Below are 144,179 nucleotides of genomic sequence, written 5' to 3'. Positions count from 1 at the left end.
AGTTAAGCGAGAACTGTTTAAATGATCAATACTTGAGGATTTCACGAAATCTATTCTGATAATAAAGGTTTCGTACATTTAAAGTTGCATACATTTTGAATGTTTCAATCAAAAATACTGAAATTTTGAATTTCAACTAACGTTTGATAGGGAGCGGGACCATTTGGGCAGCACCCCTTATTCCCGTCCGCAACGTTAATAACTCGACCGCGTTCCAACCAAATAGCTTGATTGTTTGTACATCACTAGATATCTCCAGAAACTAACCATGTATCAAAAAACGAGTAATTCGGTTGTAATGCGCTCGAGTAATGAACGTTGCTGACGGGAATAGGGGGTGCTGCCCAAATGGTTCTCTACCCTATTCCGAAGAAAGTTCTTAAAAAAAAATTGGAGGCCTGAATAAACTATTTAGGTTTAAAATGATTCTTTGGCCTCCGGCAAAAATCTGTGCAATGGTTAATTGTAAATCAATGTTATGCCGATGCAAAATTTAACAAGTTTAAGAGTCTCTTTTAGAAATTAGGAAAGATTCATTAATTACGTAACGCAAAAATTGACTATTTTCTACCCCTCCCCCCCCCCTATGTTACACTTTTGTATGGGTCGTCACACTTCGAGCAACCCCCTCCCCCCTCCAAGCGTTACGTAATTTATTGTGCTCCCTTATTTATTTATTAAAATTTCTAGATTAAGTATAAGAAACCCCATGATTTATTTTAGAGGAGCTTCAAAAGCTTTTCTCTGTATCTTACGTTGAGCAAATCCTTAAAAATATATTAAAATTTGTTACTACACCCAACCCAACCGGTGATTATTAGATTTTCTAACAATTCTATACATAAACCTATCAAAACTTGTGTAAGAACTAGGCATATTACTTTATTTCTTTATTTAGTATTTTCTTCATCGGACTGTACAGTCTTAATGAAGTCTGATGGAGAAAAGCCATGTTGAGCGACTTCCCATGTAGCTAACTCAATATGGCATAAAAACTCCACATCTTTTCAACATCATTACAAGACAAAAACTAAAAACAATACAAAACATTTGGCATACGGAATACAAACAATCAGTCATCATAATAATAATAAAATATTCATCCTAGGAAGTCCATGTAGTTCATCTGATTCATTGCAGTTCTCGTCTCGTCCCGTCATTGATGAAGTCCGTGGCAATTGAGAAAAAACAAAGGTAGAAAAATTCTCCACTATTGGGGTGTATGGACATTCACTCACCTTCTGGTCTATGTCGACTGACTTGAAGTCAATATTTGAAAGTTGCAGCAGATGTGTTGATGTCGAAGAGCTCGTATAATTCATTGAAGCTCCTTGACATAAACCTATATAAATCAATATTCGGTGTTTCTGGCATCAAGTTTTAGAAACTATCGCTGTCGAAGGACCCGCTCCGGAGCAGGCCCAACTGATCGGCGAATCGATCTCTCCTAACAGTATTTTTGCAACGAATACAGCTTGTGAGCATTTCCTTCTTTGCTCAAGGGTTTCGATTCCAAGAAGTCTACAGCGATCTTCATATCGTGGTAAATTTAAAGGATCACGCCAGGGAAGACCACGTAAAGCAAATCTGACGAATTTGTGTTGAATTGCTTCGATCCTAGCGATCCAAGTAGCTTGATACGGACACCATACAACGGCATTCGATTCGAGTATTGACCTCACTAAGGCACAGAACAGAGATCGAAGGCATAGCGGGTCACGAAATTCTTTAGTTATTTTGAAAATAAACCCGAGCTGCCGGTTGGCTCTATACACGCTAACTTTCACCTACTCAGTAACTGAGTAAAATTGTATTGCCATCTTTTTCTTCCCACGGAAATTTTACTCAATTTCCGTCAAAAGCAGGACTACTCAAAACTATGAGTAAAATTTCCATGGGAAGAGAAGAGACGACAATACAATTTTACTCAGTCACTGAGTAGGTCGTTATAGTGTATGCGAAATGTGAGTGCCGAATCAAGTGTAACACCCAAATCGCGGACTTGTGAAACACGAGAGAGAGCCTGATTTGTGATTGGATAATCGTAGTTAATGGACTGTTGTCTACGGTGGAAGGATATAACGTAGTATTTCTGTACACTCAAAGTCAGAAAGTTGTTCGAGCACCAATCACACAGGCAGCTGCAGATTTTCGCAGTCTTGCAATTTTTTCACAATCTTATACAGCTTCAAGTCATCTGCATGGGAATATTCGCCATCCATCCTGGAGGCACTGTGGAGAGTTCGTTGATGAAGAGCCGAAATAAAAGGGGGTCAAGGTTGCTGCCTTGGGACACGCCAGATGGGTTAGTGAAAATAAGGGATGTTTCCGTTCCTATCTTCAACACAAGCTGTCGGTTCGTCAAATATGATTTGAGCCAGCAGATGATGTTTTGGCCTATGACAAGTTTCTCAAGCCGGGCAAGCAGTATTCCATGATCAACTCGATCGAATGCAGATTTGAAATCGGTGAACACTGTATCGACTTGTGCACCGGAGTATATATTTTGCAAGCATAGTGATACAAATTGTGTAAGACTAGTTACAGTTGACCTTTTAGGTTAAAACAAAATTTCCATGATGAGGGAAACTTGCACTGACTTAGCAAATGATTGAAAAGTATTGTTAATGGTAAAATCAATGCCTCGCTACACCTTTTGAAAACGCATGACGGAATGCCATCAGGGCTGGCTGAGGAGGAATATTTGAGTTTACTAATGGCTGAACTAACTTGACGAGGAGTTATCTGCAGCTGTCTAAGGGTAGACACAATGCATGGAGTGTCTAGACAAGCACGTTCAATTTGCCTCGCTGATGCTTGACATACGTATACTGTTCTCCCAGGATCATTTCAATCAGTAATCCATCCTCTTTTCGCTTAGTGTTAACAAAACTCCAGAATAGCTTCGGGTTTCTTCGCAGATTGTCTTGCATTCGCTGCTTGGTTAACGGGCAGCGTAATTTGCAGTACTGTCTAAGCGATTTTGATCTTATTCGCTTGAGCTGTCGAAGGCTTGCATTACCCCACGGAGGCTAAGGAGCAGGGCGGGAAGGTGGGACACATCAGTTATTGAATCGAGCATGATGCTTGTAAAACGAGATACAGCATAATAGATCTCTAGAGTATCCAGGAATGTCCAGTCAATCTGATGAAGTGCATCAAGCAATCCGATGTAATTTGCTTTTTTTTTAAGTCGATGCGTGGCTCTTCAGGAGGCACGATAAAAACCGGTTTGGAAGTGCATAGATCGGTCTCTAAAGCGGATGATCAGCATCTAAGTTAGACATAGCTAAATCCATCAAGTAGAGCCCCACAAGCTTGAGAGATATGCGACTGCACACAATCAACGACAGGTATATCCTCCTGTCATGATCGCAGGTACAAAGTAAGACCATGCTGGAGGTGGCTGGGTTCGATTCCTGGTTGGGTCCAGGAAATTATCGTGTAGAAAATTTTCTCGACTTCTCTGGGCATCATCAAAAGTATCATCGTGTTAGCTTTATAATATACGAATGCAAAATGGTAATTTAGTTTAGAATCCTCGCCGTTAACAACTGTGAAAGTGCTTAGAGAAAAGTAAGCTGCGAGGCGACCATGTATAAGTCGAAGTAATTTACCAATGCATCTTCACTTCGCTGACTCGATGTTGTCAGAATTGCTTCACATGCTTCGATACTGTACCGCTCATAAAAAATCTACTCCTCCGCTTATTTTTGGTCGCAACGAAAAATAAGCGCCAGATAGTCGCCTAAGAAAAACATACCTCCAGAAAAAAATAATAGAATTAAATTAAATTTTACAGATCTATGAGAGCCTTGGAAAATGATCACGAAAGTTGCCATTTTGTTGCAAGGTACAATATATACGTTGTCAGGCGAGATGGCCGAATGAGTGATTTAGCCGAATGCCATGTGACCGAAAAGTCGAAAAGAAAACATAGATTGCGAGTAGTGGAGAGTGAGTAGTGAGACATTGAAATAAGACGTAAAGCGCATTTTACACCTCCCGTGAACGTGAACGTGAACAAACTGTTTTTTGATAATAACTTCTTGATACATACTCAAATCGTGAGGGAATCATGTTCAAATGAAAGGCAGATGCTGCATTTAGTAGTGAGATGCATAAAAACATGAAAAACATCAATAATATCAGATTTATGAGCATTCCACGGTCATGCCTGTGAAATCATCGTGAAATCGTATCTGTGGTGAACTCATCGCAAGTGTAAACGCGACGGTGAACATGAACGTGGAGCTGTGGTGAATTCAAAAATACAAGGAGAATAGATTGATTTGGATTGGGAGTTCACACCGACCGAGAGTGTTCTCGTTGAACCGGTTTCGGTGGGTTCCTGCTTTGTGTGTCGCTGTCGCTCATTTTAACACTCGTATCGGGACTGATTTGCGATTTGGGCGTAACTTATTTTGTAAACAAACATTGCTTTATGAATTCCGAAGAATGCAAGCGTTTTCATCCTAAACTAATTCCCTCATCTGGTAGAGGAAAGCTTAATCTGTCGGATCCATACCGTGGTTTCCTCATGAAATGCTTGTTTTAGCAGGAATTCGCCTTCCAATGTTTGTTTACAAAATAAGTTACGCCCAAATCGCAAAGCGGTCCCGGTATCGGTTTGGTCGGAAGGAAACTAACTCAGTAGTTTCTCATAAATGAATTGTGTTTCTTTTTTATTATTTGGTAATATTATTTTTTCTTTTTAAATATTTTTTATTTTAATACTTCAATCATTCGTATATTCAATCGAAAAATTTATATTTTCATAAATAGATTACTTCATTCATTAAAAAATTAATCCATTGTTTTTCTTCTTCTTCTACCTCTTCAATGGCTCTATATTACCACTGAATCTTGGCCTGCTTCTTTACTCAATATTTCATTAACATTTCCACAGTTATTATTTGATGTTTCTATTCTGGACCCGTCCATTGCATATGTGTCTTATGTTGCAAGTACAAAGATACGCTATGGCCAGTGAGTCGAGATTGCTGAAAACCCGAAAAAAATCTTTTAGACCGCAACGAAAATCGAAAATACTCCGCCTTTGCCGACAAGGTTAACTAGAAACCATTGTATTTATTCTTATTTTTTTTATTTTATGATTTATATTTGATGTAATAGTTAATTTATATACAAAAGAAATACGACTGGAAGATTTGGTTTTTTATTGGTGTTCTATTTTTATTAAATTATATTAATTTATACGGGTCTCCAGTTAGCCTTGCGAGCAAAGGCGTAGGATTCCCAACACAAATGGCGAGTTCGATTATCGGTCCGGCCTAGAATGTTTGCGGGTTGGAAACATTATCGGCTCCCTTCCAGTGTATGGTAGTGTATCCATTTTACTTGCCACACATACATACTTATGCGATTGACAGCTTTCAAATTATTACTCTAGAAGGTAACCCAAGTTTCAGTGGAATGTAGAGCCAATGCACAATGGGAAAATCCGATTTCGAAGGAGGAAATTTTTTTAAAGTTTCTTCACGAGCGATTTACAGAAGAAATCAAGGGCTTATTCGAAAGAGAATTTTCCAATAAAATTCAGTGAGTGCTGTTTCATTTGACGTGGAACACTTCTGTATGTAGATATTGAGCATGTTTTGCCCCAATGTTCCATATATCACGAGTTTTCATATTTTTTCTATATTTTATCTTTAGGAAATTTCTCTAAAATTGTGTTCATCTCTTCACTGTGGATCCATAGAGGTGCACTAAATATGGTAATAGTTAGAAATTTAAGGGATTTAGGCATCAAAGTGCATTTTATGTGAATTTTTCATGTATTCTCTAAAAATAAAAAATATTTACAGATAATTGTTGATATTATTGTCCAAAAATGTTGTACAGACATTGATAAAGTTTTGTGAAACAATAACTAATGAAGTAAATCATTTCGCAAATGTTTTGTGATTTATTGGATAAAACACGATTTTAAAATACTTCTCGATAGAGCCGATGCCGAACATTTCCAAACCATACCCGATCGCACAACTAGACAAGAGTTATCATATTATTTGAGAGTCGATGTGACAATAGATAGGATGAGATCGGAAATATTCTTTTCTCATGCCTTTTCGCCCAAATTCCTCTATGCAATTATATAGCTCAATAATTGTGAGTTAATAGATGATGGAGTAATATTAATTTAATGATAATTTGTCAATTATACTATGAAAATAACAAATACTCGTATATTGCATTGAAAAAAATGATTCGAGGGGTTTTTGAGGTCAACAAGCTCAGAAGATTATTTTATATTAAAAATAAATTCACAAAAATGCGCTTTGATGATTATTTTACCCCAAAAACACTTTAATTTTCAACTTTTGCCAACAAAATATGTATAGTGCTTTTTGAGGATCCACAATGAAGAGGAAAACACAATTTTAGTACAATATTTTAAAGATAAAAGGACGAAAAATATGAAAAAAAAAAGATTTATGGGACATTGGAGTAAAACGAGCTCAATAACTACATACAGTAGTATCCCGCGTCTATAAAAAATCACTCACTGAATTTCTTTGAAAATTTTCTTTTGAATAAGCTCTCATTCTCCTCTGTCGTCCGTGAAAAAAGTTATCCTATTTTGTAAAAAAAAATATATATATTTAATGAGCTTTTAGACTTGTATGACCCCAAAGTCCCCTATAATTCAATACATTCAATGAAATATATGATTATTTGTTATTTTCATTATATTATTGGCAAATATCATTTAAATTAATAGTATTTTCAGTTTCGCTGGTAACAAATCGCGTCGATCACTTTTTATGCACCTTTAAAATCGTCGCCAATATCTTTAATTTAAATCTGTGTTAATGCAAAGCCAAACCATTAAAACATGCAAAAAAAGTACTCAACTTCTGGAAATAATCTGATTACTGAAATCAAACAATTTTGTTCGTAGTTGATCTGACAGATCTTATGGCCATGTTTGCTGGCGACAATTTGCTTTGCGACGATTTCATATTGACGTGACCGGAAAATTCAAATAAAATGCATTTTGACGCTTATTAAACACCAAAATCCCTGAAATTTTCAACTTTTTCCAGCAAAATATATGAAGTGCCCTTCTGTCGATCCACAGTGAAGAGATAAACACAATTTTAGAGCAATGTCCTAAAGATAAAATGACAAAAAATATGTAAACTCGTGATGTATGGGACATTGGGGCAAAACGAGCCTCATAACTACATACAGAAGTGTTCCACGTCCTTGATTCTTAAATTCTTTGGAAAATTCCTTTTTGAATAAGCCCTTAATCTCTGTAAGTTGTCCGTAAAGAAAGTTACTATTTTTTCCTCTTTTGAAAGCGGATTACCTAGTGTGCAATGAAGGAAAAAATATATTTTTTTTGTGTGTTTTTTACAACACCATCATTATTGTTCATTAATTATAATTTGTTCATTCGCTTATTTATTGAGTCACTGATTTACTAGGTTTCAAAATAAATTTATTGATTTATCATTTTTTGTTGTTGATATATTAGATTTTTGAGTGATTTGTTTATTAATTTCTTTTAAATTTATTAGTTTACTGTTAATAAAAGCATAACTTTTCCATATAGATAGCAAATCATGAAAATATTAGACAGTTATGCTTGCAGCGGCAGTTTAGTAATTTATTAAATTTAAATTGATTAATTTATCAATTTTTTTATTCATTATTTCATTGATTTATAAATTTATAAATTTGTTTATTTATCAATTTGGTAATTCAATAATTTATTAACATACCTTTATAAACTTATTATGAAATATTTTTTATTATTTTACTATTTTATTTTTGATTATTTTGTTATATTTTTTTTTTTATTCAATAATTTATAAATTCATTCATTCCTGAATTTATTAATCTAAAAAATAATCCATTTATTAGTTTTTCAAATCAATAATTTTGTAATTTAATCCATTGTTCATTTTTTTTGATTTATCAACCCATTAATTTTAAGTCATTCATTTATTTATTTATTAATTCTTTTGTTTATTCAAAGTCTTTGCTATATTAGTTATAAATGCTTGGCATACTTTTTCTGCTTTGCTACTACTGAATCATTTGATATGCTTCCGATATGCTTGTGCATCGTCTCTGTCGTTCACGGTGAACAGATTTTCAGAATGCTTTTGCCATTCGAACGTGAACGAGCTCCGTGGAATTTTTTTACCTGATTTACCAGAGAAAGCTTCTCTCCTCTCTGATATAAACACCATATACGCCATATATCCACCACAGCAATACAGGGAGAATGAAGAATCTAACAAGATGTGTAGATTGCCTCTCTGTCGTTTTCATCCTGCCTGTCTGTCTGCCCTTGTTTTTTGGTACACACATGCTCGAATGCTCTTTGCGTTATGACCATCCACGAGGTACAGATATTAATAATAATTATCATTCAGAATGTTTGTGATTAGGTATACCTATATGAGTTTATTTTTATTATTTATTTATATTTGGGGCCCTCCTTAGCCGTGTGGTAAGACGCGCGGCTACAAAGCAAGACCATGCTGAGGGTGGCTGGGTTCGATTCCCGGTGCCGGTCTAGGCAATTTTCGGATTGGAAATTGGCTCGACTTCCCTGGGCATAAAAGTATCATCGTGTTAGCCTCATGATATACGAATGCAAAAATGGTAACCTGGCTTAGAAACCTCGCAGTTAATAACTGTGGAAGTGCTTAATGAACACTAAGCTGCGAGGCGGCTCTGTCCCAGTGTGGGGACGTAATGCCAATAAGAAGAAGAAGAAGAATATGAGTTTATTCAATAAAGTTGTTTATTTGAAACAGTTTTTGTGAGTAATTTACATAATTTGGATAATGACTATCAACAAAATCTTAGCACAGCAAAAATTATTGAATACATATTAAGACTTTCAATAGTAAACACAACAATTAAATACGGTACGGATATACGATACGTGATCAATTGAATTTTATACACTAAAACTTGAGCAAAAATTTGGATTTTTTTATTGGCGAACTGGTCAAATATTCAAACATTAATTAACACTATTCAAACAAATGAATAATAAATTTAAAAAAATGAGATGAAGAAAAGTATTAAACAAATGTAAGCCAAAAGAGAAAGTCCAAAATTATATCTAGCAAAAGTAAAAAAAAATTAAATAACTCCTCATCAAATTAAACTTGTTACTACATGTCAAAATCAATCGTTCAAATGGGATAGAAGTCACTAGATAGAAAATTAGAAGAAATTACTTCTCTTTCGTATTTTCTTAACTATAATTGCATAATTGAACATTATTGTATTAATGTGTGGAACAGAATGAATCATGTGAATTACATGCTTCGTGGGTAGTTTTGCCAGAACTCCTTTGATGCGAACCAGTCGAAAGATAATATTTGGATTCAGGTCAATTGATCACTGGAACTTGTTAATTCAGCTTTGAACGGTGCAAAATGTATACATTTGGTAGCACAGTTGAAAATTTGCCGTTCAGAAATCTTTAAGTATATGTACCTACTGGCTTTTCATAACAAAATTCCCGAACATTTAAACGAAAAGATGATTAAAATTAAACAACTTGATCAACATCGTTCCGTAGATTACCCACTCAAATAATTCATATACATATATGCGACAATATGTTTCATTTTTATTTTCTTCGTTTACTACTGCACACTTACTTGCTGCCTGCATTCGTGGGCAATAATTCAACACTTCCAACTAGACTCGATTGTCCACGACGATGTTCACTGTGAAATTATCGCTCTTTCTCACCTCTTGTTCATGTTCATGTTCACGGGAGGTGTACAGAGGGCTTAAGAAGTAGGAAGTGAATTAAGCAACGAGAAGTGAAAGTGAAAGTGAAAAGTGAGAAGTGTGAAGTAAAAAGTTCTAAGCCAGAAGTAAAAAGTGAGTTATTAGATATGAGAAATTTGAAGTGTGAAGTGAAAAGAGAATGGCGAAAATTGAAAAGTAAGAAGCGAAAAGAGAGAAGTAAAAAGTGATAAAGGCGAAGTGAATAGTGAGGAGTGAGAAATGAGTAGAAAGGAGTCAAAAGTGAGAAGAAAGAAGCAGATAAATTCAAAGTTAGAAGTGAAAAGTGAGAAATAAGAAATAAGATGTGAGAAATGTGAAGTGAAAAGTAAAAAGTGAGCAAGGGGAAGTAAGAAGTGAGTATTAAGAAGTGAGCAAGGAGAAGTAATAAGTGAGAACCGAGAGGTGAGAAGTCAGGTGTGACAAGTGAAAATCCTTATTACTTCCAACTCTATTCTAATCTTTTTGTCTCTGCTTCCTTTTCATCTTCTTCATTTATTCATTCATTTATTTAGTTTACATCTAAACAGATAACACTGAATCAACAATTTGACGCCACAATGCACGGTTCGAGGCCGCATCTCTCCATCCTCGGATACGCCCCACGCTCGCCAAGTCGTTCTGCACCTGGTCTGCCCATCTAGCTCGCTGCGCTCCACGCCGTCTCGTACCTGCCGGATCGGAAGCGAACACCATCTTTTCAGGGTTGCTGTCCGGCATTCTTGCAACATGTCCTGGCCATCGTACCCTTCCGGCTTTAGCTACCTTCTGGATACTGGGTTCGCCGTAGAGTTGGGCGAGCTCATGGTTCATTCTTCGCCGCCACACACCGTCTTCTTGCACACCGCCAAAGATGGTCCTAAGCACCCGTCTCTCGAATACTCCGAGTGCTTGCAAGTCCTCCTCGAGCATTGTCCATGTTTCATGTCCGTAGAGGACAACCGGTCTTATAAGCGCCTTGTACATGACACATTTGGTGCGGTGGCGAATCTTTTCGACCGCAGTTTCTTCTGGAGCCCGTAGTAGGCCCGACTTCCACAGATGATGCGCCTTCGTATTTCACGACTAACGTTGTTGTCAGCCGTTAGCAAGGATCCGAGGTAGACGAATTCCTCGACCACCTCGAAGGTATCCCCGTCTATCGTAACACTGCTTCCCAGGCGGGCCCTGTCGCGCTCGGTTCCGCCCACAAGCATGTACTTTGTCTTTGACGCATTCACCACCAGTCCAACTTTTGTTGCTTCACGTTTCAGGCGGGTGTACAGTTCTGCCACCTTTGCAAATGTTCGGCCGACAATGTCCATGTCATCCGCGAAGCAAATAAATTGACTGGATCTGTTGAAAATCGTACCCCGGCTGTTACACCCGGCTCTCCGCATGACACCTTCTAGCACAATGTTGAACAACAGGCACGAAAGTCCATCACCTTGTCTTAGTCCCCGGCGCGATTCGAACGAACGAACATAATTTTCCATAGCTCTACGCGGTCTATACTGTCGTATGCCGCCTTGAAATCAACGAACAGATGGTGCGTTGGGACCTGGTATTCACGGCATTTTTGAAGGATTTGCCGTACAGTAAAGATCTGGTCCGTTGTCAAGCAGCCGTCAACGAAGCCGGCTTAATAACTTTCATCTTCTTAGTTCCTTCATTTTTTTCTCTTCTCATCTTCCTTCATCCTTGTGCTTTCTCTTCCCTTCTTCCTTCATGCTTGTACTTTCTTTTCCCTTCTTCCTTCATTCTTATTTTTTCTCTTCCCTTCTTTCTTCATCCATATTTTTTCTCTTTTCTCCTCCTTTCTTCTTTTTTCTTCTTCTTTCTTCTTACTTTGAACTTCTATTTCCTTAATTCTTTTGCCTTTCTTCTTCCTTCTTCAATCTTACTTTTACCTCCATCCTTATTCTTTCTCTTATTTTTTTTCTTCTTTCTGCTTCCTTTTTTCTTCTTCCTTCTTCTGTCTTATTTATTATGTCTTATATCTCACCATTCACTTCTCACTTCTCAACATCTCGCATTTCACTTCTAAGTTATAATTTCTCACCTCTTGGTTTTTTCCTTACTACCCACTTTCTACTACTCACTTAAACAACTATCACATCTCGCTTCTCATAATTCACATGTTACTTTTCAATTCTCATTTCCCACCATTCACTTCTCACTTGTTACTGTAGTACTTACTACAGTGAACGTTCGCTAATTGGTTTTTTTTTTTCTAATTGGGGCGCTTTTTAATTGTGGGTTTGCAAATTGGGGCGAAACCCAATTCAAAAGCAGCTAAACGTCAGAATGCGATGTCAAATACGAGTTGTCGTTTTGTTCCCATGTTTGGTGGGATCGATATTTTCTGGCACGTGACCAAATGACCCTAAACCTATGTATAAGTATGAATAAAAAGTAGCAAAACTCAACGCTTGTAGTATCTACTCAATAATAAAGTCCACCGAGAAAACTACATGTTTGACATGAATAAATTTTTTTTCGAACTTATGGGATATGCTACATTCGAACTTAGCCTTTACTACATTTAACTACCATTTACTTTATTCTTTATTTGGAGCAGGGAAAAGCCCGTTTGAGTAGAATTATCCATGAAATCTTTCTCAAACGGGCGCAAAATCTCCTCTTCTTTTATATCAACAGATAACAATATTTCCAAATTATACATAATTTTGCTTAAACTTAACTTCCTAATTACTTAATATTATACAAAAAAATACATCAATAAAGCTACCTGGCCTAATGTGTAATACTGTCGGATGTAGAGAGGAGTATAGTGAACCTTTTCCGAAGATTACACCTGGAAAGATAAAAATCAAACGCAGTAGAGCAGCTATTGAAAGCGCGACACATGTACTATACACATGTTCAAGAGTTGGGTTGGGAAATAGATTTCGAGTGCTTCGACTATGCGTGCGATTTGGTAATCTTGGGGTCGGGCTTATTCAGTAGCCGCTAAGTTTTGAAGGCCGTCGGAGGTCATTCGTAGCTTAGTTAATTAAAAGCACCAATCTAGCGTACTAAGGGTCATGGGTTCGAGTCCCATCGAAGAAAAGTGGTTACCTCTAATACATTTTTCAAATCGAAATCTTCCCCATAATGTACATATTTTTTCAGACACTGTAAAATTAAAATCCATGTGGGGTGGAAAATACCTGTAAAATAGGCAATTAACTTTGATTGAACTGATTGAATTATGCTTCATTTGGAAACTTAAATGAATAAACCTTAAACACACTTATAATGGCGAAAGAATTACCTTCCATAACATATTTTTTTTTTCTGAATGGAGCCGATGTTGCACTAACACAATCACAATTCTTCGAAGGATGGAAAGAGACAGACGACACACCACCGGTGGTGAATCATTCAGAAAGCTTTTTTATTCGCTCAATTTTTCTTGAGCCTTAAACGCATCGCATTGTTAAAACAAAGAGGTCAATCGACTGTTTATTGTTTTCATTTCCAAACATTTAATCTAATATTTGTTTGAGTTGCGTAAGATTTTTTTTTCATTAGATTTATTGCATAACTTTCGTTTGAAATTACTCATCAAGCTGAGCTTTTTGGCATAATGATGGAACACGTTTACTAAAGGCCCACGAGACGCCCCAGGATCACATCCATCTTTTCTAGCCATCGTCTCCAAGTGTGGTCTCCTTGACCTTAGTCAAAGTAGCTTCTTCTTCTTCTTATTGGCATTACATCCCCACACTGCGACAGAGCCGCCTCACAGCTTAGTGTTCATTAAGCATTTCCACAGTTATTAACTGCGAGGTTTCTAAGCCAAGTTACCATTTTTGCATTCGTATATCATGAGGCTAACACGATGATACTTTTATGCCCAGGAAAGTCGAAACAATTTCCAATCCGAAAATTGCCTAGACCGGCACCGGGAATCGAACCCAGCCAGTCTTGCTGTGTAGCCGCGCGTCTTACCGCACGGCTAAGGAGGGCCTACAAGTCAGAGTAGCGCCGTCCATTTTTCTATCGACGAACGCTTCCAACAACTTACCACGATCTTCACTATCGATTGATCACGGATAGATCGTGCAGTTTTGAAGTGCAATAGTGTATGTTCGCAGAAAAAAATTGAGCATTATTCATTAAAGATAGTTTTGAGAAAACATTCATTCGTGAAAGTGGCTTTGTCTAACGGATTCTGAGTACTAAACGAAAAAATCTCTCAATTACCTATTAAAATTATTAAAATTCCCAGAAAAAGGTAAAAAAACTTTCGTGGACTTTTTCAAGAAATTACTGTGGAGATTTGGAAGCATTCCCCGAGGAGTCAATTTTTTCCCGAAGAAAATTTTAAAGAGTTTCAATAGGAAAATCGAAAAAAAAATCCGCAAAATTGGAAATCGAAACAAATCTAAAAACACCTGATTAATCTACATAGCGATAATGATGCCTTTCAAATATGTTAAGGTAAAGTGTCAAAAAGTAATCAAATCTTTTTCAGGCGCTTTCGTTGAAAAAATAGGCTATAACTTTTGAGTCCATTGTCCAGATCCAGCCAATTTTCAATCAAAACAATGAGACAGGATCCCCCGTCGAACGCTTTTTGTTGCAAGTAAATCGATTAAGAATAAGTGCAAAAAAAATATGAGCTAGAATTGTTGAGCGGTCTATGGATTTTTTCGGTGGTCACTGATCTTTGCACAAGCATACATACATATTATGTTCTCTACGTTTAGAATGCCCAAAGTTAACCAAACCATCATATTCATATCATCATCGAACACATGGGAAAGGTCAACTAAAACGATTTCCAGAACCAAACTCGACGACTGGTCCAATTCCATATCAAGAGAACCGTCAATGATGTTTGCATTGAAGTCCTAGACCGAAACCAATAGTAAAGTATCTGTATTATTGGCATAGTGCATCCCCTATAAGTTTCTGGTTCTACAACCACCCCAGGGATATCTTCCAAAAAGTTATAATCTAACTGGTTAAAAATTCTTAACACGTACTACAGCTCACGAATACTGTAAAGCCCGATTTAGTATACAAAGCTCGCTGGCCGTTCCCAAGAATGCATATGGATATAACGTTCAAAATACATTGCGTTGGATCCCTAAATTAGAACAGCCTTAAGATTATCAGATAAAAGCAATTGGATGCCGTCATTTTCTGCCACTTTAAATTGTAAATTGCCCAACGTGATATCCGAATGAGCAGCACCAAATGAATGAAAGTTCACTTTCCTATACCAATTGTCTTGATTGCGCACTTTACGGTGGAAATTTCCTTCGCACACGCCACCCGCTGAAAAAAACGAGCAGCAAAGAGTTCAAACTCTCGCGAACGTTTTCCTTTGGCTGATCGGTTCACAATTCGGGTGCCGCCGCGGCGTTAGTTGGCGGACGCAGAGACAATGGAGAAAAAACACCAGTTTTGATAAGTTTTATCTCACGCATTTTCATTACCAACAGACCCGCCGCGCTGCGGTACGCCAGCAGAAGCAGCCCTCAGAGGCAGGAAAGTGAAATCTTCTTCAAAAGCATTATTTGCTCAGTTTCAGTTTTACTTGATTTAATGCTTATTAATAGCGGCTTGAAAAGCCCTGTCTCTGGGTATTGTAGTCTGTGAAGTACCTACGCGAGACACTTATGCGCTTTGAAGCCGATGTAACTTGAAGGTCTTGAAGAAAAATCATATTTTTTATCTCAATGACATGACAAACGTGGTTTGTTATTGTTGTATGAATATGATTCCCACTTTTGTTGAGGAGAACGCCTTTGTTGTTGGATGCACTTGGCCTTCCCGCGCCGCGCAGTTCGAAATGCATACGCACGTGGCGGCATTTCGGTTTCGCAGAGTGAACCACAATAATGTTGGAAAATGTAGAAACTGAATCCGAATTGATGACTGACTGCGGCGGTAGGAGGCGGCATGGTATGGTAAGAAAACTGGAAGGCGGCTCAAACATCATTATTCGGAGATTAAGTTGAACGGTCGTTGCGTAGAAATCAGGTTCTCTTGGTAGCTGTAAAGTGTAGACTGTAGACGTTCCATAGCAGATGATATTAAGAGTAGCAACAATGTAGATACAATGGCTTGTTCAACATTCACAGAAGTAAAGGTGGGCAATGAAATGATTGCGATTTCATTGTACACTCTTCGCATTTGGGCAAAATGTATGAATAATCTACAGAATTATTTTGCACAGAAAGAGCCATCAGATGGATCAAAAATGATTTAGCAAGAAGAACTTTGTCTTTCTTCGCACGGGGCTCAGAGTAATTCCAAATTAAAAATTCCACTCTCAATCGAGTATAAAATTGCTTTGGCTTTAATTCACCTTTGTGTGTCTACACTTCTTCAACTCTTTTTTTTTTTGCAAATATTGATGAGCTTTTGATTCATCTTTAGTCTCCAGTCTGTCACCATTTCCTTCAGATTGTCCCCACATTGTATCTGGTAGGACAGTTCGCTAAATGTTGAACGGCTAAAATAGTTTATTTTTGAACGCACTTGCATTCTGTATAGGTGTTCGTTTATTCAACATTTTCCCCTAATTGCCTTTCAATATGTGACAATTTCCCATAATACTTTTCAATATTTCTTCAACAATTTTCCTTTTTTAACCTCAAAAGAATTAAAACAAAAGTTCCCAAGGAAGCTTCTGTTTTATGTTTCTTCAAATAATTCATACAAAGTTTCCTCCATGACTTTCTTTTAAACTTCCACAAGAAACTCGTTCAGATTAATTTGTTACTATCCAAGCACAACTTTTCTTTCTAGCCTATCTAACAAAAATAAACAAAACGAGGTTTATAGTATGGTAAGACAATCACACGCGACTCTATGCATGTAATAGGAGAAACTGAAGTAATATGCACCCTTGGAGCAAAAAATTCGATCCTTTGTTGGAATTTTGTTTCAGAATATTTCTGGCAGATTCTCTAAAGTTTTTACTTCAGAGCATGTAGTTTGAATCTACCAACCCAGCTGTAAACATTATTTATGTAAAGGTCTAAACACCGCTAACAACGCTAATTCTCCGAGAATGCATATTACCCCTGTTTACCCTACACATTGATGCTACTGATTTTAGATCTAAAAAATAGTCATATTACTCTTCTTACGAATTTCTAAAATTGCAATTTTAGAAATCTCACTGTTATCATCGAATTTTAATAATTCTCGAGTACTTATTCAAAAGGACGCATGTGATTTTGTTAACAAAGATTCAAATTTCGATTTTTTTTAAATCTGATAGCATTTCCACGCAAACCATCACCGCAGAGAGATAATGGAGGCCTCGGCTACCTGTTCGTGGTGTTGGTTTGCGTGGGAGAGCCATCAGATTGGACAACCCCCGTAACGCTGGGCAGATACCTTTACGTGGTGTGTTACGGTGTAAGATCTACCACGGTTTCATTGTCAGCTACAGGCAAATCTCGACCCAACGAATACCTTCCCAATATCCAACTCCGTGGTACTAATGAGCGTGTCGCTGAGTCAGGGACCTCGCATTAAGTAAGTACTACATCAACACGTTCTACCCCTCCCAAGTTACGGTGGGTGTGGCCTGGATTAGTAATCGTCATGATTTTGTGATTTTTGTCCTAGATTGAAATCAAGGATCATGCTCACCTTGATTTCTGAGAGTAATCTGAATGGAAAAGGTTTCCGAGCCTCTTGGAAGGATGCTTCCGAACCACTTGAAAGCGAGCTTCCGAATCACTTGAAAGGAGGCTTCCGAGCCTCTTGAAAGGAGGCTTCCGAGCCTTTTGAAAGGCGGCTTTCGAGCCTCTTGAAAGGCGGCTTTCGAGCCTCTTGAAAGGAGGCTTCCGAGCCTCTTGAAAGGAGGCTTCCGAGCCTCTTGAAAGGAGGCTTCCGAGCCTCTTGGAAGGAGGCTTCCAAGCCTCTTGGAAGGAGGCTTCCGAGCCTCTTGGAAGGAGGCTTCCGAGCCTCTTGGAAGGAGGCTTCCGAGCCTCTTGGAAGGAGGCTTCCGAGCCTCTTGGAAGGAGGCTTCCGAGCCTCTTGGAAGGAGGCTTCCGAGCCTCTTGGAAGGAGGCTTCCGAGCCTCTTGGAAGGAGGCTTCCGAGCCTCTTGGAAGGAGGCTTCCGAGCCTCTTGGAAGGAGGCTTCCGAGCCTCTTGGAAGGGGGCTTCCGAGCCTCTTGGAAGGAGGCTTCCGAGCCTCTTGGAAGGAGGCTTCCGAGCCTCTTGGAAGGAGGCTTCCGAGCCTCTTGGAAGGAGGCTTCCGAGCCTCTTGGAAGGAGGCTTCCGAGCCTCTTGGAAGGAGGCTTCCGAGCCTCTTGGAAGAAGGCTTCCGAGCTTCCGAGTCGATTTTCTCAAAAACATATTATATATATATATATATATATATATTATATTATCTGCTACAGCATATCAAAAAATAAAAAATATTGAAAAATTCGTTTTTGAGAAAATCGACTTTTAAATTTCATTTTCAATGTTTGCAAATTTTTTTTCACATTGTATATTTTTTTCATGTAGCCCAATTGATTACTTAAAACTTTGCCCAAGACATCAAAACGATCGGACAAGCCGTTTTCAAGTTGATTTTTTTATAGTGTTCAAGATGGTTTTACTTAGGCCCTTGTCAAAAGTTAGGCTAGAGTCAAAATGACAAACCAATGATGCAAATTATGTTGTTTGATCACAAAGAATGTAGGGAGCGGGACCATTTGGGCAGTACCCCCCTTTCCCCGTCCGCAACGTTAATTACTCGACCGCGTTCCAACCAAATGGCTTGATTGTTTGTACATCACCAGATATCGACAGAGACTAACCATGTACTAAATAACAAGTAATTCGGTTGTAATGCGTCAATTAATGAACGTTACTGACGGGAATAAGGGGTGCTGTCCAAATGGTTCTCTACCCTATATGCAAAATTTCAGAGAAATCAAAAAATACAAAATTGAAATCTCGAAAAAAAAATCATGATTTCAGAGAATTGCTCAGTTGTAGAGCAAGCTTTGAGAATGCTCTTCGTCTAGCAGCCTTATTAGTTACAAAGAATTTTCCAAAAATTCTGAAACGGCCTTGGTGGTCATATGGCTACCGCTTCTGCCTCATACGCAGGAGGTCGTGGGATCAATCCCAGGCCCTCCTACTTTGAAACTTTTCATATATTTCTCATGTTCTAGCAATCGCTAGAACTGGAAATGGGCTTTCATACCGTTTCCCAGTGGCGTTTCCCTAACCTCAATCTACCTGTGCAGTGGGTTTAAACTTGAGGAATTGGTGTGCGGAAATGCATACAATAACTAGATTTTGATTAGTTTCAACGACTCTGATAATTTTATTTATCATTTGAGTTGTCAAAATACCATAATTTTCATTTTTTGGGTAAGTGCACAGGTAAAAAGTGAGGTTACGCGACGCCACTGCCGTTTCCATCTTCTATCCCTATACCTACAACTTGATTAGTTCTAGCAGGTAACTGTTAGAATTCGAAATGAGCGAAAAAGTTCGTTTCGGCATCCAATTAGAATATATACTACACCACCCTTTCATAACTATCACATTGGCAACCCGTTAACCAAGACGAACCTCTGCCATAAAACCTTAACCCCAAGATTCCAATAAAATTCCGCAGGAGCTCGTGGCGAATGCAGAGGTGTTCTCGGCAGTGGGCGAGTGACTGCATCATCAATTCCTTCCCATCCCCGATGACCGTGAGGACGTGGCCAGCGCCGTTATCGACTATCCAAAAATACTAGAGCTCTCGGACTGTGCACATTGAGGTTGGAGGGCAAATCCCATGCTTCCATCCATTGGTTCCCTGTGCAATTGCGATTGTTCTGGTCGATCACGGAGTAGCAACTACGAAATGCACGGTCATCATGCTCATGCTCATGCAATTCTGAAAGATTTATTGTAGAGATTCTGGTCAATATTTGAAAGAATTTTTCCAAAAAATTCAATAGCAAGCCTCGTGAATCCAACTATTGTCTCATGTTAATTCAATCGAGTTTCACTTGGAGATTCAAATGGCATTCCAGAAGAACTAAGAAACTCAAATGAGTTCGTAGAAGTGTTCCGTAAAAGTTTTGAGGTAATTGAGAAAATGAGATAAGTTTCCCATGAACATTTTTAATCTTATCTGAATTTATTCGAAAGAGAGAAATATCGGAGAAATTTCTTTAAAACATGCTAAAAGATTTACCGAATATGTTTTTCGAACGTTCATTTTCAAAACATTGCAAATCTAGAAGAATTTCTGTATCTGTTTTTTACGGATGGATTTTGACAATTTTTGCCTTTCTCGTACAAAAAAGTTGTACCGAAAGGCTATATGTATGACCACCCCAAAAACGTATTTTTTATACCAGGCCCGGAGACCCATAGTGTAATATACAAATCGACTCTGTTCGACGATCTCAGGTGATGTCTGTATGTGTGTATATGTGTACACCCGATTATTTTTTAACACGGGGGATGCGTTCCGTGTAAAAAAGTTTTTAGTTCAAAATTTGAAAATCCGTGTAAAAAAAGTTTTATGATTTCTCGACGAATCATGTAAAATGGAGCAACTTTGCAAAAAGTTTGTATGGGATTTTTTTTACACGGCCGTGTAAAAAAAATCCGTGTAAAAACAATCGGGTGTACTAATTGTGTAGTCACACTTTTTAAAACTTAGCATTGATTGACCGAATCACATGCATCATGTTCCATTCGACGGGGAATCCTGTCCCATTGTTTGCTATTTAAATTTGGCCAGATTTGAGATTTAGAAGTTAAGGCCAAAATACATTTTTTTTCTGCCCAAAACATTAAATATTACAAATACTCTTTTATATTATATTTTAGTATTTTTGACGCGTAAAAAGCGACCCCAATGTAATTACTAGTTATTTATATTAGTTATTACTAGTTTATTTATATTCCAATAAAAGAAAATTCTAGGAAAATATCAAAACCATCCCTAGTTGCACTATGACCCGAACTTCGAGATGATGCAGTATATACACCGACTAAAAAAACTCAGATGTTCCTTTCTCAAGCGGCAAGTGTATCAACTTGCACCTATAAGTGTTACCTGTTCCACGCTGTCCATACTCGGAAACGATTCCCAACCTCTAGAACCAGTCTCAGAGAACCGGCCGAAAAATGAAACGAAAAAAAAGACGACCAACCACCAACGCAACGGCAGACACAAAAGAACCACATTCACGAGAAATGCGCAGCTTCTTCCCATACGCGTCCTTGATTTCGTGGGATTATTCTTCAGCGTTTTTCACATCGCATCGCAGCATCCTTTTTCGTTGCAAGCACTTTTTCCACTCATGGATAATTTATATCCCAAATAAATTCTTTATTTACTACAAAATAATCACAATTCAAAAAAAATCTTACACAAAACCAACGATCTCAATCACAGCAGCCAAACAATATTTTCGAAAAATCTTCCGTAAATTGAAACACACGCGGCGGCGTTCCTGCACTTTCTTGTTGTTATGATTTTCGTTTTCCACGTCCACCACACACTTCGATTTTCTCAACGACACTCGGATCGATTCCCGGCAAAAACAGAAAACTATTCGCACGTTTGCTTACGTACCTACAACGAGAACGAACCATCCAAAGCGCACATTCAAACGAAACTGATTTGATTTGTTTGGCGACGCGACGCGGTTTCTGTTTTGCTGGAATGGAACATTGGAACGCGACGCGAGCGCTTGCATGTTGCTCTCTTCGTGCGAGCTTCGTGCACGACGCCGAAAGTGGATAGTGCGGCGTCCGACCAGTGTTGTCGACTGTTTTAAATATATTTGAATTTATAATGTGAATTTGATGTTTATTTTAATGTTTATTTATTTTGATGTTTAATTTAATGTGAATACAATGTGAATTTTCAAAAGATATTTTAGTTACAAGATAAAGATTGTCGCTGTCCAGAACATCTTTTGCTGGTGAGGATAGGGTGGTAAATGTCAACGAAGGAAAAATCAGTACGTTTTGACAGATAGGTACCCCACATGTTTGGGGACGTAAACAAAGGGAACTGCAGCGACAATCGTCCTCTATAGTTTATTACCTCTATTGTAAATGTCAATGAAGGAAAAAAAATACGATTTGACAGTTCGGTACCCAAAATGTTTCGAACAGCAGAACGAAGGGAACCGAAGCGACAATCTTTATCTTGGAACTAAAATATCTTTTGAATTGACCTTTCCCTTTATTTTTTCCATTCGCGCAATCGATACTTTATTTCATTTAAGATCAACTTCCCCAAAGAACCCATATTTTTGACGTTTCTAAGTATTTTTAAAATTTAAAACAAAAAAATATAAAAAGTGCTGATTTAGAACCGCGTGAAGATTCAATCAAAAGAGGAACGAGAAATCATACGCTTTTCGAATGATGTTTATTTGATGATGCAAGGATGTGTCATTCGGCCCGATACAAGCGGAGGAGCTACTGAGCATTTACTCGTCTTATGAATTAATTTTAATGATTACAAAATATTTAGTCAAATGAAATCAATTCTTCAATATTACAGTCGCTTAACTTTATGAAATAATTTATATTTTTTCGATTTTTGGGGCAAATATTGTAACCGTTCGACCGATTTTTCGAGGGTACAGCAAAACTTGGCGGCTCATAGCCTATTCAGATTGGGCTATTTATGACTTTGTTAAGTGAGAGGGTATCCAATTATTACGAGGTGTTCAGACTGCAGCAAGATAATATATCTTGACGTTTCCATGTTTCCTCATTTGCACGCTAATACAGGGTTGAATTCAAGGAGAGTTTTAAAATTAAAAAAAAAAGTGTGGCGACAATCGAGCATTTTTTTCTGAACAAAGTTTCTACGAAAAAAAAAATATAAAAAATAATATGAAGAGGGATTTTTGAAGTATATTTGAAGCTCTCATTAAGGATAATGAGCGAAGCTACATTCATTAGTTGGGTGCGCCGTTCTTCGGGGAATCAGACTATTCCTCAATTTATTTTTAAGTTTAAAAAGTTTTTTGATTCTGTACTATGATCGAACGGAGATTTGATACACAAATTTAGATACTTTTGGGAATTCTCACAAATAAATAAAAAAAAGGACGATTGGACCAATTTTCAAGAAATATTCACCCTTATTCTTGTTTACGTACGAACGCGCTTTCGAACGAAAGCTGATGCGCATTCTCATTTACGCCAGCAAAATCAAATGGGGAAACGATTCGAACGAACTGCATTCGTTCGAAAGTTTCGTTCGTCCGTAAACAAGAATAGGGGTGATTATCGAACTAAAATGTATTTCCACCAATATCTCCATGTATGAAGGGCAACTCAGCAATTTTTTTTTTTTCAAAAATGGAAACTGAGCCGTTGCGTTCTACTCGACAATCAATGATACAGCTTCTAACAAAATCGAATCGTGTGAATGTGATATAATTTAAACTGGATTTTGGATGAATTAATGCATTACCAATCCATGTTTTATTTAAGGTTATTCTACTTTATATATACATCCCATTCAAATCGTACAGTTGTCCCACGTGAAAAATTTTGAAATCCAAAGTATATTAAGCCATTCAAGGAGCAGAATTGAAACAATTTATGAAATCATGTTTATTTATCAAATATATTCGTTTTACAACCATTCCTAAGTTTTAAATTGTCTTCCGCATTGGCCCTTGAACTTTGAAAATTTATTCGATTTGTTCTATTAAATCTAGGTTTAAGTTAAATACTTCATGTTAATTCTAGAGAGCATCTGTTTTTTAAACAATTCATGTTGAATAAGTGGAGAATAAATAACTATCATCATTATTTTTCATCATATAAAATGCTTTCCACAAAACCATCACAATCCGAGTTATTCTTCAGCGCTCAGAAGATTTCCATCTAACATGCATTCGACCCTGCTGCGACAGAAAAAGCATGACTGTCAACTACGAAACGAAATGAAAACAGAGAGAATTTTCTCTCTGGCAAAGAGAGCGTGACGCTTGTCAGTTTTGTTTTGTTGAATTTCTCCCTGCATCCCAGTTAGAACGAAAGCTCTCTCGTAATAATTGTTCGTAATAAATTCTTTATGACTCTTTTTAGCGGGTATCTTTTGACAGCGCAAAATGTATGGAATATTACGTAAATAATGACATCATAAAGTGTATTTACCCTGAAACGCCAATTATTATGTCATTAATGGCGTAATCTGAATAGGCTATTAAGTGCCACTTTCGTGAATGAGAGACCACCAGTTCAATTTTTGTATTTATTCGACTTGTGCTGACTCTCCATCAGGGAACTCTTTTGAACGGTCGCTGGCTCGAATGCTAAACGGACTCAAAAATTCTTCCCCCAGTACTTTTTTGAATTTGAAATTTTCGTTGGCTTTTTTCGGTGAGTACATACGCACTAAGCTCAAAGTAGAAGAGAGCAATCGAAAGTAATGAAGAACAGAACCGAAAGATATCGCAAGTGAGCGACAAGTATGAAATTTTTTTTTCTTTATAGAAGGTTAAAGTGTGCAAGGGCCATCAGTGAACAATATTGATTGAAAGTACTTTGTACACCTTTTCTCAACTAAACGCCAGTACTTTGCTACACCTTTTCCCAACTAAACGCCTTAAGCTCGCTCAACCCACGAAAGAGCAAAACGGACAGTCTCAAACCTTTTCTTGAGAATTCAATCGGAAACGAAATGGATAAACGGTAAACGCAATAGGGGTGGAGTTTCTCAGCAACGTGAAACGTAGCAAAACTAAAACTCTAACTCTAAGCCAAAATTCTCAAAAGGGTACAATTGGTGTTTATTTCGCTCATTCGGGTTGGACAGCGCAGGTTTTCTCTGATGCGACGTTTCGATGGCTAGCTGGGTCCGGTGATTGGTTTCCTCCGGGAAGATGGCGGCTGGAACACGATGGTAGCGAGATGACGTAGCCGCGAGTGCTACTGTTTGGCGGCAGCGATGGAGGTTTGAGCTCGTGCAACAATGGCCGTATCTATAGATGCGGAGGGGAAGCGGTGGCTGGACGGAAGGCCTCCGATTTTGAGCCGAGAGCGTCCGGTTGACCTTTCCTTCTAATTAAAAGCCCACGTTTTCCTACGATTCGGGTACTTTTCCGCTATGACCGTGTGAGGCTAAAAATGGAACTCCCAACTATTGGTTCCAGTCCGGTCCTGCGCACGATAGTTTACGACGTGCGGGGACCGCGCTCTGGCAAGATATCGATCCACGGGGAAAATGGCGTATATGGATCAAGCCGACGGTTGGTTGACTACCGTCGAGCACTTTCGCTGTTCTAACGAGCGACTTCGATCCCTTCCGTTTAGCTACCAAGAAGGCGGGCCTTGACGGATGCACAAGCTCTACACTGTCCGAAACCTACGGACGGAAAGGGTTCCAAAATTCTACGATGCTTTCCGGCTCTACTTCTAGTCGAACTTTCGAACTCCAGCCCGTACCAAAAAACACCTAAGCGCTTTTGTACGTTTCCTAAACACTATTTGAAATTCTTCGCGGAAATGGTCAGATGTACTGACACCCGTAACGCAAACCTTGCGATCAAAAAGTATTAAACTAAAAGAAATTTACTTAGTACAAATTAAAGAACCTCGCGAAAAACTTCAGCACGTCAGCCGTTCACTTTGCGAAAAGCTTAAGTATGGAAACTATAAAGAACCCTTTCTTCAGGTGATGCCTTCTATTTTGAATTTTGCGCCAAAGCAATTACGAATGGCGATAAAGAGTTCGCGTCTTTGGTGAGCCGCCAAAAAGCAAAGGCGTAGGATTGCCAATCCGGAGATGGCGAGTTCGATTCTCGGTCCGGTCTAGGATGTTTTCGGGTTAATAACTGAGGAAATGCTAATAGAATACTAAGCTGAAAAGCAGGCCAAGTACCAGTTGGAATGTAGAGCCATAGAGAAAGAAGATATCTCACGATCAGGTAATAAATATCATAACTATCGCTCACGTACTGAGACACTCAGATTGTTGTTTGGAAGTTTTTTGACGTTTACTTTGCCTCGCTCAAACCAACAGCGAATACTCTAGCGACTACATCAACGAATACCTGGTGGAACGGCTAATCTAACCGACCGTGTCCACCTATTCGCGACTACGAAGATAAATTCTTCACGCACAGTCTGATAGTTCCTTATGGGATTTTACTGTGGAGGAACAAGAAGGGGTGATTAGCGGCCATGATTCACGCACAGTCAGACAGATAGCAATAAGATTTTGCCATAAGAGTGAGTAGAGAAAAGATATTTTAGTTACTAGATAAAGATTGTCGCTGTCGTCGCTGTCCGGAACATCTTTTGCTGGCGAGGATAGGGGAGCTAAATGTCAAAGAAGGAAAATCCATACGATTTGACAGGTATGTACCACACATGTTTCGGACAGCAGAACAAAGGGAACAGTAGCGACAATCTTTATCTAGTAACTAAAATATCTTTTGAGTAGAGGCATTACCTTCGTATATTCGCAAATAGCAAGTATTAATATTTCAATGAGAGGAATTTTAAATCAATCGATGTAAGGAGGATGTTTTGGTTCAGTGTATACGTCGGCGTCGCACCGATTGAATCGCTTCCGAAGCGTCAGCATGATGTTCGTTCGTTCGTCTTCGTTAACAAAAAGGAATTAATTCTATTTAGGAATTAATTAATTTTAAAAGCTTTGTTGCTCGTTAACTAAAGCGTGATTCGGGGAAATATTTCAAGCATATCGCTCAGGTTCAACCAAAAGCGCGCAACGCATTAGCAGACCACGTGGCAGATAATTTTAACTTCTTCTTCTATGGCTCTACATTCCCACTGTAACTTGGCCTGCTTTTCAACTTAGTATTCTAATAGCATTTCCTCAGTTATTAATTGAAAGCCTTTCTACGCCCACCATTGCATGAATATGTATCTTGTATGGCAAGTAAAATGAATACACTATGCCCAGGGAGTCGAGAAAACCCGAAAACATCATAGACCGAACCGAAAATCGAATTCGGCATCTCCGGATTGGGAATCCTACGCGTTTGCTAGCAAGGCTAACTGGAGATCCCTGCGCCTATCATATTGTAAGATTTTGAACAGCAAGACACAATCCATCAATTTGGGTTTGGCCCGAATCTGCAAGCCGGTTACCAAATTTGTAGCTTGGGTTATCCGACGAGATGATATACAACCGTCCAACTAATTGAATTAATCAAGTTTTTCTTTTAACAAAGACAATACATGGGATTTCCATTCTGCGCTTCTACCTTCCATCGGCCTTGTTCGTAACCATGTGTGTTAGAAACGCAAGAATGCAATCGAAGCCAATCAAAAGCTTCCAATCGTGTGCATCGAATTGTTGGAAATTGCGAAACTGAGGAACTGGAGCAATGCAATTTCGTTTTGGAAACTGATCGGTTTCCGAATTGAGTTTTGGAGTTATCAAACATTGTTGTTTCTTGATTTTCGAAGTACGATTTGGGCGTACATGCTGCTAAGGTAAACCAAAACCTAAGTGATTGTTTACAACGAAAGTACCCTCGAAATGCTAAGTACTCCCGAATTTTCCACTTTCATTTGGGGTGGGACTTGGAAAGCGGATATGTTTGTAGTTGCAGCGTAACGTTTTACCCTAAAAATTGAGGATTATATAGAACAGTCGTAGAATATACAAAACTTTTAACATCAATTGTGTTTGTCTAAACGCACTTAATTCTGTAAAAAGTAACTAGCAGATTATTGAATTTCTTTCACATATAACAACAATGAGACATTTATATTTTAGATTTTATTATACAGACTTTTGTAGTACGAATTAACAAAAAAAAAAGTAATCGCTATACATTTTAACCTTCCAGCTTCAATCTGACAGCTTCTGATGGTCATAAATTAGTTTACTGTTTGTATTTCCTACTGCAATTCGTACCATAAAAAGTGTAACTTTGTATCACTATTCTCGATCCACACTGTTTGCACCATCAACTTTGAATTTAGTAGCTAGCTGGACCCGCCTCTGTGAATGCTGCTGCATTATAGAACACTTTTTCTTATGATCGATTTGTTGATGTTGCACAACAGTTTCGCATAACACGGTTGAGATAACACGGAAAAAACTTGTACAATTATCGGCTGGTACCGGAGAAAGTATCCGAAAGATTTAAAACGTAGGACTTGTTACGGCTAATGAAGCAGCAGTCAGTCACGCACTATTTGCCGTCACATACTTGTTCGCATTCACTCCAGGCTGTGCTTAAGAATTCTCAAATCTCTGTCGCAGCTTTAGAATGTTTGTCCTAGTCGCGATAGTTAGTTTTCAGATTCTACTTAGGTAATAATTATCACTTTATAATAGTGCTGTTGGGCGTCTAATAGTTGTAACGAATCATGCCAAAGACAGGTGTTGCAACATTCGTAGAACTATCAGAATGGAAGTTGAAAAGAAAATACCGATTCATTTAGGATGCATAGCATTAGGGGAATATACTTTGTTCTCACTATCAAAATTAGAATTAAACAAAGGCTGGACGAAAGGGCGAAGTTCATAAATGTACTTCGAAACGAATAAGTGTTGTCTTAGATAAAGAGACAAATATCTGTGTTAATAGCTGTTTCCACCCAAAAATCATGGAAACCGAGGTTTTGCCTTTGATTCCGCCTGCGTCGATGTTGGTTGCGCCATCCATTTACAGCTCATCTTTGAGCAGAGTGTACCGCTTGTTCGATGGACCAAGGTTCTTAAACGTTGATTCTGGAGGGGTGGTAGCTTTCTTCACATCGCCATTGATCATGATCACCTCGATGGTGTTGTCATCGTTCCGGTCCGGGCCGTAATGGAATTCGCTGTAAAAAAAAGTATGTTCACACATTAGGTACTGGGTTAAGGTTGAATCGAGAATAGTAATGGTTGGATGAGGAGGATGGTTCACTCAATAAAAATGGTTTTATGAACAACTCTGCCCTTCTGCGCATAATTGTCCCATGTTAGTTTTTAGAGATATTGACTTCTTATCACAGAGTGCTCTATTGACGAATCCAAGAGATAAAAGAAAAAGACAAACGATGGTGAGAAGCAACAAAATCGTTCATGGCAAAGTATACGGCGGCGATTTTAAAATGCTCGTAAAAAATGTAAAGGTATTCTAAATAAAAACTAATGAATGTAAAGTGCGAGAAAAATGAAAAGCTTGATTTAGAACAAATTATTCAAAAAAATAAATATTTTTTCGTGTAATGCACATAAATAAAGATTTCCATTTTTCTCGCACTTTACATTGATTAGTTTTTAATTAGAATTGGTTTTTAATTCTCGGGTACTTATTCAAAAGGACGTATGTGATTTTGTAAACAAAGATTCTAACGTCGATTTGTCCAATCTGATGGCGCTCCCACGCAAACCGACACCACTAACAGGTAGCCGAAGGCTTCACCTTCCTGTCTGTGGTGATGGTTTGCGTGGGAGTGCTTTCAGATTGGACAAATCGACGTTTGAATCTTTGTTTACAAAATCACATACGTCCTTTTGAATAAGTACCCGAGAATTTTATACGGACATTTCAAAATCGCCGCAGTATACTTCGCCATGAACGATTTTGTTGTTTCTCACCATCGCATGTCTTTTTCTTTTCATCACTTGGATTTGTCAATTATGATGTGTTTTTTTCCGACAGCACAATAAGATATCGCATGCTGTAGGGTAGGATGAGGCAAAATGGGTCATCTAAGGAGAACCATCAATGCTTCAAAATAGAAACATTTTAATTTAGCTTTTCAACGTGGATCTATAAAAATAGCTCATAATCTGTAAACCAGGGGCATGGAATAAAAAAAAATCTATTTTCTATATTCCATTTTGAGTCATTAAAGTAGAAGTCTATTTTTTTTCTCAATCAAAAAATGCCGGGGCAAGATGGGTCACCTTCAAATTCTGCAATTAATATTGTTTTTATTCACAACATACACAAAATAAAATTACACACCAGGTAGAAAAGTTTATTACCAATGATTTAATTGAATAAAAAAGGATTTTAAAGCTTTGGATTAAAAAATGGCCCTATATTTAAAAATTTCTGCAATTTCTTATGAAAACAAGCCGTTCGTGTATTGCTTTCTTAAAGACAAAAAATATACATTTTTAATTAACAAATACTTCTGGTTTCACGCCGGTGATTCAACCATTCTGTCGTATCCCTGTAGCATTAGTAGATTTGGTGGACAAAAAGATTGACAAACTATTGGAGTAATCGAGAAGGTGAAAGAACCGTCCAAATAGGTGTATCCGGTTGTTGTCGTGTCCAAAGGTAACGATGTCCGCATATGTATATCGATATGAGACTGTTAAAAGTGAGAACCGTTCCTTACTAACCATTAAAGATGCATAAGTTTTTTTTCGAGACTGGAGGTGAAGAATGCGCTTTATCAGGTGGGCTAAATCATTTCAATAATTATTTCATCCAACTTGGCGGTGTTGACGCTCTTGAAGATCATTTGCTCTACAAGAGTGTTATAAATCCAGCAAAAACCCAAAATGTTACTAGGGATGACAGTAAGTTAAACGAAATGAATGTTTTTCTGAACAACGATAAATGTGTCTACGGTGTAACGGAACTGAAATTCGTGGGACATGTTTTGTGGGACATTTTTTGGGCTACTTCGATGCTGACGACCGTACTCAGCTAATAGCAGACGCTAGTCCCGTTGGATTAGGGGCTGTTTTGATCCAAGTCAACGATCAAGGCCCGAGGATAATATGCGAGAAATAGCTTGACGAATGTAGAGAAACAATATGCTCAGATTGAAAAGGAAACGAACGGTTTTACTATTATTTGTTTGGCCACTCATTCGATTTGATATCTCTAGAAACATTTACAGTGTTGTGAAAACTCATATGTGAATATGTACGTTATGTGGAAGATATTGATTTGGAAAATGTATTGGAGGGAACCACTTTCCTTTCGATGGGACTCGAACCCATCACCCTACATTACGCTAGACTGGTGCTTTAACCAACTATGCTACGAAGGACCTCCGTCGGCCTTCGCAACCTAGCGGCTACTGAACAAGCTCGAGATTCCCAAATTGGACGCATAGTCAAATCAGAAACAATTTTCGGGATGAAATATAAACCTTGTGCACGGATTGAAATGTGGTTGATTCCGGTTACTGGCATACAAAGGAGGACTACACTACACTCACAGCTTGAAGGGTCTTATCTGCTATGCAATGCAACTTAAAGCAGCGTTCGTGGCCACCCAATTCACATAATGTTCCGTATATTGTTCGAATGACTTTCCAACCTGCTCAGTTGCAAAAAAGGATCGGCTAAGTTGCACTCAAAATAATCCACACGTCCATGCTACGTGAAAAATCACGTAGATAGCAGAAAATGAACATCTTTGCAGTTTTATCTGACGATGGTAGCTATTATTGAAAATAATATAGACGTTACACGAACATCATGTAGCTTTTACTGTGACAGCTTCGTCACTGTTACGTGAAAATCATGTACACGACTGATGTTCATTTTGACAGCTAATGTTTGCATTTATTCTAAAAATGTAATGAGGCGACAAGATTTGTTGTTAAACAGCATAGTATATTAAGCTAACATTATTATTTATTGTAAACAGCAACTTTAAAAATTGAAGTAAATAAGTCGTAGCCTAAGATGGGAGTTAATTCTTATGTTTCAAGTTCAAGTGTGAGGTCCCGACTAGAAGCGCATAACTAAAACTTAACACAATTTTAACATATTGTGATCTTTATAACTTATTTTGATACAATTTTGTTCTTAGTAGCCATTATCTTTCAAATGTTGTAACAAGATTTTAACATAATAAGATTTAAAAAAATGCTTTATACCGAATTGCCTAACAGTAGGCAATTAAAATAGATGTAGCAAAGGCTTCTGCCATAGATATCACAAACGCTGATATAATTTGAAAAAGATGTCTAATTTGTATTGTTTTTAGTTTCATGTTCTTGAAAAATATTCTTGTTCAGAAAAAAAACTAATATTACTGAATGTTGATTACAATCTGGAGACCTATCACGACCTGTAACTGCACAGTAAACAATATATTTTGTATCTGATTCTGTTATAAATTTCTAACAAAATATGTTATTTTTATGATAAAATTGTTACAAAATTTGATTATTTTTTGTTTCAAGTGCTGTAATTTTTGATTGAAATTTAGATATTTTAACAACATCCTGCATCATATTCCTAACAAATTTTGTTATAAAAATTGTCTATAACATAATAACATATGATGATATAATTTTGATATGACCTTCTAGTCAGAGGCATACTTGATGGAGTATGGTCTGAACATCTGCGTCCGTGCCAGAACCTATGGAACAAAGAGAACTACCATCACAACCTTTGCAACACGTATCGATTGATTCCATGGGTCCACTACCTACAGCTACAGGCCACTACTTGTTCGTCGCTTGTGGATTACTTCAGCCGATACATTGAAGTCGAGGTGATGAGGACAATAGATTCAACCGAAACGATCAAGCTACTAAATACGATTTTTGCGCGATTTGGACTTCCGGAATCTATCACTGCTGATAACGGAATCCATAGCTGCTGGTGAGGTAGAGTGACAAAACAGATCGGAATTGAAGAGGTTATCCGTCAATCAGGCTACAAACATGGATTGGATGAACGAACTCAACAAGTATCTGCTAATGTACAGATCTTCTCCACACTCGATGTCTGGTCGTAAGTCTGGTCGTAAGTCTAAGTCGTAAATGCTTCGAGATAAAGTACCATCAATCAATCTTCCAAGGAACTTCGGAATTCCTGGATCTGGTCTGACCACGGAACGATTTTTTTTTTGCGTTGACCTGAATTAATTGTATTCGTAATTTGGTATCTGTCAGACCTGAAGTGGTTAAACAGACGTTTATTTCTTACCGCTCCCCATATGGGAGGCCTAAATGAAGAGTTTTTAGACAAAGTTCGGGAATGTTATGCATGGAGAACTTTCAATCGTCTTGACCCGAATTCAGGCGTGTTTGAATACACGCCCTTTATGGCAGCTTCCTTTCTCTTACAGAAATTTGGAGACGCTCCGTAGCAGAAAATCATAGGGTCCTTTCACAAATTACGTAAAGCTAAAGGGGGAGGGATCCCGTCAAGCCGAGCGTTACGATTCATACAAAAAACATTAAACCATCCATACAAGAAGTGTTACGAGGGGTAGGGTGGGGGTCCAAAATCACTAAATTTAATGTTACGTAATTTTATAAAGAACCCATACTTGCAAGACCTCCGATCGAATAAAGTTCACTGCCGTAGCGAACAGACTATCTACAAAACGCTCATTAGACAGGAAGTTTCCCACCAACATGAGACCTGGACGATGCTCTCGGAGTTTTTGAAAGGAAAGTACAGCGTACTGTTTATGATAGGGTGTAGATGCTGACTCAGTATGTCAGACAACAACCCGGTGAAAATGGTTCTGGGCAACGATCCGACGGATACAAGGAGGCGTGATGCGCAGCGAGCTAAGTGAATCGATCAGGTGGAAGAAGATTTACGGACCCTCTGTAGACAGCGATTTTTATGTACTGAAAAGGCCACTACAGCCTTAGTCTGAGCAAATAAATATGTCTGTCAGCTTTCTTCATCGATAGATTTCTGCAAAACCCTTACTCCTGGGTTTTTGATTTATCAATCAGCCGCTCAATTTGCTCCCTGAACCAGACGTCACATTCATGTGGGCCGCCTGGACCGATGGCAATGCATTTAACCATATTTAACGCTTTGTAGACGAGATTTGAGATCTAGATCTTCGAGACGAGTCACAAGTTTTATACCTAGTACAAGTGTCCATAAGCATGCAGTCTAATTCCACCGGATAATTACCGAAAAATAGTGAACGTGGAAAATGTGGGCAGATTGATACAGCTCACGTTACACCAGTTGGCGGATCAAACACATGTGGATGCCATCATTGAACATGTCTAGTAGGCATTGCTTACCGTAATATTCATGAAGGAGGCAGGCCTTGGTTTGGGATCGATGAAGAGGCCATCAGAATTCCATACGCAGACGAGTACCCAGCTCATATCAACCGTGTTACCTCGAACGTAGTTGCATCTGTCATGTCAGCGGTATGCAGTCTCTCTCAAAGCTCAAAGCTCTTTAGCATTGAAGAGTCCAGTTTGCAACCAACGCATATATCACTTTTGCCTCGCCCACCGGGACGCGCGCATGCCTTAACTTCTATGGAAGTTCCTAAGCTTCCCAATACAGTCGAGTTCTACTTTACTATCGTCCAGCAGGCCTTCCTGTGTCTTAGGTACGCAGAGAGATCTCCCGTAAACATCTCCAGGCAAGTACCCTTTCTTATCAAGCTGTTCCCATCCTTAAACCCAGTCAACGTTGATCTAAATAGCAGTTCTATTGCATCTCCGTTCCAATCATCCACCGCTCGGGATCGTTTTGTTGCACGCTCATAGGTTGAGCCTTCTTTGTCAACAATCAACAGAGATTCTAATACTGTACATAAGCGTTGGTGCGGACATCCCCCCAAAACATCGTACATAATCGCTTTGTCGTTTTGAGTACCCGGGACGTGGTTCTGTCATTAAACATGATCCGCAGGTGAGTACAATCAGGGAATCAATTTTTTCTTGGATGCGCTTGCGAAACAAGCGACAAAAGAGAACCAACAACAAACAAAAACAAAAAAGAAGACAATTTTGTTGCTAACTTTTCATCCCGTTATTTTGCATTATCTTTACAGCAAATTTCGGTTTTATGCCATTGTAGTTTCTGCTTTTATGGAAATATTCGAGAATCTAACTCTGATTACGGAAATAGCTTCGTATTCTCGGAAATATCAGAGCATGCAAAGGAAATGATTCTTGTCATATTGTGTTCGGGTTCTGATAAAGGCTTGTTGCGAAGTGCGTTTGTCAGCAACAAACTCTGTTGATGACAAAGAGTATATTGTTAGACGTCGCTCGAATATTGATTCCCTGAGTACAATACAGCAACAAGGTCTTCTCTTCCTAAAGGATTTTCAACTTTCAACATCGAACGACGAGACAAACTGTTATTATACTATCAGAATAGGTGTTCTATTGGTCACTGTCTGCAGCCTATCAGGTTTAAACGTCAATCGATCTTAGAGATCAGAAGCTGTTTCTTTGTACAATATATATCCCTTCCGATCGAACCCGCGATATGAATTAATTATTATTTAAGTTGAATTCAGTTTCACCGATCCTTGCTATCGATCTGATTGTCGTACTTGGTGATTTTACTTGCTAGGTATTTCATAAGAGCATCCAACGGCTTCCTTTTCCTAATATATATATATATATAATAATTACTCCGTAATGAAAACAACTGAACTGCTATTTGGACTTTGACCCTACTGATTTAAAGCTGGCTGCACATCAGCCTCCGTTAACAGTTTCAATTGACCACAGTTTGATATCATATTTTTTGCTGTTTCCTTCTATTACGTCTACCGCAAAGCTGATCACAGCAGTATTGCAGACTTTTTCGCATTCTTCGAGCGGAAGAGCTGTTCTGCGTGAATTCTCTCCAGTGTTTAAGCATATGTGGTTAACAGAAGACGCTTCGAAGACTTAAATGTTCCAAGAAGAGTACTTTGCAAAGAATTGGCAAGAATCGAAAAATCCCGCTCGAAAAGTAAATTTCAATCCATTATTTATTCTTTATTCTTTATTTATTATTGATTTCCCATTCGTTATTTTTTTATTCTTTATTCTTCTTTAGTATTTATTCTTAACTCTTTATTCTTTATTTTTTATTTTTTATTCTTTATTGTTCATTCTTCTTTACTATTTATTCATTATTAACTATCCAACCACTCATAGTTGGTCTTGGTATAACATATCGTATGGTTGGGATTCATTTCATCCCATCGATTTGAACTTGACACATAGAATCAAAATGGAAATTGATAATAAGACCAAACATTATTGCAAACTTACCGATGCAGCTTTCCGCTGTAGAGATCACTCAAGAACTGCTTCAGCTTGCCCGGTGCGTACATATCCTTGAAGCTAGGGAACAGATACATATGCCGGAAGGAATCGATGGCAATCAGCGGCAGATCCGACTGGCTCTTGCCCAGATGGTGCAATGGGTGCGCAAACCGTTTGCCATCGGCCGTCAAGAAGTTGATATTTTCTAAAATAAAAAGTACATTTATTCACCACAATCTCCTAATAATTATGGAACGCTCTGAAAACTTACGTTTCTCCGTTATCAGCTGGGTTTCAATTACCGTTTTGTAGTCCTTGATCGATTGGAAATCGTCCGGCGCGTGGAACAGAATCAGGAACGGCAGACCCTCCTCTGTCAGTTCTTCGGCATTCTCGAAGGTAATCTCGCGCACCAGCGGGACACACTTCTCCTGTACCCAAATGTTCAGCTCGTCAAAGTTGTTCAAGTCTCCGGGGAACGTTTCGTCGTTTCCGTCCGACAAAGCCACATCCGGTCGGAACACGATGATAGGGTGCCCTGCGAATGCAGCAATTGAATATTGAAGTCATTAATGAGCAGTTCTGTGAATTACTAATAATTAATGATATGATTTACTTTCATTGTATCCTGAACCATGATTAGGAAGCGTAAATTAAACAGCGAAATTTATTATGAAATTTGAAAAAAAATGAGAAGAGCTACTAGATCATACCTGGTGGATGCATAGCCTGAACAGTTTCACCAAACCCTGCCTGGAACATGCAGTCCTCCTTCAGGTTCGTTGCTACCCGCCGGAACGTGTTGTACTCGGGCATATCTCGCCGGTCAAAGTAGCCAACCACGACCCGCTTCTTAGTGTCCAGGCTCTCCAGATCCCTCAGATGGTGGAACTCGTTGATCGGGTCCTCCAATTGTTTTTTGACGAACTCGAGGAACGCATCCACGGTTCGTGCCCCGCGGTATTCCCGCTTCGTCGGTTGCCCATTGCGGATAACCTTCAGCGTGGGGTACTTGGATATGTGAAACCGTGACGCCACCGACGACTCCCGGTCGCAATCCACCTTACCCATCACGACCCGACCACTGTCGGGGAACGCTTCCTTAACCTGTTGAGTGGTAAATAACATTACATTTTCGTATTGGTTGATAGCGGTGTGTTGGACTTCACAAACTTACCTTATCTGCCGCCTCATCGAAGATTGGCTGCAGAATGTTACTGAATCTGCACCATTCGGCGTAGAAATTGATAAATACTAATTCATTAGAAGCTGCAACGAAAGTAACGAGAAGCGATAAAAGTTGAACGACGTTATCAATGGCAAGCTTCTTGGAACTAGCGGTGGCGAAACGTACCTAAAGTCATATCAAGATTCTCGCTGTTTAGTTGCACCGCTCCACTGTCGGTGGGGTTGTAGAATACATACACAACCTGAAATGATAAGACAACGAATGGGTATTACTTAGGTGTCATCTAACTCCTTACGTGGGTTTATATTGAACAGATAAAAAATAGGTGCTAGACTAATTCTGTAGATTACTAGTAAGCGTATCTATTTCTGGTAATAACCTTTACGATGTGGTACACTTCTGATTGATTTGAAATTACGGACATAAGAAATACCTAGCTAAAATGTAGGGATACAAATTTTGTTCATTCATTATTATTATTGTCTGAGACTTGCAGCCATAGGCTGGGCTCAACTCTGAAATTAATTCATTGTTTTTTTCTTTTAATTTTAAGGATCTTGTTACAAATTCAATATTCGATTAATGAAACCTTCCTTTCACGATCGACTAGTGTTAGGTGGTGTATGGATTTCTACGATATCTACGAATGGTGTTCGAATCCGAACTAAATGATCAAGCGTCCGAGTACAAACGCCATCCGTGAATCTGAAATTCACTTTAAAAAAACTCCTTGTCTGCAAATGTCTGTTCAGACCCGTTTTCATTTATGGTTACCTGGTGTGGCAAAAATATGCCCTATCACACCTTAGACGATATCAAAATAAAAAAATAAGCTTCTAAGAATGATGCTAGATCTAAATCCCTGGTTTCCCCCTGAAGACCTCCACCAAATAGCGGAAGTGGAAACAATGTTTAGTATAGAAATCTTCAGCAAGATTTAGAACATCGTGTGAGATATCTGCTAATCTATTAATACTAGATATTTTTCTACAACGTAAAAACAGCCTATAAATGAAATATAAAAATAACGGAAATTTGCAATTAAACACATAAGTGAAGCGATAACAGATAGTGTGGAGTTAGCTTCACTACAACACGATACACAAATCAAAGGGGTTGAATATTGTTGTACATATGAGCTATCACTTGGTGTGCCTAAGAAAAGTACCGCACGATCAATTTCAAAATTATAGAGATATTCTATATATGTACTTTGTTGAGTTCGTCCTAGCCGCATAAAAATAGGACTAATTTACTAACATTCAGGACTGCGACTGTTTTTGGAGAGCATAGACAACACAAAATTTTAAACTCCAAATGCGTTTTCTCATATCCTTTGTTGGTAACATGAATCAGTTATGCGGACACCGGTAGTTCAACTTCAGATTGCGTCCCAGGCGTCCAACATAAGAAAGGGAAAAAGTGCCGAAGCGCGACAATCGTCCACCAGCTATACGTTGCCCTTGAATGGCAGTCTCACCACGAACCAACCGGATCCTTTACACTCGTAATTTGAGCTTCCCAGGACAACTGTTCGGGTAAAAAACGGAGACCTATGCGAAAATGTCTCCACTTTTAGAATTGTTGCATCATTTTCTCAAAGCAGTCAATTGTCGCCACGTTGACATGTAAAATTGTAATATTGGTTTCAGTTTGTATTCAGCTGTCCTAAAGTAGAAGCAGAAGCTAAAACAGTTTGACGACGACAAATACATATTTCCAAGTAATAGAATAGGTAGCTACACTGCCGTTAAACGTATAGTTGTCCCATGTTTGCTGGAAGGAAATTTCCTATGTACATGGGACAGTTATGCGTATAACGGCAGTACAACAGTTCTTATCAAATTTTGCTGTAAAACCAAGCGAAGGCGGAACAAAACGCCCAATTAGTGGAGACTTTTTTTTATTATTAAAGGATTTTAACTATGAAGTTATTCATCCTTTCGTTATTTACTACATTTTTGATATCATAGCTTACTTATCAAATCTGTTTGTTTTAGAAATCTAATAAGTTTATCTTATTCACATTTTTCAAAACAAAAGATCTCACAAGGATTTTCCTTAAGATTTATTTCTCTTCGCTTTTCTTCGTATTTCCTACAATCTAAGAGTATGTGTTGCACTGATGATTAAATATTACATGTTTCACAGATATTTGAGTCCTTATTAAAAAGATGTTTGTGTGTTATATTCGTGTGTCATATCCTTAGTCTACTTAGAGCTCTCTGTTCAAGTGATGAAGGGCGATCTGACCATGAAAGTGTAGAAGCTTTTATGGTTCGGAGGAAACTTGAGTTTTGGTGCCACTCATTTTACCATTGAAGTCAAAGAACATATTTTCAGAATCGCCGGGCATCGTCTCCTGGTATTGGGACATCCATTATTTCTGCATTAGTTCTTTGCTTAGCAAAAGTATCTGCCTTTACATCCTCCTTTACATTTTTACAAACAGCACGTGTTGTTTCTAGTTTGGACTGCACTCGTTGGATCCAAGGATCTGTAGACTGGCCTTTTCCCAAAGCCTCTAATACACTGGCTGAATCGGAAAAAAATACCATATGCTCATTATCATCTATGAGGTTTTCGATAGCATAAAGAACTGCCATTGTTTCGGCCGAAAAAATTGAACATTCTTTAGGTAACCCAATAGAAACCGGAGGCAATGCCAAAACCGACATTGCCTGAGTTGACAGAGCCGTCCGTGAATATTTTCTTTTAATGCTTGTATCTGTTGTGCGTCAGGTGCAGGTAAATTTGTTTTGCTTTGTTGGCCGGTTGTCCTATATTTGTTTTTTACCTACCAGTCGATACTTGGTTTCTTAGTATTCCATCTTCCTCTTGCACTAACTGAGCGTTCGATTTTCGGGAAAAGTTTACCTGTAAGGTTTTCGTAATCCAACATTGTCCTATACACCGAGATTAGCTGTGTCGCTTACTTCCTCTTGTTGCGCTGTTTTTCGTCTGTCACCGAGAAGATGCCCCCTTTCTATTAAACGAATGTATTTGAATACGGATTTTTGGACAACCAAATAGTTAAAAGGCAATTATCCTGATTCTGCCATTATCGATTCGACGGGACTTGATCGGTAGACTCCACTTGCTTCTCGTATTCCTGCATTATATATGGGTTGTAGCATTTTCATATATTTGGTGCTACCGCTATTCACAAAACCGATTCCGAACAATAGCTTTGGTACCAAAACTCCACTAGCTATTTGAAGTAGTGTTATTCTTGCTCCTCCCCCATCCGGTTTCCAACTGCCTTGAGGAAATTTAAAGTTGTCTGACATTTTCTGCGTACTTCTCCCATATGGTTTTTGAGATTCAGACGTCGATCGACAGTAACTCCGAGAATTCGTGCGTGCTGGACTTCCGGGAGTTTCGGGGTGTTTACGTTTCTTACACAGGTGCATGAAATTATTTTTTTCCGTTGAAATACTCAGACCGATACGTTCGCTCCATTCATCAAGTAACTGTGCAGCTGTTTGAAGATTTATTCTATCAGTTTTAGAGTTCGAGCCGGACACAACTACGATGACATCGTCGGCGTACACAAAAATTTGCGCTCCTTGAAGTACCGTGATGTGCCCTAATTTCGCGCGCGCCCTAACTTCGCGCATTATAAAATCATTTATTTTTTTCAATTTTTAGGTACCAGTCAAAATTGAAAAATCTGGAGGATTACAAAATGTCATTGTTGTTGAATGTTTTTCACGAAAAAATTTGAAAAACAAACTTGGTTTAGTACACCAAATAAAATTATTTCAATTTGATCCTCCCATCGACCGCCATATTTGCTTTTGCTTAGCACAGCGACGAAGAACATGACCCAAGTAAACAAATGATTTTACTGTACAAAACTGGCTACTTTTTGGAAATATTTGTATCCATTATGCTCTGTTAGTTATGTTTATTCGTCATTACTATTGAAAAGTGTAAAATTTTATGTATTTTGTGTTTATTTAGACTTTCGCTTTGTGAGCGAAATTAGGTATATGAGAGTAATTATGGTGCCTAATTTCGTTTATTGTTGTTGCGTAGTTTCATTTGCAACATTCTAATGAAACAAAAGCAATATAATACACAGGAAAATTTTTCACTGAATAGAACCCGAAAAGTTCATTCCCATACGCTTTTTATCTAATTTTCAGGCGGATAACCACCGACATCGACTAATGTTGACTTGAAAAATCTTATAGATCAGTGCCAGCAATAGCTACCAAATCCGATGTGTAAAATGATGCTAAAATGTGCGATGTGTAAAATGATGCTAAACTTAAGATAAAACTACAGCTGCTTTTTCGATAATGTATATAATATTGAAGATGTCTTGAATAAAACACATATTTGAATGTGTCCTATGTAAGAGATAGCGGAATTTAAGACTTTCTTTCATGACGTCTCGAAAATTTAAAATTTTTTTATATACCAGCTAAACATTGCTCATACAATGCCTTTTTTCTTAAAATATGGTTTATATTTCAGAAGCAAACGATATTTTAGGAATGATGACTTGTGTCAACTAAAATGCATGAAGTAAAATCTAAGCAAAGCTCCAGGGTCGAAATATAGGCACATACCATTTCGACTAAAGAATGGGTCACTGACGGCTGTCTGACACCGTTATCTGCATATTTTGAACAATGGATGCATGCTTCTATTGGTTAATTGATTATATTTCATCAAACCAATAACGATATTCAATTCCAAACATGAACGAAGTTAGGAACACTTTTGCGCGAAATTAGGAACTATCCTATTTTCTTGCGCGAAATAAGGAGCATACAACGGCCTCGGATTCATATTCCAATTTTTTTTTAAATAGCAGAAAAATTTGCAAGTAACATTTTTTTGAGAACCTAGAATCCTTCTACTACGTGATGCAGTAGCAAATGTTTCCAAATGGCCACTACATGTCTTTTAATGATCGTTTTAACTTTGTCAGATCTTAAGTGCGCGAAATTAGGGTACTTCACGGTAAGTATTCAAAGAATGACTCCATTAACACAAGAAAAAGGGTTACGGATAGTATGGATCCCTGCGGAACTCCTTTCTTTATTTTTATTTCTTTATTAAAGAGGCTTGCAGCCCAAGGCTGGCTCACCTCTGGAACTCCTTTCTGTTGTACACGTTTTGATAAAAGCTTGTCGCATACTGCTACCTGGAAACAACGATCAGTCAGGAAGTTCTGTTTCAAGAAATTTCAACTTTCTTACTTGGAACCCCCAAGACTTTAAAATTGATAGAATTTTGGTTTTGTCGGTGGTACGCTTTAGCGATATCTATCATTAAAATTTCACAATGAGCATTGTTGTTCAACGGTTTCCTTAACGACTTTTCAAGAGCAGCTAAGTATAAATCAATGCCACGGCCTTTACGAAAGGCAAATTGATTATTATTTTATAGTTGTTGTTGTTCTAGCTTTTCCATGAGCCGTCTATTTACCGTGTTCAACTGTTTTACCTAGGCAGCTTAGTGAGGTTATAGGTCGTTGATTACCAAGAATTTTATAATCCTTACCAGGTTTAGGAATACGTATTATAATACTTTCCAGTTTGATGGTATGTTACCGGTTCTCCAGATGTCGTTAATTGTGTCGAGTAGTTTAATTTTAACTCTGATGGGGAGGCGACATAACATGGGATAGCTAATATCGTCGATCCCCACCGACTTACTTCCAGCTTTATCCGACGCCCACAGCAACTCGTCAATCGTGAAATCTTTGTTTAGATCATTGATTCATCAAACATATTTGTTTGCAATTCTTCATCTTGCTCTGGGCATTCTGAAACTTGTTGAAAGAAATCGGCCAGGTGTTCAGCGATACATTCGGTTTCAGTTTCGATTCTATCGTCAATTTTCAGTATATAATTTCGTTTCCGCCGTTTACCGCAAAATGCCTTGAAACGCTGCCACATTTCGGCACTGGATGTGTGTGGGTTGAAACTTTCAGCAAAATCGTTCCAACATGTTTGTTTTGCTTGTTCGACTACCTTTCTGGATACATTGCGAGCCACTTTAAAATCTGTTAAAGCTGTTTCCCTAAGTTGGTCTTCTTTTTCTTCTTTCTTCGATCCCTAATCGCCGCTTTAACTTCGTTATTCTACCATGGAGTTGATTTTCATCCTACTTTACGAGATGATCTAGGCATGCTGATTTCCGCTGCTTAGATTAATTTTTAGGTGAATTCTTCTACTGTTAGCGTCCTGTCTCTCGGTATACTTTCTAGGATTGCATCCTCGAACTCGCTCCAGTTAGCGTTTTCGTGTAGCCACTTTTTTCGTCGGCGTATTGGTGATGTCATCAGACCAGTTCTCAACAACAGATCGCTCGTTTTGGTGTCTACTTTCCATTGATATTTACCAGCAATTTCTGGTGATGCGATGAACAGATCTAGTGCCGATGTTGTTCCGGTATAAGGATCTAATTTGGTGTGTTCCCCTGTATTTAATAGCACAAGTTCGTTGTTCCTCTAAAATAGCTTCGTTTGAGTCTCGTTTAGCGCTCCCCAACATTGGACTGTGACAGTTAAAGTCTCCTGCTAATGCGAATGGAGTTGATAGCTCACTCAGCAATTTCCCTAGATCTTCTCTCAAGGTTTGAGGTGGCGTATGACATGGAATGTACATGCTAGCGTAGGAGGCTGAAATAGGGTATACGACTTGTGCGACTACTATTTGCAGTGGTGTTTTCAGCTGGAGCAATTTGTACGATGATCGTGGTCCCGGACGAATGGACCATTCGTACTCTTCACGACAAAATTTCTGAAGATATGATTTGTTCAACAAGCGCGTTTTCTGCAGCGCTATGGCCGTTGGCTGGTATTCGTTTGTGACAAGTTGGAGTTCAGGGTAGCGCTCTCGCACTCCATTCACGTTCCATTGTAAGACAACGGTTCTGCCATTCTCGATATGATGATGTTGATTTGATAAAGGATCATTTTCGTCACCGTCTCGTCTCGATTAATTGTTTGTAATTATATCTGCAAGTTATTGTGCATCAGGTGGCTGTTGTATATTATTGGATGTAAGAATACTTGCCTGTGCGGTGGAAGGGGGTCCGTCGCCGACTGCCGCCGGAGGAACAACAGGCGAACCTGGATCATCTCCGGTCAAGGTCGGCTCCGAGCCAGGCTTGGTTTGTTTCTTTAGGGGTGATACAAATATGACGTCCACTACTTTTTGGGATTTCTAGACCCCCCTCTCTCTCTCCTCTGTCACGCTTTTCTGTATACCTAGTACATGTACTGTCACAAAATCTTAGACCCCCTCTCACCCTAAAACCAGTGACATTATTTTCGAACGACCCCTCATTGCACGATTGTAATGTCCGGATGTTTTCGGGAATTCTCAGGCCACACTGAGGGATTCACCGTCAACGGGTTGGGGTATGACGTCCCGGATAGTTCGTCCACCTAGCTGCGCTCTCTTATTAGAGAGTGAGGGGGATACTGCACATTCCCCGCCCTCAAGCCTACTGTAGTCATAGTCGTGAATGATGTCAATGTTGGTGAATTTATCGTCATTTTCGGATGTTTTGTAGAGACTTCGATCGACATTAGGTTTGTTTTCCAGGATTGCTGGGTTTTGTGATGGTACTGCTTGAACCGATTTCTTCGCTGTCGGATATGTACCTCCGCGTGCTTTAAATGTCCGCTGGAACTCTCGGGTTGCGTTTCTGGATATTGGTTCGTTTTGGAGGAGGACTTATATCACCAATGGACATTTGGTTCGTTCGCGGATTTTCAGATCCATGCTGGTTTTCTTGAATCTTACGATTTCGGCGCTTTGAATTAGATGGGTACTTTTCTGCCTTCTGGTCACTATCAGTTTTCTCTGTATGTTTCTGTTGTATTTCGTGTTGATTTTGCTTTGACGTTCTCTGACAACTCTGCTATTTGTTCTTCCTTCTTTTTATTCACTTCCATCAATGCGTTGTATCGTGCACTATCTAGCCCAAGGTGAATACAAACAGGTGTAGCAGTATGCCAATTACATGATTCAGCCATCTTGGATTTTTATATGGGGCAGCCACCGAGTTTGTTTATGTTTTGCACTGAAAATGAATTTTTCACCCCCGCGCTAGTCTCTCCCATCAACTGTCGAAGTGAGTGAACCCTGATCTAAGATATAAGAACCCTGATCTAGCCTTGGCTATGCTGTAGCCTCTGCATAGCTGTCGCCACTTTGGACTTTTCTGCGCGCTTCTGGATAAGTCTAATTATGGTCGATTTTAACCTTCACCACTTTCTTTTCCGTTTTGTATAAAGCACAGCTTCTGGAAGTGGGTCGATGATGCTCTTTACAGTTACTACAGCGTGCTGGTTCGTCACATTCCTCTACTGTATGTTCTCCTGAGCAATTGTAGTATCGCTTTGGCCCTGGGTATCGTGCACTCAAATGACCGAACTGATAGCAATCATAGCACTGTAGCGGATTCGAGTAGAATGGTCTTATTGGCACACGTAGTAATCCCACCTTTACGTACCTTGGGTATATAGTTCCGTTATAATTATCGCTGGCGTGTTAACTTTCTGTTTGTTCTCCATTCGCATTATCCGTTGGACACGAATTACTCCTTGAGACTCCAGGGCTAGTTGGATGTCATTTTCTTCCTTGGCTAATAAGTCAAATGTTGAGATGACACACTTAGTTAAATTTAACTTCGGGTGCAATTTTATGGAAACTGGTGTGCATAGTTACGGTGTACTTCGTAGATTGGACACAAGTGATACAAATGTTTTTCTTTTGAAACCCTTATTCAGATTGCTATCAGAAATCAAGGTTGCCTATAGCTGACAATGTGACCGTGATAGATCTTACACCGTAACACACCACGCAAAGGTGTCTACCCAGCGTTACGGGGATCTACTGTACCTCGGATCGCAGATTCTACACTTTCCCCGATGATAAATGGGTTTTCGGGAAAACGGAAATTCCCTGTTGCAGTCATTTGTAGAATGATCAGTTTACCGAAATCGTTACTGGGATCTAGATATGGCGGGTAACGTGGTCCCGTAGAACTTCCGGAAATGCCTCCGGAGGCGGCCATGGTGAGTGTTTTGTCCCATTACTCTATGGGTAGGTCATGCCGTGGCGCCGGAACCAAGACAATAGTTTTGCAGGATAACAGTCACCTATTGCATACCGCATTTGTATCTTTGTTTTAGTCTATGTTTTACTCGATTCGTGTCCACTGCGTATGGCTTTCCAAGATGTGAGTCGATATTGTTGTCACCTCGACTATCGCGAACGAAATCCGCTTTGACGCAGACGCACTGTTGCCATCTAGCGGCGATGGACGTGTGCGTGAAATCACTGTTTTTCAACATGGTGAAGTATAGGAAATACATTTTAAAATGCTTTTAAAATGTTATTAATAGTGATATGTTGAAAACTTTCAAATACGTAGGGTTAGAATTTTGAAAAACTACATGTTAGGCTCCTTATCTACACATGTTTTTTTAATCAAAATAATTCAACTTTCGTGTTACCTATATGAAAGTAAATTAAATTTCTAACCCAAAAAAGTGAACAATTTTAGGTTAAAATGTGTTTTAACGCTTTAATAAGCATCGTAAAATTGACGTCCTATATCCCTTGCTGAGTGAAATAAAAAAGCATCAGCCAGCCCCCATTTTGTTTTCTCGCTTTCGTCAGGGCCAATTATCGAGAAACCCAAATTTATCCCTCAGTGGTGATTATGCCTTTCTCGATTCAATGTGTTGAATTCGAATTAGTATGGTAAATGCAACGGTGGGCCCTCCTTAGCCGTTCGGTAAGACGCGCGGCCACAAAGCAAGACCATGCTAAGGGTGGCTGGGTTTGATTCCCGGTGCCGGTCTAGGCAATTTTCGGATTGGAAATTGTCTCGACTTCCCTGGGCATAAAAGTATCATCGTGCTAGCCTCATGATATACGAATGCAAAAATGGTAACCTGGCTTAGAAACCTCGCAGTTAATAACTGTGGAAGTGCTTAATGAACACTAAGCTGCGAGACGGCTCTGTCCCAGTGTGGGGATGTAATGCCAATAAGAAGAAGAAGCATGGTAAATACAACGTAAATTGCCTACATTTTGTCGGTTAAAAGCTTTAATGCGATTATATCACGCTGCTTAAGAATTACTCAACTATGAGAGTAATGGATTGCGTCACGGCTAAATTGATAAATGATTTCAAGACAAAATTTTCAAAACGACTTATTTGCTTTTGTAAACAAAGATTCAAACGACGATTTGACGAATATGATAGCTCTCCCACGCAAACTAACACCATAAATAGGTAGGTGAAGGTTTCTATGATTGATTCTTTTCACAGTCCTTTAAGTCACGGAATGACGTATAAAAAGGGTGTCTAAGTACACGATGTGATGTGAGATGTAAATATCCCAGCACAACTGAATTGGTGGAGATGTTGGAACGCTTGAGCAATCAATAAAGCGTTCCCAATCATTCAGCATCCAGTCGGAGTTCATCATTGCATTACTGGCATCGAACTTCCAGGAATTTGTCTACGGTTCAGAACATGGGTTCGTGTTCGTCCAGTGGTACTGAATATATGAAGACATCTTCCTTCAGGATTGAGTAAAGTTGGTCGATGCGGAAAATGTTGTTTGGATGCCGTTGCTGTCAAATACGTGCTCCTAAAGCACCATCAAGAAAACCCATCTTCATCTATCCCGTATCGCTAGAGATTTGTCCACAGATTAAGTTTGTGCTCTCGTCATGAAATGGCTTGGGTCAGATTCAACTAGTCGCTAAAGGAAGAGTTATAAATACCTTGTCGTTCGTCTCTTTCAAAGTTGCTATAAACCTAATCTGGACCTGAAGTCCAAATATCTATCAACATCTATGTGGCCAAGAGGAGCAATTCATCCGCAGTTTACTGATAAATGGTCAAGAGAAAGGTCACTGAACAAATCAAATCGATGGATAAAGTAATACATATTAAAAGAATAAGTAGTTTTCAAAATGACTTTTTGAAAGCATTCTTAGAATAACGCACGACCCCGCAGTTCGGAAACGACGAACGGTAAAGTCTATGCAATACGCAAAAATCGTCTTCACTTCGCTCGGTCCTGTCACGGTTAGCCTTCCATATGATCGATTAGGGATCTCCAGTAGCCTTGCGAGCAAGGGCGTAGGATTGCCAATCCGGAGATGGCGAGTTCGATTCTCGGTCTCGGTCTAGGATGTTCTCGGGTGGGAATCATTCTCGATACCCTAGACATAGTGTATGCTATGGCAGAGGAGAAGAAAGCAGCGAGAGTTGTAAACAGTTTACTAAAAATGTTAAAAGACTAAAAAGTAAAGATTTTTTACGTGCCTAAATATAACAAAATTATAAACACTACCTTTTCCCCACTTCTAAACATTGCCTACTGATTGATTTGATGTGTTTCACTTATTTTAACGAGTTCGGCCAAGCCGATTTTTTCGAACTTTTTTCCTCAAATAATTTTCATCGATGAAAATATGTCACAAATTGGAGCACATTGTATATTTATGACAATGAAAAGCGTTTTTAGAAAAGTCGAGCCAGAATGAGTACAGGCATTCCGAAAGCAAAACATGGCCAACCAGCCCCGGTCTCCCCTAATATAGAAAAGCATCCTTGCTGAGACGGTATTAAGTATCATCCTTAGGATGCTCATCTTGCCCTGTCCTACTCTATCATAGACATAGTCATTTGTTTCCCATGAAATATGCAAATTAATCAAGTACATATATGCAGCACCGCAGAGTTATATAAAAGAGCATGGTTTCGATCAAAGCGACCTTCTAGTGAAAGTGACGATGACTATTCTCGCCTTCGGCGCGAGATATAGCGAAAAATTATGAATAATGCACAAGCAATGAACGGAATCATCTGCATCGAAAAGCAACGTGAAGATCAATGGCATAGACGATCGCCAGGTGGCCCCTATCGCAGATTACGTTATGCACACTGATGTTTATATGACTATTATTGTTATGCGATCGCAGAGCGATAACTCCCTTCCCTTCCACGTTGCGCCAAGACACGGTGCTTTAGCTTAATGCAAAACAAACTCATTTGAACCGGGCGATACGCGATAAGTTTCCCGTAGCCAATATCAACAAAGCACTTCCCAGCAGTTAAATCCCCAAAACTATACCACGCGGTACTTTTCAATTACCCACCCACCAAACTTGCATTTAACTCATAAATTCGCGAAAAATCGCAGCCCGATCCGTTTCGTTGCAATAAGTCCATTCTAATCATCGCAATGCTTCAAAGATCTCACCACTAAATGGCACTTAGCCTGGAAACGGTATCGCATCAATCTGACGAGTTCGGGACAATTAATTGGACAACTAGACGTGAACAAGTCCAAACGCTACAAGCAATAGATAACAGCGTTGGACGTGTAGTCTTCGGTCCGGGAGATAACGCTGGAAGATACCAACCGTGCTTCCGGCATAGCTGGTTTTTTTTTGTTGCATTGCGGTGGCGCAGTCGACGATGTATCGTCGTCCGTCGATCTGATGATGTGCGACTGCAACGTGAAAAATGTCAAGCGCTGATTCGTCCGTTCGGTGGGCCCGTTGTTGTGTTGTGCGCTCGAGATTGGCTGAGCAGAACCGACTGAAGCAACGCAACGGGCTACTAATACTTCTATTTTTTAATCAGTCGGGTGGTTCCGTTCCCCGGTTAGTGAATGCAAATAAAACGTTGTTTTCTGTTGAACCTGTCTTATTTGGATTCAATTATAAAATTTTCATTAAGTTTACCAAGTGGTTCTTATAAAATTTCATTCAGAACATTTCAAGCGATTTGCAGAAATTACTCTAAGAGTAAATTCTAAATTTTAGAGCGGTTACAAATATTCCGAAATAACATCCGCGAAAATCGTGACTTCTTAAATAAAATTTGCGACTTTCATTATGCATACGTACGCGACGCGGGGTCTCCATTTAGCCATGTGGGCAAAGGCGTAGGATTGCCAATCCGGAGATGGCGAGTTCGATTCTCGGTTCGGTCTAGGATGTTTTCGGGTAGGAAACATTCTCGACTCCGTCGTTGAACCGTCATCCAACTCTTACCTACTGCCGACGAATCCACGCAATATGCAGGCGTATTTCGTCGATGAAAAAGTGATGATCAGACGCGATATCGGCACTTCGTTTATTCAATACAGGGCCCGCTTCCATTTTCCGCTGACGCAGATGTGGTCGAATTGATTTTCTGTAAAGCCGTCACGGGAGACCCATACCCCCATACGTTACCTTAGGGGCCATCCACAAAGTACGTCACTCTCCTAGGGGGAGGGGGGTTGCGAGTAGCGTGACGACTCATACCAAAATTTCAAAGGTTTAATACAACAAGTGTGACGAAAGGGGGAGGAGGGTCTAAAATCGCCAATTTTTGTGTGACGTACTTTATGGATCTTCCCTTATGAACCGGTCGATGAAGGAAGAGCGATTCCCCGATCACCATGTCGTTATTATCGTTCTCCGTTTTTTCTCCGACACCATGGCGTTCCATAATGCAATCATGGTTCGAGTTGTGGGATCCGATCTTCGGAATTTTGTCTACGACAGCATTGAGTTGGATATAGAAGTTCTCTTGCAGATCGGCAGCATCGGTTGGCGCATTATTAAGCGTCTTTGGGTTCCGATTCCGCCGGAAAATTGCAGAAACCGAATGGAAAAGAGTAAGGTTTTCTGAACCCCCTTTCTACGGAGAAGCACAGTGAAGAACGAAAGAGAATCAACTCAGATGACATGAATGCTACATAAAACACTGAGCCTTGCCCTTGAATCGTCAAACGCTGGAAACTAGTCATCAGGCTTTGTAGGCGTTGATGCCCTTGTTGCGTTGGGGGCTCTCCTTAGCCGTGCGGTAAGACGCGCAGCTACAAAGCAAGACCATGCTGAGGGTGGCTGGGTTCGATTCCCGGTGCCGGTCTAGGCAATTTGCGGATTGGAAATTGTCTCGACTTTCCTGGGCATACAAGTATCATCGTGCTAGCCTCATGATATACGAATGCAAAAATGGTAACCTGGCTTAGAAACCTCGCGGTTAATAACTGTGGAAGTGCTTAATGAACACTAAACTGCGAGGCGGCTCTGTCCCATTGTGGGGATGTAATGCCAAGAAGAAGAAGACATACTTCTAAGATTCCGGTTTGATATCTAAACTTTAGAATAATTATTGATATTTCGGAAATTCTCTAATGCTGATATAATTTTCCAAAATTATCAATCAGATTTATAGTCGTTAAGGGTCTGTCTCATTTGGAGAATTAAACTTAAAAGTGACAGTTCGAGAATTAAAAAAACACCCCGTTATAAAAATGGCTGGTGCTACTCAGCAATTCCAATAGGACATCGATGGAAAATGATTCGATATCTGTCAAAAGTAATCTTGCTCTGCGAGCAGGGTTATTCGATAATTATTTAAATGTCACTTTTAAGTTTAATTTCAGTTTAATTATCCAATTGAGACAGACCCTAAGTGTGAATTCTTGAATAGAAACAATTTGGAAGTTTAAACTAAGTAATATATGACACTAACGGCCGGCGCACAATGGATTCGGAAGGCAATCCGAAAATTTGACAGTCAGTTTGAATGCATGCAGTCAAACGTAGTAACGCACAATGCATCCGGAATGAGTTTGCGGATTGTACTAAACGCAAAGTACACCCAGGTTTTTTTTTTACGCGGTTGGAATTCATTAATTTCTCGTGTAACCTGATTTTTCACAGCTTTTTAAATACCCCCTGAATTTTCTTCGATTTTTTTGTGGATTTTTTCGTGGGGTTAACTTATTGTTTTATTGATCCTGAAGGTCTTAAACGACTAAAACCAAACCGTGCAAAAAAAACCTGGGTGTAAACCGCAAACCTGTCCGCACCATTTGAACAATCTCAAACTTTGCGGACAGGCTTGCGTCAAATAAATAAACAAATCACGAGAAAATGATGATGATGACTTTTCAGGGGAAATTGTAAGGAACTTCCATACGAAATGGCGAGGAATTTGAACGCGAAATGGAAGGAATTTCATCGGGAATTTGTAAGAAATTTACATAAGCATTTGATAGGGATTTCCATCGAAAATTGTTAGGAATTTCCAAAGGAAAATGTATGAAATGTCCATAGAAATTATTTAAATAATACCAATGGCAAATTACAAGGGATCTCTATTGAAAATAGAAAGGATTTTTTAAGCAAAATTAAATGGGATTTTTATGGGAAATTGTTAGGAATTTCCATGAGAAACTGTTATGGGATTTTTCATGAAAAAAATTCTAAAGATTTTTTATGAGAATTCGTAAGGTCGGAGACGAGCCAGCCTCGGGCTGAAAGTCTCCCTAATAAAGACAATAAATAAAAATAAAAAAGAATTTGTAAGGAATATCCATGAGGAACTGTTGGGAATATCAACAGTAAATTGTTAAAAGTTTCATAGGGCTATCTAATCTAATCTAATCTAATATCATACTTGCGTAGCCAATACTTGAAAGCATCCTGGAAAATGACGGTTTCTAAATTCCGTCATTTTTCTTTTCATATGGCCAGGCCAACTACGCAGCGTGTACCGCAGAGATGACTCCTAAATATTGAGCGACTTCAGGAATACCTCAAGTCACTTAATAGCTAGGAATCGATGGAAAAGGAAGAAAGCGTGGACCTCCCGTACCAAACGCCTTCAATAATATAGAAACCTAATATATAATAAAAATCGTGTGTGTGTTTATGTATGATGTATATGAGTGTATATATGTATGTGTGTATTTTAATATGTAGGGTAAAGTGCCCAATAGTGGACCCCCAACCAATAGTGGACCCTCCAGCCATTTTTGCATTATTACAGCACAATGTAAACATTTTGCTATGAAATTCCATCGGGAGAACCTACCTTACAGTTCTATGATTTGATTACATGCATTCGAAATGCTATGGAAAGTAAAAATAGATGATTTTTTACAATTCTATCAAAAATAAACATGAGTGTGTCCATTATAGGAATATTTTGGCGGGTCCATAATAGGGAAGAAGAACGTCTCGAAACGGAACATAAAAATCAAATGAAGTGTCGACTATAGGGAAGCAATTTCCTATTATGGACCCCCAGGGGGTCTACTATAGGGCGAATTCAGTCAGACTTTAAAATGTTAATTTCAACGAATAACGTCGAGTATTTGCGTGTTTCATGTATGTATCGTGAAGAGGAGATGCATAGCTTGATGTTAGATATCACGCAGAATTAATATTTTGAAAATTTCCACTCTTTATGCCAGGAAGAGCAAAATTTCCCTACTAAGGGGTCCACTATTGGGCATTTTACCCTATGTATGTTTATATGTGTACACTGAAAGTCAAAAGTATTCGTCATGATTTAATAGACATTACTATGAAAACATGATGAATATTCATGTCCATCAGTGTATGTATGTATGTATGTATGTATTTTTTTTTCCTTCCTAAACAATGGAGGGGGAATCTGCTCAACAGACATCCTGGGTTGACCAGGAAGTGCGGGGTTAGGGATCACCGAGGGAGGCAGGACTACATTCCCGACCCGCTAAACCGTCTCCGTTGCCGCCAAGCCCATAGTCCCTTCGGTACAATCAGAAAGTAATGCTTCAAAGGGGGGCCAGTGCACAACGCACCCTCGAGGTTAGCTGCGTGTCCTTGCAGCACCGAACATCGTAACTCGCTTTTCTAGAAGAACACCATGGTATCGTGCCAGCGCGTTGCCGGCTTTCCAGGTGGCCTTACCACGCCCTATGTCCTCGGAAGGTGGGAAGGGTCGACTTCGCGCCTGCTTCCCTCTGCACGACTGGTATCAAGAATGATGATGCCGCGTGCACCCCAAATTGACCTTTCTGCAATAGGGCCTTTTCGCCAGCACACAGAGGGACTTGCCGACGCGAGGCCTACGCCTGCCCCAGCCTTGACGAGGACCCCTTTCCGTCCTCGGGCTCGGAACCCGCCCGGTTGACCGACGCCGCGAAAGCGACGATACCATGTTGTTCTTCGCGCGGCCACTTGTTCGACAAAAGGATCGAGTTCGACCACAGAGCATGACCACCGGTATGACCCATGAAGCCGACTCCGATCCCTTGGACCACCTCTTATTTGCGCCTGAACTAGCCATCCTTGAGTCACGCGCAACCTTCTGTGTAGCTCCGAGACGATTTGGGCGATAGCCGATAAAACCGCGTTCCAGCCAACTTCATCTTTACACATCCTCCGAACTAGGTTGTCCGGGGTAGTGTCCAGACCACATGTGGCAAGCATGTGGTCACGCATTGCGCGAAAACATGAGCACACGAACAACACGTGTTCCGCCGTTTCCTCTAAACCTGCGCACACCAAACACTCGGGCGAGGCCGAGCAAGCCAGCCTCGTTACCTGCACTTTGATTTTGCAGCACACTTAAACGCCGGGCACATCGAACCCCCCATGGGGTGCTTGCTGTTCACAGCTTTGCTGGAACAAATCAAACAATTGGGAGGGTTCGTGCAGCATTGTGCCTTATGTCCCTCCAATCCGCAGCGTCGGCAGAGATTGCTTCTGTCAGGGCCTTTGCAGTCCCATTGCTTGTGCCCCGGTTCCAGGCACTTGAAGCAAACTTCGGGTTGCTCGTATATGCGCACAGGGCATACCGACCATCCCACCTTGACGCTCCCTAACTTGACTACCTTGGAGGCGTCCGCTGCAGATAGCCGAACCAATGCTACCTGCGTCCCTGCCGGACCTTTCCGTAGCCGAACGGCTGCGGTGGTCGTCTCCACTTCACACTGTCGCCGCAGTGCCGTGACGAGCTCTTCGACTTCAGTGATCTCGTCCAGGTCTGTAACCCTTAGATTCACCTCCGTCGTGAGTTCCCTCACCTTGACCGTCTCGCCTAGGACCTCCTCCGCCAACTTCTTGTAGGCGGCGCCCTTTTGCGAGACGCCCCGCTTCAGCTCGAGTATCATCTCACCCATCCGGGTACGTCTTATTCGACGTACGTCTGCGCCGAGTTCACCGAGCTTGACGTCACTCCTCATCGCCTTCAAAACATCCGAGTACTTAGCCTCGTCCGCCGTGATGACTAGGGCATCACCCCTGGAGCGATTGGCGCCTACCCTAGACTTCTTGCTACCCTCATTCGCCTGGGCCTTCTTTTCGGCCCTTGACGACTTCGGTTTCCTCTTGTTCTTGACCAGGGTCCAGGAGGCGTCACCCCCCTCTATTTCCCTGGTCTGGTGCGTCTGAGAACTTTCAGCCTGCCGTAACCCCTTATCACCGTCTTTCCTGAGTGGACGGACCTTTCCAGGTCCTTCCTCCCCCGGTTTTGGAGGTACCTGACCGGGGTTCAGCTTCCCAGCCCCACTACCCTTGTTCGGGGTAGTAACCCTCCGCGTTTTGGAGCGGCCTCCAGGGAGCTCATCCCCTGGAGACTGTCTCCCCCGTTTTTGTGTCTGCTCCGTTGGAGCAGTCACCCCCGTATGTATGTATAAGTGTATTCGTGTATATGTATATGTGTGTCTGTGTGATTTTGTGTGGGTGTGTGCGTGTTCAAATAAATTAACAGTTTATCGAAACCTCTCTCCTCAATAATTCTGACGCTGAACATTTTCTATTGTTCTACTTTTAAGCGAATCACCGCACAAAAGTAGAGCGCAAAGCCCAACCGCACTGGAAGACGGTCGAAACGAGACTGTTAAAAGTTTCATAGGGCTATTCAAAGAAATTTCCATGGCAAATTGTGAACGTGATTGTAAGAAAATGCAATAAGAAACTGTTAGGAAATTTCATGGAAAATTGTTAAGAACGTCAATAGGAAATTGTAACAAATTTCCAAAAGGAATTGCAAGGAATTACTATGAGAAACTGTTAGAGTTTCTCATGGGAAACTGTAAGGGGTTTGCATGGGAAATCGTGAGGAATTTCCATAAGAAATCGTAAGAAATTTCGATTGGAATGTCCACGAATGTCCATAGAAAATTGAAAGATATTTTATCGGAAAATCCAAGGAAGTTTCACAAGACATTTTTTCAAATTTCCATTGGAAAAAGCAATAAATTTGAAAGAAGGAATTAAGGAATTAAAAGTGCCTCCAGGAATTCCTCCGGAAGTGCTTTCAAGAATTTCTAAGGAAGTTCCTCCGAATTTTTTTTCAAAAGGTCCTCCAAAGAATTATTCCTCCAGGATTTCTTCCGGAAGTGCTTCCAGAAAATTCCTCCGTAAGTTCCCCCAGGAGCTCCCCCTAAAGATCTCTCCATGGTTTCCCCTAGAAGATCGTCCATGAATTCCTCCGGAAGTTCCTCCTGGAATTCCTCTAAAAGTTCCTTAGAAATTTCCTTAGGGTTTTTTTTCTATAGCGGATCCTCCGAAAAATTCGACAGAAATTCTTTCGGGAGTTTCCAAAAAAGTTCCTCCAGGAATTCCTGCGGATGCTCCTCCAGGAATTCCTGTGGAAGTTCCTCCAGGAATTCCTGCGGAAGTTCCTGCGGAAGTTCCTCCAGGAATTCCTGCGGAAGTTCCTCCAAAAATTCCTGCGGAAGTTCCTCCAAAAATTCCTGCGGAAGTTCCTCCAGGAATTCCTGCGGAAGTTCCTCCAGGAATTCCTGCAGAAGTTCCTCCTGGAATTTCTCCGGAGGTTCCTCCAGGAATTCCTGCGGAAGTTCCTCCAGAAATTCCTGCGAAAGTTCCTCCAGGAATTCCTCCGAAAGTTCTTCCAGGATTTCTTCCGGAAGTTCCTCCAGGAATTTCTGCGGAAGTTCCTCCAGGAATTTCTGCGGAAGTTCCTCCGGAAGTTCCTCCAGGAATTCCTCTGAAAGTTCCTCCAGGATTTACTTCGGAAGTTCGTCCAGGAATTCCTCCGGAAGTTCCTCCAGGGATTCCTGAAAAAACTTGCGGAGGATGTCCCGAAGAATTCTTGAAGGAACTTCCGTAGGAATTCCTGGAGGAACTTCCGGAGGAATTCCTGGAGGAACTTCCGTAGGAATTCCTGGAGGAACTTCCGGAGGATTTCGTGGAAGAACTTTCGGAGGAATTCCCGGAGGAGCTTCCGGAGGAATTCCTGAAAGAACTTCCGGAGGAATTCCTGTTCCTCCTGATTTCGTGGAAGAACTTTCGGAGGAACTTCCGTAGGAATTCCTGGAGGAACTTCCGGAGGATTTCGTGGAAGAACTTTCGGAGGATCTTCCGGAGGAATTCCTGGAGGAACTTCCGTAGGAATTCCTGAAGAAACTTCCGTAGGAATTCCTGGAGGAACTTCCGGAGGATTTCGTGGAAGAACTTTCGGAGGATTTTTTTTTTTTTTATTATTCTTTATTTAGGTGTTTTTTTAATTCTAGATTAAGTATTTCGGAGGAATTCCCGAAGGAGCTTCCGGAAGAATTCCTGAAAGAACTTCCGGTGGAATTCCTGTTCCTCCTGATTTCGTGGAAAAACTTTCGGAGGAATTCCTGGAGGAACTTCCGTAGGAATTCCTGGAGGAACTTCCGGAGGATTTCGTGGAAGAACTTTCGAAGGAATTCCTGGAGGAACTTTCAGAGGAAATCCTGAAGGAACTTCCGGAGGAAATGCTGAAGGAACTTCCGGAGAAATTCCTGGAGAAACTTCCGGATGATTTCCTAGAGGAATTTTCGGAGCATTTTCCGTATGATTTTTGTAGAAATTTCCGAAAGAATTCCTGTGCAAATTTCTGGAGGATTCCCTGTAGAAGCTTCGGAAGTAATTTTTGAGGAATTTATAGGGTAATACCTGGAAGAACTTCCGAAGGAATTTCTGGACGAATTTCCGGAGGAATCCTGGAGGAACTTTTGAAAATTTCTGAAGGATTCTTTATAAAAACTTCCGAAGTTATTGTTTGTGGCCTTTTCAGGTGGAATTCCATGCGAAACTTCGTGGGGTGGGGGTGGCTAGTGACTGCTGGAGCAACTTCCGGAGGAAATATTAGAAAAATTTCTGGGGGAATGATTGGAGGCAGTTCCAGGGGAATTCCGGGACCTTCTCCCGGAGGATATTTTAGATGAATTTTCAGAGGATTTTTGGAATGATTTTTTGTAATTTTTTATAAATCTGTGGAGAAATTCCTGGAAGAACTTCCGGATGAATTTCTGGAGGAATTTGCGGAAGAATTTCCGGGGGAACTTACGAAAATGTCTGAAGGATTTTTTATAAAAACTTAATTAAGTTAATTTTTGAGGAATTTCTGGGGAAATTCCTGGAGGTACTTGCAGGAGAATTACTGAAGAAACTTTGGGGGGAACTGCTGGAGAAACTTCCGAAGGAATGCCTGGGGGAGATTCGGGAGGAATTCTTATAGGAACTTCCGGAGGAACTCCCGGAAGAATTCCTGGAAGAGCTTCCGAAGCAATTCCTAGAGGAACTTCCGAAGCAATTCCTGGATGAACTTCCAGAGCAATCCTTGGAGGATCTTCCGGAGCATTTCCTGGGGGATATTTTGGAGTTTCTGGAAGAACTTCCTGAGGAATTCCTAGTGGATTTTTCGTAGGATAATGTAATAATTTCCGAAGGAATTCCTGTAGAAATTTCTAGAGGACTTACTATAAAAACTTCTAAAGGAAATTTTTTGAGTAATTTTTAGAAAATTCCCGAAAGAACTTCCAGAAGAATTCTTGGTGAAACTTCCCGACGTATTCTTGAAGGAATTTCCGAAAAATTTTTTAGACAAACTATTTATAATTCGTGTGGAAATTTCTGAAGGATATCCTGTAGCAACTTCCGGAGGATATTTTGTAGGCATTTCTAGATGAATTCCTGGAGGCGCTTCCAGAGTAACTCTTAGAGGAACTTCTAGAAGAATTTACAGAGGAACTTCTGGATAAACTCTCGGAGGAATTTCTGGAGAATTTAATAGAGAATCTTCTGGAGAAACTGCCGAAGGAATTTCTGGAGAAAGCTTCAGAAGAACATCTTGAGGCACTTTCGGATGAAGACAAGGAGGATTTTTGAATGAATTCCTAAAGGAACTCTCGGAGGAATTTCTCAAAAAATTCCTGTAATGACTTGTGGGGAAACTTGCCTAGGAAACACCTGAATTAATCACGATTTTTAATTAACATCTATCCTCCAATGTCCAAAAATTCAGTTGTGATTCTCCTTCAAATTTTCTGAATACTTTAATAACTTGTCTAAATAAATATAAGCTCAAAATCTCGAGCGCCAGAGATACACATATCCATTCCGTAATAACTTATTTGGAACCCAACAGCGACAAATAAATGTTAACTGATTAACTGCCAAAACCCGTATGCATTGTGGGTTGCTTATCCGTTTTGCGTACGTTTTGTATTTTAGTACAAAACGTATCAAACGGATTGCAATACGCAAACTCAAACGCAAACGCAACGTATCCATTGTGCTCCAGCCTTAAGCAGATTTAAGACCCAGTGGCGTCGCGTAACCTCACTTTTTACCTGTACACTGACACAAAAATTGAAAATTTTGATATTCTTACAGCCCAAACGGAAAATAAAATTATCAGAGTCGTTTAAGTTAATCAAATTCTAGTGATTCTATGCATTTTCGCACACAAAATCCTTAAATTAAAATCCAGTGCACAGGTAGATTGAGGTTAGGGAAACGCCACTGTTAAGACCTAATGTTTTTTTATTTCGAGAAGAAAGCTGGGATACGTGAAAGGATCTTAGAAGTAAAAGGGTTAAGATTCCCGCTTAATTCCCGGTTTTCCCGGTTCAGCGGCCATTCTGAGATTGCATTAAAGGAATCCGAAACGATAATCGTATACTGCACCAACAATAAGAGTTAGTTTCAGTTAAAGATGAAGAGTTAAGTGGTAAATATCGGTGTCACGATTTCACCAAAAGTTGAAACGGAAGACGATTGTCGTGCTCTTTCTGGAAGGTTTCAGATTGGTCTTATATGGAGATACGACTACGTAGAATTTCCAGACGGCCAGGTTATGGCTGAGATGTTTGGACAGACCGAACTGTTTCTTAACATCTCAATCCGTGGCAAACTTTGGTGGAACGAAACTTCAATTCTAAAACGTCTTATTCTTCTTCTATGGCTCTACGTTCCAACTGAAACTTGGACTGCTTTTCAAATTAGTATTCTATTAGCATTTCCTCAGTTATTGATTGTAAGCTTTCTATGCCCGGCATTGCAAAAGTATGTATCTTATGTGGCAAGTACAATGGATACACTATGCCCATGGAGTCGAAAATGTTTCCCTCCCAAAAACATCCTAGACCGGACCGAGAATCGAACTCGCCATCTCCGGATTGGCGATCCTGCGCCTTGGCTCGCAAGGCTACTGGAGACCCATAACCCCCTATAACGTATTTCCGGTTAATTTTGTGAATTAAGAACATCGTTGACGTTATTGTTTTCGTAGCCTTAATCCATAATTTTCACGTGGTCGAGCTTTCTTCAGCTTTCACTTTCAATGTTTGTTTTTGCTTAAAAAAACAACTTTTGAAAATGTACGTACTGTATCGACGATTTTTTTTTTCATTTCAGGGTACCAAAGATCGTTCATAGCATACGAAACTGGAACCACAAAAACATCGCTAGTTTGATTCGCTTTGACGCCGCCGCCACATACTTCGTACCTAAATCAACATTTCCAAAAAGGAACGAACATTCGAACGAGAACTTTCATCATTCCGCACCATACGACGTCAAGTTGAAAAAGTGTGCTCATAATTTTGGCTACTAGACAGTAATAAACATTTAAAGCTTTCAAGGAAAACTACTAAAACAAAGTTCAATTAGCTATATAATAGCACTCAATTACCACGCAATAAGTTCCAGAGCTCCAATGTTATTTTAATTTCCATTCGAACTTCTTTGACCTAAAAGTGCTGTAACTGGTAGGCCATCGTAACAAATAAATATACTTATAATACTTATCTATATTTATAAAGAAATTTTCATCAACAAGTTTTACAGAACCACCCTAGCCGTTGCGACAAAACATTCACAGAGAATCATCTTCCCTTGCCGTCAGGTGTGGTCGCATGCGGGAAGGGGTGTCGCTACATCAGGAATCCGAGGATGCTCGGAATAAGTTGCCCCCGTGTTCGGTTCACGCTTTTACCCCCGGTACTCACCATAAAATAGCTGAATATCGCCGTCCTCGAACTGCTCAGCGGACTCATCTTGACCGGTTCAATGCAGGGAAAACTAGACACCCAAAAAATTAGACTCTAATTTGAGCCACCAAAGCAGAACACACGTCTCCCGACACCACTAATGACACTTTTCAGCAGACTTTTCCTTTCCGGAATTTTCTTCGCCGGAACAATCACCTACTGCTTCCCAGTGAACCCGTTCTCTTCGCTTCCGGTTGATTAACGGAATACACTTTTTCGCGACCACTAATTAGCACTTCACCTGACGGGCGCACTATTCTTCCCAGTTTAGTTTAGCTTTCGGAGGAGGAACAAGCTGCCGACGACGACACACACGCAGACATCGAACTCGAACCGCCAGTCAGGCAGCCAGCTAAAAATTCAGTTCGACGGCACCAAAAGTGGACACAACTGCTGCGCTTTTTTGACGCATTTGACGTTTCGTTTTGGAAAAAAAATCGTGTGAAATGCGCAGACCGTGTATAGTTCCATATCGTAACGCTTGTGATGGTTTGTGATGTCTGTGGCGATATGGGTCTTTCTAAAATTACGTAACGCTAATTTTGGTAATTTTGGACACCCACCCTCCCCCGTCCAATATTTTTATTCGCTCAATCGATTCTTTTCCTTATTTATTGTCGGAGTAGCACCAAGTTAAAATTCGGAAGTCGGGACTTCCGAACCGAACTTTCTTCCGAAGTTTTATTTGTCAAACTAATTGATGCGTTGTTTAGCGCATCTTTAGGCGAATCCAGCGCACTACTTCCGAAGTTGGGAAAGTTGCCTGTATTTGGAGAAAAATCTAACTTCGGTATAAAAGCGGTATAAATTTATTCCGGATACACAATATAAGATCAACTTTCCTGGGGCCCTTCTTAAGGCTATCTTACACCTTGGGAAAATTTTCCGCCGGATTTTGGTCCCCGTGCATTTTAAATTGGCCGGGATTTTGGTTTTCCCGAAAACATCGCATATGCAAAAATACATGGGGAAAAATCCGCGAACCAAATTCCCGAGGTGTGAGGCTACCTTTAGCCGTGCGGTAAGACGCGCGGCTTCAAAGCAAGACCATGCTGAGGGTGGCTGGGTTCGATTCCCGGTGCCGGTCTAGACAATTCAAGACAAAATTTTCAAAACGACTTATCTGCTTTTGTAAACAAAGATTCAAACGACGATTTGACGAATCTGATAGCTCTCCCACGCAAACCAACACCATCAACAGGTAGCGAAATCCTTCATCTACCAATTGATGGTGTTGGTTTGCGTGGGAGAGCTATCAGATTCGTCAAATCGTCGTTTGAATCTTTGTTTACAAAAGCAGATAAGTTGTTTTGAAAATTTTGTCTTGAATTCTCAGCTTGAAATTTGACTTTCCTGGGCTTAAAAGTATCATAATATACGAGCCGGTGACAAGCACGGTGTCATCATCATCAATAGATATTGCGCATAAGCCCCAAAATTTTATTCCCACCTTTGGGTTTCCGCGCCGAGCACTCAGCGCCAGACTCGGCGACAAGGAGATAGTGGTCAAGTTGGTACTCCTGATTTTTTGACAACTAATGTCGATTGGTTGTGTGAGTGCATCGGTGTCAAAAAATAGAGCTTTTAGCTGAAAATTTAATTGTCAAATGCACATTTTGACAGCAATATAGATGTATGAGTGAATAAAATGTGCAAATGCTCTATCGCAGAAGCAGTCGCTGAAGACAAGTGTCAATGGTTTCAGTGACGAAACGAAAAGTTTCAATGCAAAAAGCAATATAGCCCGCTGTCATCATTGAAACGCAGTATGAAAAAAAAATTATAGTCCGGTACATCCTGGCTACGATCTGGCGATGGGCTAAACAATAGGATGTCAATAGCCTGATAATATACGAATGCATAAATGGTAACTTGGCTTAGAAACCTCGAATCACACATAACCCTTATTAACTAATAACCTTTATGTGGATTTTCCCATAGCGCATTAACGCACACATAAAATTTATTGGTAGGTATTGCAAATTTTGCGCCGTGTTCGACTCCCATGCAAAAAATATTGTCCCACCAAAATATGTTCCCACCAGTTTCTCCATATATGGATGACGTCTTAACTGCAAGAAAGAGCTGTTTGGGTTATGAGATAAGGTGCAAGAATGATGCTTTTGATTGTGCTTTCGCTAATTTCTATAGAATTGGACGTGTGAGCATTTGTTTTGGTACTTCGACAAATTTGCACGGCGGTCGGTGAGAAAAGCAATAATAAATTTCTTTAGATTTTTGCCAATAAAAATGTGTATCTAATATGTGTCTATAAGCCATTTTATGAGACAGATTCGAACAGCTGATCGAAATTTTGAGTGGACGGCTCGGTCTTTGTTTTAGTAAATTTGCATGTAAACCATCATCATTTCGTCATCATCATCATCATTTCATTTCATTTTCGCAAATGTTCCTTGTAAAATGTAAATATTAGTATTTGGTCTCCTGTCATTTGAGCTTTCTATAAAATGGCTTATAGACGCGCATCTCACCGCAATCATATCACCTTGTTCGATATGTACTTTGGTGTTCCGCCATCTCGGTTGCGTGCGCGTGTGGTGTAACGCTTGTGACGCTCAGCTGTCAAAAACAACCGTCTGTTGTCAAAAATGCTCGCGTTCGTTTACATTTTTTCTCGAACATCTCATCGGTCGGTCGGTCGATCTGTGTCAAGCCGCGGCGATGCGAAGCCATCGAAGAGAAGTGTGAAGGAAAATAATTTTCTGCTTCAACGCAAACTTATAAGCTTCCTCGATTTGCAGTGCGGAGGTGAAGAGAAAGTGTAAAGTGAATTAATATTTTTCATTCGGATGTTCAGAGCGCGGTGAAGCCAGAATAATATTCGTCGTCGCGTGCGAAGCTTCGCCATCGTTTTTTCGCTGATTGGCCGCGACGGAAAACGGTAGAACAGTGCGTGAATTGGGACCTTTGGCGGCGGCGGTAGAGGCCCCCGACATTGAGACTATGGTGGTGAATGTTTCAGTGTGAGCATTTGTACAACTTGAGCAGGTGTGGAATTTCCTATCAAAAAGTGGATCACCAACCGAAACGGAATATTCATCTTTGCTTCCCTTTTGGGGCGCGTTGGTTGACCTCGAGGACCAGATCGAAAGCAGTGCAGTTGCATTAGGAAGCGGGTGAAAGGAAGCCAACAGACAGTAGCCCCCCTCCCGCGCAGTACCCACTCGTCGGGGGAAAGAAGGGTCACAGCAGAGGCGGAAAATGAGTTTCTTCACCTCATTCCAGGAACTTCTGGTAAGCAAGCAAACGGAACACCTATCCGAATTTTTCCTCTCCTTAGAGTGGGAAAATCCCTTGAATGGTGGCTGTGTTCCACATCAGATCGAATCATCACCGTCTTCGTCGTTGTCATCCTGTTTCGGTCGGTGCCCCATCATGAGCAGCCCCCTTCTCTTTGCTCTTGATTCGACCTCGATACACTTTTTTTAGAGGGAGAGTTCATTTCTCCAGAGTGTCTGTTTATTGGATCCACTTTGGGAAGCAGTGCTGGCAGATTCGACAGAAAATATAAGTTGGGTTGAATTAGAATCATTTTTTTTTCTGTGACCTGGATATAATATGGTTTCAACAGTTTTAGGTTCAACTCGGTTGTATTTATAGTTACGTACATCAACATTTTTACAGTTTACAACAATGCTTCTGCTTTGTGTTCAGAGTTTGGGCTATGTCTTGGCTAGCACGATTACGTTGAAGCATCAAGTAATTTTTATTGTTTGTTTATTTTCAACGATAACCAGTTAGTACATATATACATACTTTATATCGGGTCAAGCAACCAACTGTTTAGAATTTAATTACATTCGATAGTATACTCAATCCAGTTGAAACTGGAAATTGAGGGCTAGCGAAGTTGGATTTTTTCCACAATCCGTACGTTAAACCTAACTTCGTAAGTGGTGCGCTGAATAGCGCTTTGCGAGATGAAAACAGCGCTCCAACAGGTTGATCGAAACTCTGATTAAAGATGGTAATGTTCTCCGTTTTATTTTCTGTATTCTTATCATGATGCGATGATCAGAGTTGAGTAAGCTGATGGAAAAGCGAATTTTGTTAAATACAACTTAGTTTAGGCAATTTGGTCGAAAAAATCCCGTTGGATTGGACTGATGCTGCGATAGTTTTTTCCTTTACCTTTACCTTATCCTCGTGGTGGATATGAAGGTTGTCATGGGGTAGCGCGATAATCATCACGTCACTTGCCTCGTCTGAATCTTGAAGGAATTTTTCGTCATCTCGCACAAAAATTTCCATAATATGGATTATATCTAAGCTCGATTCGCCTTCGTATCCAGACTTTTTCGGTTTTTTGCATTACCGACCTCTTGAACGGGCATTTCATTTGCCAGAAACGACCCTGTTGGCCGCGGAATGTCGTCGATAAATTATTTAGAGGTGATCAGTTGCAAATAAAAATATATCCTGTTTTGGACTCATGGCTAAAAGGCGTTCGTTTTCTGTTGTCTTGTAAACGTTGAAATGTACGTCTTGTACTGTGTATGTTTCTCTTCCATACGGCAAAGCACTTCGAATGTTGAACCGTGAAACGACCAGCTAAGGTAGCATCGTACGGCAACTGGTTCTCCAATATTCCGGACCTTTTCAATTGGAGCGGTTGTGGTTATTCAACGCAATCAGAATGCCACGTGGGTGGCACGACGCTATGTTTTTGCAGCCAAAATTTCAAAGTAAAATTTATGGTATTAATTGTTTCGTTTAAAAACATCTCCATTAGGATCCAGAAATGTCAGCGAGGACCATTATTCGCGCAATGTTGACTGCAAAACATATGTATGACACCCATCTGAAGAATACAGTGGTCGAACGCCAATTGGGGCACGACCTCATCCCAACTAGCAAGTGCCGCAATACGCACCAAAAAATGGCTGGTGGTAAATGGTATGGCTGGTAATACCCAGCAATTAACCTTTCCCGTCAAAAATTGTATCTCGTTTTATTGTCTCAGTCGATTTTTTGGCTTATTTAAGGCCAACTTTCCCAAAGAACCCATATTTTTTGAAGCCTCTAACTATTTTTAAAAACAAAAACCGAAAAAGTGCTGCACGTGTGAACCGGACTGAAAAAATCACCCAATGTTCGTTCAAAATCAGACCAATCTTAAAAAAAACAGCACTTTGTCGAAAAAGTGCTTAGGGGCGTCAAAAAATATGGGTTCTTTGGGAAAATTGACCCTAAATAAGCCAAAGAATCGATTGAGCGAATAAAAAAAATTGACGGGAAAGGTCAAGACATCGATGAAAAATGATTCGATATCTGTCAAAAATAATTTTGCTCTACAAGCAGAATTATTCGATAAATTTTCAAATGTCATTTGAATTTCAGTTTAATTGGGTTGTTTGACAAAGAAAAATATGAGGTTTTTTACAGTTTAACATAAAGAGCATACTTTTCTGATCCCCGACATTTTTTTATTTTGTTTGTAAATCTTTTATTTACATTTTTGTACAGGAAAAAATAAACCACTTCGATCGATAGAATGACACTAACATTCATAGAATGACTGATGGCCCTTGCAGTATAGAAACAAATTTTTACTCCCATATAAATTTAAAATGAAAATTAAAAATAGTTTCAGGGCTCAAAAAATTCTTTAAAAAATGGAGTTCGGCTCGGTTTTTCCTGCAGACACATAATATGTAAAAACATCGATACCCCTAAACAACCCGATTCTCCAAATGAGAAAGACCCCTATAATAAATTCTCGTCAAAATGTAATTAAAATCTGATTGATGTATGAGCAGGGATTGAATCCAGAAGAGTATGAAAAGTGAGTAAAGAACTTTCAGCAATTCTCTTCAATCCACTAAACTTTTTAATCTTACTTTTAGTTGAAATTCTAAATCTAGTTTGAATTACGTATTTTTTCCCTTAGTAAGAGAGGGGTGCTCAAAAAAGATTTCGCCAACGGCGATATGTATACCATGGGAGACTTTTTTCGCAAGCTGTCATGATAAAGAACTGATTCGGGAGGCTTTAGCTCATGAAAAATGTCTTTCTTCCAAATGCGGGGAGCACTGGTTCTTATGATGCATTTCAACTTGTTCTACACAGCTGTGCGTTCCACAACACAAAATGAGCGAGAACAAAGCGAGAATCATCACTTCCCTGTGAGGGCTGCCTATCCGATTTTGTTTTTTTTCGCACATTTATACAAGTTTGGGTGAATTTGTTATCATGGCATGTTGTGGTTCGGAACAGTTTTTGGATTTCCTTTATTGTTGTCCGTTTTCTATTGAGACTATTGAGAGCGATTTCTGCAAACCCTGGGTATGATACGGAAAATTTATAGTACATTTTACAATTCATAGATACATTTTTAGAAAATATACAATAAAAATTAGATAAGTTTCCTAATATGTACTTCAGAACTTTTTCCATATGTTACATCAATCAGATTTTAATAACAATTTGTCTAGAATTTATTATAAGCATTTTAAAATTATTTTCCTATGCAGTGTCGTGTATGTGTTACTTGGATTCGTCTAATAGCGAACCTCCATATAAAAAAACAGAAGGGTTGAGTACAAGGCACGACCACAAGGTAGACGTTGCACAACGTAAGGCCATCGTTACGATTATCTTTTTCCGTCTAGTATTTTCAAGTATTTTCTCTTTCTCGGGCCAGCTTTCTTCTGTATAGAAAACTGATCTTGAGAAAAACAGTTCGCCTGATTTTTGAAAACTTCGTATGTCTAAAAGAGGGTGTCTCTTTGCTTACTTCCTTTTTTGATCATTACAAAGCCATACTAACATTTACATCGGAAGATCGGAAGAAAACTTAAAAATAGCGTGCTGAGGTGAAAATATTGCAAAAAATCATGCTAGTTATTGTGCCTTGCAACAAAATGTCAACCCATAACTGTAACTAGTATTGAGCTGATTTTTGTATAAAAGTATGCGCGGTTAAAAGTGACAGTTGAATAATTTGCAAATAACGCTGCTCACACATCAAGATAATTTATGACAGACATCAAATTGTTTTTAACAGATATCTTATCGGTCTTATTGGAAACCACCTGCAATTTTTTAAACCGGTTAAGTTTTGAACTTCGAACTATCACTTTAAAGTTTAATTTGATTTTTCAGCAGGAAATGAGAAGCAGCCTAAGAAATCAATTGCTTTTAAGGAATTTCAGCAATTGCTTCTAGAAAACTTTAACTCCTATCAATAAATTGTTTTGGTCTGAAATTTTATATTTTCTGTAGGGATTTGAACCAGAAAAACTTTCCAAGGAACTCCAGGAGAAACTTCCCAATTAATTTCTGGGTGGAACCTTCGGAAGAATTCCTGGAGGAGCTTCCAAACAAATTCTTGGAGTATCTTCTGGTGGATTTCCTGGAGGAAGCTCCGGAGGAATTTCCGAAGCAATTCTTAAAGGAATTTCGGAAGGAATTCCTTTAGGACCTACCGAAGGAATTCCTGAAGGACATTCCCGAGTAATTCCTGGAGTATCTTCTGGGGGAATTCCTGGAGAAATTTCCAGAAGAATTGCTGGAGGAAATTTCGAAAGAATTCCTGGTGAAACTTTCGGAGGAAGTGCTAGAGAAACTTCCGCAGGAACTCCTGGTGGAGCTTCCGTAGAAATTCCTGGAGGAATTTCCAAACGAATTTCTGGAGGAACTTTCGGAGGAATCCCTGGAGGACCTTGTGCAAAAAATTCTGGCGAACCTCCCAGAGCCATTTCCGGAGGAATATCTGGAGGAATGCCCAGAGGGATTTTTTAATGAATTTCCCAACGAACTTGTAGAAGAATTTCTTGAAGAACTTCTGAAGAAATTCCGGAACAATGTTGGCGCGTTTGGCGTCACGCCACCGGCGCTTGCTAGATGCTTAAAATTGTCTATCACGCCACAGTCGGTAAAATTTCAATCGGCCCATAGGTCTAGGCAACTACGAAATGCACTGTCATCAAGCTCAGCCTCAAGTAACGAGAAATGAGTGAAGATTTTTGAATATATGGGCAAGGATAAGGAAGCATTGACGGTCGAGTGCACGTTCTTTCCAGAGGCGCCTCCTCTATACGTTCTACCTGTTCATGGAACAGGTAAGCATTTTTAGTTCAGAAGTAGGTTATTTAATGTATTTACAATAAATTTTCTTAGCAATTAATTTTTAGAGCAAATAATTACTCAGTGAAATGTTTTAAACAGAAGTTTCGCGTAATATTTCCATTGATGTTTTAACATCTGCTTAAATAAAATAATTGCGTAGACAGATCAACTCAACGACAGCTTTTGGCAGTCGTACGATTCATAATGAAGAACCAACAGCAGCGCTGCCAGAAGTCAAATTTAAAGTCTTGCGGCATGACAAAAGTTTTGAAATAATTTCCTCCTTGGTATGCCCACTCGTTCTCCGCGCGCGGAGAACCAGCGTGAGCGTTGTCATCTTTCTCCGTTTCCTCACATCATCCTCTTCCACATGCGAAGCAGGCACGTTTAGGTGCAAGCTCTGCTACGTTGTGCAGGAGTCCAACCCGTTCGACGCGCTGCGAGAACAATCAACGACGCGACGTACCTTCGGTTAAACTCGGTCGGAGTGTTGGGCTGTGCTTTGCCGAAAGGCGAACCGCGCAAGCTTTCGTTCGTACTCGGATGATTGGGAACGGTTTGTTTTTCTTTCAACTCCATAAACATGCATCAAAAACAATATTATATTAAGCGCCACTTCCAGAAGGGAAGGTTGCAGACGCACGTTCCAACTCCGGCCAGAGACTCTCGCCTAAGGGCGGGTGTAAGGCTTGGCTCAAACGCTCGAAAACACTCGGTATCGCCTTCCAAAGAAACCCAAAAAATTATAGCAAGTTTAAACAAACTAAGAAAATGAAACGAACAAAAATTAAAAAAAAAAAATAGCTCTAAAACTACCGGGTTATTTGAGTAAAGATCACTTCTCCGAACAAAACGCAAAAACAAGGCTTATGTACATTTTCTAGCGATGCCTGTTTTACTTCGCATCATCTTCCTAGCTTCCTAGTCCCGGGACGATAAACTGGGTTTCCCTATACCCTTCGTTTACAATTGTTGGCTTAAGACTAACGCTGACCTGGTACCATTCGAAGGATGAAGTTGATTGCTCGCAAACTCTAACTTAACCTCACTTATTTTGACAGTTCACAGAGCTTGTTTACAAGGTGTTAGAAGAAAAATCGATGAAGGGAAAATTAAAAATCATATTTTTAGTTTAAAATTGCTGTGATCCGAATATTTTAGTGTTATTCTTTGCATTCAGCATGAAATCAATCGCAAAGGACATCTACATGCGAATAAAATGACGAAACAATTTTATCGGATGCTGCGCCGGATGCTAAGTCCCGGAGAAAAAGCTCTGTGAACTGTCAACCTACGTCATCATGCACTGGTCTATAGTTGAGTGTCACGAATGGTGATCGATTTGGACCAATGAGAATAGTCCAGTATTTATTTACATTGGGTTTGGACTCAGTCGACGCCGGGCAGTAACACCAATAACGACTGTCACTCCACTTAGGCCGACGACATACTCACGCGTGTGCGTGCGCGAACCCGTCCAAGACAAAAGAATTTCTCTTGCTGATATTCTGCTTTACGAGTGCTTAGACGCGCTCCGCATCGCTCGCCGCATCAGTATGTCATCGCCCTTAGACGCCTCACCGTTCTCAACCCGTCAACCCGTGATTGACGCCGTTGCGCTACCAGCGCGTCGATGGGTGGAACTAGCCGGTCCTGACCACGCGTTAATAGGATCTCGTTCGATCGATACTATCTCTCAGTCTCTCTTTGATCTGGGGGTGGTACGAGCAGGATTTGTCCACTATTGCGCAATTTTCCTCCCAACACGTGCTAGGGTGGGCCGCTCTCGGTTGGCCGGATAGAAGACCCAACAAAAAAACACACTTCAACGCGGGTCACGTTGTCGCTTTATTATGTAGACACAGGGAAATAAAAATGTATGGGGAAGCTTGTGAGAAACACTACTTCCTCGGCATTCGGGACTCAAATAACCTTTATCGCAGGCCTGTCCAACCTTTTCAAGCCACGGGCCAATTTTTGGAATTCACACTTGCTGAGCTTCTAAAAGAAATTTAACATGGGGTGGAGCCTCCCGAATCAGTTTTCTATCATGACAGCTTTCGAAAAAAGTTTCTCGCGGTATGCTACATATCGTATAATATATGTATACAGAGATGATAAGTGAGAGACTTTGTTCTTTCTCTTTAGGATTCAATCCCTGTTCGGTACATAACTTTTTGAATATTTTCAAAATTATCAGTGTTTTTTTTATTCTCTAAAAACGAAACACGATTTTAATGCTTTCAAACAACCGTTCTTGTTAATTTTATTTTTTTCGTCGTTTCATTAGGGATCTATTTGAAACATTTCAGATAAATTATTCACATCGGTAAATGGCAGGAGGGTGAAACGCCTATCAACCGCGGTACAATGGCACTCTACCCAACATAATTTTTGGTACTTCTGTTTTTGGTTCCCGGTTTCTGGGTAGTATACCCGAATCCAGCGCTCATTTTGGGTGATTGGTTCGTACGCAGTTAGTGCTAATTATCGGTAATTAACTTCTCCTGGCGAAAACTTGCAATTGGTCGAGGTACATCAAACCTTTTGTGTTTGTTTGGCTTCTTTATGTCGAAAAACAGCTCGTCGATACTTCCGAAGTTTTGTTATCATGAATCGATGGAAGTTAAAACAAAAACATTGTACGCCATATTGAACGAATGGTGGGTAGTTATGAAGACAGCCACCTTTGCCACGATTTTCACGTCAGTATTTTCATCGTTTGTTTGTAAGAACTTGTACTCATCAACGTGTTCCGCGCAAACTAGTGCTACTAGAAGAGGCTATTTCCTTAGGACACACGATCAGGCTTGTAAAATGTCATCTGCATGTCATTTGACTAATTTGTTCATAACTTTCTTCAGAAGCTAAATTTATTGCATAATTTTAGATGTACTCATAACGCTTGAGTAGGGCTATATTTTTGTCCAAGGGTACATTGCTCTAAATATAACATCTTAGGCTGGAGAGTGAAAACTCTCCAAAATGTCACGTGTCATTTGACATAATGTCATTTGAATGACATTTTGCCTCCCACGCCCCAGATTACATATTTACAGCAATGTTTTGTTAGACAAAGTTGTAGGAACATTTAAGCGCTATAAGTTCGTCATACATCATGAATTGATAGCTACCTTCTGGAAGAAGTTCTGGGAAAATTATACAAACGAATGCAAATGCAAATTAAGGGGCCCTCCTTAGCCGTGCGGTAAGACGCGCGGCTACAAAGCAAGACCATGCTGAGGGTGGCTGGGTTCGATTCCCGGTGCCGGTCTAGGCAATTTTCGGATTGGAAATTGTCTCGACTTCCCTGGGCATAAAAGTATCATCGTGCTAGCCTCATGATATACGAATGCAAAAATGGTAACCTGGCTTAGAAACCTCGCAGTTAATAACTGTGGAAGTGCTCAATGAACACTAAGCTGCGAGGCGGCTCTGTCCCAGTGTGGGGATGTAATGCCAATAAGAAAGAAGAAAAGAAATGCAAATGACATTTTACAACACTGCACACGATGCACCTAAATAACAATCGAAATGCTTTCTTTAACAAGCTCTTCGTCCTAGAAAGGTTTCACCCGTTTTGCCAAAATATTACCAACAGCAAAATTGGCCCGTACTGCATTTTCTGACTTCGTATTCACTGTATCATTTTTTGAATCAATTAATGGAGATTTAAATTGACTGAGCACTCTACCTTTGAAGCTCTTCCAACGTTTGTTTTCTACCTGAGCCTTCTCAAATATTATATTTCATAGAATGCTTGGGTTCATATTTTATTCGTTCAATAAAGCAAAAATTTCTGAGTAAGTGAAGCAAACCGGCCTTCCTTTTTTCAACGTGAACGTAAACTACTCGTGCCAATTTTTAGGGAGCGTCCACAAATTTCGTAACGCTTAGAAGGGGGTGGCCTAAATGTGACGATCCATACAAGAATTTCAAATGTTTCATAATTAATCCTCTATTCAAAAAGCGATGTTCTACATCAATCTTTTGTGTCCTTAGATCGCTCTATGCAATCATTTCAAATGAGATATAATATAATATTTCGTTTCCAGATTTGATTTAAAACTTACGTATTTAATAATGAATAATAAAAAATAGCTTCCCGAGCCAGCTAAAAAAGCTGACGGGCCGAATCTGAGTTAATTTTTTTTACACGCTTCGGGCCACAAAAAATGGAGCCGAGGGCCGCATCCGGCCAATCTGACTTAAAATAGGAGCTAAATATTTTCTAAATTTGACGCAACATTTTCGGAAAAAATTGCATCACTTTATCTATAGGATGCATCGTAATTACATAATACATGCAGTTTAATTTGACGACTATTTATTAGTGTACTGTGCTTATAACTTCTGGAACAGTCTATAAATCAAGCGCTAAAGATCGCAGTTCGTGAAACAAGCAGTGAATTTCATCTCGATAATTGAAATATTTAATTGTGATTTAATTTACTTCAATAATTATGCTTTATTTTTATATTGCCAAGCAAAAATATTGATCTTTATTGTTTAAGAGGCAATACAGCAAAGCCTGCTTTCTAAACGTCTTCATGATATGCGAGTTCCAGAGGCATATACATTAACACACATTTCACTCTCTGTGCTACTTTGACGATTTAAATTTATTTCCGTAAAAAATACAGAATAGATGACTTGCGCATTCTTGCCTGATTTGGAATAAAACTAACAACGATAAAAGTGGCATCACTGCCCACCGAATGAACCTTCTTCGTTTGAAGTGTTTTCCATTTCCCCTTCACCCATCCGGAGTGGGTGGGGTTGGGGTGGTGCGGATGGCGGGTCACACAACACATTCATCCATCACCGTCCGTGTCTTTTTACCGTAGGCGGGCGATGCCACCCTTCGTTGTCCGCATCACGTCTTCATCATCGTACTGTGTACGTCCGATAAACAAAATCACCATCAGTGAACACAAACTGCGAATGAACGCCTCTCCGGTCTGATGGGTTTGAGTGGAGGGTGTGATGCGAGTCGATATTTCGTGTGGTGTTGGTTGGCTCCACGGAGCAGATGAAACTAATATCAGCTCCCAAAGGGGGGCAGCCCTAACGTGTGCGGTACATATTTGGATTATCAATCTAAAAGTTTTAGGTTCACGAGCCTTGGCCATTGTACATTCTTTTTAGTGTAGGTGTTGCATAGAGGCTGGCAATATGGGTTTCTTCATGGGTCGACTTGTGGACGACGTAAGATTAGTGCTTAGTAAAAAGGACGTTATAAAGTTTAGAATTATAATTGCTTTTTCGATTTGAATTTTTAATGAAGGATCGGCACCTGCGTGTATGCAATGTAAAAGCAGTCGAAGGACTTGACATGCCTTATAGATCTAACGGATTTAAAAGGATTGCTTCTTTTATTTATCATCTAGAAATTGATCTCATCTTAATCGATTATTATATTCTCCTCCTGCATTTATCTTAATTGAATTATTAATTTGTTTTGTGTTATTGCAAAACATTAAATTTGATTTTTCTCTTTTAGGACTTCGATCAATCGACCAATCTGAATGGGTTTCACTTTTCAAACAGCTTATTCGGCTTCGACTCAAACTCGATTCCGGCCCTGGAGAACTTGCCGGCTCCGGCTCCGCTAGCAGCAGATACCCCAACGGCACCAGTCGTACCAATAAACCATTGTCGACAGTTGCTGAAAACTCCCTCGCCCATTCCGGAGCCTACTCCACTGCTGGAAACTCCAAAGCATTGCCAAATCATTCAACCACCGCCTCCCCAACAGCAGACTCCGGTGCAAGCTCCCGCCCCACAAGCGACTCACACCCAGCAAATATCGCCCATTCCAATCGTATCGAAATTCCAGCTGAAGGTGACCCCCAACAACGAAATCTACATCTCCAATGAGTCGGGGACGTTCTGCGAGCTAGCCGGGAGCTTTGTCCCGTCTTCACTGCGACGTGACAGATGTGCAGTTCCTATCATCGAAACGATCGCACCCGCATCTCCCGAAATCATCGAACCCGAACTCGAAGATTTAGATCCACCTAAAACGCTCTTCTGTATTGAGAGGGGCATTAAACGACCCATCTCGCCATCCGATCATCGATATTGCAACTCTGGCATATTCAAATCCTTAGAATCCAGCAACTCGCCGTTAAAGAAGAAAACTACCTCCACGAAAAGCAACGGTATTTTGCCGAATGGCACCGAGCCGGAATCGGCAGCTAAGTTGGTCGTCTCCAACGTAATCAACAACGGGTTAATCGTTAACAAGAAACACTTATCCAACAGCGATGAGCAGCCAAACGCTTCCGCTGCTTCGACCCCCGAACGACGGATTATGCGTCCGAAGAAGAAGAAAAAGAAAGTCGCTCCCAAAGTCATCCTGGATGCAAAAGTTGAACCAACGAACGGACGGATCATGGCACGTATTGCACCGGTAACGACCGTGACCAGCCGAAAGGTGCCCCAGCAAATTGTTGGCAAGCGATCGACTCTAGTTCAGGACAATCTGCGGAAGGTTCCGATAAAGCCTGCTCCGACTTTGGTGCCGTTGGCACCAAGTCCTGTAACCGCAATCACGACCGCCACCACTACCATCACGGAGAGTGCATTAAACTTTTCTGGCATCAAAGAGAAAGCCGCACAGGAAGCGATTTTTATTGAACGCGTTGAAAAGCCCCCTCCGCCTCCGAAACCAATGCATCAGCCACACTCCCAACAGCATCAACAGGTGCAGCAACAGCAGCCGCAACAGCAACAACAACAATTGCAACAATCTCCCAAACAGCTACAAAAACCACAAACAAATAATACCGTGCAGCCACAGATGAAATACAACGTACCTGTCATTGAACGCGATACAAAATTGGCACCGGATGGCGCCGCCATACCGGACGAGGCGCAATCTAGTCCAGCCCCGGTAGAGCTGAAGGTCGTCGCTGATTTGGTGATGGATAAAGATGTTTTCGGACATATTTCGTTGTTGAGGTAAGTTCTAGTAGTTATTTTGAGCATCGCAATGTTTCAGATTTAAAATCAGAGAAAAATGCCAGCTCTATAGCTAAATTCTATTTGGTTTGATTGTTTTTGATATTATATCTACTTATTATTTGAGCACATAGAATACACACTTTTCTCTATTTCAGCGCCGATCGTGATCGAAACAAGGCAGTAATCTACCAAAACCCTGTCACCACAAAGAACGTAATCTACAGCATCCTGAATCCCAAATCGCTGAATCTTAGTCTGGGTGGTTCTGGGCGTGGGGCCACGGCCACTCTCACCTTACAGCCCCATCGGCCGGGTCGAAAGCCAAAGAAACGTGGCAGGAAAAAGAAGGTCCCTGGCGAGAATAACGCAAAAGAAGGTGCCGCCAATGGCCTAGCTTCGCTGACTCCCACCCCTCCCGATCTGAGTGCAATCGATCCCAATATTCCCGTAATGATCACTCGATCCGGAAGGCTCTCTAAACCACCCCGCTATGCAAATAACTTTTTTCAAAACATCAAGCAGAAAGCGGAACAACCTGCACCTCTTTTACCGCCCCCACCATCGCCTGCGCCTGTGATTCCTCGGATTGACCTTCCGGCCACCGATCCCGAGACTATCGAGAAGCTGCCAAACTTTTCCGCTGCCCTTACTTCCTCCACGGTGGCACCAGCCGCCTCGCTGCCCGCACAGGAACCTAAGCGAAAAATGAAAGTTCCCCTCCAGTATCGCTGCTCCACCTGCAACAAGATCTATCTGGGAAAACGCATGCAGAGGCACCTGGAGAAATATCCCAGTCATAACACTCAACGGGATTGCATGGACAAGAACAAAGAAAAATTCGAAGAAAAAGATGACGAGAAATCCACTTATCTGTACAAACATCTGTTTGACTTGCTGCACAAGTTCACCGAAAAAGACAAGGGTCGCATCATGCTGAAAGAGATTAGCCACTTCGTGGATTACGTTCGGGCACTGATTCCCAAACTGATCACCAACGACGAGCAGCACAGCACGGTGGAATACATCGACCATAATGTTGCGGATGTCCTGAGGCTGAATCACGGCAAGTACCGCCTTAAGTTGTCTTCCCTGGCGGAAGAGTGCGACAAACTAAATCTCACAGTGAATCTGTTGAACAACAATTCCAATCATGGCCCGACCACGCCAAACCGACCACCACCTCCACTCTCAACCAGCACCCCCAACGGAACCACCGAAAGACATTCGCTCTCGTTCAACGCCGATGATCTTCTCAACCAGTCCAGTTCATTCCCCAGTCTGACGACTTTGATGCACGAGCACAACCTCCTTCTGCAGCAGAATGGCACCGTAGCTGCCAACTTCAACAACAATTCCTTCCACCAGCAGAACAACAATCACCAGCATCAGCAAATCAACAACCACCATCATCCTCACAACCATCATCATAGTAATCATCACTACCACCACAATAACAATAACAACAATAACCACCACCACCACTACAACAGCAGCAATCATCTCCACCATCATCTGCCGTTGATCGGGTCCAGCTGTCACGACGACGCCATGAACAGCCTGTCCGGTTTGTGCAAATCCCCAGTGCAGCATTCCACCTCCGGAATGGTCAATATGGCACTGAACCTGTACTAGTGAAATTGAAACATACAAAATGCAACTGCAGAAAAGGCGAAAAGTTTAATGAATTGCGAAGAATTTAGCGAGCATAATATACTACTACATACCTACCTACCTACAAACATTGGATGACAAGTTCTAACAAAATATGTAATATTAGAAATTGTATAGTTTTTGATTGAGAATTGTGAAAAAGTAATATGAAACAAAATGGTTTTACATTGAGTCTAATCAACAAACAAAGAAAGATAATAAACTTATTGGATAATAGTAGAATTGTTAGCGTTTTTTCTTTCAGTTTGTCTTAAAATTTGTGGCGCTGATCACAATCAAGGAAACCGTTAAAAATCGAAGTCTCGTCTCAAGTAGTACGGAGCCATTTACTTTCGAAAACTCCGTACGCGTTGGTCCACCACGAGCATCTTTAGGTGTCGTGTCCTTAGAGGACTATACCAACCTAATGAGCGTTTTGAAACTAGTCAGTTTTGTACTTACTTGATACTTGATGGGCTACAGCTCTTCGATGAACCTACGCCGAATGGAGTATCTTTCTCCACTGGACTCGATCCTGGGCCAATCGCTTCCAGTCGCCCTGAACATTGAGCGCCCTCAGGTCCTCTTCAACTGCAAAAAGCCATCGTGTACGCGGCCTTCCACGAAGCCTGCGGCCTCTTCCGGGTTCTCTACTAAATATTATCTTTGCTTGACGATCTTCCGGCATACGAACAACGTGACCAGCCCACCGTAGTCTGCCGTGTTGAATAAGCTTAACAATATCCAGCCCTTTATACACCTGGTACAATTCGTGATTCATGCGACGCCGCCAGATATTGTTCTTCTGTTTACCGCCGAGTATTGTCCGGAGCACCTTACGCTCAAACACTCCGAAAGCTCTCCGATCAGCCTCCTTTAACGTCCATGTTTCATGGCCGTATAAAGCCACCGGAAGAATCAGAGTAGTATTGCGGATGTTTTCAAAATTTTCCATTTTGCGGATTCCGCAAAGTTCTACCGTCAGCCTGCATATCTTCAATACACTGAAACGAAAATCTGGTATTTGGCCTTGTCATCGTAGAACGCCATGCCAAATAGCAGAGAAAAAGTATGAAGTGACAGCTGCGGTAGTTTGAAAATTGAACCGGAAAAGGGAAAGTTTTCTCTGGAACAGCAATAGGTATACAGCGCCAATATTGGTGCATTGTTTTGTTGATGTTTTACGTTGGGGACTGATATTAAAAAGCATCAATGAAAAATGTTGATTCGGGTTGACATTAACTATGTTTTACGGCTTCGTCCTAGCCACGCGCACCGCTAAATTAAGCCTGACGCGTTGTGGGGACTGAGGCTACTGAAAAAATAGCAAGTATGGCAGCTGGACTGCAAACAACGAATATAATGTGAAGACTGTTCTTAGCAGGGATGCCAGAAGATATTTTCATATGTCTTCACAATCGTTTAAAAATGTCTTCAAATGTCTTCAATATTAAAATTAAGATTATTAGCGAGAAATTTCAAAATTCAATAGGTTTGTAAATTCAATAATCTTATTGTTTTACTGATGTGGAATAATGTTTATTTTTTTAACATACAAATATATACCTATATATTATAAAAAAAATTAAATTGTTGTATAGTGTTTTAAGTTATACCAAAATTAAGATTCTTCTCGAAAAACAGCATTTGTTATGCGTTACGCATAGAGATGGGGTACTTCTGAAAAGTGTAACAGATTGTTACGAGGGGGTGGGGGGTACTTAAAATAACGTTTTTTGCGTTAAGTAATATTTGAATAGGCCCTAACGAGTTTCCCCTGGATTTTGTACTGAGTCGTATTTTTAACTGAATTTTCACGTGGAATTCTTCCAAATTTCTTTTTAAAGAAACCCTGTTGGGATTCAAAATTTACTGTGAAATACTTGAAGAAACATCCAGAGAATTTTCTGAAGGAACTTCCGGTAAAATTTCTAGATCAACTTCCGGATAAATTCCTGATGGAGCTTCTTATAACTTGTACTAATTTCTTTTGGATGAAGCTTCTAATTACTTCTGGAAGTCTCCTGAAGAAATTTCCTGAGGAATTCCTGTTGGAACTTCCAAAGGATTTACTGAAGAAACTTCCGGAAAAAGTTCAGAAGGAACTTCCGGAGGAATTCTTGGAGGAATTTAAGAAGGAATTCCTGTAGAAACTTCAGGGTGAATTCCGGATGTTTTTTTTTTTTCTGGAGGAATACCTGAAGGATTTTCCTGATGAATTTTTGAAGGATATTCCTGAGGAATTACTGAAGCAATTTCCGGTGGAATTCCTGAAGAAACTTCTGGAGAAATTCTTGGAAGTAATTCTGGATGAATTCTTGGAGGAGCTTCCTGATGTATTGCTGCAGAAATTTCCGAAAGCAATCCTGGAGAAAATACCAGATAAATTTCATAGTATACTTCCGGAGGCATTCTTGGAGAGTCATTCGGCAACTTTCTTAAAGGATCTTCCAGAGGAAGAACTTCCGGAGGGATCCCTTGTGGAGCTTCCGCCACAATCCCGGGAAAACTTTCGAAAAAAATCCTGGGAGAACTACTGGCGGAATTCGTGAAGGAACTACCGAAGGAGTTCTGGAGAAACTTCTGGAGGATCTTCCAAATGAATTCCTGGAGGATTTTTCGGCAAAAACCCCTGCAACTTCCGGATAAATTCCTGGAGGGATTACAGAAAGAATACCAGGACGATTTTTTGAAGAAATTCATAGAGGAATTCGCAGAGAAAATACTGGAAGAATGTTCAAGATATTTTTCTGTTTTTCTACGGAAGTTATCAAATATAAATTTTGTACTGAATTTCCAATTTCAATTCTATTGAATGTAGACAAGAAATTCCTCATAATTTTCATCGGAAATTCTTTTAAAGACTCACAGAAAATTCAAAGAGTTTCCCGTCGAATATTTAGAGGAAAGTCACATGGACATACCGAAAGGATCAAATGAATTCGTAAGGAATTTAGAAAAAAGATCAGGTTCTAGCTCAACGATTGAATAGATTAAATCAAGTCTTAGAAGAGTTTGTTAGACAAGGCGGACAGATATGCAGCAGAATCGCGTAACAACACGGAAAAACTACCGGAATTTTCGGAGATCTTTCGTGGGAGGAATTAACACGAACGTGTCCGTACACAAAAAACGTATTCTTATTTTATTGTTTACATGGAAGAGTTATGTACATAAAAATTGTCAAAGTCAATGTTTGTGTATAAAAAGGTGCTACTATAAGCTATGTGTGTTGACCAACAAACTGAATCAAGGGGGTTCAGCTAACTGGTCGAATGAATCACCAACAGAGTTCAATATATTTTTGCCGGCCATTGCGTTCCAATGAAATGATCGAAATACCTTTTTACATACACGCCATCGGGAATTTTTTAACTAGCGCTTAACTCCAAGTTAAGTACGTATGAAGTCTAAAATGCGTTGCATTTATCAGCCAGCTAGTGTGAATGTATTTTTATGTTTGAAATTCTAAGCCCCAGACAAAGACTATTATAACTTTTCAGCCAAGATTCAGCCAAACCGCACCAAGCGGCTTTTTGACTAACCTGTGTTCGCAAAAAACAAACGGAAAGTATTTCATGTTAAATCATGTGTACATTTGTTGTAAGGGCTCCTCAGCTATGGCGTTGAACGATGTTCGATGCGATTTTGGACCAAGTGAATCTATTACATACATGAAAACCTTGGCAAAAAATAGTAAATTTTTCATTAGCGCTTTGTGTGATTTGGCTGAAGCCCGACCATACAGAAGTCGCAGAATTTATAACGAAGAAATAAAATTATATTTTCTCTCGCTGGCTTATTGATTGTCTTCAAGTATCTTCAAATAAGTAGATAAGTCTTCAAATATTTTGAAAAGTCTTCAAAATGTCTTCACGAAATAAATGTCTTCACAGAGTTTCAAATGTCTTCAAATTGAAGACATGTCTTCAAATCTGGCATCTCTGGTTCTTAGGTGTGATTTTTCCTTCATGTGGTTGAGTGACGAAGCAGAAAGAAAAGGATGTTGCATTCTATGAAGCTATCAGGAAAGGGGTATGTGTGCAACAAGTAAAAGTCAAGTCGCTATACATATGTATGGTTCTGGCTCCAGTCTCATGACCTGCAAAGGGAACTACAGTATCCCCCCGCTTATCCGGACCTCGCTAGTCCGACGACTCGTTAGTCCGGATCTCGCTAATTCAGAATTTTCCGGATTAAAAAGTATCAACACCCATTTAAACACATTATGCTGTCAGTTTTCAAATTTGTGACGTGATTTTGTTTTGGTTTATGTGTATGGATTTGACAGTCGGATTAACGAGAGAAACCCCGATAGTCCGGCCATACATTTGTCGGATCAGCGGGGGTATACTGTATTGCTGTTGCTTGGAACAACAAGTGAGCAAGAGAGGGTGATCAAAGCATTTCTAATAGTGATTTGTGAATAGTTTCGATGCATAAAAGAAGAAACAGTATAACAGTGTTGTAGTGCTGATCTTGAAATGCAATGCTATAGAACGTTAGGGTGAACAAAAAATTGAGAAATGCATTGTGGCTACAATATAATATAATGGGTTGGTATATAACGACTGTTTTTACTTGGATATCAAAACAATTTGGAAACGTGCGGTAAGTTGATGTTTTTTTTCTTCTTTTTTTTTAGTTTGGGGATTTTTTCAATAACTCGAGATGGCAGCTTCCAACAAAACATCTGTATTTTTGCCTGAAATACAGATTACATTAGAAATACAAAAAATTCCAGGTGACGGGGGATGCCTGTTTGGATCTATACTGCATCAGTTATTTGAGATCCAACCTTTCGATCAAAATTATCAAGAAGCTGTGAAAGCTCTCAGATATTTGGTAGTAAAATATATTAGGCAGAATCTCAATCGTTTCATCCAATTCATCTGCCCGGAAAGTGCCAACCGACAAGACGTAGAGAAATACTTGAACGGTTTAGAAAAAGGAGTAACATGGGGAGGAGAAGAAACGTTGGTAGCGATCTCTGATATTTTCGAATCTCAAATTGTTGTAGTGCAAAACACGTCTATAATTCAAATAGGGAATGCTAATACGCGCGGGCACAATGAATGTTGGGTTTTTTATCATGAATATGGGGAATATTCGGGAAGTGATGCGGTTAAAAATCACTACGATAGTATTATAAAATGCATCGATGGAGGCTCAACTATTCTGTATGTGCCTAGGATCCCGCATCAACAATGGGAGACCAGAATGCAAACTATCACTGCACGCAGTGGGGAACAGTTCAACTTATTTTTCTTCGAAAGGACCAATGACTCACGGTATTTGGCAGTACAGCATCAATTTAGAACTGGTGACATTCTTCCAATGGGCCTTCGAGCCAAAATTCTTCGTTATGAGTTCGATGAATTTTCTGCCCGCAATAGAGAAAGTATTGAATCCAACGCTGAAATAGTACGAAACAACGGTATCGACGTAGAGTCCTGGAAATTTTTCTTCACCATATGTAATGTATTGGTCAAAAAGGTACTAGTTATTGACTTACTTGGAAGCCAACTATTAGACTTTTCTCCATTTCATCAAAGAGCAAATTTGGCGCAAAGGATCACTTTATGTTATGATGCAGAGCATTGTCTTATTGGGAGCTGTTTGCGAATAAATAAGAGAAAGTTAATCAATGATGTTGAAGCTGGACTAGGGACCCCTTATCCAGAGCCCAACTATACTGCACAAGATAAAATTTCCGATAATATCGACAATGACTACTGTGTTTTTGCGTCATGGAATGTGAGAGGATGCTGCAGAAGTGAAAAAAGGAACTATATCGATAAGATCCTTTCGGAAAACAACGTTCACATCGCCCTTTTGCAAGAAGTGAACACTGAATGCACTTCAATCCTGACGGATAACTTTAATTGGCACGTGCAAAAAGCGACTGGAAACAAACAAAGAGGATTAGCGGTACTTACAATGAAATCAGCAGGAATAATTATCTTGAGCAATGAAAGAGTCAGTAAGACGGTATGAAAATAAAAATTTCAATTGGAGCAGGGAAAGCGAGCCGACAATGTATTATTTTCAATGTGCATGCACCTAATACGGGGCTATCCACATTCTTAACTGAATTGGGAACCGCACTCATGAAGTGTGAACATCTGAACGAAGTTTTAATATGTGGGGATTTTAATGCCCAGTTAGGCAAAATGGATATAAGTTTGAATGAAAAACATCTAATCGGAAAATTTGTAGGACACGCCAAGTCAAACGAAAATGGAAATCAAATGAAATTTTTTATGCGTACACACAACCTGGCGGCACGGAATACTATGGCACATTCGTCATTATTGATAACAAGGACATGCAAGGATAAAGCTTCACAAATTGATCACATATTGAATACCATCTCCTCCAAAGTTTTCGTAAAGAAATTGAGAGGGCAGCTGATAGAGGAATTTCCAAGTGATCATAAGCTAATTACATTTAGGATTCATATTAGGAAAAATCCTCTTTCTACTGTCGAACAAAGAGCTTTACGGGTCGGTGAGAATAATACGAATTTGCCGATCACTTGGGACGTGAAATTATTACAAGATGCTGTCTTCAGGAAGAAATACCAAGAGCAATTGGCAAGTGTAAGGATCGATATTGAAGACCCGTCAATATCAACCTCAGAAGTGTGGGATCGTCTTGCATGCAAATTACAATCGGCTGCAAAAAAGTCGATTCACAAATATGCAAAAATTCCAAAATCTCAAAGACAGAGATTAGCTTTGGCTAAGCTGAAAAAGTGTCTATTCTGGAAAAATCGGTGTCCTTTCAATAAACGTAAGCTCCAGAACTTTTACGACGCAGAACGCAACTACAGGATCGTTTGTGAAGAAAAGGAAAAGGAAGAAGAATTCGATTTTTTCGATAATCTGAAGCGTTTCAAACCTGGAGAAAGGATTAACAGAACATTCAAGTACATAAAAAAGTTCAAGAAAAAGAAACCTTCAAGGAACATAGACATCTCACTAAACCATTTTCTGGAACCACCATCCATTAACCTGCTCCCACAGTTGATAGAAAATACAAGTCAAGAATGTGATCAAGAATATATACCAGACACTGCATATATAGACACGATTCTAAAGGGCTGTAAGAACGGAAAAGCGGCAGGACCGGATGGAATCCAAGGTGAATTGCTGAAATACGCAGACGAAGGAACTCTGGAAGAATTTAAAAATCTGCTGAAACGAGTGTGGATTGAAAACAGCATCCCAGATGGCTGGAGAAAAACTCTCGTCGTTCCTATTCCGAGGCAACCGAGGAATGTTAAAGATTTCCGAAAAATAGTGTTAGCTAGTGTAGGTTATAAAATTTATGCGAGCTGGCTCCTGGGAAACCTGACCCAAAACACGATGCCTATAGGAACACATCAGGCAGGGTTTCTTAATCAGCGTTCCACAATGGATCACATTTTCCCAGTGCGTAGAATTCTTGAAGAAAAGTGGAATTCCGGAGATGATCTTATTGTGATGGCTTTGGATTTAGAAAAGCTTTTGATAATGTAAGCTTAACGGCATTCCCTGATATGTATATTATTAGCTACATGGGCGCCAATAGAGATTGCCAACAGAGTTATCAATTGTCTAAATTCGGAAGAACAACAGATCTTATGGAACGGCCAGAAAACGGCACCTCAATTCAGATCAAAAGGAGTAAAACAGGGATGTCCTCTTTCGCCTTACGTGTTTGACCTACTAATTGAAGAAGTGTTGATGACGGTGGAAGATGAGTTGGACGGATATTTAAAACTCAACCAAATAGGACGACTCAAGTTTTCAATAATTCTGGTATATGCAGACGACGTCTTGATCATTGCAAGATCAGTGGAAGAGCTAAACAAGCTGCTGCCTGTGTTGGAAAATTACTTGGGGGAAGTGAACCTTCATCTGAACATGGAAAAAAGTCAAATAATGGTCAGAACACCTCTTGGGAAAGCGCCTACAGAAATAAAGATCGGCGAACGCGTTTTGAAGACATCATCCTGCTTGTACTATTTGGGTATTCCAGGGGGGGAGTAAGCCTGTCATCCACGAACAAATCAAGCCTACCTAAGATGTATTATCCGGGCCTCGCCGCTTGGGAAAGGCGGGCCACCCTGGGCCACCCTGGGCCACCCCGCTTGGCAAGTGTAACATTTTTCGAGCTGGAATCTTGTAGGATATTGGTTAACCTACACTACTGCTGACTAACGAAATAATTGTGGGATTGTTTATTTACATTTGCTTCATACTACATGCAGAGGAGGCGCGTTGCACCGCATATTACCCCCCTGGGGTATTCCAATCACGGAGAAGTTAAATCGCCAGTTGACAACGAGGAAGCGTTCCAAAGATGCAGTCATTGTATCGAAAGTCATCTTAGAGTTTATTAAGGAAAGGAAACCATCTAGAAAACTTGGAACCATTCTATACGAAACTGTGGTAGCCCCAACAATGGTTTACGGAACACAAGCAACAGTACTTACAAAACGTTCCCGGCAATCTCTACGAAGATATCAGAAGCAAATATATGGTCAAATAGAGGAATGTGCAAGGAAGACAATTCTTCAAATACCTGTGACGGACCAAGATCTATTACAAAATGGATTCGAATTCTTCAGCTCAGGTATTGGGGACACATAGTACGAAGACCAGATAATCATCTGCTCAAGCTTGCAGCTGAATATAAACTACCTCACAAGAAACGTGGTCGACCAGCTTTCACGTGGTGGGACTCCATCGCCGACAGTATGTGGAGGTTCGAAAACATAAGTGTGGATGAATGGTATGAGTTGGCCGAAAATAAAGAACGATTTGAAAATAAACTGAAAGAACTATACAACTTGCCAGAGTCAGAATCAGAGGATCAATGAGTACCGATAAATTTTATATAATGATTCAGTTATGGTGAATTATTTTTAATCCTATAAGCTTTATGTCCTTTATGTCAATGTTAAACTGTATAAAGATTATTAAAAGGTAGGCCGTAAATACTAAACATTTAAAATGTCACCTGTCATAAGACGAGTTTGAACAATCCCATTGAATTCCACCACTTAATTGTATCCTGACAGATACGTATTTCGACCTCAACAGTAAAGCCGTCTTCAGTGTCTTGTACTTGACTCGACTAAGTCGAGTCAAGTACAAGACACTGAAGACGGCCTTACTGTTGAGGTCGAAATACGTATCTGTCAGGATACAATTAAGTGGTGGAATTCAATGGGATTGTTCAAACTCGTCTTATGACAGGTGAAAACATTCCACTAAAAAGCTCAAAATAATTTTCTTATCATTTAAAATGTGTTTGTTTTTCTCTCTTTGGTGACGTTGACGTATTTATTCCAAGGTATTTACTCGCACTGTTTTCGGCCCATATAAAGACTCTTTCTAGATCGTTGCTCATCAACCTGATGTGATTCAATGCCAACATGTCTGGATTCGGAAGACAAGACAACAACGAAGTGTGTTTCTCATACCTACGGTGCATCGATTCAACCGCCAACGAGCAACAAGGAGACGCAGTTCATCTGATTCATCTTTACGTCGGTCCTGCTGCACCTGATATATGTTTACTCCGAATCCTTACCCTACTAATACAATCCCTGTTTTCCCGTAACATTTATGAGAGGTCGTAGAGTTCTCTGCATCTCTCTCAAGTAAATGTTGAACTAACATTCCTTTCCCATCCTCACCAGTTGCAAGGACGTGGCCAGGACTATTCAGGGCTGTTGGAACATGCAATATCTTCGCCTAAGAGTTAATAATTAACCCCAAATTATTACCTATCCAAAAACGGGTGGAGCGTTTGCTTTGCTCTTAACAATGGTCTTGAGTAGTCCCAACAAACAATCACATCTTTATTAAACGCTTTTTGAATCTTACTGTTCAGCGAAATGCTGAATAATGCTTGAACTATTTTCTATCATAACTACTGTTCAGGTTTTATTCACACACATTTGGAGAAATTATAAAGCCATTGAGTCAGAAGGGTGCTGATCACGAATCGTTTGAAAACGTTAATTCGACTATATTATTTAGATGGAACAGCAAGCATACAATTGCTTAATAAACTCTTGAAGGTCTGTAAATGTTGTCAATGTTGAGTTCTAAAAATAGAATTTGCTTGAGAACAGATATTAAAAGTAATTGAATAACTGTTTTTATAGATATTTAAAAATCTTTTATTCAACTAGCAAAAAATAAGAAAAAGATGCATTTGTATTACATTTGGTTCATATATTGAATTTTAATCTTATGTTATTAACGTATTTGAAGCTATGAGAGATATTCTAACTCTAATGAAAATCTGACTTTTTTTTGTTCCTAGGCGGGATTTGAACACTGTGCTTTCCATCGACGGGCTGCCTCCATACCTCCTGGACTATATGTACCTTCGAAAATGCTGTGTAAATCGATGCGTTTTGTTTTGCTTCACTGGGCAAAATCATCTAGGCGTCAAATCAGGTACAACATTCCAGTAGGCCCTGTGAAAGGAATTTCAAACTATTAGCTCGCTTTTTGCAATAGTTGTTTATCCTTTTTAATTACGCTTTTGTGATCGAATAGTTACGCTATATAACAATATCCACGGAGGTTTCACTAATAAACTTAAAAATCTTCAACATTCGCTTGCTTGTTAAACAATTATGTTGCCAAAATTTCAGCCAAATAAATTGAACACGTGAGGTGCAAGCAAAGAGTCAACGAAATTCAAATACAAAACAAAAACTGAGGCTGTCTCGTTTCATTCACATGACCATAAACTAAAAAAATGTTATAATATCTTGTTGCTGCACTGAGGGAGTAGCAAGAAATACCAAAAAGTGATAAAAAAATGTGATTAAATGTTTCTTCTAATCCGTTACTACATCCGCTGCACTGCGCATTCAACGTACATAGTATTTTTAATTTATATTTTTAATTTATTTTTAGGGTCTGTCTCAATTGGATAATTAAACTGAAATTAAACTTAAAAGTGACATTTCAATAATTATCAAATAACCCTGCTCGCAGAGCAAGATTACTTTTGACAGATATCGAATCATTTTCCATCGATGTCCTATTGGAATTGCTGGGTAGCATCAGCCATTCTTATAACGGGGTGATTTTTTAATTCTCGAACTGTCACTTTTAAGTTTAATTCTCCAAATGAGACAGACCCTTAATTTAATTTATAATTTCGATTTATAAGCACGCCGATAATATCACAATATTAAATTATTTTTGAATATTTTATTAAGCACTTTTCAGCGTACAGGGCGTTTTAAAATGTTTCCCTCGAAACATGAAGAACTCGAACAACAACATTTCGGTTTGTTACGGCAACGCTTGTTTATGGTCAATTGAAGTCGATTCATTGCAAAAAAAATATCACCATACACTAGTTTTACAAGAGTTGTTTTCCAGCTGAAAAAACGATGCAATGTAGCTACCAAGACGCACTGCAGATTGTTTTGTTTTTTCCTGTCATTAGTGCTATTTACATTAGTTTTGCTACTTGAAATATCGCAGCACGTCGTGAAGTTTTACAACTAGAAAATGAATAAAGGTAAGATTATCATTTAGCTTTATTTAATAAAACACGTCAACAAAAATACTTTTTTTCAGCTCACTTTGTCATTGTTCAAACGCAGGAAGCACAAGGTCCTGTGCTATCAGTTGTCCCGCATCAGTGGGTGCAAAATGATGGCTTGATGTGGCCAAATAAGAATGCGGCATCGCTCTCCAAGGACTCCTCATCAAAACCATCACCAACGTGGACCAAAATACCCTGTGTCGTGAAGAAAAAGAACATTGCTACTTACGAGAAAGCTCAACAGGAAGCAGCGGATCTATCAGGGTTGTCGACGGATACATCAGACTTTGCTCCACGGAAGAAACAAAAAAAACTTCGTAAGAATCATGCTCTCGAGGGATATGATTTTAATCATATGCTAAGCCAAGGTTTGTATTTCCCTGCTCTTATATTTTTATCTCGCAATTAATTGAAATGTCATTTAAAGCCGGTCCATCCGCTGCGAGCCACCCGCAACCAGCCCTCGGGAACATGATTATCAACAAGAGACAGTCAGTGATCCCAAAACAGTCAGTGGTCCCAATAGTTTCAAGGTCTCCTCCCATAGTACCGAAGATTGTGACCGGTAAGCCAGAACGGAGGACGGTTCAATTGACGACAGAGCAGAGCTCAGTCCAGGTGGAACAGATGCAAATTGGTACTCCTGTTATTCCGACCACATCATTCATTCCTGTGACTCCTTGCATCCCAGTTTCAACAGCTGCCAACATGCATCAAATCATCGACCAATCTGAGGTGTCACTGCTCAGTGGATCAGAGACCGCAGTTATTTTGGAAAACGCTCAAGAAATAGAACTCCAAACGCAGATTGCACAAGAGGAGGTCAACACCTATAATGAGGAATACATGGCCAATTATGAGCAGGTAAGAACGTCTTACAATAAGGCATAGACAGTCAGGTCTCTTATACAACGATGCCATCCATTTCCATTCCATTAGATTGTGTATCCCATGGAACTTGTTATGTGTCATTATTTTCAAATCCCTAAAAAATGTACATTGGTGTAGCACCCGCGATTGGAGAAAAATGGATGGTAGCTTGTTAGAAGAGACGCGACTGTACAGACGGGTCTCTTACCACACATTACCACCCACCAGATAGATACTCTAATACTATCAAATAATATTATTTGCTATTATATATACTAAACTCGGGTTTACATTTGTTTCCGTTCTAGGAACCCAATGAATCTTTGGAAAATAGAATCATCATGGCAGTTACCGAAAAAATCGAGCAAGCGAGTGATCGAATCGTCCAAGCTGTTGCAAAAAAGATTGATGAATCGCTCACTAAATCGATCGCAGCAATCAAAAGTGACTTTGATTTGAAGATTGAAGCGGCTTTACGTGTTCGCCCTCAAAACGACGACACATTTGACTCAGATTTCAAATTCTCGCCTGCATCGACTGTTCAGGAAATTGAAAATCTCGAATCAAAGTTGGCAGATAAATCTTATCAAGATAAGCTTGTAAGTATAGTTTTAAGCATATTTTCTCAATAACTTAGCAAAAGTAAAACATAAATAAATAAATCTAAGCTACGTTTAAAATTTTCAAGAAAATAATTTGGGAGACCAAAATATTGTTCCACACTAAAAAATCGATCGGTTCATTATCACTATATTTTTATTGCAGATCACTCACATGCGGAAGATCATTGGCCCTATTGGAGACAGTTGTAACGGCCAGAATATGTGTTACGCTCTGGTGGATCGATTTTTCCAACGCAATGTGATGACTAACTGTTCTTGGAGTGGGGGTAGCAAATCCCAATTTCCAAAGTATGCAATGAAAAATTGCAGCAACATTTTGGAAGTTTTCTTCAAGATCGTGCACACTGTTAATCCAACATTTTCAGTTAAACTGATGGAGGACTTTTTCAAGCAGGTTTTGAGGAACGCAAAAACTCGCTGCCAAGCGAAGGGGTTGCGACAGTCTACGATTCATCGACGGGCCAAGAAATCAACAAAATGTACTCGAGGTATGTAACAAAGAATTCAGAGAAAAAAACATGAGTGTGGGATCGAAATGTCACGATCGCAGAGACCGCATTCGCCATATTGATGTCGGTTTGTCTGTGATAAATTTGTGCTCGTAGTATACTAACTCCACAAATATCCTTAATTTATTTATATGTACATGCATTCGTTACAGATGGCAGTTATGGAGATGATGTTCAAACTCAGGGATTAAAGCATGAAGCTTTAGATTTGGACGTTTCCGATAATTTAGACGAGGACGATTCTGAAGTGGACGAGGAATATGGCAACGATAAGGAAAATATAATGGATGATGATGCTAGTGAAGACGAGTGAATGGTTCACTTATGATTTTGAAAGATTTCGTAATGGATACTTGCTGATCTTTTTTTTACTTTTTTAGTACATAAGTTTCAACAACTGAAATCTCCGCCCGATTTAATTGAATTTCGACTCTTTTTTATGTAATTCAATAATCAATAATCATTGTATTGAATAAAAATGATATGATCCTGATTATGAATACGTTTATTACATAACATATTGTACATATTACATTTACCGCAAGTGATATTCTGATGATATTACATTTCCCTCAATGCCACGCTTATCTAAATGATCCACCTATGATATCAGCGAGCCTTTCAGTAAACTAAGCTATTGAAAAATAACAGTTACGTACATTTTTATTTACGAGATACATCAATCGAGTGAAGTAGTGGTACAAATACAAAATGTTTTCCTCTATAAGGAATTGCAACGAACTTACAAAGAATTTCACTTAAACCGTAAGATCTCTTGTTGTTCATACATAATCCTGCCATAAATATGTACAAATGGGAGGATTGAATCGGTATCTCGAAAAAGTTCGAATAGTTTCTAACTGAACGACCAAGTATGACTATATTATTATTGGAATCAAAAGAACCATCTACCATCTTCACGATTTCTAAATTTCGCGTCAAAAACCATGCATTCTTAGATGTATTGTTGATGAATACTCCCGACTGAATCTCACATTGAGTTATTCCGTTTCGACTGACCAGATTCGGAGTGAATTCGCGGAATGAAGTCGTTCTTTTTTCTTTTACTGTTTGTTTTTCGAGAATTCTGTTGATTACCTGTTCCAAGCAATTGTTGCCCTGTCGGAGAAGTCTTTTTAATTGACATAAGTAACTCTCAAACGGGTAAGCTGAAATTGTACTTAGTGAACCAAATCGATTCACATCGCTCACAACATGCTCTAGATTGTGAATGTTGCTTGTGATATATTGTTCTCCGTAGATCGTCTTGAATTCTTCGATAAATTTTTCAAAAAGACCTTGTGCTACAGCCCGCATATGTGCATACAAGTCCGAAGAGCAAATAGTTACCGCAGTAAACAACAATAGAAAATGCTTGTACAATCTCTCATCCAATACGTCTTTCAGAACAACGATTCCCACATATAGCAAAAATGAACGCCACTCCGTTCCTTTCCAAAATGCAAGACAGTCCATCCCTCGCATTCTACGATGAATTTCTTTAGGTAGTTTAACATTGGTAATAGCAGTTGATAGGCATTGTATTTGAAAAGCACTCAACTTTCCTATGTATCCAAAATGGCCATCTCTCCATCCAGTCAAAAGACGTTTCATCACTCCTAGTTCCAATAAATGAAGTGGATCGGCAATTACGAAATCTTGAATCATGTCTATATGCGCAATTCTGAGAAATGGGGAGTCCGGACCAATTTGATGATTTTCATAAACCTTTCTACGAAATTGCTCGTCAGTGCGCAAAGCACAATGTAGGGCTGGGAAGACAACAGTTCTGGAAACGTGAGAATATTCTCCGTGTATAGTGCACTTTAGGCAACCTTCTTTTCCGTTGAAATTTACAACACCTAAAATTATAGAAAAGAGTTAGTCCTACGTCAAAATGTTGATATTAAAATGTAAGTCTTTAGTGAGATGGCCATAAAGATTTATTGTCTTTTTTGGCGGTATTGAGTTAGTAAGAAGAAAAGGTGAAAATCTGTTCTGAAAACTACGGATGTACAGGGAACATCCTTAAATTACGTAACGCTTAGAGGGGGGGGGGGGGGTTCCTGAAGTGTGACGATTCATACAAAATTTTTGGATGATTCATACTAAAAGTGTGACATATGGGGGAGGGGGGGGCTGAAAATGGCCAATTTCCGCGTTACGTAATTAATGGATCTTCTCATATGTGTAAAGCATCATATAGCGTAGTCCTGGACAAACATCTAATCATTCAATTTAAACATTATACTAATCTATCTTCAGAAATAAGCTAGGAATAACCATGTAATTTTTATATTGGTATTGTAATGAGCTTCAAATATATATATTAGGTGCGTTAGTAATGTAATCATTGAGAATTCAAGCGCATAACATTTTGAGAAGGGGCATAGATCGACGGTTATACATCCGGAATTCTGTCCGTCTATAATGTAAATATGTAGTTGAAATAAAAAACAATTTACCTTTGACAAACGCTCTCGCAGGTGAATCGCAAATAAAACATCTAAGCTTTAGTGTAATCGTGTGGTGATTAATAATAAATCCTTCATCAAGAATAGGGATTATTTCATCCACAAATGGCGTGAGGAATTCTTCTAGATCGGTGGGTTTACTTTTACCGAGAAATATTCCTATCGGTAATGCTTGTAAATTTGGATATTCGTATACGTTGCACAGAATGGGCCATAGTTGGAACTTTGAGCTTTTATGTATAGGCAAACCATCAATATTTATATTTATATTGATGTTAATATCTTCAGATAGACTACCAAACCACATTGTTAAACACTCTTTGATGCCATGGTGCCAATATTTGCCACCACCTATTGGTAGGCAACGTTTTCCCGTATTTTGCGGAGTGTTCAAAAGGGTTCTGGGATCTTGGGGCAGACTAGCATCATTATATTCAACAGTGAGCAAATGTAGCAAATCCTTTAAAGCGATGTGAGTAATGTTGTGCGTTGCGTTGCGTTGCGTTGCGTTGTAACAGAGTATTTCGTAGATTGCATACTGATAGCTGTCATGTATTTTCTTTAACTTTCTTACCCCAACTGCTTATGGATTACTATTTGGGATTTAATAGCAACCCAATTGGGGGTCAAAATGATAAAGCATGAAAGCTACCATTGCCGGCCACGCCCATCTTCTCTGTTACTAAGGAAGGGAAGGAAATGATGATATGACATCTACTTAACGAGAGGCCAGCGACTCACCGACGCCCTCATAGATGTCAAGGAGTTGGATGGTTGGTAGGGAATATAGTTTAGGAATATCATCATAAGCAAATGATATAATGCGTTTAAACAGACGTTGGGAGTGACCATGCTAAGAAATTTTTGGTCACTCCATTGTTAATTGTCCTGGGATGGGGCGAAGCTATTAAACTTGCCCTGGCTACCCAAGTAGCACACATGTCCCACATAGATTACTGCAACGGATATGCGACTAGATTTGGTCACTATCAAGTTGCTGCAACCATTTTAGTCTGACTTGTGCTGCTCGGGTAATTAGCCTAGGTTTAAGCGCCATTGTTCGCTCTCTGAAACGAGAAAGAATATAAAATATATTAATTTTCCCTTCCCCTTATGCGATCCCAATTGAAGTTATGTACTCATATTAATATATGCCCTTAGTAATAAGCGAAAAGTTATAGAATACATTACATACATACAATTACAATTAAATTACATACACATTACACAACACACTAAACACAAAAAAAATGATACATGTGTCACTTAGCTCAAGATGACGCCAAACTCTGCTTGCACAAATGTGATGCTCGAAACTTTCCACAACTGCCCGAAACAAGATTCTATAGCACAGCTTGTTTTTTGATATCCCTCTCTCTACTTCTTGTCTGGTGGAGATAATATCCGTTTGTCCGGTACAATTTTTCGCAAACACGACCTTCAAGTAGGGATTGAGCTTCGCTATCATCTAGTATTCGGCAACAACCCACCCCAGAGGCGGACCTCCGAAAAGTGTTGTATGGCTACCTTTAGACAAAGTTGTAGAGGGAAAATAACGCTAGTAGTCTGCTATACAACACTCTTCGGAACTCCGCGTCCAGAATGAGCTATTGGCCGAACACCAAATGACAACGAAATGGTAAGTTCAATCCCTGCTCTCAAGTCTTCATTTCTGCATATCTTTTCTCCGATGTGTAGCACTTTCACTTTACAACGCTACGGCAACTCTACCAACGGAGACGCGGTAAACCGTACAAGGAAGATCACTATAGCTTCTCAACAAGATTACTATAAAAACAGCCTCTATAAGGGCAATAACCTAACTATTAGCTGACAATTATTATTCAAAGCAAAAAATATAACGAAAATGACACTCGCGAAAATTTTCCAGCTTGTTCATTTCATTGGACGGTTTTGATATGACAAAACTCGTCTAAAATCTATGTATGACAGTCAATTATGTAAAAACTAGATTATTTGTACATGGTGAAAAGAACCTTACTATTTAATATTTAATGATTTGTTGTACTGTCATACTATAATAAGTAAAAACTACTTACCAATTTTAAACCAGCAGCAAAACGAAGGGGACACTTACCATTTTCCTCACCTTTAACGTGTTCGAGAGAAAATTCAGCGCCAATTTACCCAAAGACTCAACACCCGCAATTCTATTGAGCGAGTGCCGATGTCCAAGCACCGTTACCGGAATCACGACCGCTTAATACATACTGAAAGTAGACACCGCCAACAGCCCGACCAAACCACAGCTCTGCCTCCGCGCAGGTGGACAGGGATCCCTCAAAGCTTTCTCCAGCATGTAGATAACTTGATCATAGGAGTTTAACATCGGAGTCTTCATTGCCATTCGCATCAGCACATTTCCGGAAGACCACCTGAAGCTGCTCCAAACGTTGTAGCCCTCTTCAAGGTCAATTTTTCAAATTTCGTACTTGTTATCCATCCATACTAGGTGCAGCAAAAACATCGCAGTGCGTTCGAAGTTTACAGCGTTCAATGTCCGGGCCAAGGGCCAAACAATGTCTGTAAGTGTAACATAGTCGGTGGTTTCTCCCTCTGCGGTACCTGATCTTCCGCTGCGCTTGCGTATACAGCTGGGCAAAGTCCGTCTTGTGGATGCAGTCGCACATTCGATGAGCCAATCAACAAAAAATGTAAAATGTATTTCAGCCGAATGTAAAAAAAAAAATACGCCAAAAAAATTGACAGCGGAAAATTGCGACCGGTCGCAATCGAGGCACACTTCGATCCCAATGTGAGTAATGTTGTGATCAAGTGCCCAAACTCGCAGTGCTTGCTCCGTTCTGCTTCTTCCTTCAGAAATGTTGGAATCCAATATCGCCTGCTGTGATGTAATGTTGATTAGATCTTCGAACTCGTTAGAAACAGCAACGCTGTCGTCAGTAAGGCTACTCTGCTCTGTGACACTATTTCTGGCTGCACCATCAAACGATTCACCTGTTTCGAATTATATTGCACGAATTATAATTTAGGAAATAACTCAAAAATAAATTCTACTTACACGCCTGTGCTATACAACTAGTTGCGACCTTTCTGAAATGAATTCGGACACAGTGGAAGCCGGATGGCTTTCCGAGTGATCTTCGTTGTTGGTACCAGAAAACAGATTCTTTAATGCAACCTCATATTTTTCACGCGTTTTTTTTAGTTTACGATAGTATGCTCCACTTTTTTTGTATTTTTTGTATATTTTATCCATTATAGATATTATTTTTTCTATCTAACACGATACTAACAGCTTAATATTTTGTTCTACAGATTTTTGTTTATGTTGAATAAGGTAATCGAAGATGATCTTAAATTACTTATTACACAGTTATTATTCAAACTCATATGATGAGCTGAACAAATTTTGAAGGGTGGTTTAAACAGGCCCATGTATTCTATACTGATCAGCAATCCATGCGTTGCTGAATTTATGAGCTATTCAAGGTTTATTCGACAAATAACGTGGTTATTAACCAACAAATATTAAAAGTCACATTGTGGCATAAATATCGATAGGCACGACATTTGTTTAGCTTATTTTTGGGCACATCATATAGTACTGATTTATTTGGTTGTTCAAACACTAATAAACAATCTAGTAAACCAGTTATTCAGGATACTGAGACAATATTGCATAAATGTTGATCTAGCTATAATATAGCTCTACGAAAAGAAATGTTCAACTAGTTATTCAGCTAATACATTTGGCTGATAGAGCATTATTAAAGCACTTTTAAATCTGTTTTAAAGCACATTATTAAGCAAAACATACAAGTAGGGTTGAGGCTGAAATGTTATTGAAAGTTACCTTTATTCATAATGTTATTCAGCAAACCTCAGTAATCAGCAACCGTGATTGTTATTCGATCATTATTCGACTTACAAGTTTAATAACAGTTTGTGATTGTTTGTTGGGGTACCACCTACGATATTGTGCAACTTGGGCAATGCTAATGCTAATGCTAACAGCAATAGGTATACAGCGCGAGTTTTGTTTTTGTTTGCTGACTACGGGACTTAAGCTGGTTACGAAGTCCGTAATAAGCCATATTTGCAGCTGCAATAAGCCTTTTCACCTCGCGGGTAACATCATTATCGCACGTCACTAATGTTCCAAGATACACTAATTCTTCTACCACTTCAAACTTTTCACCATCCAGCTCCATTTCGCTACCACCGCCACTAATGAACCCTAGTTGATTGCCAGCGACCATGTACTTCGTTTTGCTGGTATTGATTGTGAGTCCAATCCTTGCTGTCTCCCTCTTAAAAGGCACAAAAGCCTCTTCCACGGCACGGCGATCAATCCCGATAACATCGATATCGTCCGCAAATCCCAGGAGCATATTTGATTTTGTGATAATGGTACCGCTTCTTTGCACACCAGCTCTCCTAATCGCTCCCTCGAGCGCTATATTGAACAGTAGATTCGAGAGTGCACCACCCTGCTTTAATCCATCTAAGGTAACAAATGACGTCGATATTTCATCCGCAACCCTTACGCTTGATTTCGATCCGTCCAACGTTATACGAATCAGCCATATCAGTTTCGCCGGAAAACCTTGATCAAGCATAATTTGCCATAATTCATTCCGTTTCACTGAATCGTACGCCGCCTTGAAATCAATAAACAGATGATGTGTCTGCAAGTTGTACCCAGCCAACACAAAATCGCATATGCTAGCGAATAAGTGTACAAGGTGGAGGCGATATAGGCGCATCCATTTGACTGCGTGCAAAATGCACGTATATGGCCTCCACTTTGTCTACTTATTCGCTATGATATACGATCTTGTGTTTGCTGGGTACTCCCGGAATTTATCAAGGATTTGTCTCAGGATAAACATTTGATCCGTTGTTGATCGTCCCTCACGAAAACCTGCTTGGCATTCGCTGACGAAGGACTCTTCAAGCGGTCTCAATCTGTTGAACAGAATACGGGACATAATTTTGCACGCCGAATTAAGGAGGGTTATTCCTCGGTAATTGGCGCTCTCCAGTCTGTCCCCTTTCTTAAAGAGAGAGCAAATGAGGCCGTCCAACCAGCTAGCAGGCATTTCCTCGTCTTCCCATATTTTCGACATAGTATGGTGCAGACTGCCATGTTTGAGAAGTTCAGCTGGGAGCTGGTCCTTCCCCGCAGCCTTATTGTTTGTCAGCTCTTTAACAGCTTTTTCAACATCATCTAGTGTAGGTGACTCCACAGCTTGTCCATCGTCGCTAATATTTATTCTGCTCACCGTTGCACCGTCACTTTCACTATTCAACAAAGTCTCGAAGTGTTGCTTCCACCTGGCAGCCACTTCGGTTTTATCTGTCAGCAAATTCCCTTGTTGGTCGTTGCACATGACGGGAGATGGCGCTGTCTTTCTCCGCACGCCATTGACAGACTCATAGAACCTCCGCATATCGTTCTGCTCCATTTTTTCCTGCGCCTCACTAATAACTTGTTCCTCGTACTCTTTCTTTCTTTTAGAAAGCTCCAAATGTGGGGAGCACTGGCTCTGATGATGCATTTCAACTTGTTCTACACAGCTGTGCAGTAACCAACACGAAATTAGCGAAAACAAAGCGAAAATCACCATTTTTCTGTGGGGGCTGCTTATCCGATTCTGTTTTTTCGCACTTGTATACAAGTTTGATAAATTTGTTATCATGGCTTGTTATGATTCGGAACAGTTTTTGCCTCTCTTTTATTGTTGTTCGTTATCGTTTGAGAGCGATTTCTGCAAACCCTGGCCTATACTTACTTTCTTACTTCGTTATGTAGTAGTTAATACGTAGGGCCGTGCCCCAAGCTGCCCCCGTACCTCAGTATGGACAGAGCGACACTAGCCAGAACCTTGCGCTTGCTGGCATAAACCGCAGAGCTATTGGACATCATCCGGGACAATGCCACCATAGTTGTGGAGACGCGCTTGCAGGCGTAATTGGCGTGGCTACTAAAGGTGAGCTTATCGTCGAGCATTACCCCCAAGAGTTTTATGGAGCGTTCAGAGGTGACCGCGCAGTTGCCTGCCCTTATCACCGCTTGTTGCTCCGACTTTCGGTTGTTAACAACAACCACTTCAGTATTACATGAGTATCACTAGTGTCCAATCTACGAAGTACACCGTAACTATGCTATGCTATGCTATGCTTACCAACAACCACTTCAGTCTTGTGGTGAGCCAGTTCTAACTTCCTGGAACTCTGCCACTCCTCCACAATTGCGATCGAGTGGGCTGCAGTCAACTCCACCTCTTCGATCGATTCGTCGTAGATCTCCAGCGTAATATCGTCAGCGAAGCCGACGATTACCACGCCCATCGGGAACTTTAACCTCAAGACACCGTGGTACATGACGTTTCATAACACCGGACCCAGTATGGAACCTTGCGGAACCCCTGAGATTATGTCAACGCACTTCAGCCCCGCCTCCGTGTCGTATACCAGTACTCGATTCTGGAAGTAGCTTCCGAGAATCTTGTGCAGGTACTCGGGAATTCCAAGACGCAGGAGCGCATCTTCAATAGCTGCCCAACTGGCACTATTGAAAGCATTCCTCACGTCGAGAGTCACTACTGCACAATAGCGAACTCCCCCCCTCTTACGCTGGATAGCTATCTCCGCGGATTTGGTAAACGGCAAGATAGCGTCTACGGTCGACTTACCCTTTCGGAAGCCAAACTGGTTACTCGATAGACCATCCGCACCCTTCGTGCGTATCAACAACCTGCTGAGGATGATCTTCTCGAGCACCTTCCCCGCCGTATCAAGCAGGCATATTGTGTTAGACAAGGCGGACAGATATGCAGCAGAATCGCGTAACAACACGGAAAAACTACCGGAATTTTCGGAGATCTTTCGCGGGAGGAATTAACACGAACGTGTCCGTACACAAAAAACGTATTCTTTTATTATTGTTTACATAGAAGAGTTATGTACATAAAGATTGTCAAAGTCAATGTTTGAGTATAAAAAGGTGCTACTATAAGCTATGTGTGTTGACCAACAAACTGAATCAAGGGGGTTCAGCTAACTGGTCGAATGAAGGGTTCACCGTTGCAAATCACCAACACTCCTCCTCAACGGTTAGCCCTTTGCTTTTGATGAACCGCCTGAACCCTTCTTAGCTCTTTTTCCGGTCAAAACTGGCTTCTTCTTATGTGTCACTAATCCCACGACAAAGTCCGAGTATCGCTCCGGTAACTGTCCTCGATTTCTACGTGGCTCACTCTCCGACACTTCACTGTCCTGTATCTCCTCCTGAACCGCCAACGGGTCTCCCGAAAAAGATGAACTCAGGTCAAAAAACTGTTCGTGTTCACTGTGGTTTCCATCGTTGTCTACAGGATCATCCAAGTCCGATTCGTTATTTGGTTCCTCGATACACTTTTGTTTGCCTTTGTCAGAATCTTTCAACGGAACCAACTCCACGTAGCTTTCTTCGGCTTTCTCCTCCTGGCGTTGGGCCTCCTCCAGTTCTAAAAACTTTGCTTCTCTGCCAACAGTAATCTTCCCTGTAGCCAAATCGACGAAACGGTACCCAAGAGCCGAATATCCTACGAAAGTCAACTTCCGTGTTCCAGAAATAACACCAGATACGTTTACCCACGCATCACAGCCAAACACACGCAAATGGGCTGAGCTTGGCTTCCTATCGTACCATCTTTCATAAGGACTAACTTCCACCGACTTTGAAGGCAACCGGTTCTGATGGTACGTTGCCGTTACAACTGCTTCTCCCCAGTATTTTCTCTCCAGCTTCGCGTCCAGCAGCATGGTTGATGCCATCTCTTGCAGGTAACGATTTCTTCTCTCAGCTACACCATTTTTCTGGAATATGTATGCTGCCGTATACTTTATTCCCTCCGCTTGGAGGAAATGCTTCAGTCTTTCTCTAAACAACCTGCCACCGCTGTCCGAACGTACTTATTTTTTGTTTACGGTTGAACAATTTATCCACGTACCTGTAGTAATCGGTTTTATTACGACCTTTTCTTTATTTATTTCTTTCACTCACTTATCACATCACTTCACTCCGTCGCTGTCTCAGAAGAATCTGCCCAAACGATCACCGTCCGCGCGCTCTCCACTCTCCACGTCTTGTTCGTTTCCAGTCCTTTTTCTACCTGTCAAAAATACCAAGATGTATATCATCAAGAAGGTGAAACACATTTTGCATGACGCAAGAATGTGTAAGGTAGAACCTTACATCCCTACCTTTCTTTAAAATGATTGTAAATTATTACATATCAATAAGTTACAAAATCTTTCAACCGGGCTGGTTCTTTTAGATCTTTCTGCTGATGTGTGGTCGTCTGATTTTGTCTCTTCGTTCGGATTCTTTGATGTTTCATTATAATCCGCATCTGTGAGGTTATTGTCAATTTCACCGTTTTCAGTTATGTCCTCAGTTTCATGATGTGGTATGACTTTCAGGTGCGCCGCACTTCTTCTGAATTGCTTGCCCGAGGAGGATGAACGAATAGTAACATCTGTGCCTTTCTTGTCAATCACCACGTGTTCTTCAGGTGAAAAATCAGAACTCAATTTGTTATCTTTCTTGGTACGCTTGGCGTAGACGGTATCACCAATTTCGATGTTGCTTGTGCGAGCTTTTCTACGACGATCGGCATATACTCTTCCCTTCTCTTTCTGGATTTTGTCGTGATCCCTAACGCTTTCATCCGAACACAAAAATGGGGGAATACTTGGGAGTTTTGTCCGTAAACGACGACCTAACATTAACTCCGAAGGTGCCCAAGCAACCAAAAGTTCGAATAAGAGGGAATGTTTTGGCTTAATCAGCTCGCATTTTAAGTAGTTTTTTAAATGGTGAGAGCACAAAAATGAAATTTGAAGTTCCGTTAAGGTGCTTGGAACTCAATGTGAACCAAAGGTGAACCAATTGGTTCGGTTAGGAACAAATTTAAGTAAAATCAGGACTTTTGGTTGCTTGGGTGCTCTTCCTGTTGTTGGGTGAACTGCTGAGTGATATGTAAGCAAATATACACGTAGCTCTCTTCGCCAATTCTGACCTAGCTCTTGGGCGATACGGAGTCGCTTTAGTATCGAACGGTTCTGGCGTTCCACCTCGCCATTCATTTGAGGCCAATACGGAATTGTACTGTCCAGATGGATGCCATGCTCTACACAGAAGGATCTGAATTCTTCAGATGCGAATTGTGGCCCATTGTCAGCCCGTAGATAACTGGGAATTCCGTACCGAGAGAATATGATCAAAAGCTGATCTATAGTGGCTGTTGTTGTAATATCTATCATTTCGACTACTTCTATGTATCGGCTATAGTAGTCAACACACACTAGAAGATGTTCGCCGTCCGGAAGAGGGCCGAGGAAATCTATAGCGATTTGTTCCCATGGTACAGAAGGCAATTCTTTGCGAATCATAGGTTCAGGTGGGTTTGGCGCTGAGACTAAAATACATCCCCGACATGTTTTTACAAACTGTTCGATCTCCTGGTCCATTTTGGGCCACCACACATTAGTTCGTAAATGTCCTTTCATCATTCTGATGCCGGGATGGCCCTCGTGTGCCAATTGGATTACTCGTTGACGGAGCCGTTGCGGTATAATAATCCGATCACCTCTTAGAAGCACATCACTAACGGAGCATAATTCTGATGAAATCATTTTTGTAACATAATGGAAGTTCGCCAAATGTTCCAGAGTTTATTGCCTCAAGCACTTCTTTTGTGACAATATCTTCCTTACTAGCTGAAACGATTTCTTTCCAATTCAATGCAACTGCTGAAGCAGATGTAGACACTATTTCTTTGACAGTCAGTTCCTCTGCTTCATCGAATGGTTTTGGAACCATCGTTGAAAGTCGTGAAAAAACGTCTGCGATATTCGTTTGACCGGGAACATGGACTACCTTGTACTCAAAACTCTGTAAGCGCAGCACCCATCGTTCAATGCGTGCGCATGGACGAGATGCCGGAGTAAACAAGAATGTGAGTGCCTTACAGTCAGTGAGAAGTTTGAACTCCCTTCCAATAAGGTAGATTTGAAATTTCTCTACGCTCCACACCAGCGCAAGGGCCTCTTTCTCCGTCTGGCAGTATCTTTTTTCGGTATCGGTAAGAGACTTGGAAGCATAACAAACAACTCTAGATTCTCCATAACAGTTGGTTTGAATAAGGACCGCTCCCAACGCAATCGGACTTGCATCCGCGAATACCGAAGTTTCGTCTTCAACGTTAAAGAATCCCAGACAGCTAACCTAACCTCTGACAGCTGATTTCTCCTCAGTTTCACCCCATTGAAATTTATTCTCCTTTTGAATAAGTTTCCTGAGTGGTTCATCTATTTCCGCTAGCTTTGGAATGAATTTACCCATGTAGTTAGCCAAGCCTAAAAAGCTTCTAACTTCACTATCGTTTACTGGTCGGCGAAAATCTAGAATCGCATCGCGTTTGATTTCGGATGGCATAATTCCCTGAGGTGAGATTTCGTATCCTAAAAACTCAAACTCAGTCACCCGAATTTTACACTTTTCCCAGTTTAGCACAATGCCATTCTCCTTGAGTTTATGAAGAACCTGAAAACGTTAGGTAATATGTTTCGTAAATAAAATAAAACCAATAACGATTGACTCTTATGACTTTATATTATATTTATGCAGTAAACTTAACATTTCTCGAACATAGTTCATAATTTATTCAGACGTAAGTCATGTTCCTCGATGGTACTACCTTCCACCCCAACATCGTCGAGGTACCAATATGCACCCTCACAATCCGCTAAGATTTCGTCCATTGCGCGTTGGAAAATCTCTGGGGCGGACACTAATCCAAACGGTAGGCGTTTAAACCTGTATAGCCCTCGATGAGTGATGAATGTAGTAATGTCCCTTGTTTCCTCTTCAAGCTCCATCAGAAAGAAGGCGTCCTTAACATCCAGAACACTCCACACCTTGCCCTTTTCGACCCTTGCTAGAACATCTTCAATTACCGGCATCGGGTGCCGATCACGAACTACCGCCTGGTTCACACGCCGTAAATCCACACATAGTCGTATGGATCCGTTGGCTTTTTTCGCCACCACCAATGGTGACACCCACGATGCAGGACCTTTTTTAACTTCAATTATGTCTCGCTTTAATAATTCGTCCAGCTTTTCAGTAACCGCATTTTCAAGAGGGATTGGCACTCTGCGGAGTGGCTGGAAGACTGGTTTTATGCTTGGATCCATCTGCACTCGTATTTGCACTCCCTTAATCTTGGAAAAAGGTGTATTCATTATATCCGATGTTTCAGCAATGTTATTCACTTCTATTCCGATCTTGAGAACACCCAGCCTTTTCGAAGTTTCGTCGCCTAACAAATTTCGTTGTCCATTCTCAACGACAAAAAATGTAGCTTCCACTGTTCTCTTGCCTACCTCAACGAATGCATCGAAGGTTCCCCGGATACAAAGTGGTTCATTTTTACCGTATGATTTGAGAACTTTGTCACTTCCTTTCTCACATTTAGAAACGACGACATTTTTGCCTTTCATCATTTCCCAAGTTTCCGTGGTAATAGTGTTTACATCTGATCCGGAATCAATGAACACTTCTGTCGAAATTCCGCCGATTTTGCACTGGAACACGTTTGCTGCGCTCCCTGTATAGAACGTATAATATACCTTTTCCTCAGGTTCCGCTGAAATCGCTTCCTGAACAACACTTGTACTTTCTGTCTCGACGCTTTCGACTGCCTGTACTTTCTTGGAAAACGAGGGAACAACAAGATCGGAAGGACGTTTCCTGCAGACTTTCTCAAAATGACCGACCTTACGACATCTTCGGCATTGTTGTCCTTTGGCAGGGCACATTGCTGCCGTCGAAATATGTCCATGTTGACCACAAGCATAACACAAGGTATCAGTGCCACCCCTGGATGCCTTGTATGAACCCGAAGCAAAACGTTTTACAATCCTCCCTTGTTGCCGTTCACCTCTGGTTTGTTTCACCGCCACTTTGAAAACTTCAGCCTGTTCGCCTCCAATCCCGCTATTTCCGACTTTCAACTCTTTCTCCTGCAGCCTCACGCTTTCGAAGGATGCTCCCAAAACCTCAATTTCTGCAATCGTTAAATCTTTTTCGAGAATCTTTCGACGCAACTCCTGTGAATTGCATCCTTCCACTATTACGTCAATAAGCAAAATTTCCTCAAGAACGTTTCGAACTTCCCCATTATACTTTTCAAAACCGCAATCCTTAAGCTGTTGACGTAAGCGCAGTACGTAGTGAGCAAAACGTTCCTGACTAGCTTGCTTCATATTTCTTAGCTTGTGCCTTTCCAGAACGTCTTGGTTACGTGGTTTGAAATACGTATCCAGACGTTCAATTGCCACATCATACCAACGTTTTTCGATCATAACTAACGGAAAACTTTCTGTCCCTTCCAAGCTTTTAAAAACTCGTTGTAATTGTGGACCGCCAAAATGAAGCATTTTGGAGCGCATGACTTTTTGATCAGTAATTTGGTAAGAATCAAAATAGTATTCAAGGGAATCTTTCCATTCACGCCATTCTTTGGCTAGTTTGCAACTCTCGATTTGCTCGCACCGAAACATTGGTATTGGGCGACTTTCGTCCATCTGAAAAATCAAGTAGAGAAAAAAAAATGTCCATTGATCACTAGTGCGATCATCGTCCCAGAAAAAATGAGCAAATATCACAGCAAAATACGAATTCTCTATTTATCATTACTTTCAAAAATATCTCACTCAAAATATACAGTCAGTAGCTAGTTGCATTTATTATTGTACAACAGGCAAAATAATTTTGCCTTTATTCATCACTCTACATATTATTATGGACGCACAATGACTCAATCAACAATGACACACTTCCACTACCTAGGGATGCCTTCTGAAATCAACCAATAAAGGGTGCACCCATCGCATTCAGATACACAAACACACGCACTGGCCCTCCAGTTTCTGTTTCAAAATTGTTTCCTGCTCTAAAAAAAACATCACAACTCTTTGTATAAGCTATTACCCAAGAACATTTCTGACCGCACTGACCGAAGTCATGTAGCTCCATGCTACGGTTAACGCTCTTTGCAGTGAACTAACAAAACTTAGCTTTTTACTACGATTGAAAACTCCTGGTCAGGCTCCTCGCACTGACGAAATTATGCCAGCTTTTTTTTTTTTTTTAGATTACAAAAATGCACTGACAATAGTATGGTAGCTCCCTGCTACAATTCATGTTCACCTGTACTGAAACGTAGTTCTTTACTACGGAATACATCTTATTTGATCAGGCTCCCCGCACCAATGAAAGTTGTGTAGCTCCCTGCTACGGTTCATGCTCCCTGCACCGAAATTGAAACGTAGTTCCCTACTACGGAATACAACTTAATTTATCAGGCTCCCCGCACCGATAAAAATAGTGTAGCTCCCCGCTACGGTTCATGCTCCCTGCACCGAAACTGAAACGTAGTTCCCTACTACGGAATACAACTTAAATTTTCAGGCTTCCCGCGCCGATGAAAATAGTAAACACGGTTCATGCTCCCTGCCCTGAACCATCCTTGAAACCAACCGAACTACGTTTAATTTTCCTGTTGGTCAGGCTCCCTGCACTGACAAAGGTCATGTAGCTTCATTATGCTACGGTTCTCTGATTTACATACATTTCTTCCTTGCATTAGGAAAACAAAACAGGTTCACAACCCAGTTCCGCACTTAACCGAATGTAATGATTGCATGCTAAAACCTTTAAAATTAACCACATACCATTCGTATCGAAAACACTCCATATTTCTTTATTTCCCCTCTTCTCGCCTTCATCATCTTATAACGAAAATACTTCCATCAAGGTCGATTTTCACCATGCCTACACGTAAACCACATTGGTTACAATTTTTATCCGTCCCTAACCTAAAACAGCCATTTTGACTTTTTTCATCTGGGGCTCGGGCTCAGCGTCTAGTTGGTTAACACAATTGAAAATACGTTGCAAATTTTCTAACTCGTCAGATTTTGCTTTGTTTAATCAACTTGATATAAATGATTTTTTTTTCTTTCTTTCCTTACCTTGAGTTAGTTTCCCGCTCGTCGCCAAATGTAGTAATCAAACACACCGGTTTTATTACGACCTTTTCTTTATTTATTTCTTTCACTCACTTATCACATCACTTCACTCCGTCGCTGTCTCAGAAGAATCTGCCCAAACGATCACCGTCCGCGCGCTCTCCACTCTCCACGTCTTGTTCGTTTCCAGTCCTTTTTCTACCTGTCAAAAATACCAAGATGTATATCATCAAGAAGGTGAAACACGTGAAACAAGAACCCTACAGTACCTGACATACTCGACCAAACAATCAGCAACATCCGTTTCCTTCTTTAGCAGGTAGACCACCGTGTACCGACTGTAGTTGTCAACCACTGTCATCAGGTACCTGCTCCCACTCGGTGTTGACGTTTCCATCGGCCCACAAATATCGACGTGCACTAAATCGAGCACCTCCGTGGACTTCCGTTCAGTCTTCAGTGGAATTGGCTTCTTGAACAAGTTTGCCTGCATGCAGGTATCACACTTCAGCCGAATTCCGCAATCATGCATCAACACACCTTCAGCGAGTGTCTTCTTACATTGTTCATGCATCACTGTCGGGTCTGGATGTCCAAACCTACGATGCCACTGGTGTTGACAACATTCATTGTGATTCTTGCTTCCAACTTTTAACGCTTCCTTCACTACTTTCAGTTGGTACAGGTTGCCGGAGCGACCCCCTCTTGCAATCACTTTGCCATCTGCGTCCGTGATATCACAATCACCCTTTCGGAATACTACCGAGAAACCCTTCGACACCAGCTTCGCTACAGACACTTAACCACAGTGACGGAACATACAATGTTTCTTCTAGGGTCATATCAACCAGTCCGCCATGATCATTTATACCGGTCAATTTCACAGACCCACATCCGGCCGATTTCACACACCTTCCGTCCGCTAGAACCACTTCATGCACTTTGCTCTCGTCAATCGTTTCAAAATATCTTTTCTCGCTGCACATATGCACACTTGTACCGCTGACAATAATCCATCCATCCGTGTGGACTCCGCTCACATTAAACAGAACGGCACTTCTGTCCTCTGTCACAGTTTGCTTTACTACAGACACACTTTTCTTCTTCTTTTCACTTCTGTCCTCTTGTAACACCGGACAATCCGGACGCATCAGGGGTCTGCGAAGCGGCCATGTTTTTGATGCCAGCATTATAATCATCGATTAATTTAACAGGAAGACATAATTATAGTCATCGAAAACCTCCCATTGAAAATATGTTTCAAATATCGTAATATTTTGGCGAAGTAGGGCGCTTGGTGCCGATCGAAATATGAACATTTATTATAGGTGTCAATATTCTTGTTCAAATACACCTCGCATTCATACTTTCGCCCAAGTTCTCGAAAAATGGTGAAAAATATTTACGTCCATTTGGAAAAAAATAGTTCGGAATAATGGTTTGTTTACAAAATAGAATTGTCAGTGGGAAACCCAATTTCAATAGAACAATGAGAAACTCAAAGATGTTGGCTATTGTCAAACGTAGTGGGTAGGATTGGGGGTGCCAGATACCTGGGACGCATATGTCCCTTTTTCTGACAGTAATAACATACTCGATTCGAGACGGGCGTATTCCGCTTACTGAAACTTTTCAACGCCTTTTCTTCATCAGAACGTTCACAGGAAACAATCACAGAACGCTCCTTTCGACGAACGAATTCGTCGAGAAGCTTCGACTTGACTAACATTACCGTTAGGTCAGCATCCGGTCTGCTTTCGAGAGCAGTAACAAGTCCAGAATAAGAATCTGGCAGGCTTCGCAATATCATTGCCACTTTCAAAGAATCACTCAGTTCCTGTCCCGCCTGTATCAAACGTTCGAAAAGATCATCGAGCTCAAACAGATGGCACTCTAGATCACCACCTTCAAACAGATTCAGGCTACACAAACGCTTCAGCAGGGAGACTCGGGAAGTAACTGTTACCTTTTCATGGTAAGATCGGAGGTTGTTCCAAAATTCGCTTGCACTTTTCGCCGATCTGATCAGTCCGTACTGATTCTCCTCGATGCACAAACCCATCGTTGCACGGGCCTTTTTGTCATCCTTTTCCCATTGATCAGAGTTTTCCGCTGGCTTCGGAGTCTCGATCACGTACCACAGCTCTTCCCTTGTAAGGAGCATCTCTGTACGGAACTTCCACGTTTGCCAGTTTTGGTTATTCAACCGGACAAACTTGTTCAAGGCTTCCATTTTCGCTTGATCTGCTTCAGGCACCAACAACACAATCGACAAACGAACGAAAAACAACTTTCGTACGACCAACACTGTTTTGCCTTTTTCTGAACTGATCACACCGTTTTCCGCGCAATTTTCACTGGGCACATAACCTGTCAGACAAGGCGGACAGATATGCAGCAGAATCGCGTAACAACACGGAAAAACTACCGGAATTTTCGGAGATCTTTCGCGGGAGGAATTAACACGAACGTGTCCGTACACAAAAAACGTATTCTTTTATTATTGTTTACATAGAAGAGTTATGTACATAAAGATTGTCAAAGTCAATGTTTGAGTATAAAAAGGTGCTACTATAAGCTATGTGTGTTGACCAACAAACTGAATCAAGGGGGTTCAACTAACTGGTCGAATGAAGGGTTCACCGTTGCAAATCACCAACATATTGGTCTATATGCCGACGGATCCCCCGGTGGTTTTCCCGCTTTTGGCAATAGGACCAAGCTCTGCCTTTTCCATGCTTCAGGGAAGACTCCGTCGTCCAGGCATCTCTGCATGACAGATCTGAACATCTCGGGAGCCTCGGCAATGGCCGCTTTGATGGCCAGGTTCGGAATACCATCCGGTCCTGGCGCCTTACCTACACTAAGGGACTGTGCAATCCCCTCAAGTTCCGCCACCGTTACTCTAGCCTCGTCGGCCACCCTGGCCCGTGGCAGCTCCACAAAGGGAGGCCAGGGACTTGGGTCGTAACGTGGGAAGAGCCGCGCGATGATCCTCTCCAGCATCTCTGGAGACCGCTCTGTAGGGGCCATCGCCCCACGTGTCTTGGCCATTACGACCCTATAGGCGTCACCCCATGGATTCGCGTTGGCACTTTGACACAGGCCCTCGAAGCAGGCTTTTTTGCTTGATCTAATCTCAGTCTTCAGAGCGGCTCTAGCAGCCACGAACGCCACCCGTCGTTCAACACGCTCCTCTTCTGTGCGTGCTAGCTGCATCCGCCTCCTTGCCCGTAGGCAGGCGCGGCGCAGGTTCGCAATTGCTTGAGTCCACCAGTAAGTCGGTGGTCTCCCATTCCTAGGGTGGACTTTCCTAGGCATGGTGGCATCGCATGCACGCGAGAGTACTGTTACCAGCTGCACGCCGCTCAGACCGAGAGTATTGTGCTCGCGGCGGAGCGCTTCCTTAAACACCTCGTCGTCGAAGTATGATGTCTTCCACATACGAGGACTAGGCCTCACCCCTTCTTCCGTCCGCTGAATACTGATCGTACAGTCAACATTGCACAATGGTTCGAGAGCAGCCAAAACCTCAAAAATTGAAATTCGTGTTTCCGTCGGAATTATATTTTTCTCATTTTATAGAGTACAGTGATCGTTCGCTAATTGGGGTACGACCTCACCCCAACTAGCGAATGCCGTTCGCTAATTGGGGCGTTTTGACAAGCGTCAATGTTGTTTACTTTTTGCATTGAACAAAGGAAAATTTTACGCGCCAGAAAAAATCGATCCCGCCAAACACGGAAACAAAACGTCAACTCGTTTTTGACATCACATTCTGACGTTTAGCTGCTTTTTAATTGGGTTTCGCCCCAATTAGCGAACCCCCAACTAAAAAGCGCCCCAACTAGAAAAACCCCAATTAGCGAACGTTCACTGTACTTACGTGATTCAAATTCAAAATTTGAAGTAGTTTTGTTGAGTTTTGACTTTGTTACATCATTTTGAATTCAACATGAATGCTGATTTTCGAATGAAAACGCTGTTTGACAACGCGTTTAGATCAGCATCGCACGGCTTCAATTACATCGCTAACCCCAATATTATTTCAAGACTGCATTGTCAGGGTCTTAAATAATATGTCTATGTCAAATATAGGTGACAGAACTCAACTTAAGTTAACTTTAAATACAAAATTAATTAAAATACTCACATTTTACATATTGAAGTTCTCCAAAAGTATAGGCGCCGATGAGTGCCCGCAATGATTCTATGCTCATTACAAAGCTTAAAGCAATAGCTTTCTATTAATCACTATTTTGTTTTGCGAAAAGTTGCGATAAGCTGTTTTTTAAGGCAGCCCTTACTTTGCACCGTTCAATGTGGAAAAACGATCCATAAAAGAAATTTTTATGATCCATAAAACTTTGAAAAATGATCCATAAAAACTATATATTCATCCATAAAATTTCAAATTTGCGCAATTTTTATCCTGATGATGATCCATAATTTCAGCCATATGATCCATAATTTTGGTCATATGATCCATAATTTTGATAATGTGATCCATAATGCTTGGAAAGAAGGTCAATGAAACTATATTAATTGATCCACCCTTTTTATAAAATCTATGGATCATTTATCAAAATTTATGGATCATATCACCAAAACTATGGATCATTTGAACAAAATTATGGATCAAATGGCCAGAATTATGGATCATTTGACTAAAATTATGGATCATATTACTGAAATTATGGATCATCATCACGATAAAAAAATGCGCAAATTTGAAGTTTTATGGATCAAAATATAGTTTTTTATGGATCATTTATGGGAAAATAGCAAGAATTGTTTTGTTTTTCTTGACCATGGTTATGGAACATATTTCCCAATTAATTGCTAAATTTTAGCTTAGTTATGGATCGAAAAATTAATCTTTATGGAATCTCATTAACGATTTTGTGGATTTATGGTAGCATTTTAAGGAACATTCAGATGTTATTTATGGATCGTTTTCCAGTTTTTTATGGATCCGTCTTTATCGTTTATATGCAAAAGTATGTTTTGCCGTTTTTTAAACGGTTTAGTTCGAAATGTACATAGTATTTTTGGTCTATTTCTAACTAAAACCTTAAAAATGCTATTATTCTTCCATTTACTTCCACTATTAACTTTTTTATGTATCAACAAGCAGATACGTATTTCGTTTCCTACTTGGAAACTTCTTCAGTGTTTGTTATCGACGATAACAATAACAAACACTGAAGAAGTTTCCAAGTAGGAAACGAAATACGTATCTGCTTGTTGATACATAAAAAAGTTAATAGTGGAAGTAAATGGAAGAATAATAGTATTTTAACCTTGTAGCATTTCCCCTAAGACGCTCTAAAATAATTAATTAATTATAATTAATTACTTAAAAATGCGCATTTTTTGTTCACAAGAACCTTAAAAATGCCTTTTTTTTAATTATTTGAAGTTGAAACGTTTGATATAATTATATAACATTAAAAACATGTGTAATGAAAGCGATAATTCAATGACGGAATCATTTGTATACTTTTATTTGAATATTTTTATTGCTGTCAATGAAATTTTGGAGTAGTTTTCTTCCCAAACGGCTAAAAGATACAACAGACCAAATTTCTTACTTCCAAAACTTTCTCCTGATATCCGCGAATCTACGAATTTTAGATTTCTTTCAAATGAATTTTATTGTCTGGATTTTGTTTATGTCTAATAATCCGAATTACATAATCATGCTGAAAACTTTTCTAAAGCAGAAAATGAAATGAAAATTCTTAGTATTTTTTAGCAAATTGGCATTGTTCAATACTTTGCCATTAAAGTGATTCTACATATCAATAGTTTCAAGTCTAAATGTTTGAGCTGTAACACACTCTTCTTGGCAGCAATAGAGAATGTTTGCACTGAGCAATAGAGAATGTTGGTACTGAGATTTGAAATGAAAAGCTGAACTGTCTCATATTTGTGAAAATAGTTATTCTGCTAGTGTTCATAATTATAGAAAAGACAGATACCTTTAAATGAGCAAAAAAGAAAGCCTGTTTCGAATCAAGATTATAAAGAATACAAATGTAAGTATACAGTTGCAATAAAAGTTGTTCGTTTGTCATTCAAATTAATTGATTCAATTCAAATACAACATTTTGTCAAAAATATTCCATAATTGAGGATGTTCCGAATAAAATTATTTGTTTTGTCTTAGCACAGCATAAAATTATTTGTTTTGTCTTGTCTTAGCACAGTATTCAGCAAATGAGTCTTTTGATAAGAAAATTATTAATAACTTTTTTGTGGAATATCTTCACTTGTCCTAAAACGAGTTAGTACCGCTTAGTACTATCCCATTTAATTCCACCACTTGAGTCAAGTGAGAGACACTGAAGACGGCCTTACTGTTAAAGTCGAAATATGGTTCTGTAAAGTAACAATCAAGTGGTGGAATTAAATGGAATAGTACTAACTAGTTTTATAGCAAGTGAGATAGTCTTTGTTGCGAAACGATCTGTTTTCAAAAGGCGAATTTAGCAGTAAAATGAAAGTATTTACTGCCCCAGGGATGCCAAAAACACGGCTATTTATTGCCAAAGTAGAGCTCCAACACCCATCTTTAAGTCTGTATGTGATAAAGACCATCAAAAAACCACAATAGAAACATAAAACCTATTTTTAGGGACATTTTGAGGTTTTGGCCAACCTTTGTTCTGGAGCGAACCACTGTGCATTGTAACGAACCGTTAGGTGGTCGCAGTGAGTGTAGCCACCATCTACCCTCCAGTTCGAACTACTCGTTTGGCCAGGGCTCCAGAACGTAATGTCGATAATCGACTCGGCCCCGTTCCAGCTGTAGGTACTTTTGGTACCGACATTGGCCAAGTCCACATCCAACATGGCCAGTGATTCCAGCAGGATCTGCCCCCGTTGATTCATGGAACGGCTTCATAATTCCACGGCCGAAGCGTTGAAGCTGGGCTGCATCACAGTGGTTCAGGTTTAACTGCGTTACCTGCACTGTGATTTTGCAGCACGCTTAAACGCCAGGCACTTCGAACCCTTCATGGGGTGCTTGCTGTTCACAGCTTTGCTGGAACAAATCAAACTATTGGGAGGGTTCATGCAGCATTGTGCCTTATGTCCCTCCAATCCGCAGCGTCGGCAGAGCTTGTTTCTGTCAGGGCCTTTGCAGTCCCATTACTTGTGCCCCGGTTCTAAGCACTTGAAGCAAACTTCGGGTTGCTCGTATATGCCCACAGGGAACACCGACCATTCCACCTTGACCCTCCCTAACTTGACTACCTTGGAGGCGTCCACTGCAGATAGCCGAACCAATGCTATCTGTGTCCCTGCCGGACTTTTCCGTAGCCGAACGGCTGCGGTGGGCGTCTCCACTTCACACTGTCGCCGCAGTGCCGTGACGAGCTCTTCGACTTCGGTAATCTCGTCCAGGTTTTTAACCCTTAGATTACCTCCGTCGTGAGTGCCCTCACCTTGACCGTTTCGCCTAGGACTTCCTCCACCAACTTATTGTAGACGGCTCCTTTTTGCGAGACGCCCCGCTTCAGCTCGAGGATCATCTCGCCTATCCGGGTGCGTATTATTCGACGTACGTCGGCGCCGAGTTCACCGAGCTTGACGTCACTCCTCATCGCCTTCAAGACGTCCGAGTACTTAGCCTTGTCCGCCGTGATGACTAGATTGACTAAGATTTTGCGAGTGATAAATACGTTTGGTGTGATGAAACGTTTAGACTGCCTCGCAATCAAGGTGTTCTTCCAAATGTCCTCTATTTTTGAGTGTTCCCAAGATTTCAGTTCCATTCTAAGAGAACACGCAGATACACCACAAAAAGGTTCTGGACCCATGAATTGTCGAGATGAACCAAGTCTTGCCAGCATATCAGCTTGTTCATTGCCTTCAATGCCACAATGACCAGGAACCCAATATAGGTTCACTTTGTTACGACTACCCAAGGTTTGGAGTGACTGAACACATTCCCAAACGAGTTTAGATGTGCATCTTGCTGATTTCAGAGCATTCAATGCTGCTTGACTATCAGACATTATGCAAATATTTGAATGCCTGTAATTTCGACGTATGCATAAATTAGAGCATTCAAGAATAGCCTGAACTTCAGCTTGGAAAACAGATGGCCACTTTCCCATGGGAATCGAAATATTCGTCCCTGGGCCAGTCACGCCTGCTCCAACTTGATTGTTCAGTTTTGAACCATCGGTGTAAAACACAATCGATCCTGAACGAAGATTTGGTCCACCATTTGTCCATGTGCTTCGCTCAAGATTAATTACATCAAAACATCGATAAAAGTTGTATCTTCTTCTCATCCAATCATCGTTGTTTGTGATCAGTGAGTTGATACTTATTTTGTTTAGAATACTAAGATGTCCTGTTAGGTCACCTTCGAAGAGGTTTGAATCTCTTTTGATCTTCAAAGCACTCTTCTCTGCTTCTAATTGAATAAATTGATCCAATGGTAGCACGTGGAGCAAAGCGTCTAGTGCTGTGTTCGGCGTGCTTCTTATCGCACCAGTTATTGAAAGAGTAGCTAATCTTTGAAGTTTTCCCAACTTCTTCTGTACCACCCTTTCTTTTGTTTTTGGCCACCATACTAATGCGGCATATGATATTCTGGGTTTCACAATCGCCGTATAAATCCATTGAATCATTTTTGGCTTAAGTCCCCACTTTTACCGAACGTCGCCTTACTTATCCATAAAGCATTTGTAGCTTTGCTTAATGCTTCTTCAAGATGTAAGTTCCAATTCAGCTTACTGTCAAGTCGAACGCCAAGATGCTTGACTGAGTTTGAAAGTTTCAAATCTGCTCCTTTCAGTTTTAATGTAGGTAAAGAATAATTTCTTCTCCTTGTAAACGCCACTAGTGTGGCCTTTGAAGGGTTTATGTTTAATCCTTCGTTTTCACACCATAATGTGATGAAATTTATATATTTTCCTCTCACCAATATAACTATATCATCTGCGAAGCCAATTATCTCGAAGCCTCGAGCCTCCAGTTGTTTGAGAAGATCGTCAACGATTAAAGACCACAATAGAGGTGATAGTACGCCTCCTTGAGGGCACCCTTTTACTGCTCTCACACTAATTGATGAGCTTCCAAGGTTTGCCGATATTTCTCGTTTTGATAACATCTCGCCAATCCAGTCAACAATGCATACATCGAAACCTCGTTTCAACATAGCATTCTTCATTGAACTGTGAGATGTGTTATCGAATGCTCCTTCAATGTCGAGGAACGCTGCAAGTGAAATTTCTTTTGCTGCAAAAGATCTTTCCAACTTTGTAACTAACTTGTGAAGCGCTGTTACTGAAGATTTACCCTCCTGATATGCAAACTGATTTTTGCTCAGAGGAGTATTCGTTAAATAAGATGATTTTATGTGCTCATCTATTAGTTTTTCCATTATTTTATTATAATGGACGATAAGCTAATTGGTCTGAAGGATTTTGGGGATGATTTATCCTTCTTATTAGCTTTTGTGATAAATGTGACACGCACTCCCGCCATGCAGTCGGAATATAGCCTAATATTAAGCTCGATTGGAACATCTTAGTCAGAACGGGTGTTAAGATTGCTTTTCCCTTCTGTAGTAGTACAGGAAAAATTCCATCCCTACCTGGAGATTTGAAGGGTTCAAGTGAATCAATCGCCCATTCAACTTTCTGTTCAGTGAATATTTCATTGGCCAGAATGCCAGCATTGCTCCTGGTGCAATTCATCCCAGTGACTTTATTCGTTTGTTGAATATCTCGCCTGGCTTCATTAACACCAGTTTGCATAACAGATGCATTCTGGTTCTCATGTGAATTGATGATAGAACACGGGAAGTGTGTTTGCATCATTACTTCTAATGTTTCATAAGTAGTCCCAAGACCATTTGTGTGATCTTTAGCAAGGACTTTCTGCAATCTAGCAGCTACTGGAGTACTTTCAATGTTTTCACAAGTGTGTATCCAATTTATCCTTTTAGATCTTCGAATTTCTCTATTGTAAGCAGTTAGGGATTCTTTGTATTGTTCCCACTGTTGTGTACGTTTAGCCCGGTTAAAGAGTTTCCGGGTTTTTTTCCGCATCTTTTGTAAATTGGTATTCCTTTATTTTGCTTCCTGCAATATGAAATAAAAGCAGCTACTTCTGGTGGAGGCACATCGTCAGCATCTCCCGGAAAGTATGCTGAGGCGACAAATATTTCCGTTTTTCCACGAATTGTCGGTACCTCCATCATAACCGCAACAATATCTCGTTCAATAAACTCTGTAATTGGAAGCACTTTTGTTCTTCCATTCACCAAAATTGCAGCCCTGGGAGGTTGCTGTCCTGTTTTGTAAAATACTTTAGAGGTATTTGTAGGAATTCCCAATATTCTACTATTGTTCGTCCATGGCTCCTGAATTAACGCGATATCCAGTTTGCTCTCAGCAAATCTCTTACAAAGTACAGCTGTTGCTCCCTTTGCATGATGTAGATTCACTTGAATGAACTTGATTTTGCTATTTTGCATTTTTTGTTATTTGGATATAAAACTAGCATAATTTGTAGTATGGCCAGAGATATTGGGGTTTTCCCCGTAATTGCGTACTCTTCAAAGTCCTGGGATATTTTTGTTCTGATTTACGAATCATTACATCATCACCAGTATCTTTAAATGTTTTGCTTAATCACGGTTAGCCCTATACTCTGGTCTTCCACTATCAATTTTATAGCTGATTCATTCCCAAAATTTTATTATTATATAACATTGAATACACCACAATATAATAAAATATATAAAATAAATAAATAAATAAGTATATAAATAAAAATAAATTATATGACAAAATTACAATAAGTAAATAATAAACTATAAAAATAAAACCAAAAAAACAGGCTTAAATAAATAAGCAAGTGTCAAAGCAAACTAAAGGTAAAGTCAGATGGATGGTAAAATATAATAGTGATGTATTAAAAGTTATATTAATACCGGCATGAAGCTTTTATTACCAGCATCCCCTATTTGAGATTTTTGTATTGCCTTCTGTGCGGTATTGTTATGCCGCCAGCAGCGTTGAGAGATCGTTCGTCTCACTGTCTCGCTGTGTTTCAACACTCGCTCGCTAAGGCAGAACAATAAAACAGTTGTTGTTGTACCTACCGTCATCACTCCATACGTTTGGATGGATAGGTCGATGCAGCGATAAATTATGTTTTTTTCACTTTGAACACTTTGGCTCAATGATAAGTTATGAAAAGCACTTCAGCACTATTCCAATTAATGTCCATAGATGAATAAACTAATTATCCATCACAGACCATAACTTGCATGCATTTTTCTTTCTTTTGCACACTATCACTTGTTTCCTCCCTAAAAAGTGCACTTCAGTTCTAACTATTATTTCATAATGAAAAGTTGCAGTTTTTCGCCTGCTTGCACGATTTACGCGATTATTAGCACTTGATCCACCGATTTACAAACCACTCCCGAATTTATTCACTCGATTTCGGTAGTAATTTCGGTTGATTTCTATGCCGAACAAATCACGTCACTAATTATCGGCAGTGTTGCCAGTCAATTTTGTCAATTTTTCATACAACTTTGTTGTATGAGAAAGGCAAAACATAAAACATAAAACATAAAACATAAAACATAAAACATAAAACATAAAACATAAAACATAAAACATAAAACATAAAACATAAAACATAAAACATAAAACATAAAACATAAAACATAAAACATAAAACATAAAACATAAAACATAAAACATAAAACATAAAACATAAAACATAAAACATAAAACATAAAACATAAAACATAAAACATAAAACATAAAACATAAAACATAAAACATAAAACATAAAACATAAAACATAAAACATAAAACATAAAACAAGTAAAATAAGGTAGTGGAATTGAATGGAATAGTACAAACTCGTCTTATGACAAGATAAACAATTTTGTTTCTAGGTTTTCCAACCCACCCAAATAAGAGAACGCGTAAGTGTAGCCAATTTCTCACAAACCACAAAAACCGTTCCATCAAAATCCTCACGTGGTTAACTGGCATGTCAGCTCTTCTAAACCGCATGACGAAGGACGAGTGGCAAGCGTCAATCCCATCTATATCGACATTATTTGCCAATGAATAGTGAAGACTCATGGGACGTCATGCATCCTACCGCTCCAGCGAAGTTTCGCATCATCGTTGTCATGTCGGTTGTTGGCTTGTTGCATTCAGATTTCAGCACGTTGACAAATAAATCGCCCATACCGCAGCTCCCTAGCATGTACGAGTTCGACTGCCGTACGCCACATCACGCCACGTCTGTCCGCGTGGTTGCCTGACGAACATGGACGGGATTGATTCGGTTCGCGTTATTTCATTTCGGTTCGCTGTTCTGCTGATGACGCACTATCGCGGGAGATGATCCCTCGCTGATACGGCGCTTTATGACTGCTCATCGAAAACGAAGCCGCCAAAAGTGCCCGGATGGAATATGTTCGATACAGCCAAATAAATTCACAATCCGAACTTAATTGGCACCCGTTGCAACTGCCGATGATGGCAACGTAACGGTTGTGTTGAATTTATTTCACGATTGATTGTCGAATTGCAGAATTATATGTTTGTGCAGCACTTGATGGATGAAAATGCATTGCAGGCTCTTGCAATACTATTTGAATTTGTTTTACATTAACTTCACAATATTATCTTTGATTTCCACTGATAGGTAAATGCAATGTGGAAATCTATATTTCCACTTCATGATTCCAAAAATTTATCATACCACATGCTTTCACTATAGGAAAGAGATACTCCGAAAGATACTCCAAATCCACTTCCCCTCGCTGAGAAGGGTCTATAATTCACCGAAAGCAATCCTGTGTGAAAATTCACTCTTAGGCCCTTCTCGTGGCTGGCGTATCACGTGGTGTGACGGCGTTGGCGATGCTGCAAACGGTTGAGCTCCCATTAACCTAAATTCAATTAAAATATTCCACTTCATCGCGTTCATCTTCTCTTAAAAGTCATGACTTGGCAAATGTCCCAAAAAGGCCGACTGTGTGATGGTTCGTTCCTTCTGCAGATTTGGAAGTGTGCAAAATTTGGAAAGCGCTTCCGAATTATCATTTAGCGAAGGCATACATGTCCGAATAGTTTATAGGGATTAAGTTACAACTCGGAAAAAAATATAAATTTCCTCGGTTGATTGCATCTGAAGCGGGAAATGTTCAGATAGGTATTTTAGCAGTTGTGAAAGAAGCATATAATTATATACATAATAATTTCAAATCTTATTTAACAGATTTAGAAATTGCGTTATTGTGATCTTCATCCATCAAATTATATCTAAGCTATTATTAGAAAGTATTCACATTTAGAGTTTCAAAGGGCTTCAACTGTTACTTTGTGAATCACATAAATCATTTCTTCGAAATCCCACAAAAGAATGATGCACAATTTTACGCGTTTTGACATGTCGGTAAAAGGCAACCAAGCCATTGTTGAGCCAGGCAGGATACAGACACATTCGTTCCATGCTGGCGAACCGAGTCGGTATTTTTGTAATACCCTCAAATTAATATTGATACGCACGTGAACAGAAGCGCAACACAAAGCAGTCTATTGGTAAAGGTACTTTTCTTCTGCCGGCATTTAGTAGCCGACAGCAACCATCGCTGCCAATGAAAGCCATCCGGAAATATGTCTTTTGTGAGTAATTACGATGATAATGCCATTTCTTTGCCTCCATCCCTCGTACAACAAGAACGCGTGTGCGGTGGTAACACACATCACCTCCTTATAAAGCATAACCACAGACAAACGGATATGCTCCCGGACGAACCACTACTCGAGCACGACGCTACGCCATACCGTTAATGACGTCAAATACCCACATGAGCAGCTGTAATACCTCAAACCTAAATCCCAATCTCATCCGTACTGAAAATACGCAAACTAACCACGAGTATCTTGGTCTATGTATCTTATAAACTAACTGTTAATAACATGATAATAAGATGATATCGATTGTAAATATCACAAAGAGTCTCGGCTCCGTTAAATGTTATATACGCCTGAGCCTGTCAAATTAACGCAATAAATAAAAAAAAAGACAAACGGATAATTTGAATTTCAATAATTGTGTATACGACAGAGGGATTCACCTCGCGCAAACAATATCATGTAACACAAACATATTTTTTTTCGCAAAACACAACCAGATGGCGACAGTGAACTTTGAATGTGTTAATGTACATCTATTTGTCCGTGGTGTAACCATCAAGCACTATATTCGCGGGGCATAAGAAAATGCATGAAGCAATCACAACACGAGGAAAATCACGACCGTTGTATGATAAATGACTTTCTAATTCCCTCCACGGCTCGTTTCGGATCGGTGAATGGCAGTAGAAGAAGGTCGATTCTTTCCTTTTCACCAGAATCGTTCTATTTTTCCATTTTTTTTTTGCCGAGCCAAACATGATGCCAAGTACAATGATGCTCTCGTTCGTAGTCTATTTAGTTTCGTTTAACTCGTGATAAGCAGCTTTTTTCTGGCTTGTTTGCTTTTAATGGGATATTTTTGTAGTATTTTTTTTCCTTACGTCGTACTCTGGTCACAAAAGTGTGTTTGTACATATTTAAGATAGTTGAAAGACGACGCAATTTGGATGTTCTTTCAAGTCCAAACCAGCAGCAATGCGGTGAGGATGCAGAATGGAAGACGATTTGTTATAATTTGCCGGAACCGGGAAGCTTGATGTGGCGCCAGAGCGGAATAATGAGCCTTTTCCGATGATTGATTTTCTCCTGTCAGTAGCAGTAGGTCAATATATTAAACTGAAAATTGTACAGTGAGTAAAATATGATTGTTAAGGCACGCTGGGTTCCTATGTAAGTTCTACTATTTTAGACTTATTGTGCGTTCTTAATGGACCAAGAACTATGGATACGTTTGCGCGCGTTTTGTCAGTTTTCACATGGGAAAAACTTTCGAAACGTTCGCGAACTTACCAATTCTGCTTGGTTCTTAATACTTTGCCCTGGCCGTCTAGACGTCCAGACGTCTTCCTGACGATAATGGAAATAGTTGACTCTACACAGGATACGTAATTTAGCTAAATCTGTACTGCTATTGACTTTAATCCCAAACATGACTCATATTCCGAACACTTGCGTTTCAGCGTACTATAACAAAAACTTTCATCGGTTTGCATACAGAGGATCAACTGCCGTTATACGCATAACTGTCCCATGTATATGAGAAATTCCAGCAAACCTGGGACAAATATGCGTATAACGGCAGTCAAGGTAGTACCTAAATGAATTGGAATTGTAATTAAAAAAACCTATATAAAGTTGAAATGGTCATTTAAAAGTGAATGTTCGGAATATGCGGAATATGCGCCAAAACGGTATACTAAAGCGTCGTAAACACACTAACGTGCTAGGGTAGGGGGGATTTCGAAATATAATTACAACTTGTCAGCACAATATAGGGGGAAAGACGGCTGACGACGATTGATTTTTATGAAATTTGGCCACAATATTCTTTGATATGTAAGGAATGTTTAGGCTAAATTTGAGCATAATGAATCTATGACAAAAGGTCGAAAGGACAAAAGGTCGAAAGACAAAAGGTCGAAAAGACAAAAGGTCGAAAGGACAAAAGGTCGAAAAGACAAAACGTCGAAAGGGACAAAAGGTCGAAAGGACAAAAGGTCGAAAGGCACAAAAGGTCGAAAAGAACAAAATGTCGAAAAGGTCGAAAAAGACAAAAGGTCAAAAAGGACAACCCAAGTAACAATTTTCATGCTTGCTGGATTTATTTAATTCTTATAGCGGATTTATGACAGCAGTCACCATGGCTAGTTGCTTAGATTTATTAGCGATCTTATTGCTATCAATAAACCTCTAATAAATCTGCTCGAAAAGCTTCAAACGTCAAATGCCGATTGGTCTTGTTAGCACTTCTATGGTTGAAACGAAGAGCGTAATAAGTCCAATTTTCAAAGCTTGATCAAAGCCATAATTTATGGTCATAATGTGGCCAAATGAGTAACCCCAATAAGAATATTTACATTGCAAAGGGTTTATAACGGTGTTCAATAAGAGCAACATTTTTCTTATCGAAATCTATGATGGCCATATTGGAAATGGAGAACCATCTTCAAGTCAGTGAAATTTATCACTGGAATTTATGATTAGACGGTGTTTTCGCCGCAAATGACACGTTTTTGGTAAAAGCTATAAAAAACAAACATATTTGGGTGTAATATCAAGAAATTTAGTGAAGATTTACGTTATTGATGTTATAATAATTTTAAATTTATTGCCCAAAACTATATTATTTTGCGGGCGCGTAGCGCTTAATCTCATTTTTGCACTAGCTTTCACCATGAAATCGAGCGCGCACCTCATTTCCATGAAAGCATATTGAAAAAAAAAACTTGAAAAAGTATTATTTTGTATTCATCCTCATCATGATTTTCATCAACACTTTAGTTTGTTATTATTTGTTTGCAAGGTTTTGTTTCTCTTTTTTCAAAGCAACATTTTTGACAGCTGCAGCAGCCAAATTCCCTTTTCTGCGGGCGGCTTGAAACGGATTTTTATATACTCTTATATATAAGAGGTTTATTGTGGTAATCTAGAGAGGGCCATTTGGACATATCTTACTCTTATAGTGGTCATCAGAAGGTAATCCTGTAGTAATGGGTTTTATTGTCAGTTCTTGTAATTCGATCTTGAAAACCATTTCTAGAGCGGAATAAAACTTGAAATGTTACTTGGGAAGAGGTCGAAAAGGACAAAAAGTCGAAAGGGTTAAAAGGACGATCAAGAACAAGTTGATAACCAGTTGGGTGTATTCCGAAAGAATTTATGAAATGCATTTAACTTCGAGTAGAAATAACACACTCATCACAACAATAAAAGTTGAAGAATAAGCAATTTTCAAAGAAAGAGTAATTAGGGGAAAATACCTATTCTTGGCAGTCTAAGACATTCGCCAAATTGAATGATAAAAATAATGAATAATTACACTAAAACACAGGTACAGTTTAACTGGTATACATTTGTATGCTCTTTCTTTTATGATTGGTATTCACTAAATATAGCAGCTTTTACCACAAACTCAGTAAATTTAATATAAAGTAACAGGTCAACGTTTCTTCTATTGGCATAGCAATTTCTATTATCAGCAATGAGTTTGCTCCCTTTAGCAACTAGACATGGAAGTAGAAAACTGGTAATGTATTGGTGCCAAATGCTGGTTGTTTATATCCACCAGTAGTAAAATTCATTCATAATAATCGGCCGCACGCTCATCTCGCTTCACTCAATTTTGGAATAAACTTTATTGTTTATCAAAACTGGCTTAAAACAAAACATGAATTTTTAGCCTTGGCATCAATTTTATGTCATGTAGACAGATAGGCAAAAGCATTTAAACACATTGTAAAACAAATTTAACCCTTATGCGGCCAACAAAAAACAGATGGCAGATAGGGTACCCGTGTACCCAGATATTGACATTTTCATAACTTTTACCATTTTCAACCTATTTGAATAATGTTGGCCATTTTGGAGAAGGGAACTTATATGCTTTTTGTCCGCTGCCAAGATTTACATCTTTTGTCTTTTGTAATGCCTTAGAGTCTTAGAGTTTTGTAATGCCAAAAGTCTATCAACCAGTTTCAAATATACAACTTGCTCTTTGCGGTCCTTACATGATATGTTTGTTTCATAAAAAAAAATCATGGTGGTTGTGTACAAGACACGACCGCTCGACGTAAACTACGTAAAACCAAATCTATACACATAAGAATTAATTTTTGTCTGTCTGCCCTTATAGATTAGGAAACGGCATGAACATTTGTATGTAGAGGTTTTTGGGAACGATAAAGATTCTTATGATGGTATTAGACCCCTCCTCTTCTGGAGGGGGGACTCCCATACAAATAAAGTACAAATTTCTGCTTTAATCGAAAATTAATCTAAAAAATAGAACCTAAATTTGCAAATTTCGAATACTTCTAAGTAAAAATATATAATTAATCAATTTTAGGTGAAACGAAGCTCGTCGGTTCTGGTAGTATAGTATATTAACAATATATTCCACCTCGTAAGTCTTCATATGTTGAATAATGGGCAGCACTGTCCTATCCAGCCGCTGGAGCCACCCCATTCTTACACTACGTTTCACAGTTGAATAATAGATAATGCCCTAAAAGTAGGCAATTATTTATGGTTTAAATGCGCTGTGTAGGAACGGGAATGGTTATGATTTTTTTGATGAGCTTGGAAAGTATTGAAGTTGCAAAAGGAAAACGGTCCTGTCAGCCACATAAGGGTTAAAATACTATGGTGCTACTATCACTTTTGATATAATGCATGGTCTGCGTAAAAAATATGAAGCATTTGTATTTTAACACTTTTTTTTTAAATAAATGCCATCGCCGGATATTTTGTTCGTATTTTTGCTAAAATCAACTCACATAGAATTGTGCGTGGTATCTCCTTAGCGTGTGTTTGATATGCTCACAAACACATTCTCTCGCTCTATTCCGAAGTGTGCTGCTGTCAAAGAAAACGAACAGTCCCGATTTTATTTAGTGAAATATAGAGCAAATATTGCTTAAATTTGCTCTTTGTGGTGATAATCAAGTGGTGATAAAGTGTAAAAAGTAGTTTACGTACTTAATTTGTCGTGTCATACGCAATTAAGAGGAGAAACAGGCGATCCAAAAAGTAAGTAACAGTTTGCTTTTCGTGCGCTGCTTTCTTTGGCAATGCAATAATGGCAAGGATTTCGTAGGTGCAAATTTGTTTCGGTGATTAACACATCAAATCTTGCCACTTTTACACAAACAACTTATTCAAATGAAAGCTTAGACTTGAAATTGTGTGATTGAATCAAAATTATGTTCATAAATAGTGTATGTTTGCTGGAAATCGCAAATATTTTTGAGGCTGCCAACAACTGTCGCACCCTGCCAATGCCGTATTCTACCCTACTATGAAACAATATTATTAATATCTAGATAGTCAGACCGCATCGTGCTTTCGTGCTGTGCGGTTCTTTCTCTCTTTGCGGAAGGAAGTTTTTAATACTACCCGAAGCTATTTTAATTTCAACGGTGCTTCTTAGCGCTATTTGTACCCACTGATCCCGTTACGATCTTTGCAAGGACCCGTGCCTTCGTTTTACGTTGGACCCGTTTGCGGAAGTAAAATTCCGACAAGCGGTGGTAATCCTGCAGGGACACCGTTCTGGGAAAAAAACCTCTTAGAAGGTCACGTCTCCACGCTCAGCCATGAGCATTAATAAAAACAAGAGGAAGGGGGAGTCTCTGAATTCTCCACTTCCTTCTAAGAAACAAGGTTTCAAGACCGTCCTGCCCAAGCGCGGAAAAAATAGAAGGAAGCTGGAGACTTCAGATATTCCTTCTAAATCTAATGTTGACATTGTTTCTTCTCCTATCGAACTGAGCAATCAGTTCGATTTGATTAATGATGAAATTGAGCAAATCGAATCTACCTTTAGCCCAGGTGATTCGATTCATGCGAAGAAACAAAGGATTCCGCCAATTGTGGTATCTGTTGCCGAGTTTTCTGGCTTCCGGAATGAGATTTTGAGTAACCTTCAGGGGATCAAGGTTTCATTTCAGATTGCTAGGAAAGGTGACTGCCGCGTTTTGCGGGATCCTTTGACGATCGCAAACGTATTCTTCACTATTTAACTGAGAAGCGCCATAAATTCTTCACATACGACGACAAAACTGAGCGATTGTTCAAAGTCGTCTTGAAAGGTCTCCCCAGTGATGACAAATCACTGGATGAGATTAAAATTGAAATTTCTCAATTACTTGGATTTTCACCAGTCCAAGTAATTAAGATGAAAAAGAAATCCCATTCTAGTACTTCCCAGAGGGGCATTTCTCAAGAATTTTATTTAGTTCATTTTAACAAAAGTGAACTAAATAATATGAAAAGTTTGGAAAAGGCCTGTATTATGTCTCATGTCCGTGTTACATGGGAACATTTCCGCAGGCCTGGGGAAATTTCCAAAACCCTACCCAGTGCCGTAAGTGCCAAAAGTGGGGTCATGGAACCAAACATTGTCACATGGATGCTAAATGCATGATTTGTGGTGGAACCTCTCACGCCAAGGACGCATGTCCTGTGAGAGAAGATTCCAATAAATTTAAGTGCGCAAACTGTGGGGCAATCATAAATCCAATTTCTGGGAATGCCCTTCACGCAAAAAGTTTTGAATTCCCGTGCAAAATTGATGACGGAAATTCCAATCGGATCCCAGATTCGACGGGTAGAAATTTTTCAAACGCTCAAATTTCGAAACCGGTTACCGGTCGAGCAATTCATACCCACTACAATTCACAAACAAATTTTGCCGCTCGTCAACGGGTAGCAAGCACTTAAGTAAATTCCCATTAATGTACCTACGTATGCAAACATCGCTGCTGGTAGACAAAATGTCTCTTCTCAAAATGAGGTTTATACCCATGTCCCAACGGAAAATAACGGTCATGTTGCCGATTCAGGTAGCAAGACTGCTTCCGATTTTGATTTTTAACTGAACAATTGCATCACATGATTGATGCAATGTTCAAAGCAAATACCATTCCTGAAGCTGTTCAGGTTGGTATAAAGTACACACAAAAATTGTTATCGGACTCCGTTTCAATGGATCCAAATAATTGTGTGAAAGTTCTAAATTGGAATGCCCGCTCTCTAAAGGGTAAGGAAGATGAATTATTCAACTTCCTTTCAGTTCATAATGTGCATATTGCCATTATAACTGAAACGTATTTAAAACCAGGACTCTCCATTAAAAAGATCCAAACTATTTTATCTACAGAAATGATCGTCTTGACAGCGCCTGTGGTGGGGTCGCCATTGTCATTAATAGACGTATCAAACATAAATTATTTTCTTCGTTTGAAACCAAAGTTTTTGAAACCTTGGGAGTTTCCGTTGAAACAAATTTTGGACAATTTTCCTTCATTGCAGCCTACTTGCCTTTTCAATGCAATGGGCAGCAAAAGAATTTGTTGAAAGCTGATCTTCAAATTCTGACTCGCAACAAATCAAAATTCTTCGTAATTGGTGCCAAACACCGTTCATGGAATAATGCTCAAAGCAATTCCAATGGTAAAATTTTATTTGAAGATTGTTCTGCGGGATATTATACTATTCAATATCCCAATGAACCAATTTTTTTTCTTCCAGTCGAAATCCTTCTACAATTGATTTAGTTTTAACGGATTCAAGTCAGCTGTGTGGCCAATTGGTAACTCATGCTGACTTTGACTCTGATCACCTTCCTGTGACGTTTGAAATCTCACAAGAAGCCATTTATAATCCAATCAGCTCTACTTTTAATTATCATAGAGCTGATTGGGATTTATAAAAAAAACGTATATCGATAGGAATTTTGATGTTGATATTCCTCTCGATACCAAAAGTGATATTGATAATGCTCTCGTATCTTTGACAAATTTAATTGTCGAAGCCAGAGGCATTGCAATTCCGAAATGTGAAGTTAAATTCAACTCCATTATTATTGACGACGATCTTCAGCTACTGATCCGTCTTAAAAATGTGAGAAGAAGGCAATACCAAAGAACTCGCGATCCCGCGTTGAAAGTTATTTGGCGAGATTTGCAAAATGAAATTAAAAAACGTTTCGCTATTCTGAGAAATACCAACTTTGAGAACAATGTCTCGAAGTTGGATCCCAGTTCGAAACCCTTTTGGAAATTAACAAAAATTCTTAAAAAACCTCAAAAGCCAATTCCAGCGCTTAAAGAGGGAAATAAAATTTTATTAACAAATGGCGAAAAGGCTCAAAAACTTGCTCAGCAGTTCGAGAGTGCCCATAATTTTAGTCTAGGTCTCACTAGTCCAATTGAGGATCAGGTTACACGGAGTTTCGAAGACATTCTCAATCAAGAGAATGTTTTTGACCCTTCGTTGGAAACCAATTTGGATGAAGTGAGATCTATTACTAAAAAATTTAAAAATATGAAAGCCCCGGGTGATGATGGTATTTTCTACATACTTATCAAAAAACTTGCTGAGAGCTCTTTATCCTTTTTGGTTAATTTATTTAACAAATGTTTTCAATTGGCATACTTTCCAGATAAATGGAAAAACGCCAAAGTTGTTCCAATTTTAAAGCCGGACAAAAATCCAGCTGAGGCTTCTAGTTATCGCCCAATCAGTTTGCTTTCTTCAATAAGCAAACTGTTTGAAAAGATTATTTTAAATAGAATGATGGTTCATATTAATGACAATTCTATTTTTGCTGATGAGCAATTTGGTTTTCGCCATGGGCATTCAACCACTCATCAGTTATTAAGAGTTACGAACTTAATTCGGCTCAACAAATCTGAAGGATATTCGACTGGAGTTGCTCTTCTTGATATAGAGAAAGCATTTGACAGTGTTTGGCATGAAGGTTTGATTGTAAAATTGATGAATTTTAATTTTCCTCTGTACATCATTAAACTGATCCAAAATTATTTATCAGATCGCTCACTGCAGGTAAACTATCAGAATTCTAAATCTGATAGATTACCTGTAAGAGCTGGTGTCCCCCAAGGCAGCATACTGGGGCCCATTTTGTATAACATTTTTACTTCTGACTTACCTGATTTACCACCAGGGTGTCAAAAATCTTTGTTTGCAGATGACACGGGCCTTCCAGCCAAAGGGCAGCCTTCGTGTCATTTGTAGTAGATTGCAAAAAAGTTTGGATATTTTCTCCACTTACTTGCGCAAATGGAAAATTTCCCCGAATGCTTCCAAAACTCAGCTTATAATTTTCCCATATAAGCCGAGAGCTTCTTATTTGAAACCTTCTAGCAGACATATTGTCACTATGAATGGGGTTCCAATTAATTGGTCTAGCGAAGCTAAATATTTAGGACTTCTGCTAGATCAAAATTAACTTTTAAAAATCACATTGAAGGCCTTCAAGCCAAATGTAACAAATATATTAAGTGTCTATATCCACTTATAAACAGAAAATCAAAACTTTGTCTTATGAACAAACTTTTGATTTACAAACAAATTTCTAGACCTGCCATGTTGTATGCTGTGCCAATATGGACTAGTTACTGCAATACCAGAAAGAAGGCACTTCAGAGGATTCAAAATAAAATTTTGAAAATGATTCTGAAGTTGCCTCCGTGGTATAGTACCAATGAACTTCATAGAATTTCTAATATTGAGACATTGCAACAAATGTCCAATAAAATAATTATGAATCTTAGACAAAAATCGTTGCAATCTTATATTGCAACGATTAACTCCTTGTACCCTTAGTATAAAATAGGTTAAGTTTAGTTTAAGTTGAAAACATTGTAATTCCTACATGGTTCAATTCAACCAGAGGAAAAAATTCTAACTGCCAGAGGCAATTGAAATGTATTAATAATAACTAAAAGCGTAACATAGCAAATAAGGATGATAGTGTTAGAAAACACGGAACACCTAGTCTAAGAGATGAATGCATGTATTAGATAATTAGCAAATATAATTAGTTAAAAAAAAAAAAGAAAAAAAAAAAAAAAATATCTAGATAAGTTCTGTTAGAGATAAAAATATTGTTGATTTAAGAAATGAATAAAACTTGTATTGTGCGAGACAGAGTTGTCCTATACAGTTGGCAAAAAAGTTGCTCTTTTATTTGAAACTATTTTTAGCAATTCATTCAATGAGTGCAAATAATAGATGAAAATCTTGGTTTTCTGAATGTCGCTTCGATCTGTCAAAATAGTGCACTCCGCAGCCAAGCAGGCGCACACATTGAAAATACACCGGCGTGTAATATACGCCGGTGTATTTGATGTGCAGCGTGCACCATTTTGACAGATCGAAGTGACATTTAGAAAACTCAACATCCATCTATTAGTTGTACTCACTGAATGAATTCTATTTATTTGTTAAAAATTGTGAAAAATAAAAGAGCAGATTTTTTGGTAACTGTGTAGGGCAACTCTGGTGCTAGATTGACTCTCTCCGTTTCAGTTCCTTGTCCATTTCGATTCTTTGATCTTATTGATCTTTAGTTTCTTTCGACCTTTTCTCCCGTTCGACATTCTTTCCGTTTCGGCCTTTTGTCCCGTTCGACGTTTTGTCCTTTCGACCTTTTGTCCCTTTCGACCTTTTGTCCCTTCGATCTTTTGTCTTTCGACCTTTTGTCCTTTCGACGTTTTGTTTTTCGACCTTTTGTCCCTAACCCTATAACAGGGCATGCATTTTGCCGCTGTTAAATGACACATTTTTCATTTTAGTAGTCGAAATTTGTACTGAAAACAGTGAAAATGACCAAAATGGTGTGTTCTTAACACAAATGACAAGTGACGGTCTACTTGAAAACTGTATTTTTTGTACATTTTTACATTCGATGACTACTATAACATTGATGAATCCATCTCATGAGAATTTGGTTAGTTATTTATATTTTTCGTTTATATTTCGCCGTCTTTGTAGGCGGCATTAAGGATGATGATCGCTCGAAAGTTCTCACACTCCAGCTTGTCGCCTTTCTTGTATATGGGGCATATAACCCCTTCCTTCCACTCCTCCTTACTTACTTATGGATCCTGTACACCTCCGGTGGTGCAAAGGGCCGACTTGAAAGATCTCCATCCTGAGCGATGCCCGGCTATCGCTTTACCCTGTTGCCAGGTTAGATTTCGGTCGACTTCTTTTATTTCTTTATTGAGGCTTCGCCGCCATGAGCCTCTGGGTCTGCCTCTGCTGCGATGTCCCGCTGGGTTCCAGTCTAATGCTTGCTTACAGATTTCGTTTCCGCCCCTACGTAAAGTGTGGCCGACCCAGCCCCACTTCCGATCCCGAATTTCTGTTGCTATCGGCCTCTGGTGACAACGACGATGGAGCTCGTTGTTTGAGATCCAGTTGTGAGGCCACCAGGCCCGAATTATGTACCGCAGCCATCTGTTAATGAACACCTGCAGCCGTTGAGTGTTCTCCACTGATACACACCATGTTTCGCTAGCGTATAACAGCACAGATTTCACGTTAGAGCTGAAAATTTGTATTTTGGTGCGTTCACTTATCTGCCTGTTTTTCCAGATATTTCTTAAACTCGCAAAGGCAGCCCTTGCTTTTTTGATCCGTGCGCCTATGTCGATCTTGGTACCGCCGTCTGACGCCATTTGGCTACCAAGATATTGGAAGCTTTCAACATTCTCCACTGGTTGCCCGGCTACTGTGAAACTGGAAGAAGTCACCGTGTTTACATCCAACGATTTGGTTTTGTTGACGTTGATGACTAAACCTGCCGAGGAGGAGCGATTGGCAAGGTCGTTGAGCTTACTCTGCATATCAGAGCGCCGTTGCGCGAGTAGTGCAACGTCATCCGCCAATTCGAAGTCGTTTAGGTGCTCCATGGTTATAGGCTGCCATAACAGCCCGCGGTTTGGTTCACGGTCAATCGCATCTACTCATCCACTCCTCCGGTAGCTGTTCAGTTTCCCAGATTCTGACTGTCAGTTTGTGCAGGCAAGTGGCCAGCTTTTCCGGGGCCATCTTGATGAACTCAGCTTCGATACCATCCTTACCAGCTGCTTTATTGGTCTTTAGCTGTTGGATGGCATCCTTGACTTCCCTCAAGGTGAGGGCTGGTTGGCTTCCATCGTCCGCTGAACTGACGTAGTCATCTCCTCCGCTGCCTTGACTTTCACTGCCTGTACTCTCAGCGCCATTCAAATGTTCCTCGTAGTGCTGCTTCCACCTTTCGATCACCACACGTTCGTCCGTCAAGATGCTCCCATCCTTATCCCGGCACATTTCGGCTCGCGGCACGAAGCCTTTGCGGGACGCGTTGAGCTTCTGATAGAACATGCGTGTTTCTTGAGACCGGCACTGCTGTTCCATCTCCTCGCACTCCGCTTCTTCCAGGCGGCGTTTCTTCTCCTGAAAAAGGCGGGTCTGCTGTCTCCGCTTCCGTTTATAACGTTCCACGTTCTGCCGGGTACCTTGCTGCAGCGCGACCGCCCGCGCTGGGTCCTTCTCCTCCAGAATCTGTCTGCACTCTTCGCTGCGTCGTTAATGGCTGCTTTAACTGTGTTCGGACACGGATAGATACTAAGTTTTGAAGCAGTGCGTTTAATAGAATCAGCTCAAACTAAAAATAGAATTTATTTAGTCAACTTGATAATCAGGATTGTACAGTATGTGTCCCTGAGGGCAGCAGGGACTATGCCCAAGGGCTTGACGATCCCTCCCCAGGCCATCTGCGAGTTGTGGCGCCTGCCTAGGATGTGGTGGGGTTTGACAGTGGGCCCTGTTAAACCTCTATAAAAAGCTGCATGTATCCGCAAGTAGGCTCCGCCAAAGCGACCGTGTGCCGCTCAAAGCGCACAAGCCCAAGTCCTGGTGTTAGGTGGGACGCTAAACAGCCCTGACACGACGGCCCTCCGACGAGACAGGAGGTTTGCGCAGGCCCAATAAGCCGCCTTTAAAACAACTATTACGAACGACATAGAAGATAATACGACTCGATACAATCGGCAACGACCTGGGCGACGAATAAAGGATCACGATTGGAAGCTTGGAACATGGAACTGCAAGTCACTAGGCTTCGCAGGTTGCGATAGGATAATCTACGATGAATTACATCCCCGCAACTTCGATGTCGTAGCGCTGCAGGAAATCTGCTGGACAGGACAGAAAGTGTGGAAAAGCGGGCATCGAGCGGCTACCTTCTACCAAAGCTGTGGCACCACCAACGAGCTGGGAACCGGCTTCATAGTGCTGGGAAAGATGCGCCAACGCGTGATTGGGTGGCAGCCAATAAACGCAAGGATGTGCAAGCTGAGGATAAAAGGCCGTTTCTTCAACTATAGCATCATCAACGTGCACTGCCCACACGAAGGGAGATCCGACGACGAGAAAGAAGCGTTCTATGCGCAGCTGGAGCAGACATACGATGGATGCCCACTGCGGGACGTCAAAATCGTCATCGGTGACATGAACGCTCAGGTAGGAAGGAGGAAATGTATAGACCGGTCATCGGACCGGATAGTCTGCATACCGTATCGAACGACAACGGCCAACGATGCATAAACTTTGCAGCCTCCCGCGGAATGGTAGTCCGAAGCACTTTCTTCCCCCGTAAGAATATCCACAAGGCCACATGGAAATCACCTTATCAAGTAACGGAAAACCAAATCGACCACGTTCTAATCGACGGTAAATTCTTCTCCGACATCACGAACGTACGCACTTACCGCAGTGCGAATATTGAATCCGACCACTACCTAGTCGCAGTATGTCTGTGCTCAAAACTCTCGACGGTGATCAACACGCGTCGGAGTCGTCCGCCGCGGCTTAACATTGGGCGGCTACAAGACGGTAGACTAGCCCAAGACTACGCGCAGCAGCTGGAAGTGGCACTCCCAACGGAAGAGCAGCTAGGCGCAGCATCTCTTGAAGATGGCTGGAGAGATATTCGATCCGCCATTGGAAGCACCGCAACCGCTGCACTAGGCACGGTGGCTCCGGATCAGAGAAACGACTGGTATGACGGCGAATGTGAGCAGTTAGTTGAGGAGAAGAATGCAGCATGGGCGAGATTGCTGCAACACCGCACGAGGGCGAACGAGGCACGATACAAACGGGCGCGGAACAGACAAAACTCGATTTTCCGGAGGAAAAAGCGCCAGCAGGAAGATCGAGACCGTGAAGAGACGGAGGAACTGTACCGCGCTAATAACGCACGAAAGTTCTATGAGAAGTTGAACCGTTCACGTAAGGGCCACAGCCCGATATGTGTAAGGACATAAACGGGAACCTTCTTACGAACGAGCGTGAGGTGATCCAAAGGTGGCGGCAGCACTACGAAGAGCACCTGAATGGCGATATGGCAGACAACGGTGGCGGTATGGTAATGAACCTAGGAGCACGCGCGCAGGACATGCGACTTCCGGCTCCGAATCTCCAGGAAATCCAGGAGGAGATCGGCCGGCTGAAAAACAACAAAGCCCCTGGAGTTGACCAACTACCAGGAGAGCTGTTTAAACACGGTAGTGAAGCATTGGCAAGAGCGCTGAGCTGGGTGATTACCAAGGTTTGGGAGGATGAGGTTCTGCCGCATGAGTGGATGGAAGGTGTCGTGTGTCTCATCTACAAAACGGCTACTACCGCGCAATCACATTGCTAAATGCCGCCTACAAGGTATTCTACCAAATGTTATGCCGCCGACTAACACCAATTGCAAGAGACTTCGTGGGGCAGTACCAGGCGGGATTTATGGGTGAACGCTCTACCACAGACCAGGTGTTCGCCATACGTCAGGTATTGCAGAAATGCCGCGAATACAACGTGCCCACACATCATCTATTTATCGACTTCAAAGCCGCATATGATACAATCGATCGGGACCAGCTATGGCAGCTAATGCACAAAAACGGATTTCCGGATAAACTGATACGGTTGATCAAGGCGACGATGGATCGGGTGATGTGCGTAGTTCGAGTTTCAGGGGCATTCTCGAGTCCCTTCGAAACCCGTAGAGGGTTACGGCAAGGTGATGGTCTTTCGTGTCTGCTATTCAGTAATACGAAGGGCAGGGATTGACACGAGTGGTACGATTTTCACGAAGTCCGTCCAGTTATTTGGTTTCGCCGACGACATTGATATCATGGCACGTAACTTTGAGAGGATGGAGGAAGCCTACATCAGACTGAAAAGCGAAGCTAAACGGATTGGACTAGTCATCAACACGTCGAAGACGAAGTACATGATAGGAAGAGGCTCAAGAGAGGTCAATGTGAGCCACCCACCACGAGTTTCTATCGGTGGTGACGAAATCGAGGTGGTTGAAGAATTCGTGTACTTGGGCTCACTGGTGACCGCCGATAACGATACCAGCAGAGAAATTCGGAGACGCATAGTGGCTGGAAATCGTACGTACTTTGGACTCCGCAAGACGCTTCGATCGAATAGAGTTCGCCGCCGTACCAAACTGACTATCTACAAAACGCTTATAAGACCGGTAGTTCTCTACGGACACGAGACCTGGACGATGCTCGTGGAGGACCAACGCGCACTGGGAGTCTTCGAAAGGAAAGTGTTGCGTACCATCTATGGTGGGTTGCAGATGGCGGACGGTACGTGGAGGAGGCGAATGAACCACGAGTTGCATCAGCTGTTGGGAGAACCATCCATCGTTCACACCGCGAAAATCGGAAGACTGCGGTGGGCCGGGCACGTAGCCAGAATGTCGGACAGTAATCCGGTAAAAATGGTTCTCGACAACGATCCGACGGGAACAAGAAGGCGAGGTGCACAGCGGGCAAGGTGGATCGATCAGGTGGAGGACGACTTGCGGACCCTCCGCAGACTGCGTGGTTGGCGAAGTGCAGCCATGAACCGAGCTGAATGGAGAAGTCTTTTATGTGCAGCACAGGCCACTCCGGCCTTAGTCTGATGATAAAAATAAATAAATAAATAAACAGTATGTGTCCCTTACATATTTAGTTTCCAGTCCCTGGCAATTCCAAGCACGATAGGTAACGTATAAACTCAGACTCGAAATAACCCTAGAATCTATACGAATACTGAATTACTAATATTTAGTAATATAAGAATATCAATTATCCCAACTTACATCTGTTACTTAATTTAGCAACAACTCAATTAGATATTCGTAGATTAATGTATTATTAAAGAGGATAACCTAAATTATCTGTATATAAGGAGGAAATAGTTAGCAACGTTCATTTATAATTTTAGGTGTTGTCGTTACCAAACAATATAAATGTTCACTAGCACGAATTTGTGGTTCTAGAGAAGCAATAATTATAGCAATTCAATTATAATTCACTCTAAATCGTTCAATCGTTTGTAATCTAATTACATATGCACATCAGAGATCCACGTTGTTCACCAATCGACCGCTATCGTGTTGTTGATATTATACAATAGACGTTGTCTGTCACAACCAGCAATGTAGTTCAGAGAGTAGGTACGACGTCCGTTGGTAGTGGTTGTAACAGTTCCCTGGCCCGTAAATCCTGTCCGAAACCTGCTTCAGGACCAGATTTACCAGAAGATGCAATTTCAATCACTGCCAATTTAGTTACCGGTCGACGGTACAAACCTTGATTGGTACGCACCATTGCCTGTCTGATGCGGTTATCCTTTCCAGCTATTACGGCTTCCACTTGACCTCTAATCCATCCGTTACGGTTGTAACCATCTACGATGAAGACCAAATCGCCAGGTGTCAACTGCTTGCCTTCCTCTAACCATTTGCTGCGGCAGTTAAGTGTAGGCAAATATTCCTTTATCCACCTCTGCCACAAAGCATCCGCAATCACCTGTGAACGCTTGTATGAATTTCGAAGTGCTTCAGTTGGGTCCGTAGGTGATGCTTCCGGGTTCTCCAAACACGTACTAACACCCCTAACGAAACAATTGGGTGTCAGAGCTTCAGCATGAATTGAGTCCTGCGGCATGTACACTAACGGTCTTGAATTGACGATTTCTTCGGCCTCAGATATTACCGTCAAGAGTATCTCATCATTCAATCTTCTTCCGACGTTCAGCTCCGACATGACTTGCTTAACGGAGCGCACCATGCGCTCCCAAACGCCCCCCATGTGGGGCGCAGAAGGTGGATTAAATCTCCACTGTGTTCTAGCGTTCGTGAAAACGTCGGCACACTCTGTATCAATACGCCTTATCTGCTTCTGTAGCTCTTTGTTAGCTGCCTTAAGATTCGTCCCATTATCCGAAAAAATAGTAATTGGAGGTCCACGACGCAGAACGAAGCGACGAATGGCCATTATACATGAAGTAGTATCTAATTTATGTACCACTTCAAGATGAACAGCGCGAATGGACAAGCACGTGAATAATACTACCCATCTCTTTTCGACGTGCCTGCCGACTACTACTTCCACGGGGCCAAAGTAGTCGATTCCCACATGACTGAACGGCCTAACGAATGGAGTTATCCGTTCTACAGGCAGCGGGGCCATCCTTGGTGTAGGTGGTTGACTTCTCTTCACTTTACATGATTGACAATCCTCGATGATTTTTGAAACACATGTCCGAACCTTGGGGATGTAAAATCGCTTTCGTAGTTCGTTGACGACTGTATCCTTATAGGCGTGACCAAAGCGTCGATGTAAATGATCAACTAGTCGCTTAGTGACTGGATGATCTCTTGGCAATATGATCGGAAAGCGTGTGTCGTAGGGAACGAATTCAGCTTCACTTAAGCGGCCATCCACGCGTAGAACTTGGGCTTCATCCAAGAAGGGAGCAAGTTTATAGATAATACTTTTTTTCTCGATCGTCACCCATCGCTCTGCCGTTGATTTCTGATTATGATACAGAATTGATATTTCATCTCCGAAGACATCATGCTGAGCCAATTTCCAAAGGACGATTTCTGCCTTCTCGTATTCTTCTTGTTTCAATGGTACCGTCGTACAGTTCACTTCGCGACGCACGAACCCTTTCACATTTTCACCGGTCTTGACTGCTTCTAGTGGTAATTTCTGCTGACTTCTACGACAATTGGAGATGAAACGAAACACGCACGCAATAGTGCGAATCAATATATTCCACTTTGAGATGCGCGTGACATCGATGAGTGAACAATTCAAGTCTGAAGCATGAAAAAAATGGCAAACCCGGAGTTCCTCGATGGTATTCGGAGCCATTTGATTGATCCTCGTCCAACTGTCTTCCGGTGAGTATAGAATATTTGGTCCTTCAAACCATTCGCCGGTCGATGTTAAACAGCTTTCTCGTTTCTTTTTGGTAAGCAGATCCGCAATGTTTATTTTAGTGCGGATATAACGCCATTCATCAACTGTAGTTTCTTGAAGAATTTCTCCAATCCTGAAACCGACAAAGGGCTTGTACCTCCTCTGGTCGGACTGTATCCACGAAAGAACGGTCCGAGAATCTGACCATAGTAGACGCTTCGAAACCTTTATCCTGTGATTTGTAACCACCGTATTAGCCATTCGAGCTCCGAGAACGGCGGCTTGTAATTCCATTCTGGGAATGGAGAGTTGCTTCAAAGGCGCAACTTTAGTCTTGGCCATCACTAAGCTACAAATTATTCCTCTGGGTGATTCAAGTCGGAGATACGCTACACACAAGTTTTTCGATGGAAGCAAGTGAGTTCCTCCACCATGTCCATTTCTTGAAGCATTCATTATTCATCTCCTGATCCCAATCGCATCCACTCTTCCATAAATCCTGAAGCAAAATTTTTCCATGTAGGGTAAATGGTGCCAACAAGCCCAAAGGGTCGAATAGGCTCATGACACAACTGAGCGCCGTCCTTTTCGTTGGTCGAGCAGAGCCTAGCAGATATGGTGCTAAAGAATCTCGAACGGATGTTGAAAACATAAAGACATCATCTTTGGGTTGCCAAATAAGGCCCAAAACACGTTCTGATGAGCCTTCATCGAGGTGAAGCGGTACCTTTTCTTCGGCTTGGGGTTCACCAAGCTTCTCTAAGAATGACGCTGAATTCGAAATCCATTTGTGGATGGTGAACCCTGCTTGCGAGTGAATATATCGAACTTGTTTAGCACGTTCCACCGCCTCGTCGATGCTATCTGCACTGTCGAGATAATCATCGACATAGTGCTGTCGAATTATAGAGCGGGCGGCCTCCGGATACTGTTCGGCATATTGCGAAGCGTTATGGTTTTTTATAAATTGCGCGGATGCCGGAGAACACGTAGCGCCAAACGTTCCAACATCCATAACAAATGTCTCCGGCTCTCTCATACGATCAGCACGAAACAGGAAGCGTTGAGCCTGCTTGTCCTCTTTGCGTATAGTGAACTGGTGAAACATCTCTTGCAGGTCCCCACCAAAACCTATGGCTCGCTCCCTGAATGGTTGAAGTACGGCCGGCAGGGGCATCAATAGATCAGGTCCGGATAACAGCATCGAGTTAAGTGACGTTCCACGTACCTGGGCCGCAGCATCCCAAACCAAACGAACCTTGTCAGGTTTTTTGGGATTCAGAACCACATTTAAGGGCAAATACCACACCCTAGCTTGATCACAGTTTATAAGCTCCTCTGCTGATGCCTTGTGTATGTATTTCTTTATCTGGTATTCATGGATCTGCCGTTCAACTTTCTCTTTCAGAACTGGATTCTTGTCCAAACGACGTTCCAATCCACGTAGTCGATACAAAGCCATAGGTAAACTATCAGGCAGACAGAAGTTATCCTTCTTCCACAACAAGCCCGTTTCATAACGTCCGTTTCTTTTCACCGTAGTGCTTTCCATGAGTTTTCTTGCTCTGCGATCCGCATCGGATTCAGGAAGTTGGCTCACTGTCCGTTCAATATCCTCGATAGTGAAGTACTTTCTCATGCTGTCATGCAACTCTTCATTCGTAAATCCAGCATGGAGTCCTACGAAAGATTCTCTCGGTGTAGCCAGTCGCCTGGGGCCATAAACCGTCCAACCTAGATGGGACCGAACACCTATCGGTTCGCCTGCATTTCCGACTCGGGCTTCCAGAGGCGCTAATAGGAAAGCATTATTTAACCCGATGAGAAGCTTAGGTTGAATGCCGGTTTGATCAGATAGGTTAACATTCTCCAAATGTTGATACTGACGTACGATTTCCCCATAGTTTACGCGCTGTTTCGGTAGATACAATCTTTCTACGGTGTGTACTTCCATTAAGTCGAAGCGATGACAGTTTTCCATCGCAGCAATCTGAAGAGAGACGCACTCCGAGTTACGTTCCTCGCGAACAATATTTCCCGTCCAACGTAGCTTGAGAGGCTGTGCCATTCCAATGGCTCGCAAGTCTCGGACAAGGTCCTCGTCGATTAAAGATAATTCCGACCCTTCGTCCAGATACGCCATGGCGCGAACTGATTTGTTGCCATTGAATAATACAACCGGCGCTATTCTGAATATAATGGACGGTGTGTTGTTCATATGAACGCAATGGAAACTGTTGCTTGAGGTGCAAGTTGAATTTTGACGAACCGGAGCATCCGACTGTTCACGATGGACCAGGGGATGGTGATGCTGGCGACATGTTCCCACATTGCAGGTAATCTTAAACTTGCACCACCCTTCATGATTGTTCAAACATCGTTCGCATAACTTCATCAGTTGCATGAGTCTCAGACGCTCTGCGATGGTTTGTCTTCGGAATTCTTCACAATTTCGAACACGATGTTCTCCTTTCCGGCAGATTCGGCAGAATGTGACCTGGTGTGGCGATCTAATGGATGATGCTTCCTGTGCATTAGAGTGTGCATTAATGAAACCTCGATCCTTTAATTTAACCTTGTCGCTCTTCATTTTGGGGTCAATTACGAGGATGAGTTCGGTGGCTTCGGACACCAATTTTGATGTAAACTGTGCAAAGGTACCAAGTGTCACTGGCTGAACAAACCGCTTAAATTGAACCCATTCTCTTTTTGTAGCTGAGGGAAGCTTATCGACAAGCTCTTGGATGAGTACAGGGTTTACGAGATGATCGTGAAAATTTGCTGCCACGAGATGGTCGCACAGTTCCTGTACTGCCAGTCCAAATGGGATGAAAGTTTCTAAACGATCGGCTTTGGGAGCTTCTGCTCTTCTCACCTTATTTAAGAGCGCGTGGATCAATTGCTCCGGACGTCCGTATAACATTCGGAGAGTATCAATAACCTTTGGAACCGCCTCCGGGAGGAGTAGTCGACTTCGAACTGACTCTAGGGCAGCACCCTTCAAACATTCTTGTAAGCGAACGAGGTTTTCAATGTTTGAGAAGCCGCACGCTGTTGTCGAGTTCATAAAGCTGCTGTAAAACAGAGGCCATTCTTCTACTTTGCCTGTGAATATGGGAAGCTTCTTTGAAAGAACTTGGCGAGCTGCACGCTGGGCTCTTGATGGACCTGCATGTATCGCTAACCTTGCCTGTGGCTCGTCAGATGACTCCTTGTACTCAGAGTCGCCATCGTTACTGTCTTCACTTTGTACGGCATGGCTACGAATTGATCGAGGATTTACGTTAGCTGCACCAGGAGCCATAGCCGCAACTTCTGGGTGTCGCTTTGGGGTTTCTAATTCGTGATGCTTCGCGAAAATCGGTTCCTTATCCAACCACGCTTCCACCATTTTTCGGTTGTCCTGTGCTGTTTCGCCAACAGGTGGATCGCCTCCGATTGCACCCTCCAGTTCTAAATTCGCGGAAAGAATTTCGTACTTTTCTCTCTGGAACCGCTCTCGTAACTCTCGCTGACGGTTTTGATACTCCATCTGTTCCGCCAACTGTTTTTCCAAGATCGCCTGTTCTTGGGCCAACTCCTTCTCTCTCAATTCCCTCTCTTGTTGGATCTTCTTTTGAATAAACCGATTTTCGATCTCCAGCCTTTTCTCTCGCATCTGCCTCTCATCATCGAGTTGCTTCTCTTTCATAGCTAATTCCTCCTCCATACGTCGAAACTCTAGTTGAACTCGTGATTCCGAATTACGGCTCAAATTTGAAGCCACCGATTTCGTATCGTTATCTTTTCTCGGTGGAACGATACTAGTCACATCCGTCCTGATCTTCATTGCAGGAACACTTTTAGAGGCTGATACATTACACACATTCACATACGTTTCCAGCTGGATTTAATTGTTTTCCCGTTTTGTCTTTTGGCGCCTTCTTTGCCTTCGTCTTTTTTTCCATGCATACAGGACAGCAGAAAGGCCGGTTTGCGACGCCAGGAGTTTCTCCCACACAGGCAAAGTGGTACCAACTCGAACAAGCATCACAGGCTACCATATCCTCGTCATCCGCTACGCTGCATTTCTTGCATTGCCCAGTCATCTCGTAAATATTTTGAGAAACTGTTCGGACAGTAGTGGTTGTAACAAACTGTATTCCAGCAGTCCTCAAGAGGGGCCCCATCGAGCTCTCCCTCTTCCGGCAACGCTGCCTCGAGATGCTGCGCGTATGCAGTGGCGACATCAGGTTGCTTCAGTCGCACTAGGTCGTACCGCGGCGGTCTTCGGTACCGAACATTGTTGATGACGGATAGTTTTGGGCGCAGTTTAACCATCACCAGATAGTGGTCAGAGTCGATGCTAGCGCCATGATATATCCTGACGTCGATAATGTCGGAGAAGTGCCGTTCATCAATCAGAACGTGGTCGATTTGTGATTCTGTCTGCAGTGGTGATCTCCAGGTGTACCGATACGGGAGGCTGTGTTGGAAGTAGGTGCTACGAATGGCCATATTCTTGGAGGCGGCGAAATCAATTAGTCGTAGGCCGTTTTCGTTCGTCAGCCGGTGAGCGCTGAACTTTCCAATAGTCGGTCTAAACTCCTCCTCTTGG

At 40.5% G+C, this 144,179-nt stretch overlaps 3 protein-coding genes across 3 annotated transcripts; 2 read left to right on the top strand and 1 right to left on the bottom strand.

The window, feature by feature from the left end:
- Window positions 1-27,485: 27,485 nt before the first annotated feature.
- LOC134205697 (endoplasmic reticulum resident protein 44) lies at window positions 27,486-61,405 on the bottom strand. The gene is made up of 7 exons (XM_062681226.1): window positions 60,943-61,405; window positions 37,041-37,116; window positions 36,864-36,955; window positions 36,400-36,793; window positions 35,958-36,224; window positions 35,693-35,891; window positions 27,486-28,552 (listed from the first exon to the last, which is right to left on the bottom strand). Exons 1-7 carry the CDS (start codon window positions 60,988-60,990, stop codon window positions 28,396-28,398), a joined length of 1,233 nt encoding a protein of 410 aa, XP_062537210.1. The 5' UTR covers window positions 60,991-61,405; the 3' UTR covers window positions 27,486-28,395.
- A 2,196-nt stretch (window positions 61,406-63,601) lies between these two features.
- Window positions 63,602-77,937, top strand: LOC134205696 (uncharacterized). The gene is made up of 3 exons (XM_062681225.1): window positions 63,602-64,239; window positions 74,579-76,041; window positions 76,200-77,937. The coding sequence occupies exons 1-3, from the start codon at window positions 64,207-64,209 to the stop codon at window positions 77,674-77,676; spliced, it is 2,973 nt and encodes a 990-aa protein (XP_062537209.1). The 5' UTR covers window positions 63,602-64,206; the 3' UTR covers window positions 77,677-77,937.
- An 11,185-nt stretch (window positions 77,938-89,122) lies between these two features.
- On the top strand, window positions 89,123-91,754 carry LOC134210127 (uncharacterized). Its single transcript, XM_062686154.1, has 6 exons — window positions 89,123-89,241; window positions 89,301-89,636; window positions 89,696-90,132; window positions 90,447-90,737; window positions 90,904-91,249; window positions 91,423-91,754. Exons 1-6 carry the CDS (start codon window positions 89,232-89,234, stop codon window positions 91,581-91,583), a joined length of 1,581 nt encoding a protein of 526 aa, XP_062542138.1. The 5' UTR covers window positions 89,123-89,231; the 3' UTR covers window positions 91,584-91,754.
- The last annotated feature ends 52,425 nt before the right edge of the window (window positions 91,755-144,179 follow it).

The sequence above is a fragment of the Armigeres subalbatus genome, chromosome 1, assembly GCF_024139115.2.
Source record: "Armigeres subalbatus isolate Guangzhou_Male chromosome 1, GZ_Asu_2, whole genome shotgun sequence".
Lineage (NCBI taxonomy): Eukaryota > Metazoa > Arthropoda > Insecta > Diptera > Culicidae > Armigeres > Armigeres subalbatus.
Note: the sequence above shows the minus strand (reverse complement) of the source record. Positions and strands in the feature narration are given on the sequence as shown.

What these genes read in the sequence shown, in the direction of transcription:
- LOC134205697 (XM_062681226.1), bottom strand. Translation starts at nt 60,990, where the DNA reads ATGAGTCCGCTGAGCAGTTCGAGGACGGCGATATTCAGCTATTTTATG. An exon ending in GAATCTTGATATGACTTTAG is followed by an intron (nt 36,956 to 37,040) that starts GTACGTTTCGCC and finishes CTTTCGTTGCAG; the next exon opens with CTTCTAATGAATTAGTATTT. An exon ending in TACAGCGGAAAGCTGCATCG is followed by an intron (nt 28,553 to 35,692) that starts GTAAGTTTGCAA and finishes TTTTTTTTACAG; the next exon opens with CGAATTCCATTACGGCCCGG.
- LOC134205696 (XM_062681225.1), top strand. Translation starts at nt 64,207, where the DNA reads ATGAGTTTCTTCACCTCATTCCAGGAACTTCTG. An exon ending in CCTCATTCCAGGAACTTCTG is followed by an intron (nt 64,240 to 74,578) that starts GTAAGCAAGCAA and finishes TTTCTCTTTTAG; the next exon opens with GACTTCGATCAATCGACCAA. An exon ending in GGACATATTTCGTTGTTGAG is followed by an intron (nt 76,042 to 76,199) that starts GTAAGTTCTAGT and finishes TCTCTATTTCAG; the next exon opens with CGCCGATCGTGATCGAAACA.
- LOC134210127 (XM_062686154.1), top strand. An exon ending in ACATGGCCAATTATGAGCAG is followed by an intron (nt 90,133 to 90,446) that starts GTAAGAACGTCT and finishes TTTCCGTTCTAG; the next exon opens with GAACCCAATGAATCTTTGGA. An exon ending in ATCAACAAAATGTACTCGAG is followed by an intron (nt 91,250 to 91,422) that starts GTATGTAACAAA and finishes CATTCGTTACAG; the next exon opens with ATGGCAGTTATGGAGATGAT.